This window comes from Pelobates fuscus, chromosome 3 (genome assembly GCF_036172605.1).
Source record: "Pelobates fuscus isolate aPelFus1 chromosome 3, aPelFus1.pri, whole genome shotgun sequence".
Classification (NCBI taxonomy): Eukaryota; Metazoa; Chordata; class Amphibia; order Anura; family Pelobatidae; genus Pelobates; species Pelobates fuscus.
This window is the reverse complement of record NC_086319.1, coordinates 222,968,074-223,112,252: the sequence shown is the minus strand read 5'-3', so window position 1 is coordinate 223,112,252 and position 144,179 is coordinate 222,968,074. Positions and strand designations below refer to the sequence as shown.

The 144,179-nt window shown below is 41.5% G+C and overlaps 1 protein-coding gene across 2 annotated transcripts; it reads left to right on the top strand.

The window, feature by feature from the left end:
- The first annotated feature begins 49,525 nt into the window (after window positions 1-49,525).
- Window positions 49,526-123,525, top strand: LHFPL3 (LHFPL tetraspan subfamily member 3). Of its 2 annotated transcripts, XM_063445439.1 has the most exons (4): window positions 49,526-50,432; window positions 73,159-73,395; window positions 114,936-114,962; window positions 123,223-123,525. In XM_063445439.1, the coding sequence occupies exons 1-3, from the start codon at window positions 50,009-50,011 to the stop codon at window positions 114,950-114,952; spliced, it is 678 nt and encodes a 225-aa protein (XP_063301509.1). In that variant the 5' UTR covers window positions 49,526-50,008; the 3' UTR covers window positions 114,953-114,962; window positions 123,223-123,525. The 2 variants fall into 2 exon arrangements, with proteins under 2 accessions (XP_063301509.1, XP_063301510.1); XM_063445440.1 differs by lacking the exon at window positions 114,936-114,962.
- Window positions 123,526-144,179: the final 20,654 nt, after the last annotated feature.

Sequence of the window (144,179 nt, the reverse complement as noted above, 5' to 3'; positions counted from 1 at the left end):
CAGCAGAAGGTGCAGTGGGGTAGGGGCAGCAGAAGGTGCAGTGGGGTAGGGTGTGCAGAGGGAGCTGGGGGTATGGATGATAGGAGTTGCAAGTTTAAAGTGCCTTGGCATGATAGGAGTTGTAAGTGTAAAGGAATGAGTTACAGTGGGAGTAGGGGCTGCAGAGGGAGCAGGGGGGATAGGGGCTGCAGGGGGGATAGGGGCTGCAGAGGGAGCAGGGGGGATAGGGGCTGCAGAGGGAGCAGGGGGGGGTAGGGCTTCAGAGGGAGCAGGGGGGGTAGGGCTTCAGAGGGAGGGGGTAGGGGCTTCAGAGGGAGCAGGGGGGTTGGGCTTCAGAGGGAGCAGGGGGGTTGGGCTTCAGAGGGAGCAGGGGGGTTGTGGTGGCAGAGGGTGCAGGGGGTAGGGGCAGTAGTGGGGGAAATATTATTAACATATTAACATATTTGTAATAAAAAAAAAATGATTTAAAAAAAATTAAAGCCCCCCTTACAAGTCTTACCTCTCTGGTGGTCCAGACATCCTCTCCTGGAAAGTCCCTCACCACTCCAGGCACAGGATCTTCTTGACACGCTGTCTGTAACTCTAATCAGGGCAGCTCCGCACAGCTCACTCTGCACTGTGACTGGTGATGTCACTTCCTGCAGAACAAGCCGCACGGAGCTGCCCTGAGCAGTTACAGGCAGCTCAGTGAGGCTGTGTTTGGAGACAGGCACACTGAGGGGCAGCCTAGTGGGGTCTTTGGGAGGGCCCTATAGCTGTCCCTCAGTGTGCCCTGCACGGAGGAGATAATTAGTAGCAGCAGGGGCCCGCGGACGGCTGTGCGGGCCCCTTGCTGAGTGCAGGCTGGCTGGGGAGATTAACTCCCCAGCTCAGCCGTTACTGCACTGCAGCAGGGGCGGGCCCCCCAGAGCCTCGGGCCCTCGGTCCATGACCGATTTGCCCGAGTGCTCAGTCCGCCCCTGGCCCCATCTAATAACCTGGAGAAGTTGGAGCAAGGCTCTAGCTAGGAGTTGGCCTCATGGGACTGAATTACAATTATACTAGAATATGGTCTGCACCAATACCCTTTACAGCCGGTTAATCTATTACTAAGAATTGTAGGGGAATATAAATGTAATGAATTGATAGAAAGTATGTTGGAACGTATGTATCTTGCCCAACTAGTGAGTGGTTGAGCTTTTGCAAAGAATATGATAGAGAGGAACCTAAAGACACAATGGGAACGCGAATGTGAATATCTCCAGTATAAGTGCTAATTGAGATAAAGGAATAAAGTACCTGTGTTGTGTGTAAGGATTAAAACATCATCAACAGGATGATAAGTAGGGATAGTAGAAACCTGGATAATAAAGGAACTAATGATTAAGAGCAAAAACCTAGGCCAATCAATATGGATAAGAAAGCGATAACTAGTAGTTCTGTATCTAATTATGAGTTCCCACTAAGGGTCCATCCACAAGAAGGACATTAGATATGTATGAGAAAGATGGGAACATCTTTAATTTACTTATAGTAAGCGAAATGTGTGAGATCTAGTAAGTGTCTGTGACAGGAGTTTGAGTGTGACAGGAGTTTGGATTATATGAGGCTTAGGTAAAACCGTAACAGATGTGTATGTCCTAAAATGGTGGTCATAGTAGGTTGCCCACTGAGGGTCATATGAAGCATATGTTGTGGAAGGCCAAGTGAGGGCCTAATATAAATGTATATGTGTGATGTCCTGCATCTCTCGTGGAGACTCATTTCACCTTACATGGAGACTGACCACCATATCCATTACTGAGCATTATACATAGACCTGAGGGTGAGCTCTACAGTCTGTAAGTTACTTGCACACTTCATTGGAGCCATTGTCTAAAAACTGTATTTAGATTGTGTATGCATATAAACAAATTTATTTATATATTTTTTAAATTATTTTTGCATGAATGGTTGTTCCTTTTTTTAACACTTTTGTTATGTTTATATGTATGTTTCGTTTATGTTTTGTCGTGATATGTTTTATATGTATGCATGTATATTTGTGTTTGACGTGGATATATCAGTTACCACTCTTTTGATAAGTCTACATATTGTTTTCATACTGTTAAGCACAACCTCCACTTTTTTTATAATAGCTGAGGCCAAATGAGGGCCAAACATAATTAAATCTAGATGAAGGGTGCCCGAATGAGGGCCTAATGAGAACTTGCAGGTGCATAATGATACAATTAAATAGGGTGTAATGAATGTTGAAAATATTTAAGTAGACCGGTTGCAATTTAGTATGTTATTGGTGACACCCAATTTGCAGACCTGGTTTGTAAAATGTCTTGATTTTTTGCATTTAAGATTTCTTTATTTGAATTTATAAAAAAAAAAAAAAAAAAGACATAAAACAAACATGTGCATTGAATCAAACTATTACACTTACATGTCTATTGTATCACAAATATAGCCTTTCTTATCTGTGTATACTCTGCAGTATTACCGCGGCATTCCTTCATATCACACAAGATTAACTAACAACATACTAACAACAAAAATACAATGTGCACAGAATATGCACTAACAAACACAATCGTGCATGCATAACGTGGTGAGCAGGCTATCTTTGATATTCGCTTCTAATACTTAAAGAAAGAAAGACGGTAGGAGGTGGATATCAGATTTGACATTTTTAAATCCACCTTTTCCACTTGATAATATTTCCACTTGATAATATTTTCCATAGTTAAAGTTTATATAGTGCAGATTAAATTATGTTCTAATATCCCTCCCAAAAATGAAGTAATTGTTTTCTTCTTTGAAAAAGTTTAATTATGTGTTTATATAAGTTTTTCATATTACTCACTTTAATCACCGTGAATTGTGGCTTTATGTGACCGCTCAAATTAAAATTGTGAAGTGTCGAAGTGCCGAAGTTCCGAAGTGTCGAAGTGCCAAAGTGCCAAAGTGGTGAAGCACAGAATTGCTGAAGTACTAATATACCCGGTGGAAGAATGAAGAATATTACACTGTATACCAGTTTAAATAAAAAGTACACAAACATAGCTTGGATACAGCTGTAAGCATTTGCAACACTTACAACAATCAAGTAACACATTCATATAAAATGTAAGTTACTTAGCCAGTCAATGGATGGGAATGAGTAAGTAGATAACTCCCTAATTCCCATCAGAGTGCTCTGAGCATAATTGTAGGGCGGGGCAAGGCTTTATAATTATATTATATTATCCCTCGACCTGCAGAGCTCAGTCTGCGCGGTGCCCTCCATGGGTGAAGATGGATTGCTTTTTCAGCGTCTGGGGGCTTTTTTTCGTCGCGTTTGTTTTGCGCTCAGGTTTTATTTTATTTTTTTCAAAGTGCGACGGGTATTATGGTTTTTTTATTTGCCCTTTTTTGGGGCGGAAAAAAGAAGATTTTAGAAAAAAATGGTAAATGTTATTTATTTTTTTACAGGTACTTAGTTATTGTTTCCCCTCACTATATTTAGGGTGAGGGGGGTAGGTAGGGGTTTATTAATTTATTAAAGTCACCAGGGGGGTGGGTTACATTTTTATTTAGGGCCCCCATCTGCCACTCAGGGGTGGGGGCCGGGGGGGAGGACAATAGGTCCCTGCCCCATATTTTACTTTAGGTCCCCCACCCACAATAGGTCCTCCTCCCCCCTATATTGGTATTTAGGGTCCCCACCTGCTGCTCAGGGGCGGGGGCCGAGGGGAGGACAATAGGTCCCCCCCTCATTCTGATTTAGGGCCTCCACCCGCCGCTCAGGGGTGGGGGCCGGGAGGGAGGACAATAGGTTCCACCCTCCCATATTGGTATTTTGGGCCCCCACGCGCCACTCAGGGGTGGGGGCTGGGGTGGAGGACAATAGGTCCTCCCCCCTTATTCTACTTTAGGGCCCCCACCCGCCGCTCAGGGGCGGGGGGAAGGGGGAGGACAATAGGTCCCCCCCCCCTATTCTGATTTAGGGCCCCCACCCGCCGCTCAGGGATGGATACCAGGGGGGAGGACAATAGGTCTCTCCCCCCTACTCTACTTTAGGGCCCCCACTTGCCACTCAGGGCACGGGTGGGGGCTCTGGACGGGGGGACACTTGGGTTTTTTGGGGGTTTTATTTTTAACAGTGAGCCCCTACTTGCTATACCGTGAGTAGGGCCATGTCTAGTAAACAGTGAGAAGCCTGTGGCTCTGGTTGATTGAAAGCAAGTGCCAAAGTCCCGAATTTCGGAATGCCAAAATGAGACGAATATTATCCCCATGCACATCCCTAGTATTCACTCTATAGTAGTGCAGTCCCTTTATATTTTTAAAACCTTTCCTTTATCTCTATAATCCATCAAACGTTATATTTTATACACTAAAACCCCCTTTATGTTCAATTAAATACATCAGCTAATATTTTATTTTATTTCCTTTTCCTCTTTTAAAAAATAAATACATTTGTGAGCCTTATATAGATTCAATGATTAAGAGAGAGAAAAAAAAATAAAAAATAAAAAATATATATATATATATAGTCCATCCTTCCATCTTCTTTCTTCTGCTTATCTTCTTTTTCATCTCCAACTTTACTATCTTCTTAGTTAGCAGGGTTTAGTCCCAACCATTCGTGCCCATCTTCTGCTAAAAGTATAATGTGATGTTGATCTTCATGCCATAGAATTATTTTAGTAGGAAAGCCCCAAATGTATTTAATATGTCTGGATCTAAAAGTTGCATTAAATTCTTTGAATTCAGATCTTTTCCTTCTTGTAATATTAGATAGATCTTGATAAAAAAGCAAGGTTTTAAAATTGTTCTTCTTTTGGTTTATAATTTCTTGAAGCCTGGAGAATCTTCTGACAAGTATAATAAGATGAGAACTGGATAATTAGGTCTATTGGGAAAGCTTCTGGAATACCCTTAGGCTTCGATGTTCTGTGTGCCTATTCTATTGTGTCTCCCTTTGCTGCTTCCTGCACTCTCCTATCTTTAAAAAGATATATTAAATATTCTGTTATTGTATGGGGTTCTATATTTTCATTCATACCTCGAACCATTCTTCCTTCGCATTCTATCCTCCATATCAGTCGATTTTCCTTGAAGTTCTTGGACTTTCTTCTTTAAGGAAACACATTCTTCTTGAACAGTATGCTATACATAGGACACGAGGTCACACATTCAGGCTTGAAGAAAGGAGATTTCATCTTAGGCAAAGAAAAGGTTTTTTACAGTAAGAGCAATAAGGATATGGAATTCTTTGCCTGAAGAGGTGGTTTTGTCAGAGTCTATACAGATGTTTAAACTGCAATTGGATAAATACTTGTAAAACATAACATACAGGGATATAATTTCTAATTAGTGAAGTAATAGCTGCTTGATCCAAGGAGACATCTGACTGCTATTTTGGGGTCAAGAAGGAATTTTTTCCTAGTTTGTTGCAAAATTGGAAGCGCTTCAGACAGGATTTTTTTGCCTTCTTTTGGATCAACAGCAAAAACATATGTGAGGAAGTCTGAACTTGATAGACGCAAGTCTCTTTTCAGCTATGAAACTATGTAACTATGTAACTATGTTATTTAGTTCAAACATCATTGCCTCATTCTTTTGCTAATTTATTTAAATTCTTTCATCTAATACAGAAATATCTTCCTTCATTGATGAAAACAGACTTAAAGGGACACTATAGTCACCCAGGCCACTTCAGTTCAATGAAGTGGTCTGGGTGCCAGGTCCCTTAGGTTTTAATCCTTCTGCAAACATAGCAGTTTCAGAGAAACTACTATGTTTACATTTGGGGTTAAGCCAGCCTCTAGTGCAGGGGTTCTCAACCTTGTCCTCAAGGACCCCCTACCAGTCCAGGGTTTAGGGATTACCTGGGTGTGTCTAAGGTGTTTAGAAAAAGAAAAAAAACCACCTTAGAGTCTAAGGTGTTTTTTTCCCCTTTTTCTAAACACCTTAGACACACCCAGGTAATCCCCAAATCCTGTACTGGTAGGGGGTCCTGAGAACTGGGTTGAGAACCCCTGCTCTAGTGGCTGTCTTCCAGACAGCCATTAGAGGCGCATCTGAGAAATGCTTTCCTATGGACACTTTGAATGCGCGCGCGTCACTTGGCGTGCATGCGCATTCGGCTCGGCTGACGTCGGATGGGGGAGCTGATGTCGGCGGGGGAGGAGAGGTCACCAGCGCTGAGGGAGCCCGGCGCTGGAATAAGGTAAGCTGCTGATGGGATTTTAACCCCTTCAGCGCCAAGGGAGGGCGACCCTGAGGGTGGCGGCACCCTCAGGGCACTATAGTGTCAGGAAAACTTTAATTGTGTGGACATACATTCTTGCAAATATGCCTGGGTTATTGGATGGGATTCTGGCTGTATAAGCTCTATCTGTGAGATTTGTTTAGTAGAGCCAATTGAGTATCTTTCTGGTATATCCAAATCACTCTCATTTGAGATATTACTTGTTATCTCTGTTATTTTTTTTTTTTTCTTGGGGTGAGAATATTGTAGAAATCTTTTTCTCATTTTTGGATTCTGCCTCTTTCTTTTTTAGTTTACTGTCTGATTTTTTTGTTGTGATGCTGTCGTATACTCAAAGGAATTCACAGCTCAGAGCAGATTTTATGTCTATGAACCACTTAGTGGATATGTCCCTCTTTTTCTTCTCCACTTTTTCTTCCCCCCTCAGAACCCTTGATCGATTCCACGTTCTGCTTGTGGTCTGCTCACTACCCCACGATACCTCTCATATCGCGCTGGCTCTCACTCGCTTCGGGTGTCTTCTACTCTCACAGCCCACTCTCGTCTCACTTTCCCGTGCTCTGACGGCACACAGCCTTCTCTACTTCCTGCTATCCGCTCAGCGTTTCCGCATGAGACGCTTGAGTCAAGCCGCCCCGCCAGAACCTCACACGCTCCGCCCCGAATTTCCTACGTTATCGTTTCTTATTGCCACAGTAATATTAACAAAGATGTTTAACTGTACCAGACACAATACTGACATGTCTTGATTTGAAATGTGACAATCACATACTTAAATGAGGGCCTAGTAGTATATTGCCATAATTATGATGGACATAAATTGAAAGTATACTTGACTAGGCCAGTGCGGAGCCCAGAAAGAAGGACACCCTGTTGAGAAAGCGCCATGCCTGGAATGAAACGTGTTAATGGCTACATATTCACTGTGGTTCAGTATATTTGGCCTACGTTCGGCCATGGCAATTATTCACCATGGTTTCAGTACGTCTGGCCTACTTTCGGCCATGGTACATATTCCCTGTGGTTCAGTACATTTTACCTACATGTACCATCACTAATTATTTACCATGGTTTTTAGTGCATTCAGCCACACTACATATTCACATTGGGTCAGTACATTTGGTCTATGTGTGGCCACGCTACATTTTCAGTTGTTTTCAATACATTTGGTCTACATTCGGCCTACAATCAGCCATGCTATATTTTCGTTTGGTTTCAGTATGTTTGGCCTACATCATCCAACTTGCATTGTCATCTTAATTTAGTACATTCGGCCTACGATCAGTCGCGATATATTTCATGTTGGCTCAGTACATTTGGCCTACTTTTAACCACACTACATTTTCACTTTTAGTACATTAGGCCTATGTTTGGCCGTGCTACCTTTTTTGTTTCGGCTCAGTACATTTAGCCTACGTGCAGCCACGCAACATTTTCACTTGGATTTAGTACATTTAGCATACATTTGGTCATGCTACATAGTCACTGTGGTTCAGTACCTTCAACCTACATTCGACCATGCTACAAATTCATTGTGGTTCAGTACATTTGGCCTATGTTCACCGCTGGGGAGCTAGTTTTTTTCATGAAGAATCAAGCTTTGATGTGTATTGTCCATAGTGACCTAAAACTTGAGCTCCAGACTGGCAATACATTATACAAAGAAAAAAGTTACCTGCACTCTTCCCAAATCCCTATGCATATTTAAACAAATGGAGGTTATTTAGTTTCTCCAATGGTCATGAGAGACTTTAGCCCACCTGCCACGTCAAGGCAAACCTCCCAGGGGGGGTCCTACACTAACCTTTTTTGTATTTGTGTTCACTTTTGTATCACACAGCTATGTTACATATTAGGGGTTAATAAGCATATTATTATTATTATTATTATTATTATGTTATTATTTATATAGCGCCAACAAATTCCGCAGCGCTTTACAGTGGGTGGACGAACAGACATGGAGCTGTAACCAGACAAGTTGGACACACAGGAACAGGGGGGTTAAGGGCCCTTCTCAATGAGCTTACATGAAAGAGGGAGGGGGTAAAGTGACACGAAAGGTAGGGATAGTATTAGACTAATGACAGTTGCAAGAGGGGAATCAGTCGGGAGCTATTAACAGTTTAATTGATACGCTTGTATGAAGAAGTGGGTTTTTAATGATTTTTTGAAGGAGTGGAGACTGGGTGAGCATCTAACGGAGGAGGGAAGTGAGTTCCACAGGAACAGTGCAGCCCTCGAGAAGCCTTGAAGGCGAGCATCAGAGGTAGGATTACAGACAGAAGATAGACCTAAGTCTTCAGCAGAGCGTAGGGGCCTAGACGGGACATACTTGTGTATGAGTGAGGATAGATAGGTGGGAGCAGCATTATGTAGAGATTTGAAAGCAAGAACCAGAATTTTAAATTGAGCCCTATATCTTACAGGAAGCCAGTGTAGGGACTGACAGAAGGGATGTGTGGGATGTGCGGGCGGACAGGAAGATTACATTATGCATTAAGATTATATTATCGCATTCATTATGGACTGTAATGGCGCAAGTTGGGAGCATGTAAGACCACTGAGAAGCGGATTACAGTAGTCAAGGCGAGAAAGGACAATGGAATGGACCAGCACCTTAGTTGCATCTGGCGTTAAGTAGGGTCGGATGCGCGCAATGTTTTTGAGATGGAAACAGGATTTGGCGATAGACTGAACATGAGGGAGAGGTCAGAATCAAAGAGAACACCTAGGCAGCGAGCCTGCGTGGTGGAGCAGATGGTAGCACCGTTGACTTGGAGGGAGAAAAACACAGGAGTAGCAACACTTGAGGGAGGAAAGACTAGAATTTTAGTTTTGAGTTGAGTTTAAGGAAGTGGGCAGCCATCCAGTTAGAAATAGCAGAGAGGCAGTCAGAGACACTAGTCAAGAGGGACAGGGAGAGATCAGGCGAGGACAGAAATGATATTGGAAGCCAAAAGGAGCTAATGAGTTTACCAAGGGAGGCAGTATAGATAGAGAACAGTAGGGGACCAAGGACTGAACCTTGGGGGACACAAACAGAGAGGAGTTGGGGAGAAGAAGCAGAGCCAGAGAAAGAAACACTGAAAGAGCGCTGGGAGAGGTAGGAGGAGCACCAGGAGAGAGTAACATCTTGTAGACCGGTATTGCGGAGGATGTGAAGAGGATGTGAAGAAGCGGTTGATGATCAACAGAGCAGAGGGAGTGAGGTTAGGGGAAATATTGTAAGGGGGGAAAGAAAGATGAGAGATCTCTTCCATGATTGTAGAGATCTTGCCAGTGAAGTACGCCTTTCTGTCTCATTAGAGATATCTTTTGCCAGAAGATCAAGGAAGCAGGGTGAAAGGCTAGTGTAGGACCCACCTGAGAGGTTTGCCTTGACATTGCAGGTGGGCTAAAGTCTCTCATGGCCATTGGAGAAACTAAATAACCAAATTTTTTTTAAATATGCATAAGGATTTGGGAAGAGCACAAGTAACTTTTTTCTTTGATTTCGATATACTTACTTTATATTTGTCTCCAGAGTTGGACAGTATTTGATCAGTAGGATATATATATATAGTTATATGGTTGTAAGTTAAATGGTTCTATGTTACCTAATCAGTACACCGTGCTTTGTAGAACTACAAGGGTGCATTTTAATTAATTTGTCATGCGAGTACCAGTTTTTAGAAGCAAGAGATTATGATTACACTTACAGGTTCTTACGGTTTAATTTCATGCAGTAATCTTATTTTTTCATAAATCCTGCATCCACCAAGCAGAGGTCATATAGATATCTCTAATGGAACCAAAAGTCACACAATAGTGTAGGACACCAAAACACTCTAAAAATTATTGCACTTATATATAAAAAAAAATATTAAACATATATATAAATATAACAGCACAGTGTTACCATGACAGCATGGTCCAGATGTTATGGTGACACTGTCATGTGTTTTATATATATTTTTTTGTGTGTGCTTTTTTTTCTGCTGTCTAGATGACTAAGGGAAATAAGCCATTCAGCTGATTTTGTATATATATATATATATATAATCACTGGGTGTGGGTATTTAAATTGTACACACTATGTTTTTTTGTGTACATGTTTTAGTGTCATAAAATAGATATTTTGGTTACCGGTAAATGGGACTTTTATGAAGATGCCATGTATCTTAATAAAGGTCACATTGAAGCGACAGAATCATCAATTTAAAGACATGAGAATAAAACATGTATGTATTTTTTAATCCCGCAAGTGCATTGAAATTCCAACTGCCTTCCGTAGCTATCTAAAGCAAAATATTAACAACAGCAGCCTGTAGTGTATTTTTAGCTTCATGCACATAAATTGAGCATGGGACGTTGACCAAATGATTAATGGATACAGAAAACAGAAGCAGACTGCAGCTCAGATAGCCTGATGAGAACTCTCTCTTCAGAAAAGCAACATAAAGAGACGGGATAAAATATTCGCGAATCTATTGAAGAGGCACAAAACTGAATTCTATATCCTGTGAAATGTATCTCTGTTTTATATTTCAAAGTGTGTTTTAATAACATATAAGATAAAAACAATAATAAATAAACTACTTTTATTGTATGTAATAACTGTTTATTCTGTAATGTCCTTTACAAATCAGTCATATTACAATATTAAAGGGACACCCTTAAACCAGAACCACTACAACAGTTTGTGTTTTGTGCAAAGAGACTTTCTGTGCAGCATCAGCAATGTAAACAAGGCCTTTTCTGAGAGAAGTCTGTATATACATTGCTTCCGAAGGAAACCTCTAGTGGTTGTCACTCAGGCAGTCAATGGAGGCATTTCCTGCTCTGGATCTGCAATTTTTGTAAACACCTGTTATCTTAGTCACCACCATCTACTTCCTTAAAGGAACATTCTGGAGAACAGAATCAATATAGTCCTTGGAGGTCCCTAGAGTCATGTAACCTTAAGAGGTTAAACCCTTCACAAGTAGCTTAACCCCAAATCTATTGAGACAGTGCATGCCAACTTAGCCCCACTTTTTTAGTCCCTGGTTTCATAAGGAAGCCTCATACTGGGGTCCAGTAATTGACTAAGAGCGTCAGCTGAACTTTCAGCATATCAATGACTATCTGACTTTCCATTGAGATAATGGCATGAGATGGTGAGTACCTCAACTATATTGACAGTGGTGTATTCTGGTTTTGTGCTGCCCTAGGCATTACAAAACTCGGACACCCTCTCCCCCCCCGAATAGTTCCTGGCGAACATATGCGATGTTCGGTCCGCCCCCTAATCGTCATCATTGAGAAAACTTTGACCCTCACAGTCTGCAGACTCATTCCAGCCAATCAGCAGCAGACCCTCCCTCCCAGACCCTCCCACCTCCTGGACAGCATCCATTTTAGATTCATTCTGAAGCTGCATTCTTAGTGAGAGGAGGGACAGTGTGCTGCTGCTGCTGATTTAATAGGGAAATTGATAGCTAGGCTAGTGTATTCAGTGTCCACTACAGTCCTGAAGGACTCATCTGATCTCTGCTGTAAGGACAACACCCCAAAAAAACCTTTTTAGGGCTAGAACATGTCTGCTTTTTTTTTTTTCTGTGTAATCTAATTACAGTTGCCTGCCTGCCAGCAGGTGTGTCAGGCTCACAGCGTATACTGTGCCCACTTGCCCAGTGCCACCACTCATATCTGGTGTCACAATAGCTTGCATTTAACAAAAAAAAACTTTTTGGACTGTAATATAATAGCAGTCAGTTTCCTTCACACGTGTGCGTTTCAGGGCCTGCCAGGGCACAGTGTCACACCAGTGCAACTCATATCTGGTGTAACAGTAATGTACATTTTAAAAAAAAAATACAATTTTGACTGTAATAGATTGAATAGCAGTTAGTTGTCTGCCATCATGTGTGTCAGCCTCACAGCGTATACTGTGCCCACTTGCCCAGTGCCACCACTCATATCTGGTGTCACAGTAGCTTGCATTCCGCTCGGAACCTTTACGCACCATCCTCCTCCAGCTTAGCTTCAGGCACCTCTCAAGTTACCACTCGCCCGCCTGCCGCCACCACCAACACTAGCACCAGAGCCGCTTCACTTGGTATGTCAGAGGTGTTATTTACACCTCAGTTGGCAGAAATGAGTGATGCGCAAGCATTATTGCCAGAGGATGTAGATAACAGGGATATGTCTCAGTCAGGCAGCATTACACACATGGACGTACGGTGTGATGATGATGATGTACCCGCTGCTGTTTCCTTTGCTGAGTTGTCAGATACAAGTGAAGCGGTTGATGATGACGATGCGTCCGTGGATGTCACGAGGGTGCCCGCTAGAAGAGAAGAAGAACAGGGGGAAAGTTCAGATGGGGTGACAGAGAGGAGGAGGAGGAGACGAGTTGGAAGCAGGGGGAGGTCGTCACAAGGAGCTAGTGGCACAGTCAGACAGCATGCATCGGCACCCGGGGTCAGCCCGACAGCACGCCAATCAACGCATGCTGTGTCAACCACCAGAATGCTGTCATTGCAGAGCTCAGCAGTGTGGCATTTCTTTTGTGTGTCTGCCTCTGACAACAGCGATGCCATTTGCAACCTGTGCCAAAAGAAACTGAGTCGTGGGAAGTTCAACACCCACCTAGGTACAACTGCTTTGCGAAGGCACATGATCGCACATCACAAACACATCAACACATGAGTACAAGCAGCACACAAACTCAAAGCCGCCATCCCCCTCCTGGTCCAGCATCTTCAGCCACATCAACCAAAGCTGTCCTCCTTGCCCCCTTTCAACCATCCGCCACTCCGTCTCTCGCCTTGAGCAGTTCCTGCTCATCTGCCCACAGTCAGGTGTCTGTCAAGGACATGTTTGAGCGTAAGAAGCCAATTTCACAAAGTCACCCCCTTGCCCGGCATCTGACAGCTGTCTTGTCTGAACTCTTAGCCCGCCAGCTTTTACCATACAAGCTGGTGGAGTCTGAGGTGTTCCAAAAATTTGTAGCTATTGGGACACCGCAGTGGAAGGTACCCGGCTGAAATTTCTTTGCACAAAAGGCAATCCCCAACCTGTACTCGATTGTGCAAAAGGAAGTAATGGCATGTCTGGAACACAGTCTTGAGGCAAGGGTCCATCTGACCACTGATACCTGGTCTGCAAAGCATGGTCAGGACAGGTATATCACCTACACTGCGCATTGGGTAAACCTGCTGACGGCTGCCAAGCATGGAATGCGTGGCTCTGCAGAGGAGTTGGTGACACCGCCACGACTTGCAGGCAGGCCTGCTGCCACCTCCTCTACTCCTCCTACTCATCCTCTTCCATAACCTTCTCGGCTGAGTCCTCTTCTACTGCTGCGTCTTGCTCCACATTAACGGCACCCCCGCAGCTCCCCAGGTACTATTCCACATCCCGGATACGGCAGTGTCACGCCGTCTTGGGGTTGACTTGCCTGAAAGCAGAGAGCCACACCGGACCAGCACTCCTGTCTGCCCTGAACGCACAGGTGGATCAGTGGCTGAGTCCGCACCAACTGGAGATCGGCCAAGTGGTTTGTGACAACGGAAGAAATTTGTTGGCGGCATTGAATTTGGGCAAGTTGACACATGTGCCGTGCATGGCACATGTGTGTAATCTGATCGTACAACGCTTTGTGCTTAAGTACCCAGGCTTACAGGACGTCCTGAAGCAGGCCAGGAAGGTGTGTGGCCATTTCAGGCGTTCCTACATGGCTATGGTGCACTTTTCAGATATCCAGCGGCGAAACAACATGCCAGTGAGGCGCTTGATTTGCGACAGCCCGACACGTTGGAATTCAACACTCCTAATGTTCAACCGCCTGCTCCAACAAGAAAAAGCCGTTAACGAGTATTTGTATGACCGGGGTGCTAGGACAGCCTCTGCGGAGCTGGGAATTTTTTTGCCACGTTACTGGACGCTCATGCGCAATGCCTGTAGGCTCATGCGTCCTTTTGAGGAGGTGACAAACCTAGTCAGTCGCACCAAAGGCAACATCAGCGACATCATACCATTTGTTTTCTTCCTGGAGCGTGCCCTGCGAAGAGTGCTGGATCAGGCCGTAGATGAGCGTGAAGAGGAAGAGTTGTGGTCACCATCACCACCAGAAACAGCCTTATCAGCATCGCTTGCTGGACCTGTGGCAACGCTGGAAGAGGATTGTGAGGAAGAGGAGTCAGAGGAGGAATGTGGCTTTGAGGAGGAGGAGGAAGACCAACCACAACAGGCATCCCAGGGTGCTCGTTGTCCCCTATCTGGTACCCGTGGTGTTGTACATGGCTGGGGGGAAGAACATACCTTCAGTGAGATCACTGAGGACGAGGAACGGGACATGAGTAGCTCGGTATCCAACCTTGTGCAAATGGGGTCTTTCGTGCTGTCGTGCCTGTTGAGGGACCCTCGTATAAAAAAGCTGAAGGAGAACGACCTGTACTGGGTGTCCACACTACTAGACCCCCGGTATAAGCAGAAAGTGCCTGAAATGTTACCAAATTACCGCAAGTCGGAAAGGATGCAGCAGTTCCAAAATAAATGAAAAAGTATGCTTTACACAGCGTATAAGGGTGATGTCACAGCAAAACGGGAATCTAACAGGGGAAGAGGTGAAAGTAATCCTCCTCCTCCCACAACCACGCCGGCAAGGACAGGACGCTTTACAGACGTGTTGTTGATGGAGGACATGCAGAGCTTTTTAAGTCCTACGTATCGCCACAGCCCTTCGGGGTCCACCCTCAGAGAACGACTCGACCGACAGGTAGCAGACTACCTCGCCTTAACTGCAGATATCGACACTCTGAGGAGCGATGAACCCCTTGACTTTTGAGTTTGTTATAGGATGAGGACAGGTAGTCTGAAAGCACTGCCATTTTAGCTGAGACAGGCCTTTGTGTGTTTAGCAATAGGTTTCTATGTTCAGAGAACCTGCGGATGTTTAGAAATAGGTCTCCTATACTTTGAGAACCCGAGGATGTAACAGGTCTCTGTCTTTTCTGTCCTTTTTCCATCTCCAAGTGTAACAAGTTGGTGTAGGCAGAATGTTTGCGAATCTAAGACCTATTCCAGAACATGTTCACATTGGTGCTGTAATAGTTGTGCCTGACTGGATAGATACTGTCAGGTTTCAAAACTGACATGTAAGACTTTTTCGTTTATTACTGGCCCTTTAAGTGAACTTCATGATTTTCTCCTCTAGTGGCCACCTTAGTGTCAGGATCGGGACAGGGATCCAACACGCAGAGTACAAACAGTAGCCAGATACGTATACCGGACCTTAGAATGGCCGGACTAACGTAAGTAGTACAGTATAGAATGGTCAAAGACAAGCCGAGGTCGAGGGTAACAGAAGACAGGTAAGCGAGAGACAAGCCGAATCAAGGGTAACAGAGATAAGCAGAGTAAGGTAAACAAGCCGGGTCAAAACCAAAAGGGATAATAGAATACACAAGCACTGAGTGACTAGAACAAGCTAGAACCACGACAGGGCAATGAGCTAATGAAAGAAGCTCTGTTAAATACCCTGTTCAGAGCAGTAACCACGCCTCCGAGGCGTCCAGATTGGTCCTGCAGCAATTGAGTGACAGGTCGTTCCGGAGGAGTGTCCTGATGACAACTTCCTGCCTAGATGCTGTAAAAGGCAGTCACTCCCTCGCGGCCGGCCTTGCATGACCGGATAGACCGTGGGGAAGGGAGCCATCAGGCCGTCTGGATGGAGGAACAGCTAAGTCTCTACCTCTTTCGGAGGTAGAGACCACAGGTACCCTGACAGTACCCCCCCTCTCAGATACGCCCACCGGGCGGAATACACCAGGGCGAGAAGGGAATCGAGAGTGAAACGCCCTGCGGAGACGGGGAGCATGCACCTCCTCCTGAGGTACCCAACTTCTCTCCTCAGGACCATAACCCTTCCAATCGACCAGATATTGCAGTTTCCCCCGGGAGATTCGAGAATCAACGATGGAATTGACCTCATACTCCTCCTGACCCTCCACCTGAACTGAGCGGGGAGGGGAGATTGTGGAGGAGAACCTGTTACATATTAATGGTTTTAGCAAGGAAACATGAAATGAATTAGGAATGCGTAAGGCATTAGGCAATGCTAAACGATACGCAACTGGGTTAATTTGAGACAGTACCCTGTAAGGTCCAATATATCGAGGAGCAAACTTCATGGACGGCACTTTTAACCGAATGTTTCTAGTACTTAACCATACTCTATCGCCTGGAACAAACACCGGTGCTGCCCTTCTACGTTTGTCAGCGTGTTTTTTAACCAGCGTAGAATTGTGCAGAAGGATTTGTCGAGTTTGATCCTACAAGTTTCTTAAATTGGCAACATGAACATCCACCGACGGTATCCCTTGAGAAGAAGACTCCGAAGGAAGGATGGAAGGATGAAAGCCATAATTCAAGAAAAAAGGGCTAGAATGCGTAGAATCACAAATGAGATTGTTATGTGCAAACTCCGCCCAAGGAATCAAACCGACCCAATCGTCCTGGTGTTCTGAAACGAAACAACGTAAATACTGTTCAACTTTTTGGTTAGTGCGTTCAGCAGCTCCATTGGACTGAGGATGATAGGCAGAGGAGAAATTCAATTTGATGCCTAGTTGGGAGCAGAATGATCTCCAAAAACGGGAAACAAATTGGGAGCCTCTGTCAGAGACAATCTGGGAAGGTATCCCATGCAAACGGAAAATCTCCCTGGCGAATATCTCCGCTAATTCGGGCGAAGATGGGAGTTTAGGTAAGGGAATGAAGTGAGCCATTTTAGTAAATCTGTCTACCACAGTGAGGATGACAGTCTGCTTTTTAGAGATAGGCAAATCAACAATGAAGTCCATTGCCAGGCAGGACCAAGGCTTTTCAGGAACCTCTAAAGGGTGCAGAAATCCGCATGGAAGCGAATGGGGTAGCTTGGTCTTGGTACAAACTTCACATGCCCCGATGAATTCTTTAATATCCTTGCGTAAGTCAGGCCACCAAAAATCTTTAGAGACCAACGCATAAGTCTTGCGGATGCCAGGATGCCCAGCCACCTTGCTGTTATGGAGACAGCGTAGCACCTCCAGTTGGAGAGCGGCAGGAACGAAGTGTCGATCCCCAGGGGTCTGTTTGGGTGCCAAATGCTGAAACTTCATGATCTCAGAAAGCAATGGAGAGTGAATCCTGAGATTCGTGTTCGCGATGATATTCCCCTTAGGAACTATGGAGGACAGCAGTGGTTCAGTTATAGTGGATGGTTCATATTGACGAGACAATGCATCGGCTTTAGAGTTCTTAGAACCAGGTCTATACGTAAGTACATAATTAAAGTGAGTGAGGAACAAGGCCCAGCGAGCCTGCCTGGCAGACAAGCGCTTCGCCTCCCCAATATAAGACAAGTTCTTATGATCCGTTAGAATAGTAACAGGGTGTAGTGTCCCTTCCAGTAAATGTCTCCACTCCTTTAAAGCCTTAATGACCGCTAACAGTTCCCTCTCCCCGATGTCATATCTGCTCTCAGGCCCAGAAAATTTTTTAGAGAAGAAACCACAAGGGTGTAACGGTTTATCCACCCCTAACCTTTGAGACAGAACAGCCCCAACTCCTGTCTCAGAAGCATCGACCTCGAGCAAGAAAGGCAGAGTCGTATCAGGATGAACTAGAATGGGAGCTGAGGCAAAAAGTTCCTTGAGAGTCTTAAAAGCACCAAGAGCTTCCTCAGACCAGAACTTAGTATCAGCCCCTTGTTTGGTCATATTGGTAATAGGCGCAATGATAGAGGAGTAACCCTTAATGAAGCGCCTATAGTAGTTGGAAAAACCAATAAACCTTTGGATAGCCTTGAGTCCTTTGGGCAAAGGCCAGTCTAAAATAGATTGGAGTTTACCAGGATCCATTTTAAAACCTTCCCCAGAAATCACGTACCCAAGAAAGTCTACCTGAGACTGATCAAAACTGCACTTCTCCAATTTGCAGTATAGACCATGTTGCTGAGTCTCAATCTCCTTAGAGTGTATTAGTATGTTGTCCAGGTAAACAATAACACAATCATGCTGAAACTCCCTAAGTACCTCATTAATCAAATCTTGAAATACTGCAGGAGCATTGCATAGTCCAAATGGCATAACAGTGTATTCGTAATGGCCATACCGGGTATTGAATGCCGTCATCCACTCGTGACCTTGCTGGATTCTCACCAAATTGTAAGCCCCTCTGAGATCTAACTTGGTGAAGATTTTGGAGCCCTTAAGACGATCAAATAACTCGGTAATCAGTGGGATAGGATAGGCATTTCTGACAGTTATTTTATTCAAGCCTCGGTAATCGATACAAGGTCTCAGCGTGCCATCCTTCTTCTTAATGAAAAAGAACCCCGCCCCGGCCGGAGAAGAAGACCTCCTGATAAATCCCTTTTCTAAATTCTCCTGAATATAGTCCTCTAGAACAGAGTTTTCCTGAACACACAAAGGATATACATGGCCCCTCGGAGGCATAGTCCCGGGTAGAAGCTTAATTTTACAGTCAAATGACCTGTGTGGCGGCAACGAATCGTCATTCTTCTTGTCAAACACTGCCCTTAAGTCTAGGTAAAGGTCTGGTATTTGTCTCTCTGTGGACTGCGTAGGATTCTCCTGTATGTTAATATTAGCTAATGGAGAAACCTTGCACAAACACCGATCCTGGCAGCCCTGGCCCCACGAGAGTATCTCCCCTAACTCCCAATCGATAATAGGGTTATGTTCTTTCAACCATGGGTACCCCAGAACTATGGGAACGGAAGGAGACGAAATGAGCAGAAGAGATAAATTCTCCACGTGTAGGATACCAACATTTAACTCAATGGGTATGGTCTCACGAAAGATAACAGGGTCTAGTAGTGGTCTACCATCTATGGCCTCAACGGCCAAGGGTGTCTCCCTTAGCTGGGATGGGAAATTGTTTTTACTAGCAAAGGCTTGGTCGATAAAATTCTCAGCAGCACCGGAATCTATCAAAGCCATAGCCTTTACTACTTCCCTCCCGCAAGTTAAGGAAACTGGTAGCAGAAGCCTGTGATCTTTATAATTAGGAGTAGAGGACAAAATAGAAACACCCAAGGCCTGTCCTCTAGAGAGACTTAGGTGCGAGCGTTTCCCGGGCGGTTAGAACAGTTCGAGAGTAAATGACCCTTAGCTCCACAATACATACACAAACCCTCTCTTCTCCTGTACTGTCTTTCCTCCTCAGAGAGGCGGGTATACCCTATCTGCATAGGTTCAGGAAGCAAAGATACCGTGGAGTCAGGACTTGGAAAAGCGGGGGCTAACCTAAACGAAGGTCTCCGGTTCCTCTCTCGAGTGTTCTGTCTCTCTCTTAAACGTTCATCTATACGAGAGATGAACGAAATTAAATCCTCTAAATTCTCAGGGAGTTCTCTGGTAGCAACCTCATCAAGGATTACTTCAGATAAGCCATTCAAAAATACATCCATATACGCCTGCTCATTCCACTTGACCTCTGACGCCAGAGACCTGAACTCTAGTGCATAATCCACCAGTGTTTGGTTCTCCTGTTTCAGACGCAACAATAATCTGGCTGCATTAACCTTTCTACCTGGAGGGTCAAATGTTCTTCTAAAAGCAGTTACAAAGGCGTTATAGTTATAAACTAATGGGTTATCGTTCTCCCATAATGGGTTGGCCCATCTCAGAGCTTTCTCAATAAGTAGGGTGATAATAAATCCTACCTTTGCCCTATCTGTAGGATAAGAGCGAGGTTGCAATTCAAAGTGGATACTAATTTGGTTTAAGAAACCACGACACTTCTCAGAAGCCCCACCATAGCGTACTGGGGGGGTAATGCGAGAAGAAGCACCCACTGTGGCTACCTCTAGACCTTAACCGACAGGAGAAACAGGGGTATTACGTATCTCCTCTGGTGGGTTATTGGCACGAGATAATAGAGCCTGTAGCGCAAGCGCCATCTGATCCATTCTGTGATCCATGGCTTCAAACCTAGGATCAGGAGAAGCCAGCTGACTGTTTGGACTTGCAGGATCCATTGGCCCTGTCGTAATGTCAGGATCGGGACAGGGATCCAACACGCAGAGTACAAACAGTAGCCAGATACGTATACCGGACCTTAGAATGGCCGGACTAACGTAAGTAGTACAGTATAGAATGGTCAAAGACAAGCCGAGGTCGAGGGTAACAGAAGACAGGTAAGCGAGAGACAAGCCGAATCAAGGGTAACAGAGATAAGCAGAGTAAGGTAAACAAGCCGGGTCAAAACCAAAAGGGATAATAGAATACACAAGCACTGAGTGACTAGAACAAGCTAGAACCACGACAGGGCAATTAGCTAATGAAAGAAGCTCTGTTAAATACCCTGTTCAGAGCAGTAACCACGCCTCCGAGGCGTCCAGATTGGTCCTGCAGCAATTGAGTGACAGGTCGTTCCGGAGGAGTGTCCTGATGACAACTTCCTGCCTAGATGCTGTAAAAGGCAGTCACTCCCTCGCGGCCGGCCTTGCATGACCGGATAGACCGTGGGGAAGGGAGCCATCAGGCTGTCTGGATGGAGGAACAGCTAAGTCTCTACCTCTTTCGGAGGTAGAGACCACAGGTACCCTGACACTTAGCCACTAATCTATTCACTCACCTTAATAACCTCACCTGGATTAACTAATTAGGAGGCTTGATAAGTCTACTCCCGGTACACAACAGTGCCTTGAAAATTGAAGTCTATGCTCTGATAAAGATGAAGTCTATGCTCTGATAAAGATGAAGTCTATGCTCTGATAAAGAATCTCTGTTCCTGGTAATATCCTATATTTTATCTACATTATTTCATTCTGTAGAGAACTTACCTGCAGTGCCTCATCCTGTACTCATCTGCATTTCCTCATACTGAAAGGCATTAACCTGTATTACTTCATCCTGAACTTGCCTGAATTACATCTTACCGAAAGACTTTCCTTATCAGCTTCCAAGACTCCTGATTTGTGGCATATTGCCATCATTGAAGAATCTTAACTGCTTCAATTGCTGCATCACTGCATGATCTTGTAAGCAACCTGCATTATATTATTTTGGAATATACCTACCTGTTTCAACCTCTGCAACTCTGCATGATCCTGTATTGTCTTATCCTAAAAGGTATTTACCTATAACTAGCTGCATTGCAAAGTATCCTGGAAATCCTTAACTACTTTGCATAACTTCAAGCCTGCTTGTATATAAAAGACTTTATTCATTTACTTTCTAAAGATCTTGTTTGGGGCATAATCGCCTAAACCCTGTTTTTTCTCACAATGTATCGTGTTTGTGGCAGACTGCCCTTTATTTTCAGTAAATTTGTTATGTCTAATACGACAAAGTTTTAACCAATAACCCTTGCAATCGTCTCCTCTCTGACCTGCTCAGGAGCATGACAGATACATTGGCAACATACACTCAAAGTCGTATGCAAATTCTGATGTTTTAATGTACTAGTCATGGTGGGAAGTCATTTTTTGGCATTCCAGATGTTGTGGACTACATCTCCCCTGATGCTTAACCTGTAAAAGCATTGTGGGAGATGTAGTTCACAGCTGGAGTGCTGAAGGTTGCCTACCCCTGTGTGACTAGTGACCTTTTAATAGTCCTGCATTCTGCTACTATGTGATACCAATGACTTCCTACAATGTGACCATAAAGCATCTTGTTTAGTAGCAGCTGGCTCCCAGATGTTGCTGAACAACGACTCCCGTGACTCTATCTATTTCATTCATAGAATCATGGGAGCTGTAGTTCAGCAAAATCTGGAGGGCCAGAGTTTGGGAAAGCCTGCACTAGAGCATGCATGTCAAACTCAAAGGTAGCACGGGCCACATAAACAAGGTTTAAGTTAGTGGGCAGCAAAAAAAAAAAAAAAAATCCTAGACCAACACAAATTAAAATTACTTGTATCATTTTCATGCAAACAATATGTAATTCTGGGTACACATATAGAATTTACTCAAAAGCTTCATTCCACGTTTCTTACAATGCCCCCCTCATGCGGCCCCTCCCTCATTTTAATACACTGCCCCCCCATTCAATACACTGCCCCCACTCCCACAATTCTAATTTAATACACTGCCCCCACTCCCACTGCTCTAATACACTGTCCTTGACAGCTGGAAGAAAAAAAAAACACAAAAAACCCACAAAAACTTTACCCAAGCAATATTGTCAAAAAATGCTAAGGGACAGTGCTCCTTTAAAACCCAGAGAAATGAAAGCATACCTAGTTATAGATCAAAAGCAAAGTGACAGTGGCCCTTTTAACGCCTACTTTTTTATCAACAAGCATGGAAACAAGTGCATTGTTTTTACCACTATTTGCTCCTGGAATTGTCTAGTACCACTAGTCCACTAGTCCACTAGTCCACTCCATTTACAATTCAACATTAACCCATACAGTTTGCCATCAGCATACGCTACAATCCTGACAGTTTTGTTATTATTCTAATGCAGCTATTTTAGTTTAAAATTGTCAATTCCCTTCTTATTTCTTCACAACTCCTAGTTTAGTGAAGCAATCCCTTAATCTTTGCATAGAATATATTGAGTATGTTATTGTTTCAAACAGTATATTCTTTGTACTTGATAATAAGCTTTTCACTGTTGAAAGCCTTACATGCCTTAAGAAATGATAAACTAGCTACTGATAGAGCCTAAACTTCTATTGTATTTTAGAATAGAATATGCCAATGCAGAAGAAAAGGAGAAAAAAGTTTAGTATAATTAATGTTTAAAAAAAAGCTCTATAGATGTCAAAAGAATGTGCAGCCCTTTCAATTTCTCATAATGTACAATTAAACTACACATGCTCGCATCTGCTAAATGTTTAATCTTTTTTTTTTTTAAATTGGCTTAAAGACTGTCTTGTTTTTTATTCTTTTTTCAGTATTTTGTACTTTGTTTTCATTGTAATTGTCCACTACAAAAACAACATGAGTTTCTAAATATATTAAAATATATCATATAATAAACTAAATGTTGAATGCAGGAATTAAGAAGGACGCTAAAGGGCAACATTACCATCTAGATTGTTTATTATGCATGATAATATGTATCTTATGTATGATAATATGTAAGAATATTATTCTTTTCTGGCATAGTTATGGACGCTCATTCTCCTACAGCACTTGTGACTTATTCCAGGAATTGGCTGGGCTTTCCTAGTCAATAATTGGGCTCATGTACACATAAACGTAAATATTAGTGGGCATGTACAGGGGTATAATTTTGACTTATCACACATGGTCAGCCTATTTTGCTTATAATTAACCTTGACTCGCTTAATTTGAAGTTTGTGCTAAATCTTCTTGAGGCATATTAAGCCTTGGACATAATGCGTCATCGAGACTAATGGAGGAGCCAGTAGCAAATTAATGCATTCACTTCCAGAACTGAGTATAAATGTCTTTACTTTTATGTACACTGCAGAACAAAATGTAATCCTAACTTACCCTCATTATATGTATTATACAAATGATTGCTAGGTTGTATGAGAACATTTCACTGCAAGGCACTAGTTACTCATTTAATGTCTGCGGCGGGTGGGGGCCCTAAAGTAAAATAATGGGGGGGGGCCTATTGTCCACCCCCCGGGCCCCCACCCCTGAGCAGCGGGTGGTGGCTCTAAATAAAAATGTTACCCCCCCCCCAGGTGACTAGGGGTCCCCAAACCCCTAGTCACCCCCCCAAAAAAAATAACCCCTACCTACCCCCTTCACCCTAAAAATAATGAGGGGGGACCTTAAACTAAGTACCTGTGAAAAAAAAAAAACGTATTTGATGTTTTCTTTCTTCTAAAATCTTCTTTTTTCAGCCCCAAAAAAGGGCAAATAAAAAATCCATAATAACCCACGCACTAAAAAAAAAAAAAGCGCAAAAAAAAAAATCCTTCACCCATGGAGGGCTCCGCGCAGACTGAGCTCTGCAGGGCGGGGGAAGGCTTATAAAGACTTGCCCCGTCCTGCAATTAGGCTCAAAGCACTCTGATTGGTGGGTTTAAGCCATCCAATCAGAGTGCTCTGACAGGTAAATGAAGAGACTGACAGGTAAGTCTCTACATTTACCGGTCACAGCTGTAACGATACCTTACCTTTCCTCTTCGGACCAGCGCAGCATGGCGTTCACTCCACTCATTTCCGGTGAGCGGCACAGCCCTTCTGATGCCGGCCGCTCACAACACGCCCACATTTATGAAGCGGTGCATGTGCACCGAAGTCGGCAAGATAATGCTGACGTAGTTCAAATGCGGCCACGCTCCTGGACCTTTTGGGGGCGTGGTTTTAAAGCCATAAACCCTACACTATATAAGGGCGCCCCTGTCAATTGTTAGGCGCCCTAGTGTGGTTCTTGTTGGTTCCACTAGTGCTTCTTGACATTTTGAGTGTTTTCCTGGTATTTGACTATTGGCTTTCTGTTTGACTATTCTACTCTCTGGTTCTCTGTATATTGGCTTGGTTATATCGTTTGTCCCTCTTCTGTACTCCCTTGACCTCTGGCTATTCCTTTGACTACTCTCAGACGCTAGTCCGGCCACTCTAAGGGCCGGTATACGTCTTCCTCTGGGTTATACTCTGTGTGAAGGAGTCACTGTCGTGACAACAGCACTCTGATTGGTTGGCTTGAAATCCACCAATCAGAGTGCTCTGGATCATTTTACACTGCGTGGGAAAGTTCTTTGGCATTTTCCCACGCTGTGTAATTTGGCTCATAACTCTCTGGTTACTTAATCCACCAATCAGAGTGTTATGAGTCAAATTACACAGCATGGGAAAATTCCAAAGAACTTTCCCACGCTGTGTAAAATGACACAGAGCACTCTGATTGGTGGATTTCAAGACAACCAATCAGAGTGCTGTGACAGGTAAATGTAGAGACTTACCTGTCAGTCTCTTCATTTACCTGTCAGAGCACTCTGATTGGATGGCTTAAACCCACCAATCAGAGTGCTCTGAGCCTAATTGCATGGCGGGGCAAGGCTTTATAAGCCTTCCCCCGCCCTGCAGAGCTCAGTCTGTGTGAAGCCCTCCATGGGTGAAGGATGTTTTTTTTTGCGCTCGTTGTTTTTAAGTGCGTCGGTTATTATGGATTTTTTATTTGGCTTTTTTGGGGGCTGAAAAAATAAGATTTTAGAAGAAAGAAAACATCAAATGGTAAGTTTTATATTTTTTTACAGGTACTTAGTTAAAGGTCCCCCCCTCATTATTTTTAGGCTGAGGGGGGTAGGTTGGGGTTATTTATTTTGGGGGGGTGACTAGGGGCTTGGGGACCCCTAGTCACCTGGGGGGGTAAAATTTTTATTTAGGGCCCCCACCCGCCGCTCATGGGTGGGGGCCAGGGGGAGGACAATAGGTCCCCCCCTTATTGGTATTTAGGGCCCCCACCCGCCGCTCAGGGGTGGGGGCCAGAAGGGAGGACATTAGGTTCCCCTCCTTATTCTAATTTAGGGCCCCACCCGCCGTTCAGGGGTAGGGCCGGGGGGGCAATAGGTCCCCCCTTCAGGTTAGAAGCCCCCACTCGCATGTTTAATAGACATACCCCTACTCGCGGTATAGTGAGTAGGGGCATAATTTACTAATACTAAGTAATTTTTACTTAATTTTTACGTATTAGTAAATTTGTCTGAAAGACCAATTTAGGTCTTTCAGTCTTTTAGTAGATAGCTCCCTGATACTGTGGGAATTAGGGAATTATCTACTTATTTATTCCTGTCATTACATTGACTGGCTAAGTAACTTACATTTTATATGAATGTATGTTACTTGATTGTTGTAAGTGTTGCAAAAGCTTACAGCTGAATCCTGGCTATGTTTGTATACTTTTTATTTAAAATTGTACATAGTCCTTCACCACCCATGTCCAATCAATCGCCAAATCCTGGCGCTCCCATCTCAAAAACATAGTGCACATCCGCCCCTATTTAACATCTCATACAGCTAAGGTGCTTGTCCATGACGCTGTCCTCTCTCACCTTGACTACTGTAATCTGCTTCTTAGTGCTGTTACGTGTCCCCAACTTGCTCCGTTACAGTCTATAATGCATGCGGCGGCGAGGCTCATCTTCCTGTCCGCACGCACCTCCCATGCCTGTCAGTCCCTACATTGGCTTACCGTAACATATAGGACCTAATTTAAGATCCTGGTACTTGCTTAGAAATCTCTACACAATGCTGTTCCGACCCCCTACTCACTAATACACAAATATGTCCAGTCTAGGCCCCTACGCTCTGTCGAAGACTTGCGTCTAACCTCTGTTCGTACTCCTACCTCTGATGCTCGCCTTAAAGACTTCTCTAGGGCTGCATCATTCCTATGGAACACCCTTCCCCTTTCTGTTAGGCTTTCAACCAGTCTCCACTCCTTAAAAAAACTCTTTGAAAAAACGTACTTCTTCAGCACGTCAATTAAATTGTCAACAGCTTTCCCTCCCGGCACCCTGATTCCTCTCCTGCAACTGTCATCAAACAAAAACACTAAGCCCTCAATAAATACTATCCTAGGAACCTACTTTTCTACCCTACCCGTGCCTTTTGTATTGCTAAACCACATTCCCTCATTGAGTAGGGCCCTCAATCTCTCTGTTCGTGTGTGCCCAATGAGTCTGGTTATAAATAAGTGTCTGTTAGTCCACCCATTGAATAGCGCTACGGAATTTGTTGGTGCTTTAAAAATAATAATAATATGGAATGTTCTAATATCCATAACTAAACATTTTTTTTTTAAAAAGACAAAAAATTTTTTAAAGTTTAACCCCTTAAGGACCAAGCTTCTGGAATAAAATGGAATCATGACATGTCACACACGTCATGTGTCCTTAAGGGGTTAAAGCTCTGAAAAAAAAAAGAAAAAAAAAAAAAGCCTGTTAAAGTCAGGTTTTTTTTTATATAGAACAGGGCTGTCCAACCTGCGGCCCCCCAGATGTTGCTGAACTACAACTCCCATGATTGCCTGGCTATCTGTTTCATTAAAAGAATCATGGGAGTTGTGGTTCAAGAACATCTGGGGGGCCGCAGGTTGGACAGGCCTGATATAGAACTATGGTAAGGTGCCACAAAGTTTGAAACTCTAGCCCTCATTAATGACAGATTTTAACTTGGAAGAATGTAACATCAATTTTTATTTTCCATCTTTAAAATCAGACATATTCTACTGGAAAATTTGATTGTTTAACCCAGAGCCTAATGCGTTGTTGATTACTTCATTACTATTACTAATTGCAACCAACCATTAACTACATTATTATAGCTTTGTGATCTAGATATCAACGATGATTGCGTGATTACACAAAGAGGTCACCTTGAAAATGCCTGAACAGTAGGCATCTTCTGACTTCCAACTGAGACATTTTTCAAGTGTACACAGTGGAGTTAAACTGCCAGGAGAAATTAAAGAATAACTAGAATTGCAAAATGTCATCATATCACCCTCCGAAAGCTTCCATTTTCCCACAGACTATATATATGGAAGGTTCCTGGGAATATATCATTGAACAGTGCAACAAAGTGTTCATTTTTTACTGTCTCTAAAACTGTGAACCGTTTCATTGTCATTTTGCATCTATTAGTTCAGCTTCAATGACAAATTAAACATGGCAGCTCCAGAGTTGTACATTTTTAAAGAAAGTCCAGTTATTTGTACAAGTTCATTTGTAACTGCAATGTAAATCTACATGCTACGTACAATTATAGTTTACAGAAAATAAATGATGCGTCTGGCATATTTGCCAGGTATTTAGGTTAGAATAGCATATAGATTTTTTTTTTCTATGGCAGGTACTTTTTAAATGTCATTATAAATATGCCCCTTGGTTAACTGGCCGATAGGCCAATAAGCAATGGTGAGGTGGGGGGAGAAAGGTGCTAAGATGAGAGGATCGTGTGCTGGAATGGGTCAATAAGAATAGAAAGGAGAGACGTGCCGAGATCAAGCTCCAGACAAATCTCACAATTCTCGGGGAAAAAACCCTAAAAACTCAGCACGCCCGCACTCTGGAGGGCCACAGTCATACTGGGGACACCCAGGTGAATCTATAGACACCAGAATCGACCTCCCAGCCACACAAGATAGCGGCTGAACGCTCTCCACTTATGCTGACCCAGCTCTCGTATCACACAAACAGTCACGGCATTAAAGCTGACACTCTGCAACGTCTAGACAAATTGCTCAGTGACTTCTGGGAGAGACTTCAAAACCGCAAACAGACAGCACAGATAGAGCAGCAAGACCCCCTGGAAGTGGGTAAGAAGGGACGTGGGCAGCAGGGAACAAGAGGGCCACCCTCGGGCAAAGCTCCAAAACACCCACCAATACACACTCGTTATAGCCCTCCCGGACTGAAGGCCAAAAGGGTCCTGACCCGGCAGCATCTCCCACACCGGCGGTGGTCCGCAAGCGGCAGCCCACCATCAGGCCTCCTGCTGCCCCCATGCGTGGAAGAAACCCGCGCTCTGGAAGCAGAAGAGTTTGTGGCCAAGAGATGCAGACCCTCATACCAGCCTGGGGCTGGAGGGTCACCCTCCCCAATGCGACGACAAACCCCCGTGATCCACCATCAAGATACAGACGCCGCCCAACAGAGGGAATCGGATGAGAGAGATACCACTCACCAACGCTCTCAGGACCTGCACTCTCCACCGTGCTCCGGTGCCTGACAACCAACCATGATGCCACATAAAACCGTGACTGCTATATTTGGGGTCCAGTAGGTTTTCCTTTCTGCCTTAGACTCCGGGCCACAGTGACTTATAATCCCTATGGTAGCCAGATAAGCTCTGCAAAATGTGATTACCCACATGACCTGCACCTGATAAGCCTGGTTTATACACATTGCATGCTTGCCTCTATTAATAGTATTTTCTTTATTTAAGTTACCAGTTCAAATTATTCTGTATTATCCCGTCTAGTTCACATACCAGTCATGTCAATTAATCTCTTTGGTGAGCATGGCCGGTAATAGCCTACACAGTGTGCACGTTACTATGTCTTTAGCTAACCAAGTAACTTGCCTTACGCAAATGTCAGGCAATACACGTGCATATTTTATCAACTAACTTGCTACTATGCCGCACATCACGTAAGGACCTGCACACATTGCACACCATACCTATACTGCTTACACGCTACTAAACGCTCCAGACGACAACAACTTGTATTCCTCCTCATAGCATGTTCTGACACGCAAACAGTCTTTACCAGCACAACCTGCCTTCGACAAAGCATGCTCACAGACTAGATAGTAACATACATTTTAATCGACAGCAACAGGCTACCACTGCCAGCATGTTCAAACAAACCTCATTTACCTAGCGACACTCGACGTAATTACTGTGACTTCTATGTGTATGACTCATCTAATAACGACTTAATCTGGTTTATATATAAAAAAGTGCAATGTTTTTTGACGCCATACTATTATTGTATGTCTACATGTTGGATTGCACCAGCTATTGTGGCAGTGCAAATCTGCTTGTTCTCTCTCTGCATGAATAAAATAAAAAAAATTTTAAAAAAAGAATAGAAAGGAATGGAATGGAATGGGGCGTTAGGTGATAAGTATGCTCTAATGTGAAGAGAGGGTGCTTGGAGAAAGGGTGACAATGAAAAGGGAGTAGTGCTAGAAAGTACAATTTCTAGAGATATAAAGAATACAGTTTTGCTGTTAAGGGCATCCTTATACGGAGTGTTAAATATTAGTTTTCTGTTGCAGTAGGAGTGGGTGCTGGAAAGGAGGGCATCCTAAGATGGAGAGACGGTGCCTTGTTAGAAAGCTGTAGGATACATGGAGGAATGATAGAGAAAGGGGTGTGTTTGGGGAAAAGAGAGTTCTAAGAGGAAACAAGAGCGTGCTGAGAGGGAAAAGGTCCTGAACTGGTGGACATAGGTGTTTAGAAGGGAAGGACTCTAAGCTGATATTTGTGATGCAAATTTTCCTAAAATGTAGGGTGGCTAATTATAATAGGAGTCAGGGGGAAAAAAACTGAAATAGCTGAGATGAGTGATGGTGAGTGTCTGCAAAGGTACTTTTTTTTTTTTTTAATTCTTTATTTTTGAGTGCATGGTTAGACAAGACAGCTCGCTCTGCCACAATAGCGTTAGTGAGCATAGATATTTCACATTGATGTTACATTTATGGCATTTGAACAGTGCACAATTTTTTTTTTTTTTGAAAAGCATGAACAGAACATAGTTTACTACCGGTTACGCATTACAGTTAAATTTACTCGCTTAATCTCGCTTGTTGTGAAGAGTATGCTTGCTAAATAAATAAAATCAGTGCTTGCAAAATAACGGCTTAAAACATAAACTGAGAGCGCTGATTTTAAGAGTACAAAAACTTTTTCCACCCAGCTACGCTGGCATCTTAGCTTAATATGCAGACCTCAATTTATTAACCATGCGTAAACATATCGATAGGCGTCTGACATTGTATTTTAGGATTGACATGTATAGTATGGTGCGATTGATGCTTAATCCAGTGGGTTAGTTACAGGATGCCAGGCACGGCGGCCATCTTAACAGCTAGTTGCACATCTTTAACAGGGTGGTGTGGTGTATGTGTGACCCAGGGGCAAGCTTAACCTTGTGGTCAGGGAGGCTGATGTGCATGTGCCTGTGAGCTAAGCTAAGCAAAGACATGGTACAAAATACAGCTAATTAGGTTACTCTGGTATAACAAATAGCGTCCGTGGCAATGATCTGCTTGTTGCTGCAGTAGCCAAGTTGAAGCAGGTATGGGAGTGTGTTATCCCGTGGTGTCCAGCTTCATGGAGCTCTGTGCTGGCTGTTATCCCACGCTGACTTAATAGTATTGTCCATCGCTTCCATGTGTTCCTCTGGTGAGGTGACGGTAGAGTAGTGTAGCCGGACTGATGCTTGTTTCTCCGCTGTGCTGATGCCCTCTAAGGGTGTTGTGCGGTCCTGCTGTAAACCGGCTGTCTCTGTGCTTTGCGGCTTTTTCTGTGCTGGTGAGAGAGTGGTGTTCGGCTCTTCGTAGGGGAGACCTGCTTCCCTGCATGTCTGGAGTGAAGGTGTTCGCCTATGTGTCTGCGGTGTGTTCCAGTTCAGTGCAGGTGCTGGTTTGCTGTGCCCCTTCCTCACCCTCCCGTTTCGGGCCTGCCCTGGGAATAGAGTAGGAGTCCGAGCTTGCTTCCCGGGCGGTAAGTCAGGGCGCTTTGCTGGGGGATTATTCAAGGCTGAAGTGGGTGGCAGGCTGGTTTGTACCTGTAGGCCGTTCGCGTTGTGAGCGCTGGGCTGTTGTCATAGGGCCCCTCATTGCCTTCGGCATGCATGGCGTCCGCCATCTTTGATGAGATATTTAGGCTGTTTGTCATGGTAGCGACGCTGCTGGGTCTGGGTAGGCCTGTAGTTGTTGTGGCCACTGGGTGGGGACCGGGATGACCCCCCCCGGTCCAGAGGGGGGGGGGGGTAAGCGAGACACCGGTCGGAGACCCGGGAGAGCGGCCGTCCCTACCCGGCTCAAGCTCCGGAGCGCTTCGGACCTTGTCGGGTTGCTGTGGAGTGCCAGGCATGGCCTAGAGTGGTATCCCCGTGTACCCCAGCTGCTGGTAATCGCTGTGGGCACCAGTTTGGGTCAGTGGTTGCGTTTGGCACCTTGTGGCTCCGATTCTCAGGCCCAGAAGCAGGAGCTCAGACGGAGCACGTCTGATCCTGTTGGCGGTCAGGCCCCGCCCCCCCTGCAAAGGTACTTTTACTGGAGTTGTTGCTGAGATGTGCGGTGTATGGGTAACTGAGATTCTTGGGGACATTTTGAGAGGAACCCTGTGAGGATATTTATAGGGTGATAAATATTAAAAATTATATTTTCAACCATGCCCTATGGATCCATGGGCCTTACTGCTCTCCAAACCTGTAGAATCCTTCAGGCGCACTGAAAACAAACTCATAGCCAGAGTTTGTTTGGCCACAATGAGAACAATAGGAGAGATGTGGTCAATGACACGCCTACATACACAGACAGTTATCAGCAGAAAAATACAAGACTCAATAGACATGGATAGCCTTACATCCCAAATCCACGACACACTCAAAGCCTTCCACAAAATCTGGGACCCGTGGCTAACAGGCGACACCTTCCTACCTTGGCAATAAATCCTCTAGTACCTCCAGACCAACAACCCTGAAATATCTCCCTTACACTAGACATCAAATACCACCCACTCCAACCCGCAGCACAACGCAAATCCCCTATCCTAGCCCTCTCTCCCACTCCAACACCCTCTCCGGGGTGGTGGAGGGGGCTGCGGGAAACAAGACGGCCACACTCCACGTTGGAGCCGTCAACTACTCCTCTAACCTTCCTACTAACGATACTCATACTTCTACTCTCATAACCTGTAAAGACCCACTAACCTTCTCAATGCATATTCTTACCCTCATTATACCTTTCTATCAGGCTTCCGGGCAAGACACACAGAATATAAGGACTAAAGATCTAAGACCAAACTAATCACCATAGCACAATCAGACATTTCCCGGATAGGACAAGGCACTGGCAACCAAATCCCCCAACCCAATAGCGACTCAACTGGGGTCTAGACCCACGAACCAACCCAACCCTAGACGGACCCTGACAACTAGGGATCACATACTCATGACTGAAACAATAAGGAACCCCCGAAGAGGACAACCCAAGACAAGGCAGAGGTCAAACCCACCCAACAGATCGTAAAACATTCTTGCCAACATGTCTTATGAAACGAGCCTACCATAAATATGAGCCAGACATGGGGCACACAATACACGAACCCCCTACGCTATCTTGATGAAGTCATGATCCTCTCTCAGTCCAAAGCCAGTGCATGAGCGTGCCCGCACGCTGAGCTTGTACTATACTGTACTGTTACAAACCGTTTTGCTTCTCTCTATGTTTCTTATAATTCTTATAAATGTTTGGACTGACCTTTAATTCATAACAAAATGAAAAATAAAGAATTTTGAAAAAAAAAAAAATATTTTCATAAATATTATCAAAAAATAATTTAATTTTTATTATATAAAAAATTGATATCTTGGCACTGTTTCCCCGATTAATGATTTAAAACTGAGAATTACCCACTATTTTAATTCTCATAGATCATGGAGTAAATTTCATTAGCGGATTTTAGTTCACACATTAATCAAAAATTACTTATAAAAATATAATAATAATCAATGAATATTTAGATATAACATATGTATACCATATGGCAGTGGTTTACCACAATTGATACACAGTTCGATCTAGCAACAGTTACATCGACATGTATGCAGTTTTCAACAAGATTTACGGCAGAACACTTCACTTTGAAATCAACTTAACACAGAACACAGCAGCACAGCGTAAAGCAATAAAAACTTTGTCTGACAGTCAAATCACACTGAATTAACTACCGTAATTCACTGTTGGCTGCAATTATCATAGGCAAGATAGCCTTTTATATTGCAATGACAAATACAATATTTTTCATACTAGATCATTGACCATTCCTATGTCCATTCAATAAGAATAGTTCAAACCAGATTTTACGTTTGCAGAATTTTAACTTTCCTAATTAAGATTTACAATTTCTAAATTAAATAAGCTAATATATCTGGGTAATTGCCTGGTATTCTATTTTTAAAGTTAAAAGTAATATAGAGTTCATTGGTCCACCTGCAGGAATGGAATTACGAATTCTATATATTATTAACCAATCATGACTCCTTAAGGTTGGAGTCACCAGCTTTTATCCAAGTATATTCTGCCTTTTAGTAAAATCAATTAATTTAATTAAATGAAACCAGCATAATTACCAGTTATGTTGTAGATTTTCCATCAGATTTGTAGATATGTCCCAGGAATTTTGAATGCAAGTATGATGAGAGAATTGTATGAAATTATAAAAGTTTTCAGAAACATAGAAACATAGAATGCGACGAAAGATAAGAACCATTCGGCCCATCTAGTCTGCCCAATTTTCTAAATACTTTCATTAGTCCCTATCCCACGCATGCTTAAACTCCTTTACTGTGTTAATCTCTACCACTTCAGCTGGAAGGCTATTCCAAGCATCCATTACCCTCTCAGTAATGTCATACTTCCTTATATTATTTTTAAACGTTTGCCCCTCTAATTTTAGACTATGTCCTCTTGTTGTGGTAGTTTTTCTTCTTTTAAATATAGTCTCCTCCTTTATTGTGTTGATTCCTTTTATGTATTTAAATGTTTCTATCATACCCCCCTGTCTGGTCTTTCCTCCAAACTATACATGTTAAGATCCTTTCACCTTTCCTTGTAAGTAGAGTTGAGCGGACACCTGGATGTTCGGGTCCGTCGGGTTCGGCCGAACTTTAAAAAAAAAAAGTCCGGATTCGGGCTCGAACTTGACCCCGAACCCCATTGAAGTCAATGGAAGTCAATAGGGACCCGAACTTATGGGCACAAAAATGGCTCTAAAAATCTCCTGGAAAGGGCTAGAGAGCTGCAAAAGGAAGTAAAATGGAGGACAAGTGCCCTGCAAACAAATGTGGATAGGAAAATCACTTAAAATAACATAAAATACATAAAATAAGCAGCCGCTTAGTAGATAACTCCCTAATTACCACAGTATTAGGGAGCTATCTGCCAAAAGGCTGAAAGACCTAAATTGGTCTTTCAGCAACATTTACTAATTCTAAGTAAAGGTTACTATACCGCGAGTAGGGGCATGTCTAGTAAACAGCGAGGAGCCATTGACTGCTCACTGTAAAAAAAAACAAAAAAAAACCTATTGCCCCCACCCCTGTGCGACATGTGGGGGCCCTAAATAAGAATGTGGAGGGGGGGAATTCAAGCTAACCAATCAGAGTGCTCTGTGTCATTTTACACAGCGTGGGAAACTTCTTTGGAATTTTCCCACACTGTGTAATTTGACTCATAACACTCTGATTGGTTACTTAATCCACCAATCAGAGTGCTCTGTCATTTTACACAGCGTGGGAAAATTCCAAAGAACTTTCCCACGCTGTGTAAAATGACACAGAGCACTCTGATTGGTGGATTTCAAGACAACCAATCAGAGTGCTGTGACAGGTAAATGTAGAGACTTACCTGTCAGTCTCTTCATTTACCTGTCAGAGCACTCTGATTGGATGGCTTAAACCCACCAATCAGAATGCTCTGAGCCTAATTGCAGGGCGGGGGAAAGCTTTATAAGCCTTCCCCCACCCTGCAGAGCTCAGTCTGCGCGGAGCTCTCCATGGGTGAAAATGTATTTGTTTTATTATTTTCGCTTTTTTTTTTTTTTTTTTATGTGCGTCGGTTATTATGGATTTTTATTTGCCCTTTTTTGGGGCTGAAAAAAGAAGATTTTAGAAGAAAGAAAACATCAAATGGTAAGTCTATTTTTTGTAAAAAAAAATTAACAGGTATTTAGATAAGGGTCCCCCCTCATTATTTTTAGGATGAGGGGGGGTAGGTAGGGGTAATTTTTTTGGGGGGAGGGGGGTGGCTAGGGGTCACCTGAGGGTAATTTTTTATTTAGGGCCCCCACCCGCCACTCAGGGGTGGGGGCCGGGGGGGAGGACATTAGGTCCCACCCCCCAATTTTTTTTATGGCCCCCACCGACCGCTCAGGGGTGGGGGCCGGGGGGGGAGGACAGTAGGTCCCCCTTATTGATATTTAGAGCCCCCATCCACCACGCAGGGGTGGGGGCCGGGGGGGAGGAAGTAGATCCCCCCCTTATTGATATTTAGGGCCTCCACCCACCGCTCAGGGCTGGGGGCCGGGGGGGAGGACATTAGGTCCCCCTCCCCAATTTTTATTTATGGCCCCCACCCACCGCTCAGGGGTGGGGGCCGGGCGGGGGACAATAGGCCCCCCCCTTATTGGTATTTAGGTCCCCGACCCGCTGCTCAGGGGTGGGGGCCGGGGGGGCAATAGGTCTCCCCTTTAGTTTAAAAGCCCCCATTCGCGTGTCGTGGGCTTGGGCTCAGGAGGGGGGAATTTTTATTTTTTTGTTTTCAGCAGTGAGCAGCCACAGGCTGCTCACTGTTGAATTGACATGCCCCTACTAGCTGGGTCACATGCTGCACTGGCCAATCACAGCCATGCCATTAGTAGGCATGGCTGTGATGGCTTCTAAGGGCACACGAGTCAAACATTTGTTGATTGGCTGCCCTGCAGCCTTTCAAAACGTGTCATTAAATCGTCGAACACCGAACTCCAACCCGAACATACAGTGATATGTCCGTGTTTGGGTCCGGGGTCAAAAAAACGTAATGTTCGGTACGAACCGGAAGTTTTATCCTGCAATCCATGAACCAGTTTAGTAACCCTTCTCTGAACTCTTTCTAGAGTATCAATATCCTTCTGAAAATACGGTCTCCAGTACTGCGTACAATACTCCAAGTGAGGTCTCACCAGTGTTCTATACAATGGCATGAGCACTTCCCTCTTTCTACTGCTAATACCTCTCCCTATACAACCAAGCATTCTGCTAACATTTCTTGCTGCTCTATTACATTGTCTGCCTACCTTTAAGTCATCAGAAATAATCACCCCTAAATCCTTTTCCTCAGATGTTGAGGTTAGGACTCTATCAAATATGCTGTACTCTGCCCTTGGGTTTTTACGTCCAAGATGCATTATCTTTCACTTATCCACATTAAATATCAGTTGCCACAACTCTGACCATTTTTCTAGTTTACCTAAATCTAGTTTGCCATTTGGCTTATCCCTCCTGGAACATCAACCCTGTTGCCTATCTCAGTATCATCAGTAAAAAAACATACCTTACCATAAATTCCTGCTGCAATATCACTAATAAAAATATTAAAGAGAATGGGTCCAAGTACAGATCCCTGAGGTACCCCACTGGTGACAAGCCCAAGCTTTGAATAATCTCCAGTGACTACAACCCTCTGTTGCCTGTCACTCAGCCACTGCCCATTCAACAATATTGGAATCCAAACTTAAAGATTGCAATTTATTGATAAGCCTTCTATGTGCAACAGTGTCAAAAGCCTTACTAAAATCTAGGTAAGCAATGTCTACTGCACCACCCTGATCTATAATTTTAGTTACCCAATCAAAAAAATCAATAAGATTAGTTTGGCATGATCTCCCTGAAGTAAACCCATGTTGTCTCTGATCTTGAAATCCATGTGTTTTAGATGTTCAACAATCCTATCCGTTATAAGTCCTGCAATAAGTCAGTTTGTGAAATTTCATCCCTGCTAGACATTCCACGGTCAACTGTAACTGGTGTTATTGGAAAGTTGAAGCATTTAGAAACATGTAGTAGAAAGAGGGGGGCAGCACCGTGGTATATTCTCAAAGGTAGATGTATTCTTCTTGGTAGTTGAATATATAAAAGAGAAGAATAGAGCAAAATATTGTGTATTATATTCTGTACAGGTAAATAAATATAGATGAAGAAATGCACTTACAGAGTTTGGAGCTGGAGTATACTTCGATGTGCCTGAGCGGTATAATCTCTGCTTGAGGATAACTCATCTCGTCTTCAATAAAGTGCTCAAATACATGAGGCCTTCAGGCAGGCAGGGTGGCTGTAACGCTCTCGGGAGAACATTTATTCGGAACACAACTGCAGATAAAATAATAAATTTAATACTGTCACTTTAAGAAAATATAATTTATTTAAATAAAGAAAATTAACTTTGGCAGTCTTTTGCCGCAAGAAGGTCTTGAAATAATAATGAATGAATTGTTATAATCTTGTTTTAGAATTACATCACACGAATATAGCAATATGAAAATAAGGAAATGCTTAATTAGCAATTATAGTCCATAGCCTTCAAAATAGAAATTTACAGAGCAGGTGAGGTGATTCCTGTTATAGGAATTTGTGGCAGAAATGCATCTGCCATGTGCTCCTGGAGGAGTTTGCTTGCCAGCCTCCTGCCCACAGACTATGGACCCCTCAGGGAAACCTGTAAAAGACTACCGAACTTGACCGACCGTTAGAACTGATTTCATGGAACTGTTTTGGGCATAGAACCATGTGCACGGTTAGTCAAAATTTTGACTTCCAGGAAGTTCCTGAAACCCTGAACCGATCTGGGTGATTTTTTGATATTTTGGTCACCCAGATTGGGGCTATCAGGGGATGTTTCGTGTTTTTTGGGGGTATTTTGGGGGTTTTGTAAAAATATGTGTTTTTTGTGTCTGGAGATAATTGCGTTAATACAGTACTTGACTCAATTATCTCCCTAGTACAGATGAGGGATTTACCTAGTTTGTATGGGAGTGTCCTGTATCTGAGAGCCAATGTGATTGTGTATTTGTTTCTTCTGTGGTTTACTCTCAGGTCCAGTGGGGAGTGCCCCTTGCATGGGGACTGTCATAAAAGGCCAGTTGTGGTCCCATTAAAATGAGTTCACTTCACCCTCAACACAGAGCCTCGTCTCGTGATTGTAGGGAACAGCTATACCTGCTTCGGATTGCTATACTGGTTGTAATCAATAGCTCTTGTAAGAGCTACACAGCTATATCTGCTAGACTCTTTGGAGGAGGAGAGGTCCTCCCACTGGAAACTGGATCCTGGGCTTGGGTCCATGGTGGGTGGAGGACAGCGAGACCTCAGCCAAGCTGCGGTGGCTACGGTGCTTATGGTGTCAGGTGCAGTGTTTATAGTACTCCAGGCTACTAGGAAGCAGCAATTGGCAGAGGCACCCAGTCGGGGTGCCAGTTGGTCCGTCACAGAATTAATATAGTCCTGTTAAGTAGAAACAAGGTTTGGCAATAAGGCAGATCCTGGTTGGATAATTTTACAGTCCTTTAGACTCCAATGGAATTGAATAGAACAATTATTAATTCAGTAATTGGCTTGTGACACTTTCAAATTAAAGTGCAAATATTTTCCCAGAGAACAGACTTTGTATTATCCTTCCCAAATAAATTCAAGTAGAACATATTGATAATCCCAGTATTGGAGAACTTATCTTGCTTAGTGTGATGGACATGGGAGTCCTTCCAAGATTATGTGGATTATGGTTCCTTGTTGTATGTAGAGAAAGGCAGGAGAACTGAAGTGAAGTCTGTTCCAATTCAGGAGGGAAGAGTAAAGCGTAGTCAGGATCCAGCCAGCGAGGTTCGGTACACATGAAAATCAAGTAGGAAGCTCCGCCGGTAATTTGGTAAGTAAGTAGCAAGTCAGCGAGAGCACATCAACCACAGGAGATTGATGGTGAGAGAGATTGATTGAGCACCTGATATCAAGTGCAGCTTCTTTTTAACTCAGGAAGGGGTGACATCACAAGCATATTGGGCCTGTTCACTAAATGTCGATCTGGCTGAAATCAAATATGGAGGAATTCCCAAACTACGTGGGGGAATCCTGACAGTGGCTCGGGATGGTATATGTCCCACCTAAGAACCTTGAAGACTTGTAGACATATGTGTGTAAATATGCATAGGGATTTGGGAAGAGCACAGGTAACTTTTTTTCTTTGTTTTACTGTATGTGTTGGGGCTGATGTGTACTATGGTCGTTGCTGCCGTCCAAGAGTAGTGGGAGTTTGAGTGCAGGTCTTGTTTTTGTATATTTGTAGACATATGTTGTCATGATTAATGCAGACAAAACCAAAAATAAAAATATAGTGCTCACTGCTAATAACATACATTAAGAAAGAAAATTGAGAGGTAAACTAAAATTAGATGTTGCTCAATCCACAGTGCTCAGGTGGTATGTTCCTCACCAAAGGAATGTGCATACAGGCTCAAACAAAAATGATCAAGATAAGTCCATGGATATATTTGTATAAATAACTATTTTTATTCAACAAATTAGTATATATGAGTGAATAAATAATTAAAAAAACAATACAGATAAGTAAAAAAAAAACATTTAATGGATTTCATTGTCAGAGAGCTTTTTGAAAGTGCTACATACACATGGACTTATATAGTGTATATATAGGGAGCACTCTCTCCCACAGTGCCTAATCTTCCCTTTTATAAGTGAAGGATTCAATGAGTGCCGACCACATGACCGTACCAGTGGTGCCATTTTGTTTTTACCTAATTTAAATAAAATATATAATTATTTGCCACCTAGGGCTCGTGTTTTTTTTTTTTTTTTAGATATATGTTTTAGATGGATGGTTGGATGGACAGACGGACAAGATTATACATAGGTTCATGGTGGGTACCTGGATTAATAGTGTGCTTTAAACACTTGTCACGAAATACAGTGACCCAACACATAGTGTATTTCAGTTAATATAAATATGTAAACTGCTTATAAATATATGTGGGTTTTAGAGTGATTGGACTTAACATAAATAAAGAATGGTCGGACAGAGACAAGCTGTAGTCATGGATACAGAAAGAGACAAAAATGAGAAGACAAACCAATAGATCAAGGATACCAGAAATAAGAATAGTCAAAAACAAGCCTGGGTCAAATGTCAAGTAGAAATACAAGATAAACACACTCTCTGATTTACCAGTAAATGGAAACTAGGACAGGGCACTGATATAACCACTTTTGAGTTTAAATAATTCTAAGAGGGCAAGGATCGATCAGAATTGACCTTGTGACAAACAAAATTATAATACATTTCTGTTCTATATAGGTAGATATGTGCTTAAGGGCCAAAACATATCAATACTATTAAAAATGTAGGTGAAATATGTTATTTTCTTTTATATCTAATGTATATTATAACAAATTTGGCTAGAAAACAGTCAATGTGTGGGATTCTTCTGGACTCAAAGATTCATCCCTTAGCACTCAGGAAAAATTTCCTGTGGAGGAAATCTCTGGGACTTGGGCTTGAAGGATTGCCTTTCCCTATGAGCATTTTGAGGAAGATAGACAAACTGACAGACAGGCAGACAGATTTACAAACAGATGTAATGATAAAGAGACATATGGACTGTTTGAATGACAGAGACAAACTGACTGAGAGACAGGCAGATAGCTTGACTGCCATACAGTCATTATCAATTGCCTCTTGTATTTTTCTCATTACTTTTTCTCAAAGTGCATACATATTCAGGAAAAATAAATTTGTTGTGAATAAACAAACAGTGCAAAGTTGAGGCTGCAGACTTATAAAACAGAATGAAATCTACATAATTTGTTTTCCTCTTTTTTTTTTTTATAAATTTTTTGGTTTATATATGTGATGAAAAATAATTTGTTTTTACCCAAGCCATGCTTAGTGAATATTCCCCTAGACACAAGGCCCCTCTCCCCTCCCTGTCCCTTAGTGTTCCTCTCCCCTGCCCCCTCTTTTCCCTGTCCCTTGGTGTTTCTCTTCCCTCCCTGTCCTTTGGTGCACCTCTCACCCCCTGATGTGCCTTCTTCCTTTCTTGTAGTGTTGCCGAGCGGAGCGGATCCCCTACAGGATCTTCAGTTTTCTGTACCCGGTCGGACTGATAGGAAGTGCTCTCTCAGTGAGCACCTCTTGTCAGTCTGGCCGGGTACAGGAAACAGAAGCTCCTGTACCGCATTCTCCTCCGCCATGCTACACTCAGTGGTGTATACAAACTGACAGTCACACACACTCAATGACAAACACACAGATGTCACTGACAGACACAGACTCACTGATTTGACACACACTCATTCATTGACAGACACACACACGCACACACACTGAAAGACACAAACTGATTGACACTCATTGACAGACACACTGATAGTCACACACAGACTCAATGACCAACATACTCTCACTGATTTGACAGACACTCACAAACACACACTGACAGACACACACACTCATACACTGACAAACACTCATACACCGACACACACACTCACTCACAGACACACACACTCACTCACAGACACACACACACTCACTCACAGACACACACACACTCACTCACCGACTCACTCACAGACTCATACACTCACTCACAGACACATACACTCACTAATTATTATTTTTATAATTAAACATTTTCCACCCAGCCTCCCTACCTGGAGAGCTGGCGTGGATCTGTCCCTGGGGTCCAATGTGGCTGCTGGGAGGCGTGTGGCTGTGGTAGAATCAGAGGCGGCAAGGGAGCTGTGATCTCCCTGCTCTGCTCCCTCACGCATCGCAGGCTGTCTTCTGATGCCGGGAACTGGAATATGACGTCATATTCCGGCTCCAGCGGCATCAGCAAACAGCACGCGAGGGAGAAGTGCAGGGAGATCAGAGCTCCCTCACCGCCTCTGATTCTACCACAGCTGCGCCAGGGGGTCCAGAAGGTGGCCTGGCAGGAGGGAGCACTTCCCTCCTGCTGGTCACTGAAATATTGCGCCCCCAGAGCCAGTGCGCCCTAAGGCGGCCGCCTTATGGACGTGCCGGCCCTGCCCAGACATACAGAGCTCTCTATCTATCTATCTATCTATCTCTATATATTAACCTATGGATGTATTGCAAAATGAGACATGGATTTAATAACACATATTATCCTCTATAAAACAGAATGAGGGACAAAGGTTCAAAAATAATATCAGGAAGTATTATTTTACTGAGAGGGTAGTCAATGCAGGGAATAGTCCTCCAGCTGAAGTGGTAGAGGTTAACACAGTGGAGGAGATTAAGCATGCGTGGGATAGGCATAAGGCTATCCTAGCTATAAGATATTGCCAGGAACCTAATAAGAGTATTTAGAATATTCGGAAGACTACCTGGTGTTAAGATTTGAGTGCGGTTAGTTTTTTCTGTTTTAAAAAACTCTGTTCTGGGCTGCCTAATGTCAATTCTGTGCACATTTTACGTGTGTTGTCAGCGCGGTCTGCACACTAGTGAGAGTCTTAATTTGATTCTCTGCCTGCAAGTGGAATCTTATGTCACCTCTCCCTGCCTGCAGCCATCCCAACTATGGGCTTCATCCATTCAGGTTTTTTATGGGGGCTTCCTCACGCTTTCTTTTTTATTTACTTGTAAATTGTAGATTATACTAGCTTTAGTGTAACTATAATCTTAATTTTGTTAATGACAGGAGGCGAATATTTGCTTAAGTCTCTCTTTCCTAGAACTCAACAGCAGCACATTAACATAGAGAGAAACACCAAAGACAAAAACATAAGGCATCTATAAAAGGCTCCTCCTAAGCAACCATTTCCTCTTTAACGCTGCGAAAACATAACGTACACAACAATGCCAATAAACTAATTAAAGGAAAAAATATAACATAACAATGAATGCTATCCGGAAGAAAACTTCGGAGAATGAATGTGATCTTGATCTTCATCCTGCAAAACAGTCGATTCTATGAACTGCAGTCGAACCATTAAACTGAAAGGAAATAAACAGAGTCGAAAAACACTGATTAGTGAACGAAATGTACTGATAAAACATAAATCCCATGATCCAGTACTGATAGTATAAAAGACATGAAATCCATCACCAATTACCGGCAACACAATATACCAGACACCTCCCCCAACTTCCCCAGACATCACCCCAGACTACCAAACCTAACCCAGGCGACCAGACAATTCAACAGAAATACAATCAAAGCAATCCATCCAAACAAGGGGGGGGGGGGGGAGAAACAAAAACTGGGTGGGAAATATTCGCCTCCTGTCATTAATAAAATTAAGATTATAGTTAAAGCTAGTATAATCTACAATTTTATAGCATGACAGGAGGCTTCATATTTGCTGTTTTAACGCTCAGACAGCAAAGCAAAAGAAGCATGGTAAGACGGTCTAAAGTAGAATTGGCGAAAAGTCTCTTCACGGGACCAGTCCGCCAACGCAAAATGTCCTGAAGGGAATCGCCCGCCATGAAAGCTCCGGAAGCTGTGGTGCCCCTAACCGAATGCGCTCCGAAGGTCGCATTCACCCCTGCCAGTGTCAAAAGCCATCTTATCCATCGAGCCAGGGTAGGGGACGAGACCGGCTTGTGGGGTCTGACATACGAAATCAACAACTGTCCAGAATGAGAAGAGCGAAAAGGAGCGGTAACCACTACATAGTGAGCCAGTGCCTTTGCTACACAAAGTTTAGACGAATCCCTGAAGTAAGGATACAACAAAGCCGTCGAAGCCGACTTGGTACTCCTAACCACCTTGAAGGAGACCCCCTCTGGAGAAAACGTGAAAGCATCGACATCGAAGACCCGGACATCCGAAACACGTCTGAATGAGACCAGACACAACAAGAGGGCAAATTTCGCCGAAAGCTGGCGAAGAGAAAGGTCCTGGTTATCAAGCCAATCCCGAAGGAACGCTAAAACCATACGTACGTCCCAGAGGGAAGAGTACTTAGGCGCCGGTACTAGGGATCGACCGATTATCGGTTTTACCGATATAATCAGGCGATATTCGGTATTTTCGGCAATATCGGTATCGGCCAATAGGGATACCGATATTGCCGATAATACCTCCCAGGACCGCCAGGCTCATTACAAGCCCGGCGGTCCTGGGGGGGGGGGGGGGGGCGGGCAGCAAGCGTTTACTCACCTCCTAGCAGCTCCTCTAGCTCCCCAGTGTAAATCTCGCGAGACCCGCGGCCAGCTCTGACGGCCGCGGGTCTCGCGAGATTTACACTGGGGAGCTGGAGGAGCTGCTGGGAGGTGAGTAAACGCTTGCTGCCCACCCCACTTCCCTCCCCTCCCCCAGCTAAGCCAATGCCACTGGACCACCAGGGATTAACATATCCCCCCTCCCTGGCAAGGCAACAAGCAGGGAGGGGGGACAACAAAAAATTAATAATAATAATTAAATATATAAAAAATAAATAAATAATTTAATATAAAAATGAAAAAAAAAATGTTTTAATAAAAAATGCCCCCTCACACACACACTATTATTATACACATACACTACACAAACACACTGTGTATATAATTCAGTGTGTTTGTATAGTGTGTGTGTATATATAATGCAGTGTGTTTGTATAGTGTGTGTATATATAATGCACACTACACAAACACACTGCATTATATACACACACACACTATACAAACACACTGCATTATATACACACACACTATACACACACACACACTATACAAACACACACTGCATTATACACACACACACACTATACAAACACACACTACATTATATACACACACTATACAAACACACACTGCATTATATACACACACACACTATACAAACACACACACACACTATACAAACACACACTGCATTATATACACACACACACTATACAAACACACACACTGCATTATATACACACACTATACAAACATACACACTGCATTATATACACACACACACTATACAAACACACACTGCATTATATACACACATACACTATACAAACACACACTGCATTATACACACATACACTATACAAACACACACTGCATTATACACACACACACACTATACAAAGACACACTGCATTATATACACACACACACTATACAAAGACACACTGCATCCACTACACACACTGCATCCACTACACACACACTGCACAAACACTGCATCCACTACACACACATACACAGCTCCCCTGTCTAAACACACTGCATCCACTACACGTGGCATGTATATTTTGTGCATTTACCTTTAGAAATAGTTTTTTATTTTCCAAAATGGTAAATGTACAGAATATCGGCAAATTATATCGGCTATCGGCCTGAAAGTTCACAGGATATCGGTATCGGTATCGGCTCTAAAAAAATCAATATCGGTCGATCCCTAGCCGGTACGATGGAAAGAAGGATGGACCACGGGATCTTTGACGGCCCAAAGACCAGCCGCAGCCGGAGACACGACCCCTCTGTCGTCCAGCCCGTCCAAAAACCCGGGATGACTGTGTGCGGAATACCCTCTTTATGGAGGACTGTGCTTTATCTAGGGAGGTAAACAGATTGATGTGTTTATACAGTTCCTTAATGAAAGGTTCCCGGAACAGCAGGCCTTTAGCCAGGGGGCCCAATTCTTTGGACCCCAGTTCCGACAGTTTGTTGTCCATTCGGAGCATAGCCGTCTTCCTGCGCTCCGTGCAAAGGGCCACATTGGCATTGCCTAGCAGGCAAATGGACCGAAGCGCCCAGTCCCTCATGGTGGCCGGATCCAGTTTCGTACCCTCTGTGTAGGCCTCGTCTGCTGGGGCTAACATCCGGCACAGGGGGCCCAGCATATCCAGCTGTTTGTCCTGCACGGAACGGAGGCTACGCTCCATCCCTTTCTTGGGGTCTCGACCCGTACGAGTCAAATACGTGGCCACCAGGGGGTCAAAATCCGGGGTAGCTGCCACCTTGTCTGGCAGGACGGGTCTGGGGCATTCCGCCCACAGCTTCTTGCGGACATCCCCCTCAAGGTGTCTGTGGACCCAGTAGTGCACAAATTGTGCCAAGTGGTCGGGCAGTGACCATTCCGAGGATCTGGGGTGTCTGATAGACCGAGGGTCAAACAGAGGCTCTCCTGTAGCGTCCAAAAAGGTAACGTCCCCCAGCATCGCCGTGGGGGCCTCTGTCGCCGGCGCGTCTTCATCCTCCCAGCGCCAACCAGGACCCTCCCCACGGTCCTCATCCCAATCATCTTCCTCTTCCGAAGGAGACTGGTCTGCCTGCCACTCATCCAGCACGGCCATTGTAAGGGGGGGTAAGGAGGCCTCCTCCCCTGTGCCCGAAAGACGGCGGCGCCTGGCCGGTGAAGTCGATAACCTCGAACCATGTCGCTTCGCCGGAGCCTTGCCCTTCTGGGAGCGTGGTTCAGGGCCCTTCCAATAGCGCATTTGCGCACTTGCCTGCTCTCTTTCTTGAGAGTCTGACTCAGCCGAGTCGTCTGCCAAGCGGGGGGATCCTCTCGCACCCCTGTCCAGTTGTGATTGAGGGAGGGCCCTTGCCAGGGCTTTCTCCACAGAGGCGGACACCGCCGCATTAATCAATACCTGCAAATTCTGCTCCTGTGCAGAGGCCTCCATAATGTCCGAGATGATGGTACGTGATACCTAAGGAGATAGATAACAGGTATCACTAGCAGGCAGTAGGGGCCGCACCCCTATAATTGGCAGAGGCAAGTATTAAAGCATGCAGGCTCCACAAACAGGGGTCCAGGAATGGAGTCGCCAGGCCAGTAGCATGACTGGCGCAGGCCAAATCATGGGGCACAGACAAAACAGGCCAATCATAAGGGCACAGACAAAGCTGGCCAGTATATGGGCACGGGTAGCACCGGCTCAGTGATAAATGGAGGCAGGAACGTAAATCCCTATAGGTGACATGCAGGTATATCTTGACATAGAGGGCGTGCAGGGTAGAGATGTACCAGGTCCCCAGGTCAGGCCCAGACCAGTGTGAGGGATAATGTCACCAAGCAGGGTCCCATGCAGGAAACATGCAGATGTAATGCATTAACCAATCCTTAATTAGTCCAGGCAGCATGCATAGATTAAGCAGAAATAGCACAGAATCCATGCACTGAGTGTAACTGTAGTTAGCAGAGTTTTAAACAACATGCATTTTACTGCTACATGCACTGAGACAGAGAAAACATGCACATAGAAAAACTTCCAATTACATCTCAGAAGTATTATTTACCACTAGGGAGGTTGAACTGAGAAATTGGGCAATCTAAAGCAAAAAGGGCCCTGCACCTTTAAATGCAGGGCACACACGCGGCAGGTACAGCAGAGAGCCGCGCACCCCCGGAACCGACCACGTGGTCACGGGGGGAAGGGCGCATGGAAGCCGAAGCTCTGCGGCAACAGTGAGAGGGACGCGGGAGGGACAGGGGAGCAGGTAGAGGATTCCCGCCTGGCGGACAAAGCCGGCGGGTAGGAATCAACATGTGGGGCCACTGGAGTCTTACTCCGCAGTCCCGACAGTCGGCACGGGAGGCGGTCGGGTGACCGCTTCCCGGCGATCGCCAAGCAAAGAACCAATAGGCAGAGGAAAAATAAAATAAAAGGACAGAAGGCAAATAAAGCCCTAAAACATAAAAACAAACCAGCCGAAAGCAAGAAAAAAACGGCAGGTAGCCAGAACTGCCAAACAGAAAGCACACAAGCAACAGAGAATAGTGTCAGAACAGAAATAAATAACTGTAATGAGAAAACACAGTATTAACAACTCCAAGGATATAGTTAATAAAACACACAGCCACCCATGTAAAACAGGAGGCAGTGGTACTCTGACCTGTGCTGTCTGCGGAGCAGCAAAGAAAGAGGAAATGGTTGCTTAGGAGGAGCCTTTTATAGATGCCTTATGTTTTTGTCTTTGGTGTTTCTCTCTATGGTAATGTGCTGCTGTGGAGTTCTTGTAAAGAGAGACTTAAGCAAATATGAAGCCTCCTGTCATGCTATAAAATTGACTGTCATCTATTTTTCCAGGTGTCTCCTGTGTGATCATGCACTCTGATTAGTGTTTGACTGCTCTATCAGAAATACTGAAATTGCTGCAGGTCTGCAGTATTCTCTAATTCTGGTGTATGGCATCTGATCTTATCCTATAAAACACTGTATAACAGAAGTTTAAGGAATAAGTTTATCCTACAGCTAAAGTTCTACTAATCACATAGGATTTATATGCTGACAGCAGCCCCACCACACTGCAATGTGTTCACACATAGCCCAGTTTATATTTTGTACAGGGATCCGTTGACTATGCAACTATGAGCATGGCTCGTATCAGTCTTAGCTGTCCATGTGACATGGACACATCTAATCCTGAGTACCAGAAGACGAACTGTATTGACTTGCAGAAGCTATTCAATCTGGGGGAAAAAATACTTTGAAAATTTAAAGATCAATATTGCTGGAATTGGAGCAATAAGCAAGAGTATTTAAGGGAGAACTTTTTTTCCCCAGGGTTTCTAATATTATGTTTATGTGTAGATATGTTTTTCCCATTTGTTTGTGGGAACTGGACATCTCCATCTTAGCCCCCTGTCAATCATTAAAATAATACTTTGAGCTTTTCTGCCATTGAAGTTTGTGGGAGACTTGAACCTGAAACAATGTTTTCCTCCTCCTTGGAGTTATGTTCCCTAGCAGTGCCTAAACGCAACTGGAGCGTGATATTGCCGCTAAATATTTAATATACATTTTAACAGAAAATGGAGCATAATGTGAAAAAAAAAAATTGACACGGTTTTTCTTAATTCAGTGGCATAATTTCCACAAAATGACACTTTCATTGTACATGGCTGCAGTACACTACAATTTGCCTCTTTAAACACAATACAAATAAAAAAAAATGTTTTTGATACCAGCATATTATTCGTATTGTATGTATTAAATGGTATATATGCTGGGAAGCTGTATCTGCACTGGGAGCTGATTGGTAGGAGAGCACAGTGGTCCTGGTGTACATGTTTTTACCAATCAGACCCAGAGCCATCCTCCCAGCACGCTAATAATAACATTATAATAGCACCGTCCTTCTATTTATGGACAGCGCCACATCACACCTCCTCCTCGCACTTCCCGCGCCCTGATACACAGCATGCGGTGAACACCGGCAGCTCCCACACAGGACGGTTTAGGGGGGTGGATGCACAGACGGGCGGACCCAGATCGCTTGGTATCATCCTTCTGTCATTTCTACAGTCTGCGGCCGGTGGGAGCCAGCCTGTGCCCCCCTCCCATCCCGTGCCCGGTGGTTCAGTCCGCCCTGACACATTGAGATGCAGAGCTGCAGCGGGTCGCAGTGACCGTTCAGGGTCGGAGCGGGCGGTCGGTCGGTCGGTCAGTCGGTTGCGGGCGGGTACCGGAGTGACCGTGACGGCGGCTTTCAGAGGGGGCACCTCAATGACGCGGCGCAGCCCGGGAGCGGACCCCTTCCCTTCAGCGCGGCCGTGATTGTGTCTGGGTTCGCCGCCCACCGTTAGCCCCGTCTCCCCAGCTGTGTGTGTGTGAGCGGCTGCCGGTCGGGATGCCGGAGGGTGACCTCGCCATGCTGTCCCCGCAGGAGGCGGCCAAGATCTACCACGCCAACTACATCCGGAACTCGCGGGCCATCGGGGTGCTGTGGGCGATCTTCACCATCTTGTTCGCCATCGTCAACATCGTGTGCTTCATCCAGCCGTACTGGATCGGGGACGGGGTGGACACCCCCCAGGCGGGCTACTTCGGCCTCTTCCACTACTGCATCGGCAGCGGCTTCAACAAGGAGCTCACCTGCACCGGCAGCTTCACGGACTTCTCGTCCATCCCCTCGGGAGCCTTCAAAGCCGCCTCGTTCTTCATCGGCCTGTCCATGACGCTCATCATCTCCTGCATCGTGTCCTTCGTGCTCTTCTTCTTCTGCAACACGGCCACGGTGTACAAGATCTGCGCCTGGATGCAGCTCTCCTCCGGTGAGTGCAGACCGGCTGGGGGCGAGTTGGGGTCCCATTGTTGTACCAGCCCGGCCGCTGGGACATCCCTGTGTGGGTCAGAATGCCTTTGGGATGCTCCCACAGTCACTTACATCACAGGGAACTCACACAGTAAAAAGCACATAACAGCTGTATGAAAGACCCCAGTTTAAGGCAGAGCTGACCCCCTGCACCCTAGAGAGGACAGAGAGAAGTCATGTTTTGTCTAAATGTTGCTTCTTCAGTTGGTAGTTGGGCTGGAATGCTGCCTGTCATTGCAAGTGTAAAATATTCCATTGTGGAATGTTGAGATTGACTGGTGATGTCTTTTATTCATGTAATATTTTTCGTTATATTGTCCTCAGCTCCCCAGTATTAAAAAAAGAAAGAGAAAAAAAACTTAATGACAAAACTCAGAATTTGTTATGATCCATCATGGACTCAAAACCCTTTATGGTCCATCTTGATATTGTTCACAGTAAGGAGTCTTCATAGTGTAAATTTTGCAACACAACCAAATTTAAGATTTTTTTTCTAATGGGAAGAGGCATGTGGTTACATATAACTAGGATATAATAATGATACAAAGAAAAGTGTTAATGACTGGTGGTCAGAAATGTTGTAATTTTTTATAAGGCATAATCTGTTTTTCACCTACCACATCCACAAAAACTAAGCTAGATACTATTGTAAATGGTGCCACTCTGTTAGTTTACATCACAACACAACCACTCAATAGTCTGCATTTATTCCAAAAAAGAATACACTGAAGAGTGCAGGTGGTAGCCAAATTGGAATTGCGAAGTAATGTTAGGATACCTAATGCGGTGTTGCCCCTCCCACTTAAAAGTTCCAAAGGTTTTGGCTGATTGTCTAATTATCTTTTAGGTGACCTTTGGAATAAGGATAAAGTTATTTTTTATTCTTGTGATACATTTAAAAATCTATTTTCTAGTCTAGAAGCTTTGTTCTGTTCTGGAATTTATTTTTAAAATTGATGATTTTGGAAATGCAGTTCTATAAACAGTTCAAGGCCATCTTTACTCCTTGATACATCCATTTTTGTCAGGGTTTATAAAAACAATTAGATTGAAATGAAGTCAATCAGAATGGCATGTATGTTGCATTTGATAAGTAATGGTTCGTGTATTTGCATTTTTTTGTGCGATGATGCTCAGACTGCACATTTGTCTAAAAAACAAGCCTTTGTTTTGACTATTTATTGATGCTATCTAAAAAGTGATATTTTTCTTCCTCAAGTTTTTGCAGAGATTTCCATTTTAGAAGACCACCAAATTGATAGCGGATTAAACATTCTGCCACTCTTTTGTCAGAAAAAAGTGGCGGAAATATTCATAAATCTGTTGCGAAAAAAAGTGGCACATATTCAGAAAGGATGATTAGGGTGCAACAAAAAGCAGCAGGTGAAAAATTAAACAGATTTAGTAAACTGCACCAAAATGTATTGAAAATTAGATGGAAAGGTGCCAGCAACATGTTGATAAATCTCCCCATGTTTGTGTTTTGTAATGTGAGTGATTCTGTGAGTGCATTACGTTCACTGTAGAAGAAACAAATTGGACAGATTTTCAAACTATTTGCAAAAGGTTAGACGGCACCTGTAGCTTTCAGTTATTTTCAGCTTTTTTCACGTATTTTGTTTATAGAAAATTAGATGCCTCCTGTATCTGCATTGCGCGTATTAAACTTTATTGAGAATTATTGAACATTGGTCCATGTGATGAATACATGTCTGTGTACTCACTATTTTTTCTATTCATTCGAATAGGATTGGCTTAGAGATCTCAGCCAGTATGTGATTAGAAGAGACATCACTGCAGGAGAGATACATCAATACTTATTAGCACTGTTATTAAGGGTTTACATTTACTTATAACTGGACAGTGCTACCTGATAATATGCAGATTTCACATACTTCCAGAGGAAATAAGTCAGTTAATCAATTCAGTGAAATTGTGTTGAAAAGCACTATTCATGTACCTCCTAACAGCATGTGAATCTTATAGCAGATATTATGGAAAACATGGCTGATGTTTTTCCTTGTGCTTATATTTTGTGCATCATAGCTCAGCTAAAAAACATTAAGAACAGGCATATAACATGTCTGGTGATATGGACATGACACAGGAAACAACTCCTAATATGGTTTGTCATATTACTGGAAGCATTTTACATGTTTACTGTTACAACATCACTTAAACCTTCACAGGTCAGGAGCTCATGATCCACTTCACCTCTATTATAAAGATCTCATCTCTTGCCAGATTATGACATGCACCATGTTTTTCTTTCTCATTAAGTAGAATTTAAGTTCCTTAATGTCTTTCTAGGTATAGGAGGTAAATTGTATCTGTCTACAGACATCTCTGTTTCAGCTAGTTAAGTAGCAACAGTGGCTAATCAACATCAAACATCGCTGGCAGCGATAACTTTCACCCTAGTGGGAACAGAGTACTGTTATACTTATTAGTATGGTTATATTTAACTGGCTATAGATGCCACAGAATTGTGCAGTGTGAAAAGTATACATATTTGTAAAATAGATTGTGTGGAGACCGCCTTCTAAGAAAATAAAATTCAACCCCCAAAATGTGGGTATTTTTTCGATGCACATATCTCATTAAAACTTTGTAGGAAGCGACAGTGATGTTTGTTACTAAACCTTTTTAAAGCAATACTATCACAAAAACACTAACGGTTTTAAGATAATTCTACAAAAATCTGAGTCTAAAAGGACAGCAAGCCAATCGTTTTTTTAGGTGGCAGGGATAAAAATTATTGTGATTGCATGATTCCCACAATTTTCTTTGTACTATAAGGACTTTCTGAGGCAAAGAGCATGTACGGTAATTGCTTGCTCTAACCCTTACTGCAATGTGGACACTCTCTTAGTTTATCCAACAGGTGACTGTTTTTGGCACAAATTAGAACACAACCAATATAGAGATTGCATTGGGCATATGTGCACACTCAGTTTAAATACAAGTTTGCAGTCACACATTTTACATGTAAATTTGAAATATTATCATCTAATGGCAGGTTCATTCAACAAAAAAAACAAGAAACAATATCAAGACTGAAGCACTTCCATAATTCTTCACTTCTATGTTTTTCAGCAGCTAAAGTCCATCTACCATTTTGATTGGAGAACAAAACCTGTGTTATTAGCTAGGCATACAGCTTAGTAAAATAAGGTATACTTTACTAAATGAAAATCATCATAAGCTTCGATATAAAATGGATGTCTTGATTGCATCTTGAACAGATTTAGAATTATGAATGGGGCAGCATGTAAATGCAATTGAAAAGATTTTACCCACAGTTTTATATTTATTTGGCACTCTCCTTGTAGCGATACCAAACTTATTTTTTCTCCCAGACTGGACTCAAACTCTTTCATGAACTTCCGTCAGAACATTCTCTTCCACTCAGAGAATTGTAACTTATTTACCGATTAAACACATACTTGCATTTCACACAAAAAAAATCCTAGATGTGGAACGTTCCCGGTTCCATAAATTAAAGGATCACTATAGTGTCAGGAACACAAACATGTATTCCTGACCCTTTAGTGTTTAACCCACCATTTAGGTTACTTGCCCCCGTTAGCATTCCTATAAAAGTTTAAAACTTACCTTATTTCCAGCACTGGCTCCGCTCCCTTAAATCAGTGCATCTCTATGAGGAAAATTCTGCGTCTCCATGCAGAGCGTGGGGACGCTGAACGGCAGGGCTGCTTACTGTGCAGCCATGAGCCAGGCTGCCTCTCCAGTGGCCATCTGAGGAGTGGCCAGTTGGAGATGTCCCTAGGGGCAATGTAAACACTGCCTTTTCTCTGAAAAGGCAGTGTTTGCATTAAAATGCCTGAAGGGAGCTTTTATACTCACCAGAACAACTACATTAACCCCTTACGGACCAAACGTCTGGAATAAAAGGGAATCATGACATGTCACACATGTCGTGTGTCCTTAAGGGGTTAAGCTGTAGTTGTTCTGGTGACTATAGTGTCCCTTTAAGCATAGGTATTCAGAGTCAACATAAGCCTCTGTCTCTTATTTACTTCTCCCTAGTACAGCTGCACACCCCGGGGAAACTGAAGTATATGCAAAGTTGGGAGCAAGAATTGGGGAAAACATTTCAAATGTTTTAAAGCTTTGTTACAGATCCAAGGTGTATTTTGGAATGTGTTACACTGAGGGACGAATCGTGAATACTAATGAGATGGTACATTGTCCATCAAAGACTAGTTCAAGTTTACAGAACATACAATTCATCCTAGTGGCAGTATAGTAGTGAGCTCAGCACTATAGCTCATATTTTCTTGCCCTGCTCACCCTTCCAGCCATACTGTGATCAAATGCAAACCTTGATCAGATCAGTAATCAAGGTGGTTGAGCTCCCCTAATTTTCCTAATACTATTTGTTGGAAATGTTCCCAGACAAATTGAAGGGGCCTTCAAAGAATCTAATTATGCACATTTTCATTTTGGCTAACTTGAGCATTGCTTCCGCTTGGAAAACGTATGATCACCATTATTTTTGTTTTGTTGTTGTTTTCCTATTGCACCATTCCTATCATTTGTATACTTTTTTTTTAATCCATTACATTGCAAAATAGAAAGATGAGGCGTGAGTGAGTAAACAGGCAGTGATTCTCCATGGTCATTAAGTATTAAAGCAATCGTGATATGCTTCACTGACCCCATGGATTTAAAAAAAATATCCATAAGTCCTGCTTTTTACCTTCTATAAAGAAAAGTAAATGGCTGTTCACAGCAACATTAACAACATTAGCCTGCTGGTTTATTCATCCACCAGCACAATATTTGGTCTAACATTTTAGGATTGTGGTTTCATTTAACCCTTTCAATATGTGCATGTTAAACAGTGTATGTTTCTTGCACTGAATTTTTATTCAGTGTGTGTTAAAATAAATGTAATCCGTGTAGGCAAGTTAGACGTAAGCATTGTTCATTAGAGCCCTGAATGTGCTTTTTATAATAAAGAAAGAGGCCGAGCATTCCAGAGTTGATGTTAATCATGGGGAGGGGATCAGCTATACTAATCATGCATATTTAAATGAAAATTGTCACGTGTGGGTTTTTTGCATTTTTTTCGGATACATCCCAGGTAAGCATATCCACTTGCTGTTTCCCCTATTTTTGGCTCTACACTGCAGTACTGCTATTTAGTGTGGGTATCTCATCTTTGTGATTTTTTTTTTTCCTGATCCTACAGGGTGAACTAAATGTTACGTGTTTTATGATATACTTCATGGTCGTCCATACTTTTTTGCTGAGTATATCCTTGCAGTGACTTGTGTTTTCGGATGTCGGATGTGTGACTAATTATCATATAAACTTTTATATGTGCTTCTTTAACCTCTGGATGAAGTTATATATTTAAAAGGTGTGCGTTCCACATTTTGTTTCGTTGTAGTAAAGAAGTTTAGATGCCCTTAAAGTTGCAATGCACTTTGAATTCTCACTTTAGTTTGTTAAGTAAATAAATAATCTTGTTAGAGTGATTACATTGGGTCTGTCTGCCTGTGATGAGTTATTGAAGATAGTTCATAAGTTAACAACCAGCATACATGGCTGTCAACAAGTGTGCTTGTGTGTAAACCAGCAATTTGTCAGCAGTTCTGTTATCGACATATATACATACTATATATAAATATACATTACTTATGACTGTGAAACATTCCATATAAGGGACACTATAGTCAACAACTACAGCTTATTGAATTTGTTCAGGTGAGGAGAACTATTACCTTCAGGCTTTTTGCTGTAGACACTGTCTTTTCAAAGAAAATGCAGTGTTTACATCACAGCCTAGTGATAACTTCACTGGCCACTCCTCAGATGGCTGTTAGAGATCCTTCCTGGGTCATGGCTGCCTAAAATGCATCCAAACATTCAGTATCTCCTCCCTCTGCATGCAGACACTGAACTTTCCTCATAGAGATTCATTTATTCAATTCATCTCTATGAGGAGGTGCTGATTGGCCACGGCTATGTTTGAATTGTGCTGGCTCTGCCCTAGATCTGCCTCCTTGTCAGTCTCAGCCAATCCTATGGGGAAGCATTGTGATTGGATCAGGCTACCACTTCTTCTGATGTCAGCAGGAAGTGGACAGGTCTAAAGGAAACAGGCACAAAGTATGCAGCTGCAGACTTGAATACAAGTAAGATTTACTATATTTAGGGAGGCATGAGGGGACCAGGGTGGCTAGATGGTGGTTTTAGCCCTACAGGGTCAATAATACATGTTTGTGTTCCTGGCCCTATAGTGCTCCTTTAACTCCGACTCACTGCCCTAGAGTGACTGGATCTGCAGGTTTCAGGGCCTGGCAGGTTGTGTCTCTAGAGGTATTGCCAAAAAGAGGCGGCTGACTGAATTATGCCAGAGGTATCCACCTAATTTACTTGGGCATTTTGAGAATAATTAAAATTTTGAGGTTTTAATCAGTAATATGTAGGCTGCAGATGAATAAAGTCAGTGAAAAGGCTATGGATGCACTGTTATACTGCTTAAAATAAGTCTATTAAAGGACCAGTACTACTGCATATACAACAGTAAGCGTAATCTTTCCTGACCTATTAACAGGCTGTTCTGCCCTATCACTTCTCAGTATTTCATAAATCTTTATAAAGTACTCATGCTGACTGCGCTGGAATTTCATTAAACTTTCAACTGAATCCAAAGATACCATAACACAAAGTAGTGATTACTTTGTCTTATGGGCTAGCCTGAGTTTGACAAAAAGTTGAGCTCAGGTTTTGTCAAGTCCCAGCAGCGGTAACAATTGATGGCTGTAGGATTCAGGTTCCTTTATTGTCCTCAGTATTGTACTCTCGCGCATGTGTGAGACTACAGCAGGCAGATGAAGCGCCAGGTGCCAAATAACGTCTAAGAATATGTATAAGTAGATAGTGGTCAGTACAAATTATATGAAATCTGTACCTTCGAAAGGTTCTGTAAATCCCAGATCTGTAGTCTGGCAAACAGAGAATAGTAAAGAATATGGTTCAGCTCTCCTTTATAATAGCTGCAATTCTTTTATTGTGATAGATATATAAGTAAAGACAAAGCTTTTTAGATTCAGGCAACATCTCATTCATCACAAGACCTCAGTGTTATATTTTCACACTTGAGCATTTTGAAGGAGTGCTGAACCATATTTTTTCTACTGCGTGTAAAAAGAAGATGGCGACAGTTGGGAGGGACAGCTTCAGGTAAGTAAACCTGCCTTTTACTGCACTCCCCGGCCGATGGATGCTAACTAGTAGGGTCCAGTGTATTCTCTCAGTGAGCAAAATTGCAGTCATGGCAGGTTTAATCATTAAACTTTGAATTTTAGCGAATTAAAATTTGAATTACAAAATTAAGGGCCAAAATTTCTTGAAATCAAATAGTCACAGATTTTCCATTTTTGACTTAATTTTTCAATTTTAAGTTGTAATTTGTCGCTTAGTGAATAACCCTCTGAGTTGCCTTGATGTATATGGCATGTGTTAGTCATTTGTATTAGTCCAGATTAAATTTTCGTGACTGTACAACAGGTGGACTATCAGACAAGCATTTGCAACAAGACAAGTTGGACACACAGGAATTGAGGAAGTTGAGGGCCCTGCTCAAACAAGCTCCAACATTCTTACATTCTAGAGGGAGTGGGGTAAAGTAATCCAAGAGGTAAGGGTAGGATGTATTATTTATGGGGAAAAGTAGTTTACTAGAATAGTTTACCTTGAAGGGTTAGTTTTTTTTTGGTTGCACAGTTGCAGGAGAAGGAGCAGGGTAGTTTCCAAGGGTGGGGGAGGGAAAGCTATTAGCAGTTTAATTTATATGCTTTCCTAAAGGAGTATTTAATGATCTGTTTAAGAAATGGAGACTGGGTAAGATCTACCGAAGCATGGAAGGAGTTCCCTAGAAACAGCGCTGCGCTAGAGAAGTCTTGAAGCTTGACGTCAGAGGTGCGAGTACGAACGGATAATAGACACAGATCATTGGCAGAGTGTAGGGGCCTAGACAGGACATACTTGTGTATCAGTAAGAGTAGGTAGGAGCAAAACATTTGTAAGCAAGCCCCATAATTTTAAAGTGTGCCCTAAATCTTACGGAAAGCCAGTGTAAGGACCGAAAGAGGGGGAATGAAGTACAAACCGGTTTAGACACTCCAAGGTTCAGAAATGGCAAATTTATTGAAGCCCAATGTAACACAACGTTTCAACCTACACGGTCTTTGTCAAGCTTGACAAAGACCGTGTAGGTTGAAACGTTGTGTTACATTGGGCTTCCATAAATTTGCCATTTCTGAACCTTGGAGTGCCTAAACCGGTTTGTACTTCATGCTTACTGTTTCTAGGACCTGGTGCTTGGTCATGGTTTGGTTGCACCCTGGCTCAGAGTGATGGGATTGAGTGCAGTTCCGTATTGCTTGGTTTGACAGAGGGGAGAGGCATGGGAGGTGCGGGCGAACAGGAAGATTAGACTTGTCGCTGCGTTCATTATAGACTTTAATGGGGATACATAACACCACTGAGAAGTTGATTGCAGTAGTAAAGGTGAGAAATAGTGGCATGGGCTAGCACTTTAGCCAGAGATAGATAGAGGCGGGTGTGAGCGATGTTTTTGGGATTGAAGCGGGAGGATTTGGCGAGTGACAGAATATGAGGGGTGAAAGAAGGATTGGTGTCAAAGAGTACATCTAGGCAGCGGGCATGCGAGGTAAAGGTAATGGCAGTGCTATTACCGTATTTTTCACTCCATAAGGCGCACTCTTTTTCCCCTCATAAATGAAGGGAAATGTCTGTGCGTGTTATGGAGCAAATGTGAAGCTTTACTTATCTGTATCTTAAATTTCAGTTTCCGCCCGGAATGAAAGGAAGTGTGCACACTTACTTTCAGTCCGGCCGGAAACTGAAATTTAAGTTCCTGTACCGCGGTGCGCGCTGTTCTGCCGGCCCACGCTACAATACAGATAAGTAACTATGGGACAAGAGGAGGGGGGGACACTATGGGAGGGAATGATCACTATGGGACAAGGGGGTGGGGCACCAGGGGAGGGGGGAGAACACTATGGGATGAGGGGAGAACACAATGGGATGAGGGGAGAACACTATTGGACAAGGGGAGGGGGGGAAGAACACTGAGGGGAGGGTGGGAACACTATGTGATGAAGGGAGGAGAACACTATTGGACAAGGGGAGGGGGTTAAAGAACACTATTGGACAAGGGGGTTAAAGAACACTACTGGACAAGGGGAGGGGGGTTAAAGAACACTATTGGACAAGGGGAGGAGGGTTAAAGAACACTATGGGACAGGGGAGGGGGGGTTTAAAAATCACTATGGGACAGGGGAGGGGGGTTAAAGAACACTATGGGACAGGGGAGGGGGGTTAAAGAACACTATGGGACAGGGGAGGGGGGTTAAAGAACACTATGGGACAGGGGAGGGGGGTTAAAGAACACTATGGGACAGGGGAGGGGGGTTAAAGAACACTATGGGACAGGGGAGGGGGGTTAAAGAACACTATGGGACAGGGGAGGGGGGTTAAAGAACACTATGGGACAGGGGAGGGGGGTTAAAGAACACTATGGGACAGGGGAGGGGGGTTAAAGAACACTATGGGACAGGGGAGGGGGGTTAAAGAACACTATGGGACAGGGGAGGGGGGTTAAAGAACACCATGGGAAAGGGGCGGGTGGCTAAAAATCACTATGGGACAGGGGAGGGTGGTTAGAAATCACTATGGGACAGGAGAGGGGGGTTAAAAATCACTATTGGACAGGGGAGGGGGGGTTAAAGATCACTATGGGACAGGAGAGGGGTGTGGGTGATAAGGAACACTATGGGACAGGGGAGGGGGGTGTTAAGAAGCACTATGCAACAGTTTGTTCAGAATATTTTTTTTTCTGGGTTTCCTCCTCTAAAAACTAGGTGCGTCTTATGGTGTGGTGCGTCTTATGGAGCGAAAAATACGGTAACTTGGAGGGAAACCGACACGGGAGTAGCAACACTTGAGTGAGCGAAAGACAAGAAGCTCTGTTTTTGGACAGGTTAAGAAAATGAGCAGCCATCCAGTTAGAAATAGCAAAGAGGCAGTTAGAGACACAAGTCAACAGAAACGGTGAGACATCAGGAGATGACAGATAGATTTGTGTGTAATCCGCATAGAAGTAATATTGGAAGCTTACCAAGGGAGGCAGTATAGATCGAGAACAGTAGTGGACCAAGGACAGAACCATGGAGAGAACTTGGGTTATATTTATATTTGTATTGTTTATCTTATGAAATAAAAGCCTTTCCTTTTGTAATGTCAGACTACTGTAAATCTTTTCAGCGCAGAAATGTAAACATGATTGGTATTGCTAACTGTATTTAAAGTGTATTTTTATTGAATAATTATATTATAATATTCTTAAGCAGGCCTGCGTGACATCTGTAAGAGAGGAACAGTAGAAATGTTCACAGTTATGCAAATAAGGTAGAGCATATTTCAGATTAACTATTTCTTAAGAGGTTGATATTCGTTTTTCTTGGCATCGCTATACTATTGGGAAGAAGCAGATGGTCATCAGTTTGGAATGCAGTTTATGTTTAATGGCTACTAACTTTCCATGTGAATTGTTTTCTTGTGAAGTCAAGATATGCAGCTGCAAGTAATATCATTTTATTTGAAAAACAACAGCATATTTGTCAGGACACTGGGTAAACAGTGACAAACATTTATAGGCACACAGGGAGAGACTGCAGATTAATGTCTTACCCACCTTTATTGTACCTTATCCCCGCCACCTTAAGTGTTAATTATCCCCCACTTGTGTCTCTCATACCCCGCTTGCGTCTCATATCCCCTTGTGTGTTTTTCATCACCCCTTTGTCTCTCACCATGCCTTGTGTCTCTTACACCCCTTTAACATTTCCCTCACCCTTGTGCCTTTTGCCTTCTATTTTAGAGTGTTTGTGGAGTATGGAAGAGGATCTTTATCTTTTATGACACAGTCTAGCATGAAGATGCCCACTGTTCCCAGCAAGCCACGTCCTCCTAGGCTTGGTAGAGGATAAAGAAGCCACGCTACCAAGAGGATACTGTACATTGAGCTTTCCTCCTGTTGGTCACCTGGACATTGCACCAGGTGACACTTGGAATATGGATGCAGGCAGTTTTTTACCCTAACTTTTGGGGTAAAAAACTGCACCCCATGGTAAGAAAAATGTAGTATATGACCCGTGGTAGCTGTAGGGTTAGAAGAATATGATAAAGGGTTACAGAAGACAATGGGAGAAAATAGTTGTGTGAGATGAGACTGGAAGCCTGGTAGAGGTGGAAGAATTAACTGATTAGTTTTTACTCATCCTTAATAAGAGAGTTTTAGTGGTTTATTCATCTGTCTTCTTAATCAAGTGTTCCAGGGGGAGTGCCGCTTTTCTTTCAATCTTGCATTGTAGAACATTGCCATTTTGTAGAACCGGCAGAGTTGGACACAGTTAGTCAATCAAATGCTTCCCATAGAGGTAATTTGTTTTGCACAGCACAGCAATTGCCACACACGTGTTCTAGCCTCCAAATGCTTTCTGATGGGATTGATGATCTCAGTCGAGGAGATGGGGGGCCGCAGCTGTGGGATATAAAGCACAAATCTTACATTTTAAACACTCATGAGGGCTAGAAACCTAAATATATAGAGTAACAATGTAGGGTTAGGAATACATGTTAATATATTCCTGAAATCTATTTGTTTAATTCAGAGGTAGGTAACCTTTGGCACTTCAGATATTGTGAACTATGTTATGTTTTAACAAATCCCATCCTCTTCGCCAGCTGTACAGTTAGTATATTTCTTGTATTAACATAAATGTCTGATCCTGACCGGATCTTTGTTAGCAAACCTCACTTCAATCAGGGCAGTTGATGCAGAATATTAATATTTATTGTAACAGGAAATGTTATATAACAATGAGTTATGGTCTTCACAACTGAAAGATTTGGTTACACAACATCTGTCATTCATTTAGCTGGAAAGATATATTTGACACTTACAGTTTTTGTGTTTAGGACAGGACAGTTTCATGTCTGGTTTTGTTACCTCAGGCTCACTTACACACATCATGTGACCTCTCTCACATAGCAGCTTTACTTGGTACTACATCTACCATGATCCTTTGCCAGCATTATGGCTATAGGAGCATTATGGGATATGTAGTCCACAACATCTGGTGGCCTGAAGGTTGCCAACCCTGCATTAAAACTTTCCAAAAATCATGTGAAATAAATGCCTTGCCTAATAAATCCAAATGACTTAAATACCCAAATGAACCAACCAGATTTAGAGGCACTGCACTCAATCTATTAAACTAAAGTTAGTTGCAACCAAACCATGATCTAGCAAAAACCCCACCGGTTAAAAATCCAGGAAAGAAGAAAGGGTTCAGCTTGACAATGACTTTGTGGGTCGAAATGCTGTTGTAACTGTGTTCCCCAGAAATTTGCCCCGCTGTGCTTAGGAGTGCCTGGACCCTTTCTTTTTTCCTTAAAAGGAACACTATAGTCACCAGAACAACTACAGCTTAATGGTGTCTATAGTATGTCCCTGCAAGCATTTTAATGTAAACACTGTCTTTTCAGAGGAAAGGCAGTGTTTACATTGCTGCCAGGGACACCTCCAGTGGCAGCCACTCAGACGACCACTAAAGGTGCTTTCCTGGGTCAATGTTGCACAGTGCAGCATGGTGGCGCTGAACGTTCCTCATAGAGATGTATTGATTCAATCCAATTCTTTTCTGTAAGAAAAGCAGTGGATTGGCTGAGATCGTCAATTCTGATAATCTCAGCCAAGGAGGCATATCAGCGACGGCCAGCACTGCCAGACCCACAGGACCTGGATTAAAGGGGAGTTTTTATCCTGTAACCATCCATACATTTGTATAAGGATTTAAATCCTCAGTCACTAATCTGTGCTACTCTCTGATTGGTATATACATCCACTTTTCATATTGTTTAAATAAAATGTGTACACCAGTATTTATCTGCATAGAGCTGTAGTGTTTTTATTGTAACAGATCTTTTTATAGTCACTTACCCCCCTTGTACGTTTCATACTATTGCTTCAATAGGATTTTGTAACTGAAACCAGAGTGTGATTTTTCACGGAGTGAATTATTATGTTATTTATGAATTAAATAAATTGTGTATTTAAAGATTTTTGTTTATTTTCTTTGCAGACAGTATTTGGTAATAGGGATGAATATCTTAGTGTATAGCTTTAAAATCATTTATTGATTCTCAATTAGATGGAATAAAATAAAGATTTTCATATAGCTTGTACCATCCCTTTGCTCTCTCACTGGTTTGGTTTATGATTCCAGCTGCTGCAGAATGCTGATAATACTTCCATTCTATGAGGCGGTAAATCGCAATCATTCAGTGGGCTTGCTATGTGAATCCAATTATTAAGTTTGGAGGTTAAGCTGTTAGTTAAGAATGTAATCAAATTTAAAACCTCCATGGTCATATGAATGCATAAATACTTTTGGGACCGAATTATTTCTACAAAAAAATGAGAACCTGGGTTATAAAAGTGCAAAAGATAGTTTGTTTTGCTGTATAATGTAATTTGAAAGATAAAAATACAATGAGGTTGGACTTGCAAAGTTAAATTGTAGTGCAAAAATCACATAAAGGAGCTTGACACCACAAAGTGTAGATATATTATTATTATTATTATTACCACCAACATATGCAAACCTGAGTTTCCCAGTTCTAACCAGCCAATATTTTAACCTATATTATTACAATCTCTTGCCTTATACATTACTTAAAAAGTAAAATCTGAATCTAGATTCTTTTGTATGTTTCTGTTTCCAAAACATTGTTTTGCCCAAGACGCCTCACTCTTTTTAATTTTTTTTAACTTTTTTTATCATTTAGTCCAGGGCTCGGCAAATCCCAGGCGCCAGGTTTCCATGGGTCTTTGTCAGGCCAAGGGAGCATGGAGTCAGCTGGCCAGGGGAGCAGAAATCTTCCTTCAGTTCTTGCTCTTCTCCCTTGCACACCCTATTGTGTTACTGAAAGCTCGTATATGACCTTACTTCGGCCCCTGCATAAGTGCGCGAGAGAGCAGAGCAAGAAGAGCTTGAAGATTACAGAAGCCCCATTGGACCCCAGGGAAATGATGTCTCTCAAAGTTAGGGAGGCTGGGTGGACATAAATAAAAAAAAAAAAGACTTTGTGAGTGTGAGAGGAAGTGTGTGTGTGTCTGTCACTATCTGTGTGTGTGTGAGTGTGTCTGTCAGTGAGGTCAGTGAGTTTGTCTGTCTGTCAGTGAGTGTATCTATTTGCTTAAGTTACCGGCCCCACATTGGTAAGGTGTTTCTACTCATCTTTTTTCCTATGCCATGCTGGTTTCACCTTGACTAGCCCTGCCTCCATGGCTTTCCCATACGGGAGGCTATTGCGCATGTGCGACAAAACGTTGCGCTAATCCTCATCTCCTCTTAGACATGCAGTAAATCAGTGCATCTCTATGCGGAGCATTCAACACCTCCGTGCAGAGTGGAGACGCTGAATGTAGGTGCCACACACCGTGCAGCACTGTGGATTAAGAATCAACTCTAGTGGCCGTCTGAGATGTTACTAGGCAGCAATGTAAATGTCAGTAGCTACATTGAAAAGTCTACAGGGATAGGCTATAGACACCAGAACCACCACATTAAGCTGTACTGGTTCTTGTGATTATAGTGTCCCTTTAAGAATTGTATTTTTGTTGTTGAAAATGAAACTTTTCTTAACTTTTTTTTTGTGCAAATTTTTCAAGCTTTGATACAGTCCCCTTCCTGTGTCTAGGACTGGAAATGTGTATTGTTCCTGATGTTGGCTATAATGTTGACTTTTATTTGGAGACGTTATTAGTAAGCTATCTGTAAAAATTGTAGAAGCATTGTAAGCAGTTTTATTAGACGTTGGATCAACTTTAATGGAGTCCTTTTGGGTATATCACAGGGGTAAAAGTTACTTCTTCTACTTTCTTCTGCTAGGACAAGCTCCAGAACTATACAGGGAGTGCAGAATTATTAGGCAAATGAGTATTTTGACCACATCATCCTCTTTATGCTTGTTGTCTTACTCCAAGCTGTATAGGCTCGAAAGCCTACTACCAATTAAGCATATTAGGTGATGTGCATCTCTGCAATGAGAAGGGGTGTGGTCTAATGACATCAACACCCTATATCAGGTGTGCATAATTATTAGGCAACTTCCTTTCCTTTGGCAAAATGGATCAAAAGAAGGACTTGACAGGCTCAGAAAAGTCAAAAATAGTGAGATATCTTGCAGAGGCATGCAGCACTCTTAAAATTGCAAAGCTTCTGAAGCGTGATCATCGAACAATCAAGCGTTTCATTCAAAATAGTCAACAGGGTCGCAAGAAGCGTGTGGAAACACCAAGACGCAAAATAACTGCCCATGAACTGAGAAAAGTCAAGCGTGCAGCTGCCAAGATGCCACTTGCCACCAGTTTGGCCATATTTCAGAGCTGCAACATCACTGGAGTGCCCAAAAGCACAAGGTGTGCAATACTCAGAGACATGGCCAAGGTAAGAGGCTGAAAGACGACCACCACTGAACAAGACACACAAGCTGAAACGTCAAGACTGGGCCAAGAAATCTCTCAAGACTGATTTTTCTAAGGTTTTATGGACTGATGAAATGAGAGTGAGTCTTGATGGGCCAGATGGATGGGCCCGTGGCTGGATTGGTAAAGGGCAGAGAGCTCCAGTCCGACTCAGACGCCAGCAAGGTGGAGGTGGAGTACTGGTTTGTGCTGGTGTCATCAAAGATGAGCTTGTGGGGCCTTTTCGGGTTGAGGATGGAGTCAAGTTCAACTCCCAGTCCTACTGCCAGTTTCTGGAAGACACCTTCTTCAAGCAGTGGTACAGGAAGAAGTCTGCATCCTTCAAGAAAAACATGATTTTCATGCAGGACAATGCTCCATCACACGCGTCCAAGTACTCCACAGCGTGGCTGGCAAGAAAGGGTATAAAAGAAGAAAATCTAATGACATGGCCTCCTTGTTCACCTGATCTGAACCCCATTGAGAACCTGTGGTCCATCATCAAATGTGAGATTTACAAGGAGGGAAAACAGTACACCTCTCTGAACAGTGTCTGGGAGGCTGTGGTTGCTTCTGCACGCAATGTTGATGGTGAACAGATCAAAACACTGACAGAATCCATGGATGGCAGGCTTTTGAGTGTCCTTGCAAAGAAAGGTGGCTATATTGGTCACTGATTTTTTTGTTTTGTTTTTGAATGTCAGAAATGTATATTTGTGAATGTTGAGATGTTATATTGGTTTCACTGGTAAAAATAAATAATTGAAATGGGTATATACTTGTTTTTTGTTAAGTTGCCTAATAATTATGCACAGTAATAGTCACCTGCACACACAGATATCCCCCTAAAATAGCTAAAACTAAAAACAAACTAAAAACTACTTCCAAAAATATTCAGCTTTGATATTAATGAGTTTTTTGGGTTCATTGAGAACATGGTTGTTGTTCAATAATAAAATTAATCCTCAAAAATACAACTTGCCTAATAATTCTGCACTCCCTGTATTGATTCCAGTATTTAAAACAACAAAAGGTTGTGCATGTAGCAAGCACTCTAATACGTGGTGGGATTATGTTTTCTCAGTCAGAGCAACCTCGACACAAGTAGAAAAATATTCTGAACCAAAAGTTACCTTAAGGGTTTAGTCTCCTGCGTCATATGTCCATACTTCAAAGGTCTCTCCCTAGTCAATTGTATATTTACTGGGGCTTGTTTGGAGGACAAACCTTTCATCTTAATGTTGAGGCTGATCAGTGTATGCTTTGTTTGGAAAGATGGTACACAGACATAACTGTTGCTAGAGGTTTGTTCATGTGTTGCTGTCCAAGGTTCTGAATAATACTGTCATTTATGAATATGTGCCATAGCTTCCATATTAAATGTGCAACTCTTTAATGTCAAGTAAATGGTTTTGACTAATGAATATTCACAATATATGAATAAGTACCAAAGAATAAAATAATTACTTATAATCCTAAGATATGGGGGATTTATTCATTAATCGCTGAACTATAGTTAATTGATAATCGATTTACATTATTTAGACTACAGTCCTGAAGCTGTGACAAGAGTTTAAGTTTTTTAAATCAGTATTTTCCCCCCAAATTTTAACATTTGGGTTTCAGCTCACTACAGTTCAATGTTTAGTAAATACACCTCCATATAATCTTCAGGTATGTAATCTTTTTTTTTCCTAACATTTTTCTTATTCCAGGAACACTTCACAAATTGTTGAGATGACTTGCCAACAGTCCGATGAATAAGAATTGCTCAATTGTAAATGTATATGATGAATCAAGTATCATCAGTTTATTTTTATCCATAGCATTGGGAGAGATCTTTCTTTCATTCTCAGCAGCACAATGGTTTATTCATTTTATGTGATGAAACAGTTTCTTGCCTGTATTTATTCATTTATTATTGCCTTTTTTCGTTTACATGAATTATTGAATGTCTTGTGACTTGTCCAACTATCTATCTGTAGTTTTTTGGCTATTGAACATAGTTTGTGGAGGTGAAGAAACTGAAACAATGGTGGGTCTTCTTTAACCCCTTAAGGACCAAACTTCTGGAATTAAAGGGAATCATGACATGTCACACATTTCATGTGTCCTTAAGGGGTTAAAGGGACACTCTAGGCATCATACCATTTCATGTTATTGTAGGTTATGCTACCTAGAGTCTCCTGATGCTGTCTCTTTCAGTCAGTTTGAGACTCAATCAGGCTTTTACCTTTTTTACATTGTGCAGTGAGCATTTTCAGTCACTGGTATGACTTGTTATGGCTAATGCTGAATTACAACCCCTCCATTGGGAGGGAAGGGCATAGCCAAAGGCTCATGGAAATGCTTGTTCATTCACTCTGTCAGCTTGCAGGTTTTGCATTAATCACTAATCCTCTCTTTTGGTAATAATCACTATGTGCTCGTTTTACATTTTTTTTATTTTTTTTATATAGTTACACAAAACTATACAAAAGCAGGAACTACATTTCAATGGAGAGCTTAATGTTTGACAGAGGGCAGGGCTTAAAGGAAAACTATCACCTGAAAATAAATTTTGGCAAAACTAATGAATTATATATGCGCATTTAAAGGAACCATTCTTTTTTTTTAAAGGTTGTCAATGTGAAATTTTGTGGAAAGCGTCCCACTCCCTGTTGAGTTCCTACCTTTTTGCCACCATGTCTGTCCATCTTTGATCATATGCTCCCTTGCCCCCAGCAGTGGTTAGCAGGTGGGGGCTATAACTAAAAAACACAGGGGGGACCTAGTGTTTCCCTAAGTCCACACCCATAGACTCACTTGCATTTATTTTTGCTGTGGTGCATTGTTTTTTTTATATTTTTGGGGGACTTTTTTTTTATTTTTTTTTACGAATAAGGTATTTTTTTATTTTCAGTAGTAGTGTTGTGAATTATTGTCTGTCTGTGTGAACAGTGTCCGGATTTTGCAGTCCGAATGGCCCATACTCAGCTGGATGTTTTGCCCTATTTGTTATTCGGACTTGTGCATAATCATTACATTTTTAAATGGCCCACAGGCTGTTATTTTGAGAACCCTGATTTGTTGTGTTTTGTAACATGTGCAGCAGGTTTATGTTTGTGCAAAGGACTATGCTTACAAATAAAACTAAAATAAGGCATCAAAATATTTTATTAACTTAAGCAGATATTAAATAAAAAAATTATTTAGAGTTGCACAGTTCTATTACACTGTACCAATAAATATTGCTCAATAAAGGTAGCAGTATATATTTAAACTGGTTCTGGAAATCAGAGTAAACTTCACATGCTAAATTAACAATTTATTCAGCTTTCAGTTAAAACAATAAATGATTTTAAAAAGGATTGCTCTTATTAGACTTTTCTAAATGATATGTAGATGCCAGAAAGCATTCACTTCTCAGAGCTTCCTCGGTTGGCTGATTAAATTGTTAATTTAGCACAATCTGGTGTCTACTCTGATTTCCAGCCCTAGAAGCCATCTAAGGGGAGTGTCACCCAACAAACTGACACAGTAATGCTCAACTTAGATCCAGGGATTTAAGGTATATATAAGGTGAGCTTAATATTATAAGCTAGTTTACCAACTTTGCAAAGTTGATACATGCTATACTATTGGTGTGCCTTTCCTATTTTTTGTGTTTGAGCTTTAATTCCAACAAGGAAGATGCTGCCTTAAGGGCATAAAGGTGTATTCTACTGAGCCAGTATTTTCAGGCTTTTGCTAGTGTGAGTTTTGTTTAAATTATCCATGCAATACCATCTGCACTATATATTTCTTTCTTTTTATTTGCATGTCATACCGATATAACAAAGTTTAAACTATTCATGTATATGGTTTTTAAAACTCTCCACTTCTGTCTATACATTTTTTACTTCTATCACACTTGTTTTACCTGTCTAATATAGCATAAGGCCCATTTGGTTCCTGGGACCCAGGAATTCAGGAATTGAATACTGTATCTGTATGTATAATACGCAGGTTTTGCCCTTGGAATTCAAACTGTTTTACTGCTTGTTCTGCTCATACTTTGAGAAACCAGGATTCTCATCTTGGTTTCTGGGGTGGAGTTGTTCGATGCTTTTCTGTTTAGCTATAGATCTCTGGCAGCTTACCAACAGATACACCACAATGTCCTTTGTAATTTACAGTTTGTCTTTTTAAATAGTCCTGTTCACCAACTCAGTGTATTCATAAATGATTTAAGTTTTAGAAGACATCTTATCTTTGTATATTAAAGCACCACTATAGGCACCCAGACCACTTCAGCTCAATGAAGTGGTCTGGGTGCCAGGTCCATCTAAGGTTAACCCTGCAGCTGTAAACATATGTTTACAATAGGGTTAATCCAGCCTGTCTAGTGGCTGTCTCACTGACAGCCGCTAGAGGCGCTTCCGCGCTTCTCAGTGTGAAAATCACAGTGAGAAGATGCTGACGTCCATAGGAAAGCATTGAGAAATGCTTTCCTATGGACTGATTGAAGGCGAGCGGCTCTTACCGCGCATGCGCATTCAGTGCTGACGTCGGAAGAGGGAGGAGAGTTCCCCAGCGCAGAGGGAGCCCGGCACTGGAGAAAGGTAAGAGTTTAATCCCTTCCTCCCCCTTCAGCCTGGCGGGAGGGGGGGCTATTAACACTATAGTGCCAGGAAAACGAGTTTGTTTTCCTGGCACTATAATGGTCCTTTAATTATATGGCCAGGAGACCACGCTGCTGGTTGGATTTGTATTTAGTAATATAATGATTATCCGTTTTTGTAATGGAAAATATGTTGTTTGTGTGGTATTTTTCCCTGAGTTTATGTGTGTTGTGTTGTTTGTTAAACACAGTTTTCCTAGCTACACTTGGGTATTACAAATCCACTTACATGTTGATAACAGTGGCATTCCATCTGGAATTTAATGGACATCACGGCACAAATTAAGATTTGCATAACAAGTAGTTTGTAGTGCTTGGCAGGATATTCCGTTACTTGTTCTCTTGGCATCTAATTCCTTAATTACAGCATGCTCGAATACTTTAGGTAATGAAGTACAGATTTATGTCAATTACAATATTTCCTGAGAACCTCTGTTTTAATGGTTGTGAAGATGGAGCATTCACTGGAAATCTGTGGGAGAAAACTATGAATCCTAACATGCTCCATTTATTCAACTTCTAAGCTGGTACGTTTATATGCAAATAAGACCTGAGGTTTGGCTGACTGCTCTACCTGCTCTAGAATGATACAGGATGAAAAGCTTTAAAGAGATATTATAAGCGCCAAAACAACTTTAGCTTAATGAAGTAGTTGTAATGTATAGATCATGCCCCTGCAGTCTCACTGCGCAATTCACTGTCATTTACGAGTTAAATCCCTTTTGTTTCTGTTTATGCAGGCATAGCCACACCTCTCCTGGCTGTGATGCACACAGCCTGCATTAAAACAATTGTTTCATTTTTAACCAGCTCTTATATGACAGTGTGTGTACTTTATATGCTCTTATCTTCTGCGCTGTTAATTGAACAGGGGCCGGCCTTAAAGGACCACTATAGTGCCAGGAAAACAAACTTATTTTCCTGGCACTATAGGGTCATTAGGTCCCCCGCACCATTAGGGGCCCCCTCCCACTGGGCTGAAGGGGTTACAAAATCCTTGTATGTGCTACGGAAGTTTAACAGCTAATATATCTCTCACCTATGTCTTCTGAGTACAGCAATACTCCCATGTGAATGCTTAAGGGGTAAATATGAGACACCGCTATTTCAGTTTTTTTTCCAAACTTTGAATTTTGATGCTGGGACCATTTTGGAGCATTTTAGCAGGTTTCTTGTTCAAACTATCCCTTTAAAGGTTTACCATTTCCTAATAAGACACCTAAAGGTATCTTAAATACCATATTTTGATCCTTATCGTGAGGCAATTGTTATGTTAGTTTGTGCCAAGTGCAGTTGGAATAAGTGCTTTTGTAACATTCTGGAGCATTTCAGAAGGTTATGTTTGCAAATAACTCCACAGAGGCCGCATCTATTTTTAAATATAAGTAGCTCATCAATTCAAATTATGAACAAGACCATACTATTTTCTCTAGTCTAGGAACTAGTCTATACAGATGTTTTGGGGGTATATACAGGCTTTCAAATTTCTGATTTAAGTGGAAAATTAGGGTCAAATTGTAAACAATTTGTCATACTGTGGATTACTATTATCGTAAAAAAGTACTGTTCAGTAGGTTTTTTTTCTTTTAACCCCTGACTAACCTAATACTAAATTTCCCTCTAACGTCCATTCACCCCAGCTAAGTAAATCACCAATTTAAAATGAATAAATTAAATTATTAATAATTTAATAAAATAACCCCTGAGTGTAAAAAACAAAAAACAGACCACAGTATAGTACTGTGATCTGTATAATGATCACATGGAGTGATCAATGGGTAGGAAAAGGGTTAAAGTTAGGTTTAGAGGGCTAAAAGAAGGTTTAATTTTAATTATACAATTTAATCACTAGCAGCACACATTAATAAAGGAATTCTCATTGTGATATTCCCATTACATGATCTGCTAACATTTCCTTTGCTTTAGTAAATAAATCCCTAAATATACATTTCTTCTACAGTGATGGGCAAATCCGATATTCAGTAATCTAGTAGTTTTTTTAACATTTTGATTGTTATATACAAGTACTGTATAATACACCTGTATATACATTGGATCATATGGTTTTTAAGAGAGGTAGTACAAGATATGAATATTGACATTCTCATTTTGTTCTTTTTTTTTTTGTGTTGGAACCCCAGAAAACAAACAGATTTCCACTACATGTCAGTTAAGCAACAATTGGAAACTAAAGGACAGTTAATGGTATTAATAGTTAAGGGATATAGAATGTAAGCTTCTTGGGCAACACCATTTTCTGTCCTCTAAGTACATTTGAAATTAGTCATGCGGAGAAAAAAGCAAAACAGTAACACAAACAATAAAAAATAAAAAAAAGTTGAAATAAAATCAAGACATTGTATTTTCAGCCTTTTCAGAAATCACATACAATTTTTCAAAAACCTAAAAGCACTAATAATGTTTTAATGTTTTCTCTTTCATGTCCAGCTGCCTGCCTTGTTCTTGGGTGTATGATCTTTCCTGATGGCTGGGACGCAGATGAGGTTCGGCGTATGTGCGGTGAAAAGACAGACAAGTATTCTCTTGGTGCATGTTCTGTGCGTTGGGCATACATCCTGGCTATTATTGGGATACTAGATGCCCTGATCCTCTCGTTTCTTGCGTTTGTACTTGGCAACAGATTGGACAGCTTAATGGCAGAACAACTCAAGCTGGAAACTAAAGGTAGGACTAATCCCCAGAGTCATTACATTTTTGTACATGCCATGATAATACACAACAGCTCAATATGTTTGCATATTGTCTTCACTGGGAAATTCTCTGAATTGAGACAACAGCTTTTATGATTTTTAAAGTCCATTTCATATAAGTCAAGTGAATACAAAACTCTGGATACATTATGTTGTGCCTACAGTTTTGGAATCAGTTCAGCTGCTTGTTTTCAGATGTTTTGCTGCATTTCAGTTTTCCTGCTGTTAAATGAACTATGCAGTGGGCATTTTGAGCACCAATCTAAACCACCTTCACTCTTCGCTAGTTTTCTGTACATGCCACCTGGTCTAGTTACTGTGCCGTCCCCCGATAAAGCAAGTTTCAAAAGTTTGAAAAACAAGACATTTGATGAAGTGCATGCTGAAGATTGCTTAGGACAAGAGACAGAAGAATCTAGTAAAACTATATTTTTTATAATATCTTAAGTTCTTAGCATTCTGCTCTGTTTGAAAACATGTGAGCAGAACATACAGTGATTTTACTACATTCCATTATTTGACACTTTCTGTTGTCAGGTCAGCTTTAAATTGGCAGTAAAACCGCATAGAATGTGCATTTCATAATAAAGGCAATGTATTTGCTTATAGGTGTTCTAACGTGTACAAGTAAATCCAACCTTGTAAACATGTGCACTGATTTAACACATCAACACATTTCCAACTGAAGAGGGCCCAAATTCAAATTCTGGTCCAGTTGAGATTTTCCATGCACTCTTTATTGCACTTTTCCTGCTTTCCTTGTGAATATTACAACATTTTTAAATGGCAAAAGTATTTGTTCTAACAGTTTGGGATACTGTTAACCGACAGCAGTTTGTCAAATCTGTTCTTTATTTTCAATCAGGATCCCTAGTATTAGCATATGGTAATAAACAGCAGGTGGTTGTTTTGTTTTTACATACCGTAATAGACTTTTATTACATTTCAAAAAATAATATATTTGTACATTTTAGTATTGATTAAAGAGCAAATGTTAATTCTTAAGCAGAGGTATTTTTTTAAATAATGAACTCAATATCAGCTGTTTTTGATGGTTTTTATTTAATACTTTTTTTTCAATAAACCTTTATTCCCTGATTAGTTGCACTTCATGTTTCTATATTGAGGATATTGTTAACTATGACCCCACTCCACCTAGAATGTAAACTACTTTGAGCAGGGCCCTTAATTCCCTCTGTTCCTGTATATCTAACCATTGTAGTAGTAAGGTTAAGAAGTCTCCAGCTTAAACGCTAGAAAACCATTGCATATGCAAATAGAAGCACATTTGTAATTTTAAAGGCTAGAAAGAAATGAAATAGTCATATTTATGTCATGTTTATTTTAGCACAGATTGCTAGCACACTATTACATTGTTTTTGTTAACTCATCTATACATAATACATAACTTGCAGTCATTTAACTTATTTGTAAGGTATTTGAGACAAATATTTCTTGATTTGTTTTATTTTTACATTTTTACACATCGCATATTTTCGTGCTCTCTAAACAACTATATTGAGAAGAGACACTGACGAGGCAGCATGATTCCTCCAAATCTCAGACGAACTTAAGCTTAGCCCAACCCTACAAAATCATGAAATATATTAACCCCTTAAAGACCAAGGCTCTTTTGCGATGTGACATGTTTATGACCAATGTGAAATAAAAGAAATGGTCCAGGTAGATTTAATGAAGATCAGTGCATATTACAAGCAGCAACATTTTGACCTCCAAATAAGGTCTTTATCAAGCTTTTTTTTTTTTGACTGTAAACACCCCACAATTGTATTCTGCTACTGTTCTCAAGTACAATAATATCCAACATGTATAACATATCCCCTCATCCAACCACTAATCCTACCCTTAATCCAACCCACAATCTAACCCCTAATCCATACCATAATCCTATCCATAATCAATCTCCCAATCCATCCCAAATCCCACCTTTTAATTCTACGTTTCCTTCTGCTGACATCAGTAAACACAATGTAGTGTGTGAATCATACGTCTGAGTGTGATCACTTAGCCTCTGTGAGTGTTGCACATAGCTAATTTCTCAGTCTCCGGTCACTAATTGTGGCCTCATATGACAGAGTAGACCTTTATTTTTCAAATTATACCTGTGATCCCCTTTTTTTTTTTTTTTTTTTTTTTTAAAGCTTCTGGTGGGCTGGAGGCAGACTCATCACTACCATGGATGTGCGATTACTATAAGCACTGCACATAGCTCATCTATCAGTCTGGGCCCACTAACTGTGGCACTAAGGTATCCAGTGATACCTTGGACTCCTTGGTACCAACAGGGATTTATCTCTATGTCATCAAGAGGTATTAAAGTCCTGCACTGCACACCATGTGATATATACGGGGTTAAGAAACATAACCGTGAAACATTTATTAACCCCTTAAGGACTGAGGAAGTTGTACAAGTTGTGTTAAATACAAAACTTTTGCGCTATATGTTTGTTCAAGTGTAATTCACCTCTTTCATATTACCTGCACCCACACTTATCATTTATAATTTTGTTCAGGAGAAACAGGGCTTTCATGTCACATCAAAAATGTATATATTAAACATAATTTAATATGAATAAAATATAATAATTATTGAGAAATTAAGAAATGTTATATATATTTTTTTGTTCTGTTAGCTGTTACTGCAATTAAGTACACATATTTGTATACAGCGATGTCTCACAAGTAAAACAGTACCCACAATGTTCAAGTTTTATGGTGTTTTGGAAAGTTACAGGGTCAAATATAGCACATTACATGTTTCTGTTTATACACATTTGAAATTTGCCAGACTGGTTATGTTGCCTTTGAGACCAAATGGTAGCCAGGAATGAAAATTACTCTCATGATGGCATACCATTTGAAAAAGTAGACAACCCAAGGTATTACAAATGGGGTATGTCCAGTATTTTTAGTAGCCACTTAGTCACAAATACTGGCCGAAATTTGCATTCATATTTTTGTGTGAAAAATGCAAAAAACTAATTTGAACACTAATTTTGGCAAGAGTTTGTATATTATATGTATAATTATATATATATATAATTAACATCATTCTAAGTGTATTTTAATATTAATATATATAATTATATATAAATTAATAAAATACACTTAGAATAATTGATTGTGTATGTGTATATAAAAGTACGTAGATCATATATATATACATATGCACTATATATATGATCTAAGTACTTTTTATGTACTTTATTAACTTTGACTTACTTTTAAAACTTTTTTGCAGGCATTAGGGGAACAGCCTGAAAGTTCAGGCTTGCCCCCCTTTAGGCACTGCACAAGCCAGCTATCCCGGCCATGTGATCACATGGCCCGGTGAGGGCCAGATTGATCAGAGCAGGGCTGCCTGAGCTCCCAGGCTGACTCCAAGATCGTGACCGGGATGGGATGGGATCGGCAGGGACTCGGTAAGTCCCCTGGACGGCTGGGACGTTCTGTGCCTCCCTCCCTAGAACCACACCAAAAAGGATGGTATAGAATTCCTGCTGTCCTTAAGGGGTTAAAGATAAATAATGCCAGCTTCAGGAACATTCTCGTACAGGTTTATAATTCAAACCCTGAAATAGCATTATTATGGTTACAGGAACACTGTGGCGTTAGGAATACAAACCTGTTTTCCTAATGCTATAGTGTCCCTCTCCCTAAATTATTAGTTCCCCCTCCTACTCTCTGGTTAGCAAGGAGTTAAAATCCCTTTTTTTACTTACCCGTTTCCAGCGTCGAGGCTTCCTTGTCGCCGGCTAGGTCTCCTCCCTCCACGACATCATAGTGGGATCTCATGCACGGCTTTCACTTCTTTAGGCAACAGGAATCATCTCTATTAGCTGTCTGGAAGACAGCCACTAAAGGTGGACTTAACCCTGCAATGTAAACATTCTCAGAAACTGCAATGTTTTACATTGCAGGGCTGAACAGACAGGAGCACTGCATCCAGACCATTTATTTGAGGTGAAGTGTTTTGGGTTCCTGTAGTGTCCCTTTAATTGTTGTATACCCTCTATGAATATCAAATCATGTTTAAAATAAGTAAAAATTAGATATCCAGAATATGATTTAAAATGAAAATCAGACTAGCCAAAATATCATATGTTGATTTTTGCAATGAAGATAAAAAACAACAATATTAAATTTCTCAAAACATTATAATTAATATTTTAATCACTATGTATACATATTATCTAGCATTTACCTATAACCTATTAGCCAGGCTTAAGAGTTACTCTCTTAAACTTAAAAAAAAGGATAAGAAAATATATATTTGAATGCCAAGGGCATAACCCAAATAGATTACTAAGAAAAAAATGAGACAGCACTACAAAACTCAAATGTATGACTATATACAGAATGTATCTTGGGCCAACACCAATCAAAAATACCCACGATGTGCAATAATCCCTAAAAGAGGCTTACACAGGCAGACATAAAGATTTACTTAGTCTCCAGGGACCTGAGCATTTTACTAAAAGTACAAAGCAGCCAGAGCTTACTAATTCTAACAGATGTCTGACAAAGTTTCAAAATACAGGGTGTGACGAAGTGCCCTTCGCCACTTGGTCCTGGAGAGGCCTGCTTGCCAGCCTCCTCCACTGTGACTATGACTCTTTGATGTATTTGGCTTTAAAGCCCCTATTCTACCTTCAGACAGACTATTTATGTAGGTTGCTTTATTTCTCTTATGTCTTAGTCACCCTGTACCCATTATAGGTGCAGGGTGTGTGTAAAGTAATTGTTTATAGTGTGTGTGTGTGTGTGTACTGTGAAATGTATTGCCTGCCCCCCTGTACTGCTGAGGTTTGCTACCAACTACGTGGATTTGACTATGGAGCTTGTCTAGTGCCCTCTGTTGATAGCAACAGCAATATGCACTACCTGAATAGCAAGACTTGTTCATTTGCATATGGGGATTGCTATGCTCTGCATACTCCCCTGAGCTTGAATCACTTAGCTATTTTAAGAGCTTGTTCCTGATACGCTCTCCTTGGAGGAGAGGTCTTCCCCACACAGTACTGGATGCTGGAGATTCATACAGGGTGGAAGGAAGAGGTCTCTCCCACACAGTCCTGGAGGACAGAAGCTGATCCAGGGTGGAAGGAAGACGGCGAGACTCCAGTCAAGCTACAGCGGTTGCGGTTGCGGTGGTTGTGGTGTGCGGTGCTTGTGGTCCTCGGCGCAAGCTAGGAAGCGTCCATCAATGGAGGGTACTCGGTCGGAGTACGGGGAGCTCCGTTACACAGGGACAGAAACGTACAGTATCCAGCAAGGGGGAGTATTAATCACATTAATATGTGATGGCAAAGGAAGATCTAATGTTTTGCTCCATTACCAGAAAACAGGGCAATGGTACTCCTTGCATCATAACCACTACAGCCCATTGATGATGAGTATAACCCTTTAACGATTTAGGCATTTGACAGGTTATTTCTGGTGTTGTTTGCCCAAGGTAACTGTAGACTCCAATATGTAACTGAGGTATTAGGGCTGATAGAATCTATGTTGAATGCTGTCCTCATTGAGTAGCTGGAGGTATCTGTAGACTCCTTTTAGAGCCAAGGCATTGTAGGCAACAATGGATTTTCTGTATGAACCAGCTCTCATTTGATACATGGGATGTCATATTGGGTGTAATTTGTCTTGGGTAACTGCAGGCTCTTAATGGAGCTGAAGTATCATGGCTGATAATATTTAAATTGAATCATCGGCTGGAGGTATTTGTAAACTGTCTTGAGAAACAGAGGGATTGTATGATTTGTATGAACCAGCTGGCAGCAGATGAGGAGCAAATATTAGGCACCTGAGAGGTCATATTGTCTGTAATTAGCCCTTAGTAACTGCAGGCTCCAAAAGGATCTGACTAATGTAATTTACACTAAATACTTACCTGCAGTTATTCTTTCCCCTGTAAATAGTAGATCAACTTTGCCATTGTTTTTTACATTTCTGTTTTTTAATTTCAATATTTTATCAGAGATCTGTGGATATAGGTATAATTTGTCAATTGTGCTTACTTTGTACTTTTAGTAAAATGCTCAGCTCCTTGGGGACGAAGTAAATCTGTATGTCTGTCCCAGTAAGCCTCATTTAGTGATTCTTGCACATAGTGGGCAATATTGTTTGGTATTAGTCCAAGATACATTCTGTATATAGCATGCCTCTTAACCATCCTGATTTTCGGGTCCTGTCTCTGTCATGACTTTGTTCCCTGGTGTTTTATGGGGACACCAGGGACAGCCAACAAGCATAGTGCAAGCTCATCATTAAATGGATGAGTACTATGCCCAGGGCGTAGGACCCTGCAGAGAGCACTAAAACAGTTTCCTTGCATTGACTGGCCCTAGTTGGCCAGCCTACTTGATTGGCAGGCAGCCTGATGTACATTAAAACCAGGCTGACCTGTCAATGCAATGGGCAGACATGCCCCCACTTGGGCAGGCCTTTCCTCTTTGGACAGAGCTAGTAACATAAACCATTTATAACCTATCCAACAGCATCCAGATTCACAGGAAGAACCTGGGAGGTGTAATATAGTCCTAAATTATATTTATGTAGTCTTGTTTCAAGTTCAAACCAACTAGCTAGACTTCGACCCTTTAATCTCCAGAACCATGGATCTTAATGTCATGGTTCTGATACAAATATCCTGGCAGTGATTACATTTGACTCTAAGGCGACCGTTCTCACTCAGCAGCCACTAGAGGCCTTTCCTAGTCTGCTTTTAACTCTTTGCAGGCCCAGCGCTCTGCATGAAAACTCTGAACATCTCCCATAGCGATGCACTGAGCCAATGCAGCTACATGCGCATAGCCTACCAGTGCTCTATTTAGTTTTATTTCTTTATGGCCTCAAAATCTAAATAGATACTAAAGCACTCTAACATTATAAATACATGGTTGTATTCCTACCATTAGTTTGTACCTTAAAAAATGAAATTCTAATCAGTAGTAAGAAAATTTTAATCTTATGTTCTTTCGGTGACTGAACGCAGGGAGATATATGAGTAGTGGGTCAGTGAGTATGGTAATGCAGGTATGTTTGTTTGTATAATATATCACTCTTAGAACAGGCAAAAAAATCTAAAATCTAAATTAATTACAATATAAAGAATTTGAAAATAAGAACATATTGTACATTTTAAAAAATGTATTGTAATAGTTTGCCATTTTCATGTGTTCCTTATGTATGCTACCGTCTTCTCTATATGACACATTTTCCACACACTTACTGTAATTTTATCACATGATTTGTCAGACCGCTCCAGTATGGTTTGACAGAAAACCAGAGGAAGGTGTCCTTGGACTCATAAAACTTTGTAGTATTGACAGATTATTTTTCTCTCGAAAGGCACCCTGACTTGCAGTAAACTTGTCCAAGAAACTTGACTACTGCACAGACTGGTAAAAACAAGCTTCAGAAATGTCTAATGTTTGATCATTTTTGACAAAGATCAACATTAATGTGAATGTTTAGTCACAACCGAATATATTTTTGGTACATTATTCACAACATTATTTAATTTCTACATTAACTTGGAGCTTGATTTAATATTTTTGGATAAACTTATAAAATGATATAATAATTTAAAGCAGCTGTCAGACATCACATTTGCAATTCTAGTCATTTGCCCTTATTCTAAAAAACATGCCTTGAGATTCATCATAGGCATCTCTACTATGCCATTCACTTGGACAAGCGGTTCTCATTTACCCTTTTTTTTCCCCCAATAGATGAGAAATCTTTTTCAGGTTTATTGTCTATGCATTTGCTGCATTATAGTGTTGGTGCTAACTAGAAAAAAAAATGTTTAATACACATGCACACTTTCTTAATATCCCATACAAAAGCTAAGGCTGATTATCAAGAGAAAAAAAGTTAACCCTCCATAACAGTACTGGTGAAGGTTAGCAAATGTTGTAATTTTCTGTATTATTACAACTTCCATTATATGTACAGGGAGTGCAGAATTATTAGGCAAATGAGTATTTTGACCACATCATCCTCTTTATGCATGTTGTCTTACTCCAAGCTGTATAGGCTCGAAAGCCTACTACCAATTAAGCATATTAGGTGATGTGCATCTCTGTAATGAGAAGGGGTGTGGTCTAATGACATCAACACCCTATATCAAGTGTGCATAATTATTAGGCAACTTCCTTTCCTTTGGCAAAATGGGTCAAAAGAAGGACTTGACAGGCTCAGAAAAGTCAAAAATAGTGAGATATCTTGCAGAGGGATGCAGCACTCTTAAAATTGCAAAGCTTCTGAAGCGTGATCATCGAACAATCAAGCGTTTCATTCAAAATAGTCAACAGGGTCGCAAGAAGCATGTGGAAAAACCAAGGCGCAAAATAACTGCCCATGAACTGAGAAAAGTCAAGCGTGCAGCTGCCAAGATGCCACTTGCCACCAGTTTGGCCATATTTCAGAGCTGCAACATCACTGGAGTGCCCAAAAGCACAAGGTGTGCAATACTCAGAGACATGGCCAAGGTAAGAAAGGCTGAAAGACGACCACCACTGAACAAGACACACAAGCTGAAACGTCAAGACTGGGCCAAGAAATATCTCAAGACTGATTTTTCTAAGGTTTTATGGACTGATGAAATGAGAGTGAGTCTTGATGGGCCAGATGGATGGGCCCGTGGCTGGACTGGTAAAGGGCAGAGAGCTCCAGTCCGACTCAGACGCCAGCAAGGTGGAGGTGGAGTACTGGTTTGGGCTGGTATCACCAAAGATGAGCTTGTGGGGCCTTTTCGGGTTGAGGATGGAGTCAAGCTCAAATCCCAGTCCTACTGCCAGTTTCTGGAAGACACCTTCTTCAAGCAGTGGTACAGGAAGAAGTCTGCATCCTTCAAGAAAAACATGATTTTCTTGCAGGACAATGCTCCATCACACGCGTCCAAGTACTCCACAGCGTGGCTGGCAAGAAAGGGTATAAAAGAAGAAAATCTAATGACATGGCCTCCTTGTTCACCTGATCTGAACCCCATTGAGAACCTGTGGTCCATCATCAAATGTGAGATTTACAAGGAGGGAAAACAGTACACCTCTCTGAACAGTGTCTGGGAGGCTGTGGTTGCTTCTGCACGCAATGTTGATGGTGAACAGATCAAAACACTGACAGAATCCATGGATGGCAGGCTTTTGAGTGTCCTTGCAAAGAAAGGTGGCTATATTGGTCACTGATTTTTTTGTTTTGTTTTTGAATGTCAGAAATGTATATTTGTGAATGTTGAGATGTTATATTGGTTTCACTGGTAAAAATAAATAATTAAAATGGGTATATATTTGTTTTTTGTTAAGTTGCCTAATAATTATGCACAGTAATAGTCACCTGCACACACAGATATCCCCCTAAAATGGCTAAAACTAAAAACAAACTAAAAACTACTTCCAAAAATATTCAGCTTTGATATTAATGAGTTTTTTGGGTTCATTGAGAACATGGTTGTTGTTCAATAATAAAATTAATCCTCAAAAATACAACTTGCCTAATAATTCTGCACTCCCTGTATTTCCAAAGGTGCCTGTGTGTTATATGTGTATCCTCTGCACTAAAACAAAATAGTGAAAGTCTATAACCTGTCATTATAGGGAAAAGGCAGTGTTTACATTGCTGCCTAGTAACACATCTAGTAGCAGCCACTCAGACGGCCACTAAAGTGCTTCCTATTCAGCTTCTCTGCGCTCTGCATGGAGGCACTCAACGCTCCCCAGAGAGATGCATTGATTCACTGCATCTCTGTGAGGACATGCTGATTGGCACAGCATTTTGCTTGGTGATCTCAGCCAGGGAGGCGAGGCCAGATGCGGCAAGATCTGCACAGCATGGGGAAAAAGATGAGTAGAAGCACTATTCCCAATCAATCAGAGGGGGGTTAGTCACCTAAACATACACACTCACTGACAGACAGACACACACACACAGTAACTGACAGACATATACACACACCCATTGACAGAGAGACAGACACACACACTCATTGACAGACAGACATTCACACATTCACAAAGTATTATTTGTTTTAATTCAATTTAAGTCCACCCAGCCTCCCCACCTGTGGAGGAGCTGGAGTGGATCAGCTTTCCCTGGGGTCCAGTGGGTCTGCTGTCACCTTCATGCTCTGTTTCCTTGCGCTTTGTTCTGTGATGCCGGGGCCAAAGTGACGTCATATTCCGGCTCCCGGTATCACTGCAAGGAATGCAAGGGAGCAGAGCAAGATGTTTATAGCTCACTTGCCGTCTGGCACATCCTTTACAGCCTCCTGTCTCCATTCTCCCTCAGTCTGCTGCTTGTTCGCCCGCCTTCATTGCATTCAGCCTGTCGCCTGCCTTGAAGGGAACGGGCTGACAAATGCTCAGGTGCCAGGACAAAACTCCTAGCAGCCATGACGACCTGGAGCCTAGGATATGTAGAGCCCTGGCATGGAGTGTCCACACATTCGTGTAGCAGTCACCATTTGTATGGTAAATTATTTACTGACAGCACACACATTTATATAGCAAAATAAAGCACAGCAGACAATTATACAAGGAAAATTAATGCTCAAACATTTATTTAGCAAAACACACATAGCGGCAGCAATTTGTAAAAACAAAAAATAGCCAGAGCAATGAGACATCTGTATAGCGAAACAGTGCACAAAAAGGACAGCAAAACAATGCACAAAAGAACACACAGTTGTATAGCAAAACAAAGCAGATATTTGAACAGGAAACAATGCACAGAGCATACACAACTCAGTAACAAAATAATGCACAGAACAGAGGTACCATCCTATAGTAAAAGAAAGCACTGAGCTGAAAGACATTCCTATCATGAACCAACACCCATACCATATAGAATTATGCCCAGAGCAGACATACATATGAATGTAGAATTTTCATTTTGGCTATACACTGTTATACAGACATTTTCATTAATACCAGTGAGAAATAGAGTGATTGTATTTCAAAAATGCAACAGACCTTCATAAACGTGATACTAGGGTATTCAAAGCAGCAAAATATTGAGTGACAGAACCTTACCTCCGTAACTCCGTAACAACACTAATTTGCATAACTATAGCTTACTTACAATAATGCTGTATTTTCATTAAAACTATACACAACCAGTGTATGAGCACAGAACATATAGCAACTATTTACCACAAGGCATTTACACATGTGGATGTCTATTTCTGGCTACCACTACCCCTGAAGGGTATTGTTGTGTGTAATGTCATATTTAACTGACCCTTATTGTGTTTTAATACCTGTGCCTGGAGACACCATCACTACATGTAGGGATAGCATGCATGCACACAGTACTAAAGTTTTTACTTATATATATGTAACTGTTCCGTATTTCATATTGCTAGATATCTATGTACGATAATACATACCCACTTGTAAAACCCAAATCACCAATACACTCATAAACCCACCCATACCCACAAATCGCCACTGATATATACAAATTTATAGAAGCACATAGGTATGATTAATATTGTGACGAGAGCAATCTCGCCACATTGCATTGGAGAAGCCTGGTTGCAGGCCTGCTGCTTTTGGACTATGGGCCGACAGTTAAACGGTTAATTTTACTGTGCAGAAAGGTTTATTCATGCCTTTCTGCACAGCCGTTCGGTAGATTCTGTCTACTGCACGAACCGCCTTCTGTTAGTCTCCCCAGAGCCGTGGGGAGCCGGCAGGCGCTGTTAATTGGCCACCCAGAAGCTAGTGTGTGCCTTCAATCTACCTCCCTGAAGCCGCGGGTTAACCGCGGCTTAACGAGCGTGTGCAGTCAATTGACCACCCAGTAGTGACTGTTACTGGGTGGCCGCGATTACACTTAGCGGCCGCTAGGTGGCGGTGTTATGAAGCTCCCCGGACGGCCAGCGGTGCTCAGCCCGGAATCAGTGCACTAAAAGCGGACACTTTTACATGCAGGCACCGCTGAGCCTCCAGCCCCCTGGTTCCTATTCGTGCGATTTAGCTGAAAACCGGTTAATTCGGTAGTTTGTGTATGTGAATGTGTTAACCCAGATAGTTATGCCATGGAGCCAATTTGTGTAATTAAAGACTCTGGCTCCATGGCAATTGAACTGTGTGAATAGGATCTGAGCGCTATTCGGTAGTTTTGTGCGCTCAGATCCCAGCTATCTGGGGATATGTGACGTCTGTGTTTTATGTATAAAATGTAATATTATATGTTTTAATGTATTTTACTGTATTTGGGTCCCCACGTGTATAATGGAGTTTGCCTCTGTCCTGGGAGATAATTGAATTACTTCTCAATTATCTCCAGGATAGAGGTAGGGAAATTAGGATGCATTGTGGGGATGTTGTATTTCTGTGTGTCTGAAATGTGATACATGTCTGTCTTTGATACAGTCTTCCATCTGGTCCCCTGTGGGAGACCTGCATAAATACTGGGCAGGTAGCCCTGAATAAACCAGACCACTGCTTGACCCTCAACACGGAGCTCTGTCTCGTCTTTGGGGGGATTTACTGAATGCTGTTAGAGACTGATTGCCAGGAGTGTAAGCCGCCTGGGTGCTTTTCCTGTTCGTCTGCTAGCAGCTATTCGTGAGGTTCCAGTTCGGGAGTTTGGAGTGCTATTTTGTATGCAGTTCGGGAGTTTGGAGTATTCCCTTTATCCAGTTCGGGAGTTTGGTGTTCTGCAGTAGCTGTGCCTGTATCTCTGGAAGGGGAAGATCTTCTAAACGGCGGTTTAACCCCCTTTATGCCTGGGGGTGCCTTTACAAATATATACATACATCCACTTCTATGGTGAGAAAAAGAGACTGGGGAGAAGAAGATTAGACAGATTAGAACAGCAGTAAACATCCGAAAACTAGGTCAGGAGCACTGATTCAAGTGATCAGAGCGTGACCCCGAGGAACACCCACAAAAATCCAACTGAGTGTGGATCAGAAGATGCCATTATCAACCCTGTGTGACATGGAATAAGGGCAAATAAACTGTATGGCAGTGCTATTCATAACACACTAAACAAGGAGTGAACCCAGTGAGATGTGAGGCATGTGCCCCCCAGGGGCTGTTGACAGCGAGAAGTGCTTGGGAAGAAGAGCCAAATGGGGGGGAGAGCACTGGATTGTGAATAACACACCCCATAATCACTTGTGGCCACAGAAGGAAGTGAACCCTGGAGACCAGTGTGACTGTGCCGTGAATAACAAATATTAATTCGGAATTGCAAAACTGAAGTAAAAATAATAATAATCACAACTTGGCTATTTTGCCTCAGCTTTGCGGTTTGTTTAGTGATATCAGTAGTCATAACCATGTCCCACAATTTAGGTTAGCACATATAGGTCGCAAAACGCCTCTCACAACTCCTGGCTTACAGCCTTTTCATACATAGATATACAATTTATGTACATCTCATTTTTTTTCATCAATGTCTTTCCATAGGTTTTTATTTTACTTTATTTTTACTAGAACCAATTTAATTAGATACATTAAGGCATATTGATTATATTTGTGTAAATGCATAAAATGAGAAGTTTAGAGACAAACTTCATATGAGTCCCAGTATATGAAATTTTTCTGCCGCAGGGTTTAAAGGTGGGGTGTTAAAACGGGGAGATGAAAGGGTCTGTAGAGACCTTTTTAGTTCACAGTTCAGGAAATTAAATTAAAATTAAAGGTTTTGATGTGGGATATAATCACAATAAAGCAGTTGTGGCACGGAATGAACTGACTGGTACTGACATTTAGTTATGCCCACTCACCTCCTGTGTCGCTCTTCAAACAGGCGTTCTAGGCAACCTTCTAATGTTCCTCGTTGTAAACACAAATAATGTTATCAGTACATAATAATATTTTGATTCTTCAAATGTTTCCCACATGAATAGAATAGATTTTGAGATACACAGAAAAAGAGAAAAATGTGAGACATATTATTGGGCAGGATAATAAGAATATTTGTACATACAAAATATGTTGTATGTCAACTGAAAGGCCTTGTGTGATCATTTGTGTGATTCTTCATCCCTCTCCTATAAACTGTGCAGGTTTAAAAATGAGAGATAATTAGATAATGAAATAAATAAATAAATACTTGTATGGCCAGTGGGATGTAGTTTGCTTACAGCTAGGGTTGCCAGATCCACCATGGTTTCAAGGACACATATAACATATACATATTGGGGAGCACATGAAAATGATTGCATAGTCTCACATATATATTATTAAGTGTTCTTGCATAGCAAGACCACTTACTGTTATCTCACATATATATTATTATTATTATTATAGCCAAATTTGCCACCCTAACTCCTCCCACAGTTTTTACACTACATAGACAAAAATTTACCAAAATGTACAGATTGTTCCCGATCGGATTGCTATTACTTTGTGGAACGTTTCGCCGAATGGTTCACGAAATATCGTCGTTCTTGTGGCTAAATTTGTCCCATAGGAATGAATGGCAAAGCTAGAGTGGGAGCTGGCAAAAGCTGAAAAATCAGGACATGATTTCTAAACTGCCACCACTCCCTCATTTTCAGGCCCACCTACACAAATATTATATCAAAACGTTCAACTATCCCTGCTGCCACTAGAAATGTCCACGGCTAAGCCATAGTCCTGATAGTTTTCACAATATGACCATTTGTTTGCAACTCACACCGTCCATTGACATTCATTTAAACTCCACTCTGCAAAGCTCACATTTGAAGGGAAATTTCTAAACTGCGACTGTGCCTTCATTGTTAATATCTCAGAGACATACTATACATCAAAATGTAGGTCTGGGTCTTGTGGTTCTCACAATATAAAGCTCTTCGCTGTAGGATTTATAGTTTTTAAAATATGACCGTTTGAAGATGGCAACCGCCAAAATTCTCTGACCTGTGCAAGGCTGCAGCAGCAAGTGATGTCATAGACAGGGCCTTTTGCACATCTGCTAATGTTTTTATAAATGTATGGTTTAATGTAACTGTGCAACAATGTTGCAATTAAATGTGCTATATAAATGATAACAGTTACTCTGCCCACTCCAGTTGTAGACCACTGGTGGAGGCAAGAACACTTCACACAATTTCCCCAGAAATTGTAGCTGTTCTAGTTATTAAAGGACCACTCTAGTGCCAGGAAAGCATACTCGTTTTCCTGGCACTAGAGTGCCCTGAGGGTGCCCCCACCCTCAGGGACCCTCTCCCGCCCGGCTCTGGAAAGGGGAAAGGGGTAAAAACTTACCTTTTTCCAGCGCTGGGTGGGGAGCTCTCCTCCTCCTCTCCGCCTCCATTCCTCCCCGTCGGCTGAATGCGCACGCGCGTCAAGAGCTGCGCGCGCATTCAGCCGGTCACATAGGAAAGCATTCATAATGCTTTCCTATGGACGCTTGCGTGCTCTCACTGTGATTTTCACAGTGAGAATCACGCAAGCGCCTCTAGCGGCTGTCAGTGAGACAGCCACTAGAGAATTAGGGGGAAGGCTTAACTAATTGATAAACATAGCAGTTTCTCTGAAACTGCTATGTTTATAAAACAATTAGTTAACCCTAGCTGGACCTGGCACCCAGACCACTTCATTAAGCTGAAGTGGTCTGGGTGCCTAGAGTGGTCCTTTAAGTGTTCTTGCATAGCAAGACCACTTACTGTTATCTCACATATATATTATTATTATTATTATTATTATTAAGTGTTCTTGCAAAGCAAGACCACTTAATGTTATCTCAAATATATATTATTATTAAGTGTTCTTGCATAGCAAGACCACTTACTGTTATCTCACATATATATTATTATTATTATTATAGCCAAATTTGCCACCCTAACTCCTCCCACAGTTTTTACACTACATAGACAAAAATTTACCAAAATGTACAGATTGTTCCCGATCGGATTGCTATTACTTTGTGGAACGTTTCGCCAAATGGTTCACGGAATATCATCGTTCTTGTGGTGAAATTTGTCCCATAGGAATGAATGGCAAAGCTAGAGTGGGAGCTGGCAAAAGCTGAAAAATCAGGACATGATTTCTAAACTGCCACCACTCCCTCATTTTCAGGCCCACCTACACAAATCTTATATCAAAATGTTCAGCTATCCCTGCTGCCACTAAAAATGTCCACAGCTAAGCCATAGTCCTTATAGTTTTCACAATATGACCATTTGTTTGCAACTCCCTTCCATTGACATTCATTGAAACTCCACTCTGCAAAGCTCACATTTGAAGGGCAATTTCTCAACTGCGACTGTGCCTTCATTGTTAATATCTCAGAGACATACTATACATCAAAATGTAGGTCTGGGTCTTGTGATTCTCACAATATAAAGCTCTTCGCTGTAGGATTTATAGTTTTACAAATATGACCGTTTGAAGATGGCAACCGTAAAAATACTCTGACCTGTGCCAGGCTGCAGCAGCAAGTGATGTCATAGACAAAGCCTTTTACACCTGCTAATGTTTTATAACTGTATGTTTTAATGTAACTGTGAAGCACTTTGGGCAACAACATTGCAATTAAATGTGCTATATAAATAAATACTAACAGTTACTCCGCCCACTCTAGTTGTAGACTACTGATGGAGGCAAGAACACTTCACACAATTTCCCCAGAAATTGTAGCTTTTCTAGTATTAAGTGTTCTTGCATAGCAAGACCACTTAATGTTATCTCACATATATATTAGTATTATTATAGCCAAATTTGCCACCCTAACTCCTCCCACAGTTTTTACACTACATAGACCAAAATATACCAAAACGTGCAAATTGTTCCCGATCGGATTGCTATTACTTTGTGGAACGTTTTGCCGAATGGTTCTCGGAATATCGTCGTTCTTGTGGCAAAATTTGTCCCATAGGAATGAATGGCAAAGCTAGAGTGGGAGCTGGCAAAAGCTGAAAAATCAGGACATGATTTCTAAACTGCCACCACTCCCTCATTTTCAGGCCCACCTACACAAATCTTATATCAAAACGTTCAGCTATCCCTGCTGCCACTAAAAATGTCCACAGCTAAGCCATAGTCCTGATCGTTTTCACAATATGACCATTTGTTTGCAACTCACGCCGTCCATTGGCATTCATTGAAACTCCACTCTGCAAAGCTCACATTTGAAGGGCAATTTCTAAACTGTGACTGTGCCTTCATTGTTAATATCTCAGAGACATACTATACATCCAAATGTAGGTCTGGGTCTTGTGATTCTCACAATATAAAGCTCTTCACTGTAGGATTTATAGTTTTTAAAATACGACCGTTTGAAGATGGCAACCGCAAAAATACTCTGACCTGTGCCAGGCTGCAGCAGCAAATGATGTCATAGACAGGGCCTTTTGCAGCTGCTAATGTTTTTACAACTGTATGTTTTAAAGTAAATGTGCTATATAAATAAATAATAACAGTTACTCCGCCCACTCCAGTTGTAGACTACTGGTGGAGGCAAGAACACTTCACACATTGCATAGTTTTATGTAGAATTCAGAAGTAGGTGTATAAGATTAAATCAGTAGGCAGTGCAGAACATTATACGGCCAAACAACCCTTTTCATGCGTTTTCATGAATATGACAAAATTATACTTCAAGGTAGACCTCTAAGCTATGACACCCATGACTTGTAATTCCTTGCTCTCAAACCGTACTTTAACCTTCCATTGAGCATTCATGCTCAGTGTATTCACCTTTATCCATGCACTCCTCAATGCTCTTTCATGAGAAGCATTGGATTGAAATATGATCTCGGAGACACGCCTCCAGGATGACATCATGCTAGAAGGAGGCCGCAGCAGCACAAAGAGTCAGTGGCAAATCCCCCCCCTACTACAACACACCGGGCCCCTTTAAATTTTGCAGAGACTGAACACTTCCAAAGTAGAGATTACTGGGAGGAAGTGACTATGTGTTACTTCCTCCGAGCTTACTGACTGCACGGGCTGGGAGGACTGAATAAACTATGAGAGAGGAGGAAGGAGGAGAAAGAGCTCTGCAGGCAGACTCCCAACCCATCATCCTCAGCCAGCCCCAGGAGTTCACCTCCCTGCAGCTAAAGGTATAGAAGCAGGGGGTTGATAATATATCAACTGCAATTTGTGTGTCAGTGTGTATGTTTAGGTATGTGTTTCTGTGTGTGTGCCAATGTGTATGTATGTTTGTGTGTATCTGTGTAGGTATGTGTGCCAGTGTGTGTATGTATAAATCTCTCTGTGTATGTATGTGTATCTGTGTGTGCCACTGTGTATATGTGTAGATGTGTGTGTGTGTGTATCTGTATGAGTATGTGTGTGTGTATCTGTGTGTAAACTGTGCCAGTGTGTAAACTGTGTATTTGTGTGTCTGCATCTGTGTTCCAGTGTGTATCTGTGTGTGCATGTGCCAGTGTGTGTATGTAAAGGTGTGTGTATGTGTGCCTGTGTTGGTTCATGTTTGTATCTGTGTGTGTATGCCAGTGTATGTCTGTAAATGTAATTTCATCCAATTAGAACCCATCCCTCCATTATAATCCCCTACCCCCAACTCATCCCCCTATGCTCCACTACAGCCCCATAACCCAATAATTACAGCCCCAATTCCCCCACTACAGACCCTAAACCCCTACACTACAGCCCCCCAGTGCCCCTCCCAAGATTTGATTCTGGATCCGTCGTCAATGATCAGCGGTCTGGCAGCAACTTCCACTATGCCTTCTCCAGGCAATCCTTGGAACTGCAGTGCCCCGTAAATAGGGCCAGCCCCATTTCTATCAGTGTAGAATGGTGCACAGTCTCTGTGTCAACTCGCAAGTTCACCACCGAGTTGGAGTAACAGCCGTTAAGTATCGAGATGAAGAGCCGTTTTAGTTTCTCCGGGGGAACTATAACAGCATCAGTCTTCTGGACATAGTGGTTAGGCCATGCCCTACTCAGAGCTATTTTTTTTAAATGTAAAAACCATTTCAGCAAGTTTTAAAAGGAAATAGATTTTGTTAAATGAAGTATATGTTAAAATAAAAAAAGAGAGAGAAAAGGTAATCCCTACCGTAGTGTAAGACAGGATCCTATAAATGCACCTTGGGTCAGACATTGTTTGAAATTTACAGTCGATCTAACAAAGCTGCTGTTCTGGGAGACATTGAACATTGAAGACCACAGAGACTACATAGGGGTTTTTAAACAACAGTGTGACCCAACGTGCATGTATATGACTGTAGGATCCTGTAATATACTAAAGGAATAGATTAATTTTCCTATATATTCCTATAGTGTCAAACGTGTATTCCTGACACTGTAGCTGTGAAAACACCTTTTAGGTTCCGGACCCCTTTTTCTCTGAAAAGGCAGTGTTTACATTACAATGTATGCAGGGACATTACACACACCAGAACTAAATTTAGGTGTAGTTGTTCTGATGACTATAGTGTCCCTTTAACAAAATATCTATTTTCTTTCAAAACTCAATGGAAGGATTGTTATATTAAAAATTGTTTTCAGGTGACAGTTGTCCTTTAAATAAAAATTATCTTTAGAGATATTTGCCCCCAAAAGCATTTTATGAACATCAGATTTAATTAATACATTTATAGATTTTTTTTTTTTTTTTTGGATTTTTTTTTTTTTTAATCATTGATTTCTATTCACCGTGCTTACAACCCTGGGTCTCTTTTGATCCACCTCAATTCACTAATGACATTGGTATCTGGTGACTTCTAATAGAGAAAGTCCAATTAATTTAATATGCCCTGTATAGGAGCACAAGAGCAATAATGCTCCCTCACCTTGAATGACAACATACACTGTTCAACGACAATATTAAAACCATTGACATGTGAAGTGAATAACATTGAATATTTCGTTACAATGGCATCTGTTAAGGAGTGAGATTTATTAAGCAGCAAATGAACAGTCAGCTCTTGAATTTCATGTTTCAGAAGCAGGAAAAATGCAAAATGATTTAAGTGATTTTGACAAGGGCCAAATAGTTATCACTAGACAGAGTCAGAGCACCTCCAAAACGGCAAGTCTTGTGGGATGTTCCCCATATGCAGTGGTTAGTGCCTACTAAAAGTGCCACAAGGTAGGGCAACAGGTGAACGGGCATCAGTCATGAGTGCCCAAGGCTCGTTGATGTGCGTGGGGATCGAAGGCTAGCCCGTCTGGTCCGATCACACAGAAGAGCTTCTATAGCTCAAATTGCTGAAAATTGAATGCTGAGCTTGATAGAAAGGTGTCAAAACACACAGGGCATCTCAGTTTGTCGAGTATGGAGGTGCGTAGTCACAGATCAGTCATGGTGCACATGATGCCCCCTATCTATTGCTGAAAGTACCTTCAATGGAGTCAGAACTGGACCATGGAGCAATGGAAGAAGGTTGCTTGGTCTGATGAATCTTGTTTTCTTTTTTGATCAAATGGATGGCTGGGTGCATGTGCGTGCTTATTGAATTTGCTCGGGTGAGTAGAATCATTCCTTTCGGGCTTTTTGCTGTAAGCACTGTCTTTTCAGAGAAAATGCAGTGTTTACATCACAGCCTAGTGATAACTTCACTGGCCACTCCTCAGATAGCTGTTAGAGATCCTTCCTGGGTCATGGCTGCCTAAACTGCATCCAAACATTCAGTGTCTCCTCCCTCTGCATGCAGACACTGAACTTTCCTCATAGAGATTCATTGATTCAATTCATCTCTATGAGGAGATTCTGATTGGCCAGGGCTGTGTTTGAATCATGCTGGCTCTGCCCCTGATCTGACTCCTTGTCAGTCTCAGCCAATCCTATGGAGAAGCACTGTGATTGGATCACACTACCACTTCTGATGATGTCAGCAGACAGCTTTTTTTTCTGAGGCAGACAGGGCAGAGCCAGCAGCTTCAGGCTTGTATACAGTAAGATTTTTTACTATATTTATGGAGGCATGAGAGGCCCAGGGGGGCTAGATGGTGGTTTTAACACTATAGGGTCAGGAATACATGTTTGTGTTCCTGACCCTATAGTGATCCTTTAACTATGGAAGAGATGGCAGCAGGATGCATTATGGAAAGAAGACAGGACAGGGGATGTAGTATTATGCTCTGTGTAATGTTCTACTTTGAAACCTTGGTTTTTGGCATTCATGTTGATTGATGTTACTAGACACATGCTACCTACCTAGAGATTGTTGCAGACCGTGTACACCTCTATGACTATTGCGTTCCCTGATAGCAGTGGCCACTTTAGCATGATAATGCACCCTGCCACACTGCAAAAAAATGTTCAAAGAGTTCAAGGTGTTGCCTTGGGTTCCAAATTCCCCATACATCAATCCATTGAGCATCTGTGGGATGTGGTGGAACAACAAATCCGATCCATGGAGGCCCCACCTCACAACTTGCAGGACTTAAAAGTATCTGCTGCTAATTTCTTGGTGCCAGGTACCATAGAACATGTTGAGATATCTCGTGGAGCCTATGCCTTGATGCATCAGAGCTATTTTGATAGAACGAGGTGAACATAAATGATATTAGATAGGTGATTTTAATGTTGTGGCTGAGCAGTGAATGACTTTTGTCTTACAAAATGCCCTATCTTCTTAAGAAACCATTGAGCAACTGTAAAAGTGTCCCCTTTCCCCTTTTTTCTATAGTCACTATTTTCATTTGTGATTCTCTTTCCTTATCTGATGCCATCTTCCATAATCTTCTTGCTGCACCCTATATAACGCTCTCCTTTTCTCGTAGCAATTCTGAGAAATTATTTTTCCACTATTCTCGCGAAGTGAATATGTAAATGAGAATAAACAAACATGTTTCAGACTTCATTTGTGCAGACACTCTTAGTAATAGGTACCATTTTAAACACAGATTTTTTTATTCTTAGCGCAAATCTTTTCACATCTTACCCGTGAATCACTTTCCTTCACCTTCAACAACTGCGCAGAGGTAGATTCTCTGTCCTATATTATTCAAAGCTGAATTCAGCAACCACTGAGTATAGACATATGACTGAGTGCTTTCACTGTAGTTACAGTGCTGACCATTTAGGTAAGAGCTTATCCTCTCCAAAGCCAGTCCATAGTGCAGTAGCCATTGCAAAAATGGTCCTGCAGTTATAACAAAAGTCTGGCTTGCTTTCTTTCTTTCTTTTTTTTTTTTTTCCATGCATGGAAGCAAAATTCTATATTGCATTGCTATGGCAACCTGGCTCCAAGAATTCGTCAAGCCCCTTGACTAAACAGAATTTTATATATATATATATATATATATATATATATATATAATGAAGAAAAATACCGGCACTCTAGGTCTTCCAATGATTGTAGTTTAATTTTCAATCCAATGTCAACGTTTCAGCCCTGGTTCAGGGCTTTCATCAGGACACACAAAAAGCATATACACACACATACATACAGTCATGGGAATAGGTATATACAACCTCAGATTAACAACAACACAGGACATATTACACCTTATTTATTTAACAAAAATAAAGCCACAATTGAGAAGCCATTACTTATTTATTTTTTATATTTAGCTTTTCTCTATATAGGAAAGGAGAGAATTCACATCTGGATTGTTTTGATATTGACTTTGTAAACGGGCTCTACCACATAAAAAGCAGCTACACACCAATATGCTCCATACAATCAGGAAATTAATAGTCCTTTAGTTTGAAGGACGTCCCCAAGTACCATAACCACTACAGTGTGCTGTGATGATTTGTAATGATTCTGTTTGACTTTGTACCTAGAGTCTACAGACACTACTTTCCAGCGCTCTATTTCCTGTGCAGCAGTGCAGCTGATCAATCTCAGACGACGAGAAGCAAACAGACAATTTGGAGGCTTTCAAGTCTTTCTCAACTAGAATTGTAGTTCAAAGCAGAAGGTGATGCTTCAAAGAGAAGTGTTGTTTTTAAATGGACCCTATAGGCACCCAGACCACATCAGCTCATTTAGTGGTCTGGCTGCAATGTTCCATGTCCCTTAACCCTACTGTGGTGATTAACTGCAATAATTACCTCTCAGGATTAACTCTACCTCTAGTAGCGGTCTACCAGACTTCTGGGTGCTTAGACGACTTAAAGATAAGGCATGAGGCTGGAATCCCCATAGGAAAGCATTGATTAATGTTTTCCTATGGGGAAATCCTAATGCGAACGCAGCCATTGGCGCACATGCGCATTAGGTCTCCCCGCTGGCTAATGTCAACAGGGGGAGCGTGGACGGAGGGACATCAGCGCTGGATTCAGGTAAGTGACTGAAGGGGTTTTAACCCCTTCAGCGCCACGGGAGGGGGGGTTGTGAGGGAAGGGGGTACTGTAGGAACCTATAGTGCCAGGAAAATGTCTTTGTTTTCCTGGTACTATAGAATCCCTTCAAGCGTGGTAATTGCTGTGCATATGAATCTGATTGGATAGTCATCAGAACTTAACTGTTTTAATAGTAAAATGGGGGCCCAAAACATTGCAAAGAGTACTTTTGTATTTATTTATTTTTGTGCATTGACAAAATCACATATGAATGTAGATATGGCATTCTGAATATCAGAGAGGAGAAAAAAATAAATATTACACATGTCTAGTACACTGCACAAGTTTTACATTATGTGGTACTCATCAATAACTTTGCTCAAAAGATAAAAGTGTAAGTATGCCACTGAAGGGTCAGATGAACAAAAGGTAACGGTTATATTCGTTCAGCCTACTCTAGCCTCTGTGAACACAGAATATAGCAGCCCTGTGCACATTATCAAAAGTAAGCTGCACCACCAGCTCCAGGTCCATATGCCAGCCAACCATATTGGCCCATGGATCCGGCTGCGCTCATCACCTGAATCAGAAGTCCAAGAGTGTCCAAGCCGATGTAGGCCTATGAGTATCTGTGTGACAGACATCAGCCTGCACGGGTTTCTCCAGGGTGTTGGGTTTTGTGGAGGAGGTCTCCCTCCAGAGGCTCGCAGCCAAGGTAAGTGTTATCTTCACTTATGAGGTTGAGAGGAAGCAGGCTTCTGAATATTTCCATCCCTTTTAGAAGTCAACTTTGTGTTGTGTGAGCGCTGGTTCAGCGTTGCAAAAAGGAGTCACAAAGATGAAGTCTCACATAAAGATTGCTGCACCGCACTTGCAGACTAGTTATAGATTGGGCAGCCGCCATTTTGTATAGATTACACATTTTGTACAGGGTCAGTGGTTATAAACAAGCAAAGTGTCTTTGTTCTCACAAGCTGAGATCCCTTCCAGTGGGGATAACTGCCGCCGGGCTAAAGAGGGGCGACAGAGCCAGCCGTAACAGCAAAGCGTCATAGGAGGGGAGAATTGACCGCATTCCCCCACCTCCACTAGGCTTATAGGCCGCAGTCAAGATCGAGTGAGACACCAAGTAATTCAGTAGCTGGAGCCGGATACAACAATCAGAGACTCTCTCTAAATCCTTGGTTGTAAAATTGTCTCTTAAAATATCCAGATTACAGTAATATTTTATCGTAAAGTTCCTTTTATAGTAAAAGCAGAGGAGCCCATGCAGCCAGCCCACGTCTTGCTCACTCTGCAGTCCGGCATCGCCCCCTAAGCAGCCCATTTTAAATTGAGTGTTCCTTAAACCTACTGCTGCAATTACCCCTGGATTTGGTGACTTCTTGATCAGCAAAGCACAGATTGTGAAATTTATGACAAGCACTCTTGAATGAGCGATTTGAAACATGGATAATATGATACAAAGACATTAGAATTCAGACCATTTACTTTGAATCTGCTTTATATAGCTGCATTTTGCCAAACCTTTATGCAAGCAGCTGTCATACTAGATTGTAGCTTACTGTGGGTTAGTAAGGTTTCATTTAGTTTGTTATGGAATAGTTTGCAAAATGGTTTGTCATTATGAAGTCTCACTGAGAAATCATAGTCTGGCGCGCAGACCAAGATGTTTATTGAGTGCACTGGGGGCAAATTGTAATTTTATATTGTTCTAAAATGTAAAGAGGTTATTTTTTATATAATGTTTGTTTTGTTCTAAATTGATTGCGTTCTTCAGCATTTAAGAACCGCTTGTTTCTGGAAATCGATTGCTGTCACGTATACATTATGTTTACATTATTCAAAAGAAATTTAAAAAACAAGTGTTGCAACACCTGCAAATAATGGAATATGGCATAGCTTTTCTAATTGTGTTTTTTTTGTCAAGACATAAATTCATAAAAGCCAAGAAGAAATTAAAGAAAAAAAGGACATAATGATGGAGATTATTTAATATAATCAGACTATCCAAAATCCCTCAACTAATGACCACTTCCATGGTAACATATATCTGTCTCTATTGTTAAAGAGTATTCTGGCCTGCAGCCTAGCTACAGCCTCCACAACCAATTCAAGCCCTGGGACCGGTGCAACTTACCTATTGCCACGTTGTGCTAGTCCTGCTGGGTCTTTTTTTATTGGTTCCCAAGATGGCGGCACCAGGAATTCTACACTTTGCCTGTAAAATGAAGCTCAATTGTGCAAGAGTCAGCACAGAGTGCCAGTCTGGAAGGAGGTAAGTACAGCCTATGACAAAGTTGATAAAGGCCGTGGAGCTTGACTTAACCTTTGTCAACCCTCAGGTTATACATGAGGAAAAGTTGTCCTTTTCATTATGCATATTTGTTTTAAGCGTAATTTTGAGAAGAAAACAACTAAGGAGAGGGGGTTGGAACATGCCAACATAAAAAAAGTGAAGGATCTAATTTAAATGTTCCAATTCTTTTATTGCTTTGTGTTATCTTGAGAGTCATGCAAGGCAAGGGGGAAAAAATAATTGTCTGATATAAAAATTTTAGATATGAAAAAGATGCCTACAGCAGAAGTTAGAAGAATTTTTTTTTTTAAACAAATTGTTGATTCAATTGAGCTTGGCAAAACCATGTTCTACATTGCCATGGTAACACAAAAATGAAACCTAATAATTTGTCTCACTATCGGCCAGTGTAGATTAAAGCTTTCTCCTGACCAGTGCCAAATGGCTACAAGAGTTTGAGCTTTCTCTGGCGGTAGAGGCAACTTTTGTTTGCTCTTGCACTGCATGGTATTCTCATTCACAGCGTTGAGAGGATGTGATATAACATATTTGTCTTCTGGAACGTTTAGTTAGGATGCTGTGCGAGAGACCAAAGAAAGCCCCAAAATGGTTTTAGCTTCCAAAAAAATGCAGAGACACGTGCTGTCTGCTAGATACCAGTGTCATTTTGTAGCAAACCTCCCAATCTTCTGTTCACTATTGACAGCAGTGAGCAACAGGAGGGATTTGAAGGAGAATTAAATCAGCTCCACGTCGTGGGTGAGCATGTCCTTCTGTATGCTTGAGTGATCAGTAACGCATGTGTGTGAGTGCATAGCTAGTTGTATGTATAGGTGATTATATGTATATATGTGTTTGAATGATTGTTTACTTGTATGTGTTTTTATAGCTAAATAGATGTGCATGTAAGTATCTTCCCTCAGAATGGTGTATACCAGTTTGGGGATAACGTGACGACATCACTCCCCATCTCTGTTTAGCCTCACAAAAGACAAGGCAGATTTAGGAATACTTTGCTAATGTTACTCCTATTAGATAAACTGCTCACCTGAGAAAATAAAAATAATGTAAGCAGTAATGCAAACAGATGCACCTGTCAGTTTTAGATTTAAATTTGAGGTGGAGGGTAATACCATGCAACAAAGAGAGACCTGAAGAAACACTTGAAAGATAGTAAAGGGCAGTATGAGGCTACTCCTGGCACCATTACCACTACAACGTGCTATAGTGCTTGACGTGTTTATTTATGAAGCAGTGTACACTGCCTGACTCGCAGAGTGAAAGCTGCCAAGGAGGACGTGGCAGATTTCCACCAAGGTATGTATGACAGAAAGCGACTTTATTGTGTCACATGGCACAAGATGCAGAGCCTCCCCCCATGCTGACATATCTGCCTGCCAGTTGCTATTTGAAAATAAAGGTTGTGGCTGTTTGTACCAAGAAAGAAGCTGGTTGTCTCTTTCCTTGCTGTAACTATCCAAGACCTTCTTTAATGTGGATGCTGGTGGGTAAAGGGACTCCAAGCCCAGGTCATAGCACTTAGTATAGTGATCAGCTATGCAAGTTAGTGGAAGTACCCACGGACGATATTAGTGGGTATCGTCACACTATACAACAGCTCCTTCCTAAGGATCTTGCACTGAAGGTGGACATGGAGGGAGGGGCAGGAGAAACAACATTAAAACAATTAGAGGCATATTTAATATCATTACTTCAGAAAAACGTCCTTGTTTTCAATGTGTCTATGGACATGTACTCTTCATATTCAACTTTATTGTCACTGTACCATGTACAAACAAGGGCAATGAAACAGTTAGCCTCTGAACAGATATGCAGCAGTAATTTAAAATACTATTTTTGTGGGTTTTTTTTTTTTTTTTCTTTTCAAAATACAATGAGGGGAAAAAAGTATTTGATCCCCTGCTCATTTTGAACGTTTGCCCACTGACAAAGAAATGATCAGTCTGTCATTGTGATGGTAAGTTTATTTTAACAGTGCGACAATAACAAAAATTAAATCCAGAAAAACATGTCAAAAAAGTTATACATTGATTTGCATGTCAATGAGTGAAATACGTATTTGAACCCTTCAACTTAGTACTTGGTGGCAAAACCCTTGTTGGGAATCACAGAGGTCAGACATTTCTTGTAGTTGGCCACCAGGTTTGCACACATCTCAGGAGGGATTTTTTCCCACTCCTCTTTGCAGATCCTCTCCAAGTCATTAAGGTTTTGAGGCTGACGTTTGGCAACTCGAACCTTCAGCTCCCTCCCTAGATTTTTTTATGGGATTAAGGTCTGGAAACTGGCTAGGCCACTCCAGAACCTTAGTGTGCTTCTTCTTGAGCCACTCATTTGTTGCCTTTGCTGTGTGTTTTTGGTCACTGTCATGCTGGAATAGTCATCCACGACCCATTTTCAATGCCCTGGCTGGGGTAAGGAGGTTTTGACCCAAGATTTGACTGTACTTGGCCCTGTCCATCATCCCTTTGATGTGATGCAGTTGTCCTGTCCCCTTAGCAGAAAAACACCCCCAAAGCATAATGTTTCCACCTTCATGTTTGACAGTGGGGATGGTGTTCTTGGGGTCATAGGCAGCATTCCTCCTACTCCAAACAGGGCGAGTTGAGTTGATGCCAAAGAGCTTGGTTTTGGTCTCATCTGACCACAACACTTTCACCCAGTTCTCCTCTGAATCATTCAGGTGTTCATTGGCAAACTTCAGACGGGCCTGTACATGTGCTTTCTTAAGCAGGGGGACCTTGCAGGCGCTTCAGGATTTCAGTTCTTTACGGCATAGTGTGTTACCAATTGTTTTCTTTGTGCCTATGGTTCCATCTGCCTTGAGATCATTAACAAGATCCTTTCATTTAGTTCTGGGCTGATTCCTCCTCCACAAGGTTATATCTTGCATGGAGCACCAGACCGACCGTTATGTTGAGTTTATTCCATTTGCGAATAATTGCACCAACTGTTGTCACCTTCTCACCAAGCTGTTTGACTTGTAGCCCATTCCAGCCTTGTGTAGGTCTACAACTTGACCCTGACATCCTTGGACAGCTCTTTGGTCTTGGCCATGGTGGAGAGTTTGGAATCTGATTGATTGATTGCTTCTGTGGACAGGGTTCTTTTATACAGGTAACAAACTGAGATTAAGAGCACTCCCTTAAAGAGAGTGCTCCTAATCTCAGCTCGTTACCTGTATAAAAGACACCTGGGAGCCAGAAATCTTGCTGATTGATAGGGGCGCAAATACTTATTTCACTCATTGACATGCAAATAAATGTAAAATCTTTTTGACATGCATTTTTCTGGAATAATTTTTTGTTGTTGTTCACTCTCTCACTGTTAAAATACACCTACCATTAAAATTATTGACTGATCATTTCTTTGTCAGTGGACAAAGGTTCAAAATCAGCAGGGGATCAAATACTTTTTTCCCTCACTGTGTCAGATGTCACAAACTTATCACACCAGCACCACTCTCTCATACTGTGCCATTTATCTCCTGGCTAGGCTACCTTGATCTCTTTCACTGAATTGATTCCTTAGATAAGGGAAGGCCATGGGTTGGGGTTGACCCAATTATTTAATGTATTGAGATAATGCATTAGCAAGCATGATGAACGTATACCTCTTACTGCTAGTCGTATTTTATTTTCATATGTGTGGTTTATGTACAGGTTTATTTTATAGAAAGCTATGAAAGATGTTGTACAGATCATATAGGGGTAGTGTGACATATTTCTTAAATTGAAAGTGGTAAGCTTAGTTGCCTGTTGTGACATGACAAAGTGGGGAATGACAGATAGCTGCAGTGGTTTTTGCATTGAATTGTAGCTATAATAAACCATATAAAAGGGGGTAGGGCAGGGAGTATCTTGTACAAACTGATACACTATGCGTGTAGGCAGTTAGTGTTCTGCATGTTCTTTTTTTAAGGTGATGCATTCTTGTACACATGGACAGCTAAAAAAAAAAAAAAAATTGAAACAATACTTTACATTAAACTATCCTTTCCTATCTAGATTGTATGCTAGTTTGAGCATACAATCTAAAATATACACTTTCTATAATTGTATATATGCTGGCGCTATATAAATTATAATATCAATTATAGATCAAAAACTCTAGTTCAGGTTCAGTATACATTTGTCTAGTATCAAGACAAGAATGATTGCAAAACTAGCACCTAGACCTTTACATAAGGCTATATATTACATCATGCAATTTAAAGTATTGACGATGTACCCAAGTTAAGAAGTCTGGATAAAAGAAATCAGAGCTTAAAAAATAGAAGGATGCCTTTCAGATTTATGAGTTGAGCAGTATGTATCCAAATGTTACATAGAGAGAACTTGATTAAACCTCCTTTCTCTAAATAATTCTTTTTTATGTTTTTAGATCTATAGCACATCAAACCTTCCATATTGTGATTTGTGGACCTCTGCCTGAGGGAAATAATTTTATCATAAATTTATTATTTGGTGTTCTCTATAAATTTGATGGGGCACATCTAGCTATAATATAGATAATACATTAAAAAATAAAACTTTCTATTTGATGGTTTATAACATTAAATGAATGTAAATAATAGATCCCCAGCAATTGCAGCTTTATCTCCAGAGATTAGAAAGTGGCTGAAACCAGCCAGAAAACTCTGGATTTCCCATTGTTTTTTGGTATAATGCATGCATTCCAGCCCCTAAAATGAGGAGGGGACATGTATAATGTGTGACTGCACTGAAGGCACACTCCATACAAGTACTTGTATGATCATTCATTAGTATATGGTAGCATACAACAGGTAAAACTTTACTTTTATAGAGAAATATGTTTATACGTTTAGGTGCATTATTTGGTAAGACCAGCTTCCCTACTGCCCAAAAAAAGGGGGGGGGGGGGGGGGGACTACAATACAATACCAGATACGTGTCAGTAAAGTAAAATGACCAATCATATTAGTTCTTGCATAATAACAATAAAGAAAAGTATATCATGTGTCGAGTATACAAGTGTAAATAAATTGCTATAGACAAAATGCCCTCAAAAATACCTGCAATAGTACGGATATATTCCTCACATATACTTAAAAGGACACTATGGTCACCAGAACAACTACAGCAAAATGTAGTTGTTCTTGTGAGTATGATTATTCACTGCAGGCATTTTCATGGAAACAGTGTTTACATTGCCTTCTAGGGACCCCTCCAGTGACCACTATGCATGGAGACGCTGAACTTTTCTCATAGAGATGCATTATTTCAATGCATCTTTATGATGAGGTGATCATTGGCTCAGCTGACGTTTGGCCCCTCCCTCGTCCTGCTATGGGAAGGCATTGGATTGGCCAAAATCATTTAAATCTGATCATGTCTGCAAGAAGGCATATCAGGGGCCCATGCAGCACTGGAAATAAGGTAGGTTTTCCTACCTTTTAAGGAGGGGGACTGGGGGGGGGGGATGCAGCCACCTAAATGTTGGTTTTAACACTAGAGGGTGAAGAATACATGTTTGTGTTCCTGACCCTATAGCGTTCCTTTAATATCCCATGCAGTTGCATGATGTTAAAAAAACACATTATATCAAATGAACAAAAAAAATTGAAAATAGCATTGTTTCACCAAATGGATATACAGACCGGAGAATCCACCCATGTTTGGACCACAAACAGCCTTTCTCAAGGGATACAATTGGCCCCAGATATATAAAGCCCTAAACTTTCAAACAAGACTAAGACCAAGCATGCAATATCACATGACCAGCCACGGTGATGACATAATCAATAATAACCAATAGAATAGCTGGCATCCAGTTGACATGATACCGGTCACCAGGAACACATGTACAATAAACTGCAATGTGAAATAATAGAAATAAAATCAATAAGTGCAACAAACCGCACTGCAAAGTAATAAAAATAAAACCATGGTGTTGCATTTTAGTGGGTATAGCTGCAGCGAAATTAGTACATTGTTGCATTTATAAACCAAAGAAACATAGACAGAGTTGATGACAGGAGATCTCTTTAATATTTTGTGAATTGTAAACATGCTTTTAATACAGGTTATGGTTTGTTTGTTTGTTTGCTTGCTTGTTTTTGCTGGGAAAGCATTGGATTGGCTAAGTACTTCAACACTGATGATCTAAGTCAGGTGTAGTCAACCTGGTCACTAGTGCCCACTAGTAGGCGGTTTGGGATTTCAGGTGGGCGGTGCCGGGTTCTGCAGAAAACAACCGGTGGGCCTTGATGGCCATAGACCAAAGCCGGCAGGGGAGATCCTTTCATCTCCCCTGCTGGCCCATGCAGTGCCAGCCTTGCAGTAATACCTCTCGGGCTGGTGAGGAGATCAAAGATCTCCCTCACCGTCCTGCTGGCATTTAGTTCCAGCAGAGGGAGCGAATGGCCTGGGAGGCTCTGTGTTCCTCCCGCGAGCAGGCTGGTCAGATCATTGCAGTGCATCACCATGGCAACACTCCGATACAGTGCTGTGCTCGCAGGAGGACAGGAGAGTCAGCCTGCAGCCGGAGGAGCTTCAGGTTGAAGTGAACACCACTGGACCACCAGGACTTGCAGCATTATGTCCCCCCACCCTGATAAAAGGGAAGAAGGGAGGGGGGAAAATTAAGATAGATTTTCAAATTTCACCCACCTACACACAGCATAGACCCTATGTACCCTTCACAAACACACTCACACTGCCCCCTCACACACACACAGCATCTCACAGACACACATAGAAAAAAAAAAGTAGAATAGAAAATAGAACATTTAGGGTGGCGGAGCCTAACTGCCAAGCAGGACAGACGTGCTGTGAATCAGCTCCTGCACGAAGCGACAAAACTGGCGATAAATACCCCGAAAACAGACACGATTCTGAGCCGGAGGGCACACGAGTCAAGGGACCCAAAGGGCATCGAATGAACCTACAAACAAGATTTACACTGCCCGGGAACCCGACCAACAGCACATGGGGCCTACATGCGACCAAGCCAGGGAGAGGCGGGCGATCTCCTGGATGCTAAAGCCGAGTACAGCCCCCTATGCACACTCGCCTCCTCTCCCCCCCCCCACCCCCCCCCCCCCCCCCTGGACCGGTGGGGGTCATCCTGGTCCACACGCAACTCAAATAGCAAGCAGCACAAGCCTGATCCTGAACTGCAAGGCTGCAGACCCTTACAGAGTGCAACTAAAATGGTGGCCGGCGAAGCGACTCACATGGCGAGCACACACTCGGCACAAATGCCAAGGAAAGCACCGCTACAGAAGCTAGAGGCGATGCTGAATCGCTTCTGGGACACACTCATGAAGCGGCAACAAGCAGCCCGAACCATGACACCGGCACCACCGACGCTGGGTAAGCGGACCCGCGGATGGCGGGGAGTGGAGGGAATGCCCTCGGGCACAACGTCGCCTCAACTACTTATCCACACGCAATCTAGCCCACCCGGGCTGCAGGCCGAAGGGCAGAAAGCCCCAAAGCACCAGCCACACTGGCGGAGGAACAAGATACGCAAGCGACAGGAAAAGACCAGCTCCCCCGTCACTTCCGCACGTGGAGGAAACCCGGACCCTAGCAGTAACCGAGTTAGTGGCAAGAAAGTGCAGGCCTCCAAGCCAGCCTGGGGCGGGAAGGACACCTCCACAGACACCCGCACAGCGGCGAGAAGCAGAACCACAGCGCCGGACGTACACTACTTTTGCAAGGAAGGTATCGGGTGAAAGAGACTCTGACAGGGGGCCAGTGAACTCGCTACTGTTCTCTCTACATATTGTGGGGCTCAAGGTACATTAAGCATAGTGGCCCAATATATCAGTATAACCTTGCAAGTCTCCATATGCCACTTTATCACACTGCTATTGTGTCTTAAGCCTCAGTCCATAACGTGTAAAAAGCTTGTCAATTTTATTCTTTTCTATTAGTCGTAACACAAGACCTGCAAATCACATTATAAGCATAAGTATACTTATTCATGTTACTCAAAGTTATATGCATACCTAACCTAGCATGTCATAGTATTCTAAATACAAAAATGTGCAAGATATCTCCAAGCCATGTTTCTGTTACATCAAATGAAAATAGAGCTTGTGGAAGCTATTGTGGCTTTGCAAGCACTGTTGTAATTCTTATGCACAACAAAAAAGAAAATAGAACATTTAAGTACATATTGTATTTATTTTAAAAACCTGCTTTCTAAAAAAAAAAATCGCACTTGCACTATAAAATTAGTTACTGCGGCAATGGTGGGTGGTAAAGAAGTTTTACCATCAACAAAGATACAAAGGTGGGTGGTAGGTATTAAAAGGTTGACTACCCCTGATCTAAATCAAAGAGGTAAGTAAACCATCTGATGTATTCCTGGCAGTGCTGACCCACTCACCTAAATGATGACAAGAGCACTAAAGTGTTAGGAATTCATATTTGCGTGTGTTCCTTTAACCCCTTAAGGACTTAGGACGGTTCAGGACCGTCATCGGCATTTTTCCCTTGCCGACCGACGACGGTCCTGAGCCGTCCTAAATTTTAAATGTACTTACCCGATCGCCGTCGTTCCCCCGGCGGCGATCGGCGGTGCTCCCGTTGTGGGGAGACTGCCTGCAGCCCAGACAGTCTCCCCATGGCGGATTAGGACCCCTGTGGCCATGTGATCGCCCAACAGGGCGACCACATGGTCACAATAGGTGTCCTAGTGTCTGCCTGCAGGGGGACTGTCTGTGCTGACAGGCAGTCTCCCTGCAACTGTAAAATCAAAAACAAATTTAAAGTGAAAGTTAATAAAAAAAAAAATATTATTATATATGTGTATATATGATATATAGACCTATATTATACCTATATAATATGTCTATATATCATATATATAATGTCATGCCGAGTGTATTTTTATATTAATATGTACATATATTAATATAAAAATACACTTATAATCAATTTACACAGGTGTATATATATAATATATATAATAACTATATATTGTATATATATATTATTATAAAATACGAATAATAAAAAATGTAAATTAAATAAAAAAAATTTAAAATTATATATCTATACGAAATTTTATTCTAACTGTATTTTGATATTAATATATATATATATATTTATATCAAAATACACTTAGAATTAAATTGTATATATATCTATGTATATATAAATACATAAAAAGAATGCAAACTATTCATATGTCCATATACAAAATTACATAAATAATTATATAAATATACATGTAGACTTCAAATATATAAATATGCATATATATTTAAATTCTACGTGCGTATTTATGTAATATTTTTACATAATTAAGTTATTTTATTGATTGCAATTTAAGGGACCTGCCTGCCAACCCAGGCCGAAAGTCCGGAGAATTTAATTTGCTATCACTGTATTTTACCCTGTAACGTTCTACGACACCCTAAAACCTGTACATGGGGGGTACTGTTTTACTCGGGAGACTTCGCTGAACACAAATATTAGTGATTCAAAACAGTAAAACATATCACAGCGATGATATTGTCAGTGAAAGTGACTTTTTTTGCATTTTTCACACACAAACAGCACTTTTACTGATGATATAATTGTTGTGATACATTTTCCAGTTTTGAAACACTAATATTTGTGTTCAGCAAAGTCTCCTGAGTAGAACAGGGACCCCCCATGTACAGGTTTTATAGCGTTTTTGAAAGTTACAGGGTCAAATATATGGGTCAAATATTTTTACATTGAAAATGGCCAGGTTGGTTATGTTGCCTTTGAGAGCGTATGGTAGCCCAGGAATGAGAATTACCCCCATGATCGCATACCATTTGCAAAAGAAGACACCCCATTTGCAATACCTTGGGTTATGTCCAGTCTTTTTTAGTAACCACTTAGTCACAAACACTGGCCAAAATTAGCGTTCAATTTAGTTTTTTTTACTTTTTTCACACACAAACAAATATGAACGCTAACTTTGGCCAGTGTTTGCGACTAAGTGGCAACTAAAAAAGTCTGGACATACCCCATATTGAATACCCTGGGTTGTCTACTTTAAAAAAAATATGTACATGTGGGGTGTTATTTAGCGATTTATGACAGATAATAGTGTTACAATGTCACTATTGATACATTTTAAAATTGTATGTTTTGAAACCGCAATATCCTACTTGTACTTATAGCCCTATAACATGCAAAAAAATAGCAAAAAGCATGTAAACACTGGGTATTTTTGAACTCAGGACAACATTTTGAATCTATTTAGCAGTTTTTTTAATTCGCTTTTGTAGATGAGTAAAAGATTTTTCACATAAAATTCAAAAAACGTGTATTTTTTTCAATTTTTCATCATATTTTTTCATTTTTAAAAAATTAAATTACATGAGATTATATAAATAATGGTATGTAAAGAAAGCCCCTTTTTGTCCTGAAAAAAAAACAATATATAATTTGTATGGGAACAGTAAATGAGAGAGCGGAAAATTACAGCTAAACACAAACACCACAAAAGTGTAAAAAGATGCCTGGTCGCAAATGTACAACATCGCAAAAAAAGTCCGGTCCTTAAGGGGTTAAAATATAAATGTATAGACACTTAAATAAAAGAAAAACATGTTCTCCAAATCACAACCAGGGTGCTAGCCAAGAAACTCTGCTACTAGTAGGTATAACTTCAGGAAGCTGCCTGCAATGAGTTGATGCTATGTCAGCCAATGAAGAAATACAAGGAGGAGGAGGATTCCTCTTCATTCTGCTTACTTTCTGTTCCTCAGGTAAACAAAAAGAGCTCAGAAATTGTTCATTCACAAATGTCAGAAGCAAATCATTCACTGATTAAAGGGACAATATAGGCAACCAGACTACTTCAGCTCATTGCTAGAGGGACTTCTGGGCTATTAGGTGACTGTTGACGATGGATAGTCTCACGCTATGCATGAGGACATCCAGAGTCACAGGAATCTCAATAGAAAAGCATTGTATAATGCTTTCCTATGGGGAAATCCTAATGCGAGCGCGACCATTGCCACACATGCGCATTGGGTGCGGAGGCAGATCAAAGCCAAACCAGTCAATGCTGGACTGAGGTAAGTGACAGAATGGGGTTTTTAACCCCTTCTGCACTGTGGGGGGAGGGGGGGGGGGGAGGTGGACACTATAGGGAGCTATAGTGCCAGGAAAACAACTTTGTTTTCCTGACACTATAGTTTCCCTTTAACATGCATTTCTTTAGCATTTTGCTAATGAAAATACAGAAAATTTATATTTTTGTACTATATGATTACTATATTGTACTTTAATATTTAATTTATATATTAACCTGTGATGTTACAGAATGGTATGCAGCACCCTCTACCCCTGGTATCGTATGGTGATTAATGTATGCTGTAAAATGAAGTGAGGACAGGAAAAAGGGAAATTCAAAAATAGATTGGCATTTATTTATAGTATGTATTACAGAGATAGCATACAGTGGTGATTAATGCATCTTGACGTCAGAGAGATTTAAACCAGGGACTAACTGGGATTCTTCTAGCACAGTACTCTATCATGCTGTATTTAGAGGCAAATTAATGCTTTGATAAATTGTGCAGATTTCTACTCTCTTGCTCTTCATTTCCACTTCTATGGATGTGTAATTTTGCGGGCTTAGCCCAAGATATTGTCCTGCCTAGGTACTCATTAATTCTGCTTCTGGACCTACTAGCACGCCACAACATGGAACAAGCTTGCCCTAAGCAAATCACAAATCATAATCACACACTTACATCACCAAAACATTAATCTTTCCTCTCTACCCCTAGTTGTCTTTACTTTCTATGGATAACAGTTATAATGTGTGTGTATATAAATATCCAGCTGATGATAGCATTTCACAGCTTCCCATTCACCATACCCTTTATTTATTTATAAGATATTTTACCAGGATGGATACATTGAGATTTCTCTTGTTTTCAAGTATGTCCTGGGTCCACAAAACATTGCATTGATACATTAGGGTACAATAAAATACAAAAACAATATTAAAACACAATATATACAAAATTTAACATAGAACAGGTAGGAAATATATAATCAACCATGACATGTGCATTCTGTTTTGAGGTATGTAGAGAGGGATCTCTTAAAGGACTTTAGGCTTGGGGAAGATTTGAAAGTGTGCGGGAGGTCGTTCCATAATTGCGGCGCTCTGTAGGAAAAGGAGGATCGGGCTGCTTTCAGTGTTGGTACTGGATCGGAGGTTATAGGAGGTGGGAACAGCCAAGGAGAGCATTCTGCTCAGGCAGGGTGGGAGCTTCCCAGAAAAGCTCTTAAACACAAGGCTGGAAAGATGAAGGGTGCGTCTGGATTCCAGCGGCAGCCAGTTTAGTTATTTTAGCATGTCACAATGGTGGGTCCTGTAATTCCATTGTAGCACAAATCGGCAGAATGAGTTAAAAAAAGGATTGAGTTTATTAATGTGGGATTATGGTGCAGGTGCATACACTACATCCCCATAATCAATGATTGGCATCAGCATTTGCTGTACAATCTTTACCTTTACTGTAGGGCTTATGCAGGATTTGTTTCTATACAGGGCACCTAGTTTTGGATAAAGTTTAGATGCAAGTTTTTCTATGTGGAGGCCAAAAGATAGATTGGGGTCTAACAACATACCCAAGTATTTGAAAGAGTGGACTGCGGTCAGTGTGCTATTTGAATTTGTTTTGATGGATAGGTGGGACTTGTGTAATGTGTGTAACTTAGGTACTGTTCCAAAGTTCATTGTGACAGTTTTGTCAGTGTTTAGGAAGAGTTTGTTTTTTTGCAATCCACTTTTCTACCTCTGTAAACTGGTCTTGGAGCACAGCCTCACAGCAGATTTGCTTGCATAGATTACTGTGTCGTCTGCGTACACGTGTACATTTGAGGATTTGCAGACATTAGGCAGATCAGTTATAAATAATTGTAGGGGGCCGAGAATTGAATGTTGGGGAACACCACACGTGACTGGGAGAGGAAGGGATTCGCTGTCAGAAATGGACACATATTGCGAGCGATCTGATACATATAATCGAAACCAGGTTAGCGGACAATCACCAATACCTGAGTTTTGGAGTTTGTGCAGTAGAATGTCGTGATCTATTGTGTCAAAGGCCTTTGCAAAATCAAGGAAAATAGCTCCAGTTAGGTCTCCTTGTTCCATGACAGTTAGGATGCCATTGCAAACTTTTAAGATGGCAGTTGTAGTGGAGTGATTCGGGCGAAAACCCGATTGATCAGGGGTCAGATAGTTTGATTGTTGGTAGTACTCACATAGTTGCGTAATCTTAAATTTTTCTAAGATTTTGACAATAGTGGGAGCAATGATATTGGGCGATAGTTAGAAACCAAAGTAGTGTCACCACTTTTATGGATAGGCACTGCTCTCACGGTCTTCCAAAGTTTGGGTATGTATCCAGACACCAAGGATTCGTTAATTAGGGTTTAGCAATTGCTGGCGCACTGAGCTTCCTCAGCATTGCTGGGATTTAATCAGGTCCAGACTGGTTTTTCATTTTTAGATTATTACGGGGTTTTATAATGACACTAATAGGTGCAGGTCTAAAAATGAACTTGTCTGTATTGGGTCTTTGCAAATTTAGTGGGGCCTGATCCACATTTGTAGTTTCAGGTTGTGTGTCATTTATTAGGTTGGCAATCAGGGTAGTGAGTGGAGCACCCAAAAAAATTATTGTTAAATGCATTTGCTACATCTAAGGTAAACTTTATGGAGTTGTCAACATAAATAATAATGCCTCCTCCTCTCTTTGCTCTGTCATTTCTAAAACATGAAAAACCCTGTATTGCAATGGCAGAGTCTGGTATTTTAGTTATTAACCATGATTCTGAGAGCACAATGATGTTTGGTTTGTAATGGGAACACCAAGCTTGCAGTGCATCCAGTTTAGGGAGCAAGCTACGGATGTTGCAGTGCACAAAAGAGAGGCCTTTTTTAGTGGGGAGATTAGGACTAGAATTAGCTGGGGGACCAGGGTTTGACTCCATGTCATTTGCAAGGGCAAGTAACATAAAGAATAGGAATATGGATATCATTTTTGTTTGGCCATGTTGTGAGGTGGGGGTAGGAGGGCTATTTTTTATAACTCTCCACCAGCAGATAAGTTACAGCGACGGAGCAGGCCATGGCGTATGATCATTTGTTTTTCCAGTTTGAGGTGTGTGCTTATGGCAGTAGTGATGTGAACAAAATTGGATTGAGAAAAGGGTTATTAAGAATAACAGTATGGTTATATTTGGATTCATGTTAGTGGTATGAGGTGTGTAGATGAAAATGAAACACAAATAGTGAAAAACAAAAATTTAAATTTAAATCAAAGTATATAATATTGGTGTGTGATATATAGCTATTTGTAGGGAGAGAGAGTATGTCTTCTATAGGGTTAAGAGATTGGGAGGGTGTGCTGATCAGTGTTTTCACCTGTCATTTCAGGAGAATGAATGTTGTGTGGGAGACTATCTAGAAATGAGCTTGGGGTGGGTGGGCGAGGGGAAACAGTCTTCCAGAAGGCTACCTGTTGCAAATTGCAGTGGAACAGCTGATTGAGCTCTGGGTGCTTTGCTGGACTGGGTAAGTTTAAAATCAGACTGTGGAAGAGAGATATATATTAGGGTCAGATGGGCTAAGGGATGGGGGAGATGCATCTATGGACATTTGATTTAAGGGTCATTTAAGGAAAAACAAAGGGTAAGATTGAGAATTAAAGAGATAAGACAGAGGTATTTCCTCAATTACAGTCTAGATTACTATTTTCATAACCCCCATTTCAATCAAATATTATCCACATGCCATATCTCCAATCCCATACCATTTCCCCATTTGCAATCCCCGTGCAATTTCCCTTAGTCATCACTAGAAAGTAATTTTTCTCATTACACATCATACGGTTCATACCACCTCACTACCCCATCACCATGGTTCAAGAGCCACCTAGTTTAGTCTCATGGGTACTGCATGCGTAGGGCAAATTAAGCCACTAGTGCACATGTCCCAGCAGCATTGACCCTTATGTCAATGACCCAGTGTGACCAAAAACTGCCCATGTAACTTCAAATATGTGTAATTGTTACTGAGATACTATAGATCTGCAGTGAATGACTCTATTTCAATTATTTAGCGTCAGGATCTGCTACTCTTGCACAATGTCAGAGGGAAAATGTATGTTATACACTACAACAATTTGATTTATTTTGTTTTTGAAGTCAGGCCAACATACAGTGTTGAGAAAACCGCACATTAATAGATTTTCATATAAAACTAGATGTGGCTCCTGGGCTATTTCCAAGTTTTGTAATACAGTGAGTTATTATATAAATCAGAATTCTTATAGCTATTCTTATAGCTTGATGCATTACAAACAGTGACAACGGTTAAGTTTTGTAAGTTAAGAGATAGGACTACAGAAGCCTATAAATCGTATTTTAATCATTGGCTGATGCTCTAGCAAAATATATTTTAATAACAAGCATACTTTGCTGCAGTGTAGTTAAATGCTATGTCAGCTGTGAATAAAATGGTTGGTAGAGAAAAGATGACACAGTTATTGGCAAATGAACTACAAAGAACTACAGTACTGTGCAAATGTTAGCCAATAAATGTGCTCTCTTTACTCAGTTTGCTTGATTAATCTTTGCATAAATGTCATTAAACATTATAATGCACAAATCTATTGTATAATGGTATATCAATAATTTTGTTACCTATATTTTGGTATCAATATGATTTTACACCATCCATATATTCATTTCCTCTTATTAATGCACACTATATTTGAAATGGATTATAATATATGTATTATTTATTTGCTCGTTTGTATATATTTATATTTACAAAGAAATTAGCTGGTAATGTGGAATTTTACATTTTTGTCAGAATAAATTATATTGACAATGCAATACTGAGACACCCTTCGCAGGATCTGCACCAAACATTTAAGTTTTAAATCCAGTTTCCCAATATGTTTGCTTCTTCAGCATATTACAGTATTCCCTAACAAGCATATTTTCCCTTCTCTACAGATGATGGAAATGCCTAATATTTAAAAGGTATGTACTGTGTAAGGCTGGATAGAATGTGGGCATGGTACTTACATGGCCAAGCTGTGTAAAGTTTCTAAATGTGCTTTTGCCTTAACATGTTGCATGGCTTTTTGTTACCAGATTGTGTTTGGCAATGTTTAGGCAATCTGTATGTTGTGCATTTTGCAGCCACCATACACAGATAGGTAATGTCACTGCAGAACAGTTATATCCCCCATTTTAAACCATTTTACAATTTCCATCATAAGCCAAATATCAGACTAGCCCTCTAATTTAACTACAGACAAATTCATACTTTTTATTTTATAGTTGAAAAAATATGGGCCTTTAGATCTTTCCTATGGAGATACATTAAAACGTGAATATAACCCCATTCATAAAAATATAAACAGACAAAAAATGACCAGAAATTATACACAAACGTCCAGGCACACTCAAATATAGTGACAACTTTTTGTCTCCTAAGGAGGCCTTTGACAAGTCGAAGAATGATGTGACGTCCTTCATCAGAAGAACTTACAGTCTAGAAGATAATACATTTGTTAGCTACATGCGGTCAAGTGTATTTGGCTGGGCATGGTGACCTGGCTTTAGAAACATGGGTTGAGGTAACTCTACTAAAGCGGGGAGTTGCTATCCCTGGGATAAGGTTCTGTGAGTCTGTGTCTTATAGGAACCAGTGAAATATATTTAGAATCCAATCTGACTTACTTATGCAGGAAAAAGTGTGCATAGATTACTTTTAAAATATTTAAAAGTTGTTTGTAACATTTCCAGGAGCTACGATACCCTGGCCCACTTGCCTTGATAAAGACCTTACTAGTGTTTACATGTCACTCATTTTAAGAACTAAGAATTCTACAAAATAGTTTCCCTCCTAGTGTATGGAAAGTACAATAAGCATTACTATTGGGATTGACTCCTTTCGGGGGTAAGCAGAACACCCTGATTGCTGAAACTACAAATATAGTTTGTTTCATACCTCAAGACTGAAAAGAAAACCATAAAGTCTTATTCCAATTACTTTGCACTTGTGGTCTACTACCCTGTTCTTTATATGGAACTTGCTTTTCTCTACCAGGCAAAATATAGGAATAATAGTGTAAATAATATAGGATTATTGAGTGAAAATAGGACTTGCACCTCAATTTGCTGGCTGGCTTCTCTACGTTCTTGTAAGTCTCTCAATGAATATTGTACTCCCTGGGACTTGATATAAATGTAGATTTATCGATTAAGTGGATTGATCAAAGGCAAATGTACATCTTAGTAGCCCTCTTTATTTCTATGTCAGATTGTCATGAACAAACCCAACCTGATATCTTCTTTCTAGAATGCATATGAGGGGGTTACATTTTTTGGATGGATTTTAAGTGCAGCAACCTAGTGCATTTTGGTAATTAACTGCACTTTGCTTCTCTTAATTGTGATCATGTCATCTTGTTTTGGAAGATGCACACTGAGCTTTAGATTATTCCATTCAACTGTAGGCCATGCAGTGTTCTATATTCTATGAAGTGATGCCCTCCCTTACTCCTTCCAGTGGACTTTATTTCCCTCACCTCCCCTCTAGCTTCATACTCCAACTTTCAGGTTCCACTCCAAGTCTGCAAGATGAGTATTTTTTCCATGTCCATGGAACCTTTCTTTATGAAAGTACTACTCATGGCACCTTTGGCTTCCAGTATAATGGTGGCACGGGTTCTATATCTGATACATCTTGTCTGTCTACCTATGTATGTGTTTATTGTCTGATGCTTATTGGTTCACTTTCAGAGGGCTGTACAACTGAATTTGTTTCATTTAAAGGTCAGGGTTCTATGGCCTTATGTAAAAATCACTCTGGATTTCTTTTTGTTGATTTTTCATCTCATATCGGAATTATTTGGGATCTGCTATTTTTCTGAGCATGAGGGTTAAGTTTAGTAAGCAATAGTTACTTCACAATCCAATTGTTGATAGTTCCTTAAGCCAGTGCTTGACAAATTCGTGGAACCAAATCACAATGACAACACAGAAATGGGACAAGGCACTGAGCATTTTTATCCTTGCAATTGATGGAGATGAAATGTTAAAAAGCTAAAAATCCAAGTGTACAACAAGAGCACTTAAAAAAATAAAATAATATAATAGACTTATATTCTAGAATTCTTAAAGGGAAACTAGTGCTAAGAATACAAAGGTGTATTACTAGCACTATAGTGCCCGTGCCCTCTCCCTGCCCCCGTAGCTCTGTAAGGGTTAAAAACCCTTTTGTCACTTACCTGATTCCAGGACCTGGGTCCCTTGGCACTGGGCCAGGCTCCGCTTCCTTTTCTCCGTAGCCAAGATCAGCCGGTGGGGGCTGATGCGCAGCGAGCACTGCAATCACATAAGTACTTCCCCATAGGAAATCATTGAATCAATGCTATCATATATGGTTTCAGCGAATGCTGGATGTCCTCATGCAAAGCGTGAAGATGTCCAGCGTCAGTTAGGATTCGGAAGTCGCCACTAAAGGTGGAGTTAACCCTCAATGGTATTTATTGCAATTTCTCAATAACTGTAAAAATTACAATTGCACTGCACCCAGACCACTTCAATGAGATGTCCCTTTAAGCTGCTCCCCACACTGTTTGTGTATCCTTGTTACATACACCTAAAACAAAAATGTTTATCAGTAGAGCGCTTCACCCATCCTAACTATACAAATATATTAAAAATACCAAAACTTGAATTGCATAGTATTTCCAAATGTCAAAAATCCTAAAAGTGTTACTTTCGTATCCCTATAAAATTAAGTGAACGACAACTTCAACAAAGTGCTAAATTGCCACAGTAAAGACAACTGTACAAAGAATCTGATTACATAATCAATACAAGTAATTATATAGGTATTTTTATATAAATCCTTTTGTATGCCCACTCACATTTTACAGAGCCCAGAAATGGTTCTGTACTATATGCAGTGGAGTCAGTCAAATGCGATTCCCTCTCTCCAATTTACTGCAACACTGCTTTACCGAATTGGGAGAATGAAAATGTGGAAGAAAGAAAATATAGTGCAACACTGTAGAGTTATCTTACAAAAAATGAGTAGTGGTAGAGGATTCACCCATTGGTACCAGAACCTCTTAAGATCAGCTCACTCATAGTTCGGTGTCCATTATAGAGGTGACGCCCTACCTCCCATGTGCTGTTCCTACTATGTCTATAGAAAGAAACTTGGCTCCTAATCCAGTAGTATATATTATAAAAAGATGCACATTTATTTGGTATAACAACTCTTTAAAAGCAGTAAAAGTAATCATTTACTGAAATGTTAATATAGGAAGAAAATAATATTAAAGGATGTATTATCACTTTCACTCTTAGGTAGTTGAAGTTGATCTGTTGTTGCTTACAATAATTGCTTGTTACCTAGACTGGTGCGACTCTAGCATGAAACAGCAAGGGCCGCTATGTGGTTCATATTAGTAGATGGTGTGCTTATTTTTATATTTTTTGTCAATCTGTTTTTATTTGAGGCATAGTTGTTACAGTATAGATATGAGAAAAAAAGAGTTATATCACTTGCATACAAAATCATATTAGAACAGATATACATAACATGCTATACTCTGCATTATACAGCCTCTTTTCTTTTTTTTAAGTAGGAGTTTTTCCCTGATTGTTTAGCCAGAATCGTGAACAAGCCATAAAATTGCACTGAACATGTGTAGTGTAATGCGTCATGAGAAAAATAATACAAGTTAATGCAAGATAAGTCTGTTAAGTTAATTCAGTAGAGCAAATTGGTTGGCAGTTGTTAATGCAAGGGTAACATCGGTGTGCTTATTTTATATTGTCAAGGCTACAAATGATCATGAACATCAACTTCAACTTTAAATTAATTTCCAATTGTTCTACCATATACGAAAAAACAGTAGTGCTCAAGCCAGATTAAATATTGGGTGGTGTATATATTTATCTTGTATTTAGAAATAAAATTTCCACTTTCACTTGTTAAGAAGTATTTTAATCATGTAATGCTGTACATTATATCCAATATTATCCAAATAACTCCAGTATTCCTGCCGGGTTCACTCGCACCTCCACACAGATTTAGCGTTGCCAAAATGTATTTTTTATGATATGTGTACTTTTTTCAATACTTTAAATATGGGTAACTAATACCTAATAGAAGATTCCATTAATAGGACACAGGGATTTGTGAAAAGCACCATGCTCCAGAAAAGTGTAAGCAATATAATTACTATTATGTGATGAGAGGATGAAAGATCCTCTATATATCCGTTTTCTGATAGGGATACTTCAAGCTATAGCTGTCCCAGAATTTATTTATTATATAGATAATATATTAATGGTAAATCCTAAGCAACATAACCACTACAGCTCACTGTGCCCTAGCACCATCTCCTGGGAGCATCCCTTCCTTGGCCACATTGATAATGAGCTCTAGAGCCTACCAGAGCCTAACACTATGATGTATATGCCATAATAATCTCCACATGTAGACAGCTATTGCAAACGTCCTCAGGTAGTGTCATCAGAGTTAACATAAGAGAATGGAGGTTCTAAATCTGTTTGAGAAAGTGTGTAGATTGTTAGGTTTCTATGTTAGTCCATACATGTTAATGATTGTGAGTTTGAACTTTTGATAAATGTTCATGCAAGTTTCATAATGTGATGGAAGTGTGTTTTGGGATAGGTGGAAGAATGCATATGTGTAATTATCAAGACGAGTGTTTGGTAGATTAGAGCAAATGCTTGAGTAATCAGCTGTGAGAGTGTGCAGACTGTGTATGCCAGTTGTGTGTAAGTATATGGCATTATGTAAATATATTTGTAAGGGGGGAGATTGTTGATTTGTGAAGGTGGTGTCAGAATTACACATCAACAGAAACCCAAGGCTCAACACTGGGAGGGGGTAAGCAGCAGAATGATAAAAATTAAATAATGGGTAAAAGGATCGGTTTTGGTGTAGCAATGGGAAAGGGAAACCAATAACAGGAAGATAGAAAGAGATAAAGCATATCATTATGACAGAGAAAATGTAACAATTTAAAGACAGCAGTGGAAAAGAAGGCAGGCACTTGGTGTAGGGGGAGGAGCAGTGGGAGATAGCAAAGAGAACTGAAAAAGAATGGGGGAGCATGGAAGAGAGACAAAAGAAAATGGTGAGATATAGAAGAGTGAGGACAATGGGGGTATCAAAAAAGATGTCCATGCTGGAGTGTAGAGAAGGATGAAAGACAATAAAAGACGGAAGGGGGCATCAGGAACAAGAGTGAGAGGATATAGAGAAGTAATGCAGAGAGACTGTCACGGTGCCTGTCACAGAGTGGCCTGGGATCTGGTGGGCGCATCTCGCTGTGGTGGCATTCCCACATGGCAATGGGAATGCCGTCGATTACTTACCTCCTCCTGTGGCGCCCCCGCTGGCCTCACTCCCAGCACAGTCTCGGAGTTGACAGGCGCCCCTCTTCTCACACAGCGGCCGGGTCTTAAAACATTAGAGACGCCAGCCACTGCAAGTCAAAACCTTTTAAGGTTCTTAGTTAACCCCTTGGTCCCTAACCACTGGGAACGTGTGTGTGACGTCACACACACACTTTCCACTGTCACATGCTCCTCTATAACCAAACAAAGAGCACCTTAGGCTATTTAAACCTTTTTTGTCCATTTCTCAGTGACCTGTCATGCTTTCCTTTGTGGTTATCCGAGAGCGTGTTTCTGGTATTGATTATTGTGTATTTTGACCTTGACTTGTTGATTGACTATTCTGATTTCTGTATCTATTGGACTTTGGCTTGTTTCCTAACTATTCTGATTTCTTTATTCCTTGACCTTTGGTTTTTCCTATCGTTTACCTATTCTCTATATTCCTGACCCTCAGCCTGTCTTGTATTTTTCTTTTTATTTGTTAAATCCGGCCGTTCTAAGGCCCGGTAATACGCCGTAAGGTTATCTTTAATTTTTTCCTTAAGTTCTGCGTGTTGGGCATATTGGTGTATCCTGATAGAGACTTGCGAAAGCAATGAAATGGGACATAGAGTGTGGAAAAAGGAGAGACATCAGTGGGAAATTACAAAATGAGAAGATGATGAATGAAACCTAAGACCAGAGGTGAACATTCAAGGAGACTGAGATGATTATGGGTAAAAGACGAATGGACTGTGGAGTAGAAACTATGGAATTTAGGAAAGAGTCCTGGGCAATGAGTTATAGATTTTTAAGCCAAGTGAAATGAGGGTCAGAGTCTTGTGAATTTGTAGTAACAGACCCTGAGGTCTGAGGGTAAAACACAGTTGGTCTAAAACTGTAAATACACAGCGATCCACCATTTTGTTTTCTAAAGTCTGAAAGAGAGCCTCATACTCAGACATTGGGAACCACAAGTATAGTGGCATGGACATGGCTACCATAAGCCTGACAAAGCAACAATGTTGCATGAAACGGATCCCCTATACTCCAACTGAGTACATCCGTGAAGAATCTCACAAGTCCCAAGCGCTGTAGTGATTATAAGTGTGAATATAGCTCCCAATCCCCCAAACATGAGCCTAGACTTCATGAAGGGGTAAGACGATCTGTTTAATCCAGGCTCAATGGCCTGCTTTTATACATTTCTGAGTCACAGCAAACACGCCAAGGACACTCCCACACAAAACAGAGATAATTGAGTTAGGAACTGTACAAACTCAATTATCTCCAGGCAGAGAAAACACAATTCATAAAAACTCCTCAAAATACATGAAAACCCTACAAAAGTTACATCCCCTAATAGCCCCGATCTGGTGACCAACATATCCAAAAGTCACCCAAATCGGTTCAGGGTTTCGAGATTTCCATGGAAGTCAATTATTTGACTGACCGTGCACATGGTTCTATGCCCAAAACAGTTCCATGAAATCAGGGCTAGCGGTTGGTCAACTTTAGTAACATAAAAACAAAGTTTAAACGGATTCCCGAACTGAGGAAGAGAATGGTTCCTGGGAAGGCAAAATAGGGGATTTGTCACATAGCTTCCCCCTAGTTCCATGGGACAGCATACCTGTCTGGACATCCCCAAGCCAACGTGTTGGGGTCTAGTCTAGTTGGTTATTTTTCTAACTCCGGAAAGTGCCGACCCAGGGCAAGCCACTAATGGTGGTTGGGGAGATTTAACTCCCGAACATGGTCTTTGTATATGGCCCATAGTCAGTGGGCAGGAGGCTAGTGTCCACACTCCTCCAGGAGCCCATGGCGAACATCCAGGCAGAGAGGCGTTCGTCGCATATCTCCCCCCTCCTGGGGAGACTAACCAGTCTGGTGTATTTTCCCAGACTGTGCTGTTCTCCAGAAAGTCTCCTGCCACACACACCCAGCTGTAACTTCGGGGTCTTTTTGGGCAGGGCAACAGCTAGAATCTGCTCCTGCGTCATCGTTTGGTTGCTGGAGGGGAAGGGGGCAATTCTCAGGGCTATACAGAGCCATTGGGGAGGGAAACAGAGGGCTCCATATCCCAGACACTTGCTCTGCTGAAGGGGCAAAATCAGGGTGACTTGGGCTCCCATACTAGGGGGTTGGGGATCCGGGCCGACTGCCCAGCATCCCTGTACTCCATGGGTGGAGCCCACGGTTCCATCCACCTCTTCCGTGCCAAAAGCTTCAAGGACTGGTGGGCAGAGACCAGGGATGCTTTGCTCTGAACTAGGAAGACTCTCCCCCCCTTGAGCTTGAGACTGCTCCACGTGCCAGAGATCTCGCCGTACGCTTTCTTTCCATACCAGCTGATCTAACTTCTAACATCTTAACCATTATCACAAAAATATCACACTATTCATTTCATTGTTTGTTGCATGTATTTAGAAGTAGATCTCTATTTCTATATTCTCACCGTAATCATTTGTTTTACAACAACTACTATCTAGGCGTTGATTAACTAATGGGAAGATTACATAGCATGTGCAGCAACTACAAAACAAATGGTACTTCACTGATTTAGTTAAAAAAAAAATCAGCTAAAGTAGTTATTTACACTACTCATCCTTTAATAGTCAATCTTTGTGGGATAGTCTGTATTGATTGTTTTTTACAGGATAAAATTCTCACAAAATAAAATCATAAATTGTAAAAAATAAACTGTCTGTCTTTACAGTGTTGAATGTTGAAATACAGGTTTTTGCAAGTGCTGTCCACGCTTGTCTGCTGTTTAGTAGTGCTGATAACAGTTTATCTTGATATTGCAATGTTCTGAATAATATCCTATGCAAATAATTTCCCTTTCTATTTTTTCCTACAGTTTTGCTGAGTTAATATTCCGAAATCCAAGCACAAATGAGAAGGAATAATAACTGTTGTACATCATCATTATGTGTTAAGAAGACTTCAATGTACAAGAACAATGCTGAACCGAGCAGTGTTTCAGAAGTTAACTAGCAAAATGAGTTTAGAAGACACGAATATACTGTTCTGCATCCAACTAAATTAAATGTCATTTCAATAGAACTGTTTTCTATTCAGATGATACTTGTGGGTACCTCAAAATAGTGGGTCTTTATAAAGTAGTTGATCTATAATAGCTGAAAATCAATTGTTCTTTTTTTTTTTTTGTTGTTGTGTTTTTTTTTTTTTTAAATATATATATATATATAATATACACACACACACAGTATTCTTAGATCAATGATTGTGCCAGTTTAAAGAGAGCTATTACATACAGAAGAAATCTATAAAATCATGATATTGAAGTTATATTTTGCACTGATTGATTTCAGAAAAGTCATAGTGTTATCATGGGTGCAACCACTATTTTATTTATACACTGTACATATTTAATAAAGTTACAATTTGAGTAGTTTACATTCAGAGTATTACATGACATAACGTTTTTAGAAAAACACACACAGCTCTTCCCATTTTAATGTAGTTTTATACATTACTATAAATATTCATACACATATAATTCTCTTACAGAGCTGCTCTAAGCCAGCTTTAATTGCTCGACTTGTACATTATTGCAGCGTATTCTGTCCTCAGTCCCTAGTAACATCAGTTTGGATTAACGATAAATTAACAGAGCTTAGAAAACATGGCTGCTCACATGGGAGAGAGATTCAGGAAGAGAGAAATAATTTAATTGCCTTTTTACTTACTAATATTAGCCAATTGTTTTAAAATGAGATTTGTCTTATACTAATGTCAAAGGTGAGAATTGTACTTTTTCTAAGCAACTGATTAGAGTTGTGTGCGTTCTGTCGGCATGTGAATAGGTCATCTGTAGCTCTTTCTTACATTCTGAAGAGAATGTATGAATTTAGCCAGTCAATGTGTACATCCAGTCTCTGCACTGGCATTAAACAATGTCCGTATGCATCATGAATGAAAAAAACATAACACTGGTTAATGAAGCTTCTATGAGTACAGAGAAATCTCTGGATGAAGGATTCAATGGATGTTGGTTTTGAAATCACAATGAAGGATCCAAGGTGTGGAAATAAGGGGGAAATAGTGATAGCCAGGTGTACTTGAGCCAGTTTCATATGTTGCCAAATCTGCATTCTAGGAATCAGACAAAAACTACATTACCTGTATTTTCAAGTGGATAAACCTTCTCGAAATATGGAGTCTGTGTCCTTAAATAAAGTAATAATAACTGTATTGTGATGTGGGATATATTATGCTTTTTCTCCTCAAAAGGAGACTATTCTTTTTCAGACAAAAACCTCTTCTGTGGTGGAAGAATAAAATTAATTTGCTACAAATATTTGTATAGTCTTAATGTGAAATATTAATCAAGGCAGGCTAGAGTGAATGATTAATTAACACAGCAGTCCATATTAAATAATAAAGAAAGTGCTGTGCTTCCTTTGGAAATCATTGGATAACGTGCAAGAGCATGTAAATGTGAATACTTTACGGAGTCTTATAGTTGCACAGAGTTTAGTAAAAGGATGTTGTTGCTCTGACAGCTCACACGTTTTGTTAGCAGTCCAAAAATAAGTGAAGGGAGGCTGGGCAGACAGCTAACAGGGCGTTTGAGAACACATCAGAGGCTAAATTCAGTATGTTAAGTAACTACTTCTGAGCTATGGAAGTAGTAGTATCTTGTCTCGTTAGTTGAAAATGACCAAACTGAACAAGAAAATGGACATTAGTGGTTATATCGATAAAACAGCCCAGGAAATGAAATCCAACTCTTTTTTGCCTAGAAGGATCATATAGCATATGATTAAATATGTATTTTGCAAGTATTATTTGAAAACTGTGCCATAGCATTTGTAAGAATTTTCCAATGGTGGGCCTATGTTTACAATAACAAATATAATTACTTGTAGTTTTTTTCAACGTCTTCATGATGAGGCTTGGGCAAATTGCCTTGTAATGTGACAGTCTAGCCATGCCACCTTGTCATGAATGGGAATAACCAAAACTCCTTATAATTATGATAAAATGTTAAACCAACACCAGCTGTTGCATTGTAAATGATTGTTATACAGTGTTCTTACACAGGGTACCTACCGCATGTATTTGTAAATGGATCGTGTACAGAATTAAGGATGCAGCTTACTAGGACGGTGAGCTGAATGGCCTAGATCAGGCTTCCCCAAACTCCGGCCCTCCAGATGTTGCTGAACTACAACTCCCATAATTCTATGAATGAAATAGATAGGCTGAGAATCATGGAAGTTGTAGTTCAGCAACATCTGGAGGGCCGCAGTTTGGGGAAGCCTGGCCTAGATTTTAATTACAGAGGTTTTGGGAAGGAACACCAAAGCCAGTGTTTGCCCAAGTCAACAACAACTGTTGTACTGTATACATTGCTAAATAAGATATATAAAGAGTATATAGGGATATGGTATCAAAAAGACTTTATTGTATATCATGAATGTTGTATGGGTCTTTGATTCATAAAAATAATTATTTTAAGTAGTTTTATCTGAAAGGTTGTGTGTGTTAATACATTGTTAACATGTTATAAAGAGATATTCCCATATTGGTGACAAAGACATTTTAGTGCAGTATACCAGTTAGATCTGCTTAACTTTCCCTTTTTTAGCGAAAGGGTGTAAACGAATGATCAATGTAATTAGCTATTGAAATTAGTATACAAAATATTTTTTATTAAAATAATATAAAAGAAACTGTTTTAATTGGATCTGTCACCAAGATGCACCTTTATGTTAATTAAGCTTAAACATTTACACTCATCTTAATTATTATTTTTTACCAATAAAACTCAACATTCATGACAGTGAGATTCAAACACAAAATGGCAAAGTTGTGAAAGTAGAAGTAATGTGGAATATTTTCAGATCATCAGTTTTAAATTTAATTTAACAATTTGTTCTTCAAATCACTATAAATCACTCATTAGTAAACATAAATAACATAATTAATTGCTCCGCCACCACAAAATATTTGCCAGCATGTTTACCAAATTATTGATTAAACTATAAAAACAATTTGGAAAAACTCTCTGCTTACACTTAGTATTGATCCAGGAGAGCGGGGAAGTGTTTCCAACAGTAGTTACTGTACATTGCCAGTTAGTAGGCATGGGGTACTAAGCACAGTCCCCAAAATACACTAGTGGTCCAGGTTTAGTATGCTTATAAGAACAGATTTGGGAATGACTAAATTCTGCACTGCTGGTCTAGACTAGACAATTGGGTTGGGAACAGCTGGGGTAGACAAACTATTTATTACATATTGTGTGCACTGCATCGCCTTTGATTGTGTCCTACTTCTGGAATGGTACAGATTATCTAGCCATGTTTATTAGCATGCTGAGTTTTATGGTAGGTATTTTAAAATTATTACTAAATATACCTACCAAACAATAAAAAAAAAAAAAAAAGTGTCGAACCAATAAACATTGCACCCAGCAAATGTTTTATTTTGTGTCAATTAATATAAAGTAGTATCTGGTGACATGTCTTCTTTCTGTGTGGACAATTGGATTGTACATGTTCTGAAATGGAAATATAGGTTGTTTTAGCTGCCCTTGATACCATTTGTAGATACAGGAAACTTCTTTCTGATCCAATAAAATCATTCAAATGTGTAATAGAGATGTTTGTATTTTTTCCATGTGCTCAAAAATCTAAAGTGAGAATTTAAAGTGAATTTCGAAGTTAAGGTGGAAGTAGCCTAAATGAGAGCATTCATCCAGTTTGGATATTTTGACTTTAAATGTTAAAATCACTTTGCTTTCACTGTGAATTCTCACTTTAGTGAATAACCCTGCATATGATCTCTTGTTTGCAAAAACCTGATTTTAAATCTGTCCATATTTGTTAACTCCATGACGCCGTTATTGCATGCTATGCTGTTCTGTAACAGGAGGACTTTAACACCGTTAGGGCTGCATAACGCGCCTCAACAATCTAGCCCTCGCTCTGGTCGCTGTCTAGGGTTCTGCCTGCCAACCACGTGCATTGAGTTACAGCGATCTGATAAAATATATATATATATATACACACACACACACACACACACAAAATACACAATCCAGCGCTCTCGCTTATTCACTAAACAATGATTTAAAATCTCTAGCTTTATATAAAAACACCTCATCTAGGCAAAAGATAATGGGTTGTGGCAGGCTTATGCAATATCTGATCATATAGTCTAACTAAACCCCCATTATTTTTTGAGGTGTTTTTTAAATAAAGCTATTACAATCGCGAAGATTTGAAATCATTGTTTAGTGAATAAGCGAGTGCGCTGGATTGTGTATTTTGTATATTTTGGCCCCAGCAGCACCCTATGATGTATGCATGTTCAGGTGAGTGCAGCCCTCTTGGTTATATATATATACATAACCCTTTCATTACTGATCACATTCTTAACCATATGATTAGTCAGAAGCACTTTCCAATTTTGCAATAAATTAGGAAAATAAAAATCCTTCTTGACCCCAGAATGGGAGTCAGATAATTCCTTGTATCAAGAAGGTATTACCCCCAAAATGTTAAATTATATCCCTCACTATCATGTTATTGCAAGTATTTACCCAATTGCTGTTTAAACATCTGTATAGACTCTGATAAAACCACCTCTTCAGGCAAAGGTCTCTACATTCTTGTTCTTAATGTGAAAACCCTTACCTCTGCCTTAGACTAAATCTCCTTTCTTCCAGTCTAAATGCATGACCTCGTGTCCTATGTATAGTCATGTTTATGAATAGATTTCCGGACAATAGTTTGTATTGGCCCTTAATTTATTTGTATAATTATATAAAATCCCCTCTGAGGAGCCGTTTTTGCTAACTAAATAGATTTAAATTCGTTAACCTTTCTTCATAGCTAAAAATGATCCATTAGTTTTGTTAATTTTGCAGCCCATCTGTGAACCTTTTCTAGTGCTATTAATATCCATAATATCCTTCTTTAGAACAGGTGCTCAAAGTTACACAGCATATTCACGGTGTGGTCCTACTATTGATTTATAAAGAGGCAAAATTATATTTTCATCCTGCGAATAATGGCCCTACTTATACATGACAATACCTTACTGGCTTTAGCAACTGCGGATTAACATTGCACATTGTTGCCTAGTTTATTGTCTATAACAATTCCCAAATCGTTCTCATGTGTTGTTATGCCTAATTCACTACCATTTATTTTATATATTTTTTTTCGTCCCCCCTCCCTGCTTGATATATGGCAGGGAGGGGGGCTCTCCTTCCCTGGTGGTCCAGTGGCATTGGCAGTTCAGTGGGGGGAGGGGGGCTGTCAGAGCTGTAACTTGCAGCTCCTGTCAGCTCCCCCCTCCTCCGCGCCGTCCTGTCAGCTCCCACTGTAAGTCTCGCGAGAGCCACACTATGACCCCGCAGCTCTCGCGAGATTTACACTGGGAGCTGACCGAGGTGCTGAACGGACGGCGCGGAGGAGGAGGGAGCTGACAGGAGCTGCAGGAGAGGTAAGTTACAGCTCTGACAGCCCCCACAGCCCCCTGTCTGTATTATGGCAATGCAAATTACCATAATACAGACTATTGACTCGAGTATAAGCCGAGTTGGGGTTTTTCAGCACAAAAAATGTGCTGAAAAACTTGGCTTATACTCGAGTATATACGGTACATTAAACAATCCCTCCCCTCTGCCTGTGATATAATTAAGGTAGTTAATGCATAAACCTAATTATCCAAAATCAGAAAAAACACACATTTATACAAAGTCTAGATAACACCCCCAAAACATAACATATCCCCATACATCTTACATCCTGATAGTTCTGATCTGGGTGAACAACATATCCAAAAATCACCCAGATCAGATCAGGGGTTCAGAAATTTTCTGGAAGTTATATTTTTGCCCAGGCGAACCCAGGATTTCATGCCCAAAATAGTTCCATAGATTTGCGGCTAAGTGCCGCTGGATGATCGACCGGGAACCGCAAGGTTTTAAAGCTGAAAATAGTTTCAGGGCATTCGCGGCTAAGTCCCCCTGAAGTCTATTCGCGGGTTTAGGCCATGCGAACAAGATGGCCGCAACCACGTTGTCGAATGGCGGCCACTTAGACTGTTCTGGCTGTTTAACCCCTTAAGGACACATGACATGTGTGACATGTCATAATTCCCTTTTATTCCAGAAGTTTGGTCCTTAAGGGGTTAAAGTGCCAATAGGCACAACTAGGGTCTCTCAGCCAAAATAAATTAAAGGGGCCATAGTCACATGTTCAAAGGCTGGCCAGTAGTCCCCCTCCAAGACCCAGTTGCAAAGTTGCTTTCGTCACAGGGTGTGAGTTGCTCATATGTTCTTTACCCCAAAGTGCAGAACTTTGCATTTTTCTACATTAGATTTAATCTGCCAGTTTCTATATATCTATTTGTCTATCTAGCTATTTAAATCCATCTGCAGGGAAGTAACATCCTGCTCACATTGTATTATTTTACAGAGTTTTGAGTCATCTGCAAACACTGAAACATGACTTTGAATGCCTATTTTGAAGATCATTTATAAATATGTTAAACAGAAGAGGTCCTACAAGAGATCCTTGAGGGATACAACTCTCTAAACTTTATCTTTAAGCCAATTAGCAGGAACAGCTGTTATAAGAGCTTGTGATTATACTCAGGGGAGTATAGTGATTATAGTAATCCCCCAGAGTCTAGTTCTCCAATCCCCCAAACATGAGCCGAAACTTCATGAAGGTGCAAGATGATCTGAACTTTAATGTTCAGGTTGGCTTGTATACAATTCTTCAGGCCAGAGGTACACCCCCTGGACCTGATGGGGCACAGGAACAGAAAAGACATAAACCAATCAGAACAAACATACAGTCTGTGACACGCCTATGTACAGCACACAATCTACTCTACTTGGGAGATAATTGACTAAAGTTCTGTAAGGAACTCCATTATCTCCAGGCAGAAAAAACACATTTTCACAAAGTTCAGAAAGTACCCCAAAACATAACATACCCCCAGATCCTTGGATAGCCCTGATCTGGGTGAACAACATATCCAAAAATCACCCAGATCTGATCAGGAGTTCAAAAGTTTCATGGAAGTCTCTTTTTGACCGGCTGCAAGCATGGCTTCATGCCCAAAACAGTTCCAGGGAATTAGGGCCAGCGGTCGGTCTCGATTTTTGTACAAGAAGTACTTGCATTACATGAATGAAGCCTTTTAAAGTGTATTGGGCAAGGTATATTGCAGGACCCATAGTCACAGGGTAGGAGGCAAGCAAACAGGCCCCTCCAAAAACTTGTGGAAAACTAACAGAAAAAGGGGTGTTTGCAGGGCCGGACTGGCCTACCGGGATACCAGGAAATTTCCCGGTAGGCCGCCGACCCTGGGGCCGCTTTGACATGTGGCTGCAGCCTGCACCCACAAGACAGGAAAATATTTTTTTCCTGTTTGTCGTTCCATGGCTACATAGCGGGCCGCAGAAATTAGAGCCGCGAGCGCAAAGATTTTTCCTTCACCTGCCGCCGGATGTGAGCGGCATATGACATCATATCCGGCGGCTGCGCGGCGGCGGCTCTACACTGCACAGCATAGCGGCGTCCGGCGGCATCCCTTCCCTGCTTGTGCAGACCATCCATCACTATTGAGCTAAGCTGCCCTGTCAGCATCCTGACTTGAAGTACAGGTAGGAATAAAGGGGCTTGGGGGACCTATTGTGTATTACATTTGGGGAGTGCATTAGGGGGGAGCCTATTTAATACACTGCTGGCCCCCCTCAGGGAAATGAGGAGGGGAATTGTGGCACTGCCTATGGGGGAGGGATTGGGGCACTGTCTATGGGGGAGGGATTGGGGCACTGTCTATGGGGGAGGGATTGGGGCACTGTCTATGGGGGAGGGAATTGGGGCACTGTCTATGGGGGAGGGAATTGGGGCACTGTCTATGGGGGAGGGAATTGGGGCACTGTCTATGGGGGAGGGAATTGGGGCACTGTTTATGGGGGAGGGGATTGGGGCACTGTCTATGGGGGAGGGATTGGGGCACTGTCTATGGGGGAGGGGATTGGGGCACTGCCTATGGGGGAGGGGATTGGGGCACTGCCTATGGGGGAGGGGATTGGGACACTCTCTATGGGGGAGGGATTGGGGCACTGTCTATGAAGGGGATAGGGATACTATATATGAGGAATGGGTTTGGGAAACTATGGGGGAGGGATTGGGGCAATACTTATGAGGAGTGGGATTTGGTCACTATATATGAATAGGGGGATTATGGCACTATGAGGAGGGGGATTGGGGTACTATATATGAATAGGGGAATTGGGGTACTATATATGATGGGGGATTGGGGCACTATCTATGGGGGAGGGATTGGGGCACTATCTATGAGGAGGGGTTTTGGGGTATTATATGTGAGGGGTGAGTTTGGTGTACTATATATGAATAAGGGGATTAGGGCTCTATCTATGAGGAGGGGAATTGGGGTACTATATATGAGGAGGGGGTTGGGATACTATCCATGAGGAGGGAGATTGAGGTACTATCTATGAGGAGGGGGATTGGGGCACTATCTATGAGGAGGGGGATTGGGGCACTGTCTATAAGGTGAGGGATTGGGGTACTATCTATGGGGAGGTGGACTGGGGGGTATAATGTATACTATCTATGGGGTTAGGAGGAAAATTGAGTACTAGGAGGAGAATATAGTACTATCTACGGGGGGAGAAGAGGTGAGTAGGTTACTTCTATGGGAGGAATTGGGTACTATCTATGGGGGAAGAGGAGGAACATAGGATTTTAACTATGGGGGAAGGGAATAAGCTACTAACTACAGAGGGCAAAGACTAGGCTTTTTCTACCTATGGGAAATAGGAGGGAAAAAACAGACTACAAACTATGGGGCAGTAATGGGCTACTAGCTATTGCAGATGGAAATGGACTACAGGCAATGAGGGATACAAATTGACCACTTAATTCACGCAGACAGTCAGTGCCCACCATACACAAGAACACTTTGACCCACTACACACTTCTGCACCTTTACGTTTTACGCTGCATCAAACCTCCAGACATATCCCTGCATTCACACACACAGACTCTCCACACACACACACACGTCCCTACATTTAAACACATTGACCTGCTCCATATATATGCACCTGTATCCAGACAAACTACATACAAATATGGCCCTGCATATACACAAATTGAAGTTGTGTACATACTTGAATAACTAAAATAAAATGTAATTTAAATAAATAAATAAAAAAAATACTGTGCACAAGCATTTGAGGGGGCTCATAACGTTTCACATCTGGCTGGCAACTCAACCCCTTCTAATCTGCATGCACACACCAACATTCCCCTGCACTCCACTATCCTGCTCCAGTTACTAATTTATACACACAAATATATATATATATATATATATATATATATATACACACACTCACACACAAGGCTCAATGACATGGGGCTGGCATAGATTTTTTCCAGGGCTGCTGTGTACCCCCAGTCCGGCCCTGGGAGTTTGTCACACTAATATTATAAAATACTATGAGGCTAGTAGAATGTACCATTTGCAGAGATGGCAGGACCCTAGTTCTAGAGAAGATCCCTGGTACAAAATTGAAACACTGATATGTAATAAACTAGATCTTGATGAGGTCATCTGGCTAAACAACAAAGCTGGGAATAGCTTTGCTATGAAAATTGAATCCCCACATTTAAAAGAATTATATTTAAATTGGATGAACTATAAGAAAAAAATATCAGGATAAAATCTCAAAATATAGTCCTATTACCACACTTGAACAAAAGGTTGGGGATCTTAAGTTAAAGTACTGGTTAGGATCTGCCTCACTCAAAATAATATACATTTTTGATGGAAATAAAATGAAATTGTTCCCCGACTTACAACAATCTTTTACTCTTTACACACTTGATAATAGATGAGAAAAGTCTATTAAAAAATTAATGATTTATTTAAAACCGAAGCTAAATTTCGATCAATAGCATATTGCTATGAAATGATGATATTTGAAGAGGTGGAAACTAAGCCTAAAGCATAGAAAAGTTGGGACAAAGAAATTGGATATGCTACACAGCTTGACGTGTGGTTTAAACTCGAGAGATGAAAAAATTTATACATTGCCTAAATATTGTTGAACTTCACTATAAGATTATACACCAATGGCATCTGGTTCCAAATATATTAAACAAAATTAATCATAATAAGTTATACTGGAGATGCCATAATGCTGAGGGTAGTTCTGTCAGGGTACCTGTGGTCTCTACCTCCGAAAGAGGTAGAGACTTAGCTGTTCCTCCATCCAGACGGTATATATACACATATCGGAATCCTGATTACTTTTCTATTTTCGTTTTTCCTTATATGCATAGATATAAGTGATATGTTAGCCTTATCAGAATAGTTATAGGACTGTTTTAGCATTGGTGTCCCCCCCTTTTTTTGGAGGGGAGATTTTTTATGATCTAGCGTTTTAGAGCATTTTTATAATACTATATTCAGAATATATATCTTGATGATATTGTGTATATATGTTACACCATTAGGATTTATATAAGGATTGTTTTCTATATATATAGTAATCAGGATTCCGATATGTGTATATATGTCTATTTTATTTAAATATATTTTCTCGTTACAAACGCCATGTATAAGTATTAAGGACATTTGAAGAGAGAGAGTGCAGCTCTCGGTACCTACAGGGTTAACAGTACCACTAACAACCTTCCACCGGTATGCCGTCACATGCGGAAGTGAACGGCAATGAGAACGAGGCTTGAGACGCATGCAGAGGCAGTCGGAGAGGCGGGAAGAGGAGCGCGCCAGAAAACAGCTGAACGCCGGATTGAAGCTTCAACACAAAGGTATAAGAGCAGGACTCCTGACAGTAGGAGGAACACTTGGAAAACTTTTGCACCTAGCTGAGGAAGCCGACATTGTGTTGGCGAAACGCGTCCTGGGAATTGCAACAATAGTATCACCTTTATGCCCAGTGTATTTGTATACACAGTTATTTTATTGATCTTTTTAAGTATATTGGTTCTTATATATTGTAATTGGCCATTACAATTTTAGATCTTAATACTAAATAAATAAATATATTTTTTGAAATCATTTGGGCTACTGGTTCCTGCTCTTAAAGGAGTGTAGTCCTTAACTACACATTGTGCATTAATTTAGCCTAATAGTTGGCTCTCGACTTGTGAGTATAATCCCTATATTCCTTTTATATTGAATACTGGTTATAGACGATATTGTACTATATATTTTTTCGCTTGAGCTCTAGCCACATCAGAAAAAAAGACTGAAGAAGGGTAAAGGTCGCCTTTACGGACCTGAAAGCGTGTACTCCTGAGCTTGGCTATAAGCTCAACTAAATGTGAGTGGTTCTATATACAAGTTTACAATCTATACACTGAATCACAGAGTTGCACTATGAAGATTTAATTTCTTTTTCAGAACATTTGGGTTTCAATTTTCATCTACCCTACGACCATTTGGGAAGGGAATACTCCTAAAAGTGTGGACTTAATTGAGTATTGTATGTAGCGCTACACCTTTCTTTTTTGGTATTTGTAATTCGTGTATATGGGAAGGTACATTTGGTGATACAGCGGCTACTAGGTATATCAAGGTTCTGTCAAAAGCGCCAGTATATTTTTCTTTTCACTTCAATTATGTACTGACTTACAGACCTGGTTCGAAAAACTCTAAAGCCGATGCATTATCTCGCCAATATGAACCTTCTACTGTACCTGAACCAGTTCTTTCTTCTATAGTTCCGAAATGCAATATCATTGCTAATACGAATCTCAGGATTCATTCTCCATTATTGGCCGAGATCATTAAGTTGCAACATCTAGCACCTAAACAGACTCCTGCGGGCCGTCATTTCGTTCCTCCTGCTCTTCAACTGGAACTTTTACAGTGTTTACATAATAGCAAGATGGCGGGACATCCTGGTATTCGCAAAACTTACGCGTTGATCTCTAAGGACTTCTGGTGGCCTGCTTTACGGAGGGATATTGAGGAGTTCATCGCTGCATGTGAAGTTTGTACTAAAACCAAACAACCCCATACGCTTCCATGTGGATTCCTGCAACCCTTGGAGGTTCCAGAAAAACCATGGTCCTGTTTGGCCATGGACTTTATTGTCGATCTACCTATCTCTAAAAGACAGACTGTTATCCTCACCATGGTTGACAGGTTTACTAAGATGGCACACTTCATTCCCCTGCCTAAACTCCCGTCTTCTCCCGAATTGGCAGAGATATTCGCTAAGGAGATTTTTCGCCTACATGGGATACCCTCTCAAATTGTATCGGACAGAGGCTCCCAATTTGTTTCCCGCTTTTGGAGGTCCTTCTGCTCTCAACTTGGTATTAAATTAAACTTTTCTTCTGCCTATCATCCTCAGTCTAACGGAGCTGCTGAACGTACCAACCAGAAAATTGAACAATATTTACGATGCTTTGTTTCTGAACACCAGGATGATTGGGTCGGTTTGATTCCTTGGGCGGAGTTTGCACACAACAATCTCGTTTGCGATTCTACTCATTCAAGCCCCTTCTTCATGAATTATGGTTTTCATCCGTCTATTCTTCCTTCGGATTCTCCTTCCCAGGGGGTACCGTCGGTTGATGTTCATGTTGCCAATTTGAGGAAGTTGTGGGATCAAACTCGACAAATCCTTGTGCACAACTCTATGTTGGTCAAGAAACACGCTGATAAACGTAGAAGGGCGGCTCCGGTCTTTGTTCCTGGTGATAGGGTATGGCTGAGCACGAGGAACATCCGTTTAAAAGTGCCCTCCATGAAGTTCGCTCCTCGTTATATTGGACCCTACAGGGTGCTGACCCGTATCAATCCAGTTGCGTATCGTTTAGCTCTTCCTAATACCTTACGCATCCCGAACTCGTTTCACGTTTCATTGCTGAAACCACTCATATGTAACAGATTTTCCTCCACAATAGCCCCTCCTCACTCCGTTCAGGTGGAGGGTCAGGAGGAGTATGAGGTTAACTCTATTATTGATTCTCGAATCTCCCGGGGGAGAGTACAATATCTGGTTGATTGGAAGGGATATGGTCCTGAGGAGAGGAGTTGGGTACCTCAGGAGTATGTTCATGCTCCCCGTCTCCGCAGGGCGTATCACTCTCGCTTCCCATCTCGTCCCGGTTCATTCCGCCCGGTGGGCGTATCTGAGAGGGGGGGTACTGTCAGGGTACCTGTGGTCTCTACCTCCGAAAGAGGTAGAGACTTAGCTGTTCCTCCATCCAGACGGTCTGATGGCTCCCTTCCCCGCGGTCTATCCGGTCATGCTAGGCCGGCCGCGAGGGAGTGACTGCCTTTTACAGCATCTAGGCAGGAAGTAGTCATCAGGACACTCCCCCGGAACGACCTGTCAGTCAATTGCTGCAGGACCAATCAGGACGCCTCGGAGGCGTGGTTACTGCTCTGAACAGGGTATTTAACAGAGCTTCTTTCATTAGCTCATTGCCCTGTCGTGGTTCTAGCTTGTTCTAGTCACTCAGTGCTTGTGTATTCTATTATCCCTTTTGGTTTTGACCCGGCTTGTTTACCTTACTCTGCTTATCTCTGTTACCCTTGATTCGGCTTGTCTCTCGCTTACCTGTCTTCTGTTACCCTCGACCTCGGCTTGTCTTTGACCATTCTATACTGTACTACTTACGTTAGTCCGGCCATTCTAAGGTCCGGTATACGTATCTGGCTACTGTTTGTACTCTGCGTGTTGGATCCCTGTCCCGATCCTGACAAGTTCTAAGCATATTTGGTGGGGCTGTGCACTGATTAGACCCCTATGGACCACAGTAATAAAATAAATGTTCTGTTTGGATATGGAGGATAGGGATCTTTATTTTACAACAGCGCTGTTCCATTTCAATATGCCCAGATTTCCAACAACAAGATATCTAATAATACCACAAAAGTAGTCATATCAAGGCGTTGGTTAATACCAATATTGAACTTGAATGCTGCAGCACCGCTCCAAACTAGCACCTCGAGGAGGACCCGCCCCCAACCATGGCATACTAAATCAACACGCTACCTGCAAAGATGCTCCCGTTGTGCTGAACGCTCCTGGAGGAAGTCTCGCACCCAGTCAGACTTTCTCCATTATAGATTCATATTGTGTTCATACAGCGCAGCCCTTCCCCTTGCCAAACAGTCCTACTTTTCCTCTCTCATTAGTTCATGCTCCCGCAATCCTAGGCGTCTCTTTGACACCTTTAATTCTCTTCTTCGCCCTGCTGTGGCCACCCCCCAAACTAACCTTACTGCTGATAACTTTGCATGTTACTTTACTGACAAGATTGAATAGCTAAGGAAAAAATTCTCCCCTCCTTGCTATTCTGTTTCTCAACCACACATAGATCATGCCTTTCCTACCCTTCAGACATTCTCACCGGCTACTAACCAAGAGGTGGCTGCTCTCCTCTGTTCCTCACGCCCCACCACTTGCCTGCTCGATCCTGTCCCATCTCACCTTATTAGATCTCTCTCCACTTGTCTTGTGCCTTCCTTAACACACATCTTCAGCTGCTCTCTCTCTTCTGGCATTGTCCCAGCTGACCTTAAACATGCCACTGTAGTACCTATACTAAAAAAAACATCCCTCGACCCGCCCACCCCCTCTAACTAGCATCCCATATCCCTGCTCCCTTTTTCCTCAAAGATTCTGGAAAGACTTGTCTTTACCCGTGTGTCTCATTTCCTCAATTCCAACTCTCTACCCTCTTCAATCTGGCTTCCGCCCTCTCCATTCTACTGAGACTGCGCTTATCAAAGTTACTAACGACCTAATCATAGCTAAATCCAAAGGCCACTACTCCATACTAATATTTTTTGACCTCTCAGCGGCCTTTGACACCATTGATCATGCTCTCCTTCTTTAAACTCTTCAATCACTTGGTCTCTGTGACTCTGTCCTCTCGTGGTTTTCCTCTTATCTCTCCCAACGCTCATTCAGTGTCTCTTTGTCTAATGATACCTCCTCCCCTCGTCCTGTCTCTGTTGGAGTCCCCCAAGGCTCTGTCCTTGGTCCCCTTCTATTTTCTCTTTATACTGCCTCTCTTGGCAAACTTATTACCTATTTTGGATTCCACTACCACCTGTACGCTGATGACACCCAGTTATATCTCTCCTCCCCGGATCTCTCCCCTGCCGTCCTGCAACGTGTCACTAGTTGCCTTTCTTCCATCTCTGACTGGATGTCCTCCCGCTTTCTGAACTCAATCTCTCTAAAATTGAGCTCCTTGTCTTTCCTCATCCTAATACTTATCCTCCTCTTTCGCTGTCCCTTCAAGTTTGTGGTGCCACCATCAGTCTATCCTTGCAAGCACGCTGTCTTGGCGTCATACTTGATTCTGGCCTCACCTTTGAGCCTCACATCCAGCATGTTGCCAAATCCTGTAGATTCCATCTTAAAAACATAGCCCGCATCCGCCTCTTTCTTTCACCAGATACTACCAAGGAGCTTGTCCATGCTCTAGTAATTCCCCGCATGGATTATTGTAACCCTCTCCTGATTGGTCTTTCCAAAAGCCGTACTGCACCGCTACAGTCCGTAATGAACGCTGCTGCCAGACTGATTTTCCTCTCTAGTAGTTTCTCTCACACCTCACCCCTCTGCAAGTCCTTACATTGGCTTCCTGTATGCTATAGTTATGCTATAGTTATTCAAGGTACTAACTCACACCTATAAAGCACTGAACAACTCTAGCCCCTCTTATATCTCCTCACAGATCCATAGGTATGTCCCTTCTTGGTCTCTCCGCTCTGCCCGTGACCACCTCCTGTCCGTTGTTCGCACCCGTACGGCCAACTCACGCTTGCAGGACTTTTCACGAGCAGTTCCCTTCCTATGGAATAGCATGCCTACCGCCATCAGACTCTCCCCTAGTCTTGCATCTTTTAAGAAGTGCCTTAAAACCCATCTCTTTTGGAAAGCTTATGGCCTCCCAGAGTAACCTACCTCACATACCTGTCTCTTGCTCTCTCCTAAAGGGCAGCCCACCTTATTTGACTGCAAATTCCTGTCCTAATGTGTTTTACTCCCCACCTCCTATACAATGTAAACTCGATTGAACAGGGTCCTCTTGAGCCTACTGTTCCCGTAAGTTTATTTGTAATTGTCCTATTTATAGTTAAATCCCCCTCTCATAATATTGTAAAGCGCTACGGAATCTGTTGGCGCTATATAAATGGCAATAATAATAATAATATAACATGGAAAGGGGCATTTATTTTCAATTGAACAAAAGCTCAGTTTTTGATAAAAGATGGCTCCTCTGGATTGAGACATTAATTAAATAACTACTTCAATTTTTCGTACTCCTGACATATTGCATTCAAGGACAACCAATTAAAAAATAGTATTTTCTATATAATCAATCTTAAGATTTCGGTTGAGAATTGGTTTATAAAATTCCAAGGTAACAAGCTTTTGAAAATAACTCCGCTGAACCATTGGTCCGCACCTGAATTGTTTAGTATTTGCATTGTTATTTCTAACTGTGTCCATAATAGTCGCTATAAAAATAGTATGTATTGCTTTTAGACATGGTTTGATATGTATTTTGTCTTACATGTGTGTTGTAAAAAAATATATATATATATATTTACCTTGACCCACAAATGCTCTATTAGCTCAAAATACCTGGAGATGAGGGGCAGAGCTAGCAGCCACCGTGATAAGTCGCACTCTCTGCGAGCTCCTTGAGAAACGCTGATTTAAGCCTACGAAGAGCCATCCTGAGAGCCTGTAACGGAGCCCGGTCGACACCTACCGCCTCAGATCAGTATGGGGAAGAAAGCCCAAAAGTCCCGGCCAGATAGGCGTGAGGGATGCCGTGATATCGGGGATCTGCTCTGCACTAGGCCGCAGCCTAAGATGGCGGCCCTATCACAACGGTCGCCTTCTTGCTCTGGGAAACTGGAGTATGATGCTCAAGACCCAATTCCAGAAGCCAGGGCCTCGAATATGAGGGATAACAGACTTACTAAGGTGGATGACGACAGTACCCCGACCACCAAAGGCGATCTTAAACATCTCCTGCATGAACTGCGCACAATGTTCCAAGCGAACTGCGCACTGATACAGGAAGACATGCATACCCTTGCAGGTCGTATGAGGTTTGTGGAGGATGAATCAGTCACAGCTCGCCAGGCCCAACTTAACTCAGCCATACTCACCCAGCAGCTTTCTATCACGGCTTACTTTAGTTGGGAGTCCAGTAGGCAGAGATTAATGCTCACCCTTGCAATTAAACACAGTCCAAGGTGGTCAGGTAAGAATTCACCTGGCCTGTGAGTCTGTGCACGGGGGCTGTGCAGGATATTGCTCCAAATTGCAGTACAGGACAGGACACAAGCAGGAGAATCGTCAAGGGTAAGCCAAAGTAAGAGGATGCCAGAAGTCAGGATACACGATGCGAATAAGCTAAGGTCCGGAGCCAGGAGGAAACGATCTGGATACACAAAACAGGAACCAGACAGCAGAACCAGAGTCAATGAATTGACACTGCCCTCAGAGAGAGGCAGTGTTTTATACCTGGCTGATTAGGCATACTATACATGATTGACAGGAGCAGTCACAGGTAAGTCCAGCCCCCAGTGCTGGAGACATGGCAGGGCTAAGTTTCAGGCCCAACCAAGAACTGAAGTGGCTCAGAGGCAGGAACACAGGCTTAGAACCATATAGCACCTAGGTTCAAATCCCTTGTTGGGCACTTCTGGGGCAACCTTGTCTGGATGTCACGGTGAGAACCCTTTAAGAATGACCTCTGGATGTAAACAGGTTCTTCGTAGAGGTCAGATTCACCCTCTTCCCCTGAAAGGTCAAAAACATTCTCTGGCAGGAGGTACATTCTCCCATAGGCATCCATGCCATATGTACGGACTTCTTCCAGATTTTTGGGAAACACAGCACCCACATTAACCTTTGCTCTAGTAGTTCTCACAGGGGAGACATTCACAGCTTGCAGTGCTTTCTGGAACATCTCAAGATCCTGTTTACATACAACAGTGCCATCAGGGCCGGTGCATGGATTTTTGCCGCCCTAGGCAAAAGAAAACTTTGCCACCCCCCCATGTGACATCACAATGCCCCACCCATATGAACTAACGCCAGTACTGCACACAGTGTGTGTTTACATTAAAAAAGCCTGCAGGGACAGGCTGTAGACACCGGAACCACTTCATTTAGCTGCAGTGCTTCTGGGGACTATAGTGTCCCTTTAATGTGAGGTTAATTAGAGATTAGTGTCACTAATAATATACTAGATTGCCTACTTACAACCAGTTGAGGATGGTGAGGGGCTCTGGCTGCAGTTTGGCTCCACTGGTCTGGTGTACAACAGGAACTGTGGTCACAAACGTCAATGTTCTGGGAGAACGGGAAGCAGCTCCATTTTTTGGGGCCCCTTACACAGCTCAAGGTCTGGGGCCCAGGGTCTGACGGTGAGTATGCCCATAAGGCCCACCCATAAGTCCACCTATATGTTCCACCCATGAGTTCGCTCGCAGGGAGTGGTGTGTGTAGGGGATGTGTTATGTGTTATTGTAGAGAATCTAATGTGTGTGCTTATGGAATGTAGTGTATAGAGATACCAGTTTGTGTAGGTGATGCAGTGTGTTTGTGTGTAGTGGAAGCATTGTCTGTTTGTGTATAAGGGATGTATTGTGTGTTTCTGGTTGTGTGTGTGTAAGGGGTGCATTGTGTGAATCTGTGTTTGTATGCATAAGGGATGCAAGGTGTGTGTCTGTAAGTGTGTGCATTCAGTGTGTGTAAGAAATGCATTGTGTTTCAGTGTGTAATTAAGAGAAGTGTGTTTGCATGTGTGTGTAAGGGATGCATTGTGTGTTTCTGTGTATGTGTGCAAAGGATTCATTGTCTTTGTGTGTAAGGGTTGCATTGTGTGTGTGTGTAATGGATGCATTATGTGTTTCTCTGTGTGTAAGGGAAGCATGTTGTATTTCTGTGTGTGTAGGGATGCATTGTGTGTGTGCGCTGTGAGCGAAAAAGTGGAATAGTGCTTGATGGCAGATATATCAGGCCTAATTTGTTAAACAGCAGACAGAGAATCTTTAGTTAAATGCCCCAGGGAGAGAGGTTAAAGTTTGCAATATACATTGCGGATGCTCTACAAAACACGGTATGGGTCCCTGGGGCGGAGCATTTGGAGAGAAGGGTGGGCCAATGCTCCAACAGCACTAGTTGCTGTGTACTGACTTGAGAATCTCGATTTAGCTTCAGAATTAACTAATTGGCACTCACCTGTAGCTGGTCAATTAGCAGACAGGCCTTTAAAAGAAGAGATTAGCCTGCTGCAGGGTGAGGGAGAAAAAGCCAGCTAGGAGAGAGAACAACTATTTTGTTTATTGCAAAGCTATTTTGTTTTTTTGGAAAATTGGTAAGTGGGAAAGCCACCCAATTACAGATAGTGAAAACAAAGAGAACGTTACCTGCGCTCTGGCCTAAATCCCCATGTGCAGTTAAACAAAATAGAGGCTCTTTAGTTTTATTGCAATTTGAATATATAAGCTCGCCAGCCACGTCAAGGCAAGCCTCAATAGGTGAGTTCCTACACTAGCCATTAGATATGCTGATATCAGCCAAGAATCTCCAGTGAGACAGGAAGGGGTATTTTATAAACCCTTTAACATTTAACCCCTTATAGGGCTTCTACACATACAATAAACTTTGCTGATATCAGACAAAGTGAGACAGAAAGAGGTGTTTTATAAACCACCCCTTCATGTCTCATTAGAGACATTTAAACTTTGTCTGATACCAGCAAAGTTTATTGAATGTGTAGAAGCCCCATAAAGGGTTAAATGTTAAAGGGTTTATAAAACACCCCTTTCTGTCTCACTGGAGATTCTTGGCTGGTATCAGCATATCTAATGGCTAGTGTAGGAACTCACCTATTGAGGCTTGCCTTGACGTGGCAGGTGAGCTTATATATTCAAATGGCCATTGGAATAAAAACTAAAGAGCCTCCATTTTGTTTAAATGTACATGGGGAACATTCTCTTTGTTTTTACATAGTTACATAGCTGAAAAGAAACTTGTTGTGAGGAACTGACTCTGCTGGGTTTCGAACCCTGGTTTACATGCTGCTAAACCTCTTCCTTACCAGTACACAAGCCTGCCTTTTAGAAAATGTACCTGAGATCTGGTAACCTTGACTCTACAAGCATTGGTATCAGTGACAAGTCTCTTCAGCTGTGTCTGGTCATGTGTCTGGTTCTTGGCCTATAAAAGCCACTTCCTGTCTCTATACCTTTGCCAGATTATTGTGGTTCCTGTACTCTCTAATCAAGCTTGTTCCTGTTTCTCCTACCTGTTGCTGAATTTGGACCGTTTTGACTTTGCTGCTTCTACTTCCCACTGACCTCGGCTTGCCTCACGACGATTATCATCTCTCTGTTCCAGTCCACCATCTCTGCTTAAGACCAGACGGCCACTCAAGGCTCAGGGGCTCAACCACCTGGGTAACGAGTGGCTACCTCTGGCAGAAAACATTGCTGATCTGGCTACTGGACTCCAAAACTTTCTAACATCAATATCATTACACTTGTGTCCATCAAGTTCAGCCTTCCTCACATATGTTTTTGCTGTTGATCCAAAAGAAGGGAAAGAACCTAGTCTGAACCGCTTCCAATTTTGCAACAAACTAGGAAAAAATTCCTTCTTGACCCCAAAATAGCAGTCAGGTGTCTCCTTGGATCAAGCAGCTATTACCCCACTAATTGGAAATTATATCCCTGTATGTTATGTTTTTGCAA

Coding starts and splice junctions, on each gene's coding strand:
- LHFPL3 (XM_063445439.1), top strand. CDS start 50,009: ATGCCGGAGGGTGACCTCGCCATGCTGTCCCCGCAGGAGGCGGCCAAG. Junction 50,433..73,158: donor CTGGATGCAGCTCTCCTCCG/GTGAGTGCAGAC, acceptor TTTCATGTCCAG/CTGCCTGCCTTGTTCTTGGG.